General features: G+C 39.2%; 4 protein-coding genes, 2 non-coding genes and 1 pseudogene across 22 annotated transcripts; 3 read left to right on the top strand and 4 right to left on the bottom strand.

Moving 5' to 3' along the window:
• Nucleotides 1-29020: 29020 nt before the first annotated feature.
• On the bottom strand, nt 29021-33762 carry LOC103698006 (3-hydroxy-3-methylglutaryl-coenzyme A reductase-like). The gene is made up of 4 exons (XM_008779957.4): nt 32742-33762; nt 31789-31970; nt 30612-30958; nt 29021-29704 (listed from the first exon to the last, which is right to left on the bottom strand). Exons 1-4 carry the CDS (start codon nt 33668-33670, stop codon nt 29462-29464), a joined length of 1701 nt encoding a protein of 566 aa, XP_008778179.3. The 5' UTR covers nt 33671-33762; the 3' UTR covers nt 29021-29461.
• Nucleotides 33763-50034: 16272 nt separating this feature from the next.
• Nucleotides 50035-50141, bottom strand: LOC120104303. The gene has a single exon (XR_005506757.1). It is a non-coding gene; the product is annotated as a small nucleolar RNA R71 (small nucleolar RNA).
• A 6802-nt stretch (nt 50142-56943) lies between these two features.
• On the bottom strand, nt 56944-57049 carry LOC120104276. The gene has a single exon (XR_005506738.1). It is a non-coding gene; the product is annotated as a small nucleolar RNA R71 (small nucleolar RNA).
• A 14333-nt stretch (nt 57050-71382) lies between these two features.
• On the top strand, nt 71383-72294 carry LOC103695834. Its single transcript, XM_008777259.1, has one exon. It carries the CDS (start codon nt 71383-71385, stop codon nt 72292-72294), a length of 912 nt encoding a protein of 303 aa, XP_008775481.1.
• A 16026-nt stretch (nt 72295-88320) lies between these two features.
• On the top strand, nt 88321-94647 carry LOC103695828 (annotated as a pseudogene).
• Nucleotides 94648-102737: 8090 nt separating this feature from the next.
• LOC103695829 (RNA-binding protein 24-like) lies at nt 102738-119950 on the top strand. Of its 16 annotated transcripts, none has more exons than XR_005512522.1 (9): nt 102738-103337; nt 103513-103636; nt 110985-111114; nt 111754-111806; nt 111954-112191; nt 114155-114279; nt 114363-114455; nt 117998-118103; nt 118240-119950. XR_005512522.1 is itself a non-coding variant. In XM_039128153.1 (8 exons), exons 2-8 carry the CDS (start codon nt 103107-103109, stop codon nt 114383-114385), a joined length of 924 nt encoding a protein of 307 aa, XP_038984081.1. In that variant the 5' UTR covers nt 102738-102914; nt 103086-103106; the 3' UTR covers nt 114386-119941. The 16 variants fall into 16 exon arrangements, 3 of the variants coding, with proteins under 3 accessions (XP_038984081.1, XP_038984102.1, XP_038984094.1); XR_005512518.1 differs by having other exon boundaries at nt 114363-118103; nt 118240-118369; nt 119479-119941; XR_005512523.1 differs by lacking the exon at nt 117998-118103 and having other exon boundaries at nt 118240-118369; nt 119479-119940.
• A 5980-nt stretch (nt 119951-125930) lies between these two features.
• LOC103695831 (brefeldin A-inhibited guanine nucleotide-exchange protein 1) lies at nt 125931-139436 on the bottom strand. 2 transcript variants are annotated; one of them, XM_008777254.4, is made up of 11 exons: nt 138306-139436; nt 134346-134660; nt 133819-134149; nt 133303-133725; nt 132923-133215; nt 132568-132841; nt 131050-131555; nt 130615-130936; nt 130094-130442; nt 129323-129987; nt 125931-126596 (listed from the first exon to the last, which is right to left on the bottom strand). In XM_008777254.4, exons 1-11 carry the CDS (start codon nt 139295-139297, stop codon nt 125985-125987), a joined length of 5082 nt encoding a protein of 1693 aa, XP_008775476.1. In that variant the 5' UTR covers nt 139298-139436; the 3' UTR covers nt 125931-125984. The 2 variants fall into 2 exon arrangements, with proteins under 2 accessions (XP_008775476.1, XP_026656467.1); XM_026800666.2 differs by lacking the exon at nt 138306-139436 and having other exon boundaries at nt 133819-134159.
• Nucleotides 139437-139641: the final 205 nt, after the last annotated feature.

Genomic DNA, 139641 nt, shown 5'->3' with positions numbered 1-139641 from the left:
GTGGATTTGATATTTTTAATTTCGACCACCTGACGCAATACTGCAAAAGGGCCAAAAAAAAAAAAACATATGCGATCGAGCATAAAACTTTTTGTTATTTGTCAAAGTTTTTAAAATGTTTATAACCATTAAAATAATGAATTAAATCCAGTTAATTTCTACACTAGAGTATTTAACAAATGGCCCTTTTGCCATCCATCTGCACATTGTTTGGAGTCGTTTAATTTTTTTAACCATCAAATTCTCTCTCTTTCTCTCTCCTATCTATAAATTCTACACCTGTGTTTATAAATTATTGATCTGATTGATTCAATCTAATTCTTTATAAATATTATATAATAAAAAGGAGTCAATGAGGTGCGTTTAAATTAAAAAAGCAAGGTGGTTGGCATGCAGCTTCAACTAACTCTCACAATACAAATGGCAGGGGGTGATTAGGGTGTCAAAGAATGTGCATAAGAAAAATATAGTTAAGCATTGGATATGTATATTTAGAGATGATGACGAGATCCTTGAAATTTTATAAAATAGTGAAATGTTTGGTTATATTGCGATGGGTACTCTCAATAAATGGTTAAACAACACAAAATAATAAAAACAAATCTGATTTGTTTATTCTATATAATAAGAGAGCTTAGGCAATCCAGTATAGTACATCCTTAATTTGATGAAAAAAAATCCCTTCAGATTCATTCTTAGATAATATTTTAGAGAGATATTGAAGAGAAGCACACCACAGATGAGCTACTATTTGTTTGTTTTTTTGAACAGTTTTCTAATGAATAAAAATCTAAAGTCAATTGTTTCATTGCTTAGTGGGTTCACAACTGCAACTTACTGAGTTTGTGCAATATCTTTATATTATTGTGACATGCCATCTAGAAAGCATTGTTATCAACCAATAAACCGATACCACACTATCCAAACATTCATCCAATTTAAGGCTCATATGTGAAAATTGAGCATGATTATCCATCTTCATAGTTGTTGTTGGCATGAATTTTCATACTTATTAAAATGAATGTTGTGAAAATTGAGTATGATTAGTCATCTTCTTAGTTGTTGTTGGCATGAATTTTTGTACTTGTTAAAATGAATGTTGTGGATTCCCTACTTCTACCTATTCTGAAAACATAATTATTATCATATTTAGCCTTCAAAAACATTGTTGCACATAGATTGTGCTCATTGTTATAACGTGAACTTCACCCCCAATTTGCTCACATCATTAAAATTCCCATTCTAATTGAACACCTGTTCTCCTCTGCTTTAAGTCTTCCACTTCTTCTCTCTCTCTCTTTCTCTCTCTCTCTCTTTTGATTTAATTCTTCCATTCCTTCCCTTTGCTCGATCTTTCTTCCACTGATCCAACAAGAGCATGACTTCTTCCTTGTTTTCAAAATATAAATATACAAATCAATTGTATTTCTTCCTCATGCAATCTACTTGCTAGTAGACTCATATAACATTAAACTTGTTTCTCAAAAGAAAAGAAAGCTTCATCAATTTTAACTTTATAAGAGATTTATTCTTCTTGATATTATAAAATAACAATTTAAAGAACCATCGTCATCATTACTATTACTATTAGTAGTACTACTATTATTATTATCAACAAGATTTGCTTTTTGCACTTGTCAAATCCTAAATCTTGCATACTCCAACAGTAGAAGTCTTTAAAACCAAAACCACACATGACACAAGATATAGCAAAATGGTAATTTTAATAGGATTACTCAATTTTATTTGGTTGGCTCTTTTACTAGGACCTATGCACAATTACATATTCAAAAACTATATATTCTTTAAATTTTATTATGAATTATATATAAAAGTTATGCAGAAACATTAATAAAAGCTACTTAAAGTTTCTAGTAACCCACATTAATCAGTAAGAACCTCGGTATCTATTAAAGGCAACTCTAGTTAGGCTGATAATTAGGAAGGCCATGATGATTTTCCTTTGTATGAGGGGTTGCTTTGTGGTCACTCCCTCTTCTTCGTAATCAAAGATTTTAGATTTAATTCTTGGATGGTGCATATCCTTAACAGAATCTAGATCTAGGAAATAAATACCGGCCGGCGAGTCTCCCTCTCGTTCTCATGCAAAATGAAGCCTCCTCTATGTCAACTGAATTTCATTAATTAGGGCTTATCATGAGTCTTCAGCTGTACTTCCATGAAAGCTTTCAAAGTTTTCCAATATTATATTTGTAATGCTTGTGGACGATTAACGACAACCTGATGTATTAAAAATCCATCCAAAAAGCAATAACAAGCCAAGGCAAGCCTTGGGTTGCTGAGTTTTTGTTTGTTATATGAAAAGAGATTTCAGATTTGGACCAAGATTGACTGCTAATGTTTAGTCTTCAAGTATTTTGTTTAAAATGCGTTTGAAAATGCTAATTATTAAGTTTAGCTGATTCATGACCACGAGTTGAGTTTTAAAGAAGATATGTGCTTGACTAACCCCATTAATGAAGTGGAACCAAGCATTGAGTCCTGACTAAGCTTTTCGTGATTGTGTTAAATTATAGTCCTACTCTTGGATGAATGCTTATTTTTTTTCTTTTCTTTTCTCTTTCTTTTTTTTTGAGTACAATAGCTGCTCATATTGCTCTAATATGAGTATAACCAGTAAAGTCGAAAAAAAGGAGATGGCGTAAAAGAGGGGACGGCTACAAAATATGTCCAAAACATCTCTTCTGAGCGGTGAGCAGCGAAGGAGGCAACTTAGTGTACAGAGCTTGTTTGTCTTTCGATATATATGAGCTGCCTGAAATGAGAATGAATGCTTCTTTGATAGACCAAAATCACATAGAAATGCTACCCATTCCAATTACAATACTGAAAAATAACTCTGTACCTCATAGAACGATAGGATTGGTGTAAATCATTGGATCGACGCAATATATTGTAATTTTCCCCGGTGACAGGTGGCTATCAAGCGTTATCTGCTACTATGCCTCAAATCATTCTCCCCCAAATGAATGGTTTCTGTCACCAACATTGCAGATATTGTTAAAAAAAAAGAAGCAATCAAACGTCCCGACACATGATTCGGAGGGCGGCGCTTATCCTAACCGCCGTTTTGTTTTACTAAATTATCCAGAGCACCGTTGTCTAGATTCGTTCCCGCGGAATTATTGCTATCACTTATACATCAATAATGTTATTACTTTGACTAGGTCCATTTTGAATATATGTTTTTGCATTGTTCATCATTATAATAGAAGCAGTAAAATAGCAACATAACAAATTATAACAAGATTTCAATAACCTAATTTCTATTGCACATTAAACAATTAATTTTATTAATAATGCCAGTATCCATGTAGCAAATTGGATTTGAACCAAAATAGAGCTACTTGCCCTTTAAGAGATCGTGAGCGGATCTACCATCCCTTTTATTATAATCCTCAAAAATTGGAACGGAAAACACTGCATAAACTCCTTTTATTAGTACTAACATTATTAATACCAGCCCCATGCGATACACAAGTTTATTTTCTTTTTTCAACTATTTTTTAAATATAATATGATAATATAACAAAATATAACATACAGAAAACTTCAATTACTACATTTCTTTTGCATATTAAATAATAAACTTTAACAATTATCTCATACTAATATTATTATTATTAATATTTATTGCATATTAAATAATAATTTTTAGTAATAACCAAATCATTAATATCCATGTTATTAATAGCATACATGTACGTATGTACGTATATATTTATACATACATATATGTATGTATGCATGTATGTATGTGTATATATATATATATGTATATAGATATATATGTATCGGTATATGTATATGTATATATATGTATATGTATATGTATATGTATATATGTATATATATATATATGTATATATATATATGTATATGTATATGTATATGTATATATATATATATATATATATATATATATATATATATATATATATATATATATATATATAATCAAATGAAACCCACTGCTTACTCCGCTAATGTTTCCGCCGTTATCTCCCATGTTAGAGATAGGCATCGGGTCGTGCCGGGCCCGGCCCGGCCTAGGCCCATCGAGCTACAGACTAAACGGGCCGTGCCTGGCACGGCCCGCTTAACCTAAAGGCTAAGCCCGGCACGGCCCTAGGCCTGTGAGGTGGTGGGCCATGCCGGGCCCGACAAGGGCCGTGCCTGTCCCAAAAAAAAAAGCCGTTATGGGTGGCTCATAACGGCTATTTTTTGGCCCATAACGGCTATTTGTGGCTTTTTACCCATTTTGCTCCTCCCAACGGCCATAAAACGGCTAATTTGAGGGGTATTTTGGAAAAAAATTGGAGTCCTATAAATACCCCTTTCCTCTCTCATTCTCACTACACCAAACTAACTCTTCTCTCCTTCTCTACTACTATTTCTCTCTTCTAGCAATATTTAGCAAGTGCTCTAGGCTTCTAGCAATTTAATTTTTAGTTTGTATTTAACAAGTGTTCAAGTGCTACACAAGAGGAGGTTCTTGTTGAGAAGTTAGAAGTACAAGAGAAAGAGAAAGTCACTCCTTGTTGAGAGCACAAGAGGAAGCTCACAAATTTCGGCTCTACCTCTGGTCCTCTACTCAATTCCTCATTGTGGTTAGTTTTTATTTTTTGTATTCATCAATTTAGATATGTCATCTTATGATGAAAGTTATTTTGGCATTCCTCCTGTTTCTGAGGGAGAAGAAACTAATCCCCAACCTCATGTTCCTAGTTCCTCTAGAACCAGTGAACCGAGTGAAGATCAAACATCTTCTCGTAAGAGGACTAGTGTTGTATGGAATGAATTTGATAAAATTATGGTTGATGGAGTCTGGAAAGCAAAATGTAAAACATGTGCCAAACTTTACAGTTGTAATAGTAGTGGGGGAACATGCCATTTAAAAAGACATCAAGAGAGTTATAGGGTGCATGATTCTCGTCTTCAAAGTACCCTTAATATACAAGGGGGATCACTTGTAGGTAATTTTGCATATAATCATGAAAATTAAAAAAAATCACTTGTAAAATGGATAGTTAAGGATGAATTACCTTTTAGTTTATGTGAATCTTTTAATTTTGAAAAATATGTTCGATTAAACCTACAGGCTAGCCAGAAGCCTCGTCTCCTTCAACTGATTCAAATGATTCAGTCACTAGGAAAGTAATCTCACTTAAAAAGGGAATATCTATGCTTGAATTTAGCTACTTCCATTAAAAGGAATCTACAACCTGCTTATAAAAGAACTAGCAGGTGTACATTTAGAAGAGTAGCTATAACTAATTTTTTAGCAATGAGACAAAGTTTAATTGAAACACTGTCTACTTTAAATATAAAAGTTTCATTAACTTCTGATATTTGGTTAGCATTTGTAGGTAGTAATTGTTTTATTGCTATTATTGCTCATTATATTGATAATGATTTGCAATTAAATAAACGTATTCTTGCTTTTCGTGCTTTTGATTTTCCACATTCTGGGCAACAAATTTCAAATGTTATTTATTAAATTGCATGTTCATATAATATTAATGATAAAATTATATCTATTACTTTTGATAATGCATCTAATAATAATTCTGCTGTTACATTATTAAAGGACTCATTGCATTCCATGTTAAATGAAAATTTATTGCATATTAGATGTGCATGTCATATCTTAAATCTTTCTGTTCAAGCTGGCATGGGCATGATTCAAAATGTCAATTCACAAATTAGAAATGCAGTTTTTTTTTTCATGCTTCAAGATCAAGACTTCAAAAATTTAAGGAACTATGTATAAATCATGGTAAACATTTTAAAAAATTTAAACTTGATGTAATTACTCGTTGGAACTCAACATATAGCATGATACATGATGCATACCCATATAAAAACTTATTAAGTACATATATTAATGATCGTGGATTAGGCTTTACATTGACTGAAATTGATTGGAATAAAGAAAAAATTTTGAAAGATTTTTTGGTTAGTTTTTATAATGCTACTAATGTTCTTTCTGATATTTATTATCTAACTTCATGTTCATTTTAACAACAAGCATATATGATTAGTCAAAAATTTGCGGAACATAGATATGATGATGTTTTAATGCCTATTATTGAACAAATGGAATCTAAATGGAATGAGTATTGGGATAAGATATGTTCTATGCATAACTTAGCTGCTGTATTTGATCTAAGAGCTAAATTGAATGGCGTACTAATTTTACTTGATGTATATTGTGAAAATATGATTCAAGATCCTGAACCTGCTAAAATTGAGGTAACACAACTTCTTTATAATATTTATGCTATATATGATAAAAAAATTCGTGGATCTAGATTCTCCGTACAAAGCTCTATTTCTACTTCTAGTTCTCGTTCATCATCTATTTTTTCATTTATTGCATAGAGAAAACACACACATGCTTCAAGTTCATCTTCATCTTCTTCATCTTTAAGTAGTGAACTAGAATTTTATTTGCGAAATGATCTTCAGTCTGCATATGATGAAAATCAAATAGAGAGTCTAGATATATTATCTTGGTAGAAGAGTGTTAAAAATCAATATCCTGTTATGTCTGCAATTGCACGCGATATTTTAGCGGTGCCGATGTCCACAGTAGCATCGGAATCCGCTTTTAGTGCAGGTCGACGTGTTCTTGACGAAAAGAGAAGTAGGATGACTGGCGAAACGGTTGAGATGCTTCTCTGCTTCAAAGATTGGTTGGATGCTGAGGCGAGACTTCAAGATAAAGGTGGACATGATACAATATCCTCTGATGATGATGATACAAACACTACTTAATAGTGAATACTGATGATTAGTAAGATTTTGATCATTTATTTTTATTTCTTAATTTTTTATAATTGTACATTTTTATTTTTTTAATTGTTAAAATGAGTCATCTCTATTTTTTCTCCTTTCTTATTGTATTCTGGAGGTCAGACCAAACCTTCCTTCATGTACCATTTTGATTTAAATTAATAAACTGGTAGGGGTTTATGCCAAACCCCCCACCATTAAGGTGGCTTTATATTAATAAATCCTTAGTTCCCAACATTTATTAATTTATTAAAAAAATTATAAATAAAAAATTTTATTCCCATTTATTTTAAGGGGGACGAGCCGTGCCTGGCCCGGCCCAGGCCCTTGTGGGCCGTGCCGGGCCCGATTCAGACCCTTATGGGCTGTTCCGGGCTGGCCCGCAGGCCATGCCGTGCTTAGCTCAGGCCCTTATGGGCCGTGCCGAGCTCAGCCCGCAGGCCAGAAATCCTTAACCCAGCCCGGCCTCCTTTTATGAGCCCTACCTAGCATGGCCCGTTACTGTAGCAAGCGGGCCATGCCTAGCACGGCCCGCTTCGTGCCGGGCCATGAGTGGCCCGACCCAATGCCCGCCTCTATCCCATGTACAGAGTACACAGCAAACACCCCAAAACCGTTACAGCGGCTCCCTTCGCTGATGCAGCTTGAAATCAGACGGCCACACGTAAGTCAACGTTCTGATGAAAGCCGTACATCTGTCAGTTACGTGGAGGATCGTCAAGGGGGGAGTAGTTGGTCAACCATGTCTGGCCCGAATCCCCGCGCGCGGCGCGGGGTTTGCTCCGTGTGCTCAGGGGATGAGGATTTGCTGTGCTAAGAAGAACACAACACACCCGATCAAAAAAAAAGTAGCAAATCACACGTGTCCTTCCATGCCACCTGCCAATCCCACAATCTGCTCCGCGAACGGTGAAGGAATTTTTCAGGATCATGACTTGAGCCGAAGCTACCTCTAATGAGCTAGAGATTATCTGGTCATACTTCAGACCTTTTGCAAATATAAATATTTGAACTTTAGTAATTATAACAAGGGTAAACCTTTCCCTTTTGTCCTTAAAAAATAAAAAATAAGAAAGCTTGAAGATAAGAGCTCAAGTATGCATGCATGTATGTATGTATGTGTGTGTGTATATATATATATATATGTATGTATGTATGTATGTGTATGTATGTATGTGTGTGTGTATATACATATATATATGTATATATATATGTATGTATGTATGTATGTATATACATACATACATACATATATATATATACATATATATATATATATGTAATATTGTGGAGTGATTGAGCATTCCCTAATTAATTTTGATGAGCTCAAAGTATTTGATTATATTGTATGTTATACTAATAAATTCAATCGAGTGTTTCAGGCAAATATATGTGAATTTCTAGTTAGGTGCTTTGAGCTTTGGTTCAAAATAATTTGGATAAGTATTGGACTCAATTTGAACCAAAGTCTGCATCCCGAGTCGACTCCGGAAGATTACGAGTCGACTCCGAGAGGTTTAAAGGTTTTGGCACAAGCTCGAGTCAACTCCGGTACTCTACGAGTCGACTCCGACTGAGAACAGACAGAAAGACAGAAAGAAGAGTTTCAGACCCTGTCAGCGAGTTGACTCCAAAAAGTTTCGAGTCGACTCCAATGCTTGCCGAGTCGACTTCCGAGGGTTCCGAGTAGACTCCAAAGGGTAACAGACAGAAAGACAGAACGATCGATTTTGGATCCTGTTACCGAGTCGACTTCAGAAGGTTACGAGTCGACTCCGACGTTTGGCGAGTCGACTCCTAGTTTTGTCCGAGTCGACTCCCAAAGGAAAGCAGTCAGAAAGGCAGAGAACCAATCTCGGAAACCCTGTGAACGAGTCGACTCCAAGAGTTCCAGAGTCGACCCCCATATTAGCCGAGTCGACTCCAACAAAGCGCAAGTCGACTCTGAGGCAGATCAGCTCAATAGACAGAGAATCGGCTTTTCGGACTCTAAGAACGAGTCATCTCCTAAAGATCTCGAGTTGTCTCTCAAGACAGCCGAGTCGACTCCAAGAAAATCCAAGTCGACTCGAGGAAGAAAAACAAAAAGATAGATTTCTGGAACCCTGAGATGAGCCGACTCCTAAGTGCCCGAGTCATTTTCAGATGTTGGCGAGTCGACTCCAGGACGGGACAAGCATTCTAATTCAAATCCTGAACAGTGGGCGAGTCGTCTCCAGTAAAGCGTGAGTTGACTCCAGCAACAGCCGAGTCGACTCCAGATCGCACGAGTCGACTCCGATCCCAATGGATACATTGTCAGGATGTGCAGACGGGACAGAACGGCTCCAAATCTCTCTCTAACGGCTAGTTTTCGAATTAAACCACTTATGTAGCCAGAGGGAACAGTAGAAGAGAGGAAGTAAGCCATTCAATCTTAGCATTAACGCATTTCAACCAACAAGAGCTTCAAAAGAGTAAATCCAAGAAAAAGAAGGAAGAAGAGAATTCAACTCATTCTGAAAAGCGCTTCCTTTGCATTCAAGGTTCTCCTACTGTCCTTCAACCTTCAGTGCTTTCAAGAGGACACTCAAAAATCGAGAAGCCCCTACTTCCTCATCTAAAATCTGTTTGAGGGCTTCTAACTTTACTTTGTTTATATTGCTCTCACATCTGCTTTTTAGAAGCTTTCTCTGTGAACACTTAAACTTTGTCTTTCTTACTTGATTCAATCAAGGGATTGAATCAAGAGTTGTGAGGTTTGTTGGTGAGCCAAAGATAAAACCAACGGTGTAAGGTTGTGGTTGGTGAGCCCGAAAAAACTAACTGGGTTTGATTGTGAATCCGGAAAAACAATTGGGTGGTTCTAGTCGGTGAGCATATGAAAACCAACCGAGTTCATTGTAAACTCGTGAAAACAACCAGTTGGATTGTGAGCTTGTAAAACAACCGGCTGTAATCTTAGAGATTATAGTAAACTTCCAAGTGCGGCTTGGAGAGTGGACGTAGGAGCAAGAGTTGGCTTCGAACCACTATAAACTTTACTGTGTTTGTATTGGCTGATTGTCTCTTTCTCTCTCTTCACTCACTATATCTAGTAAACTAACTAATTTGCTTGCAATAGTTTTAGTTAATTACTCATTATAGTTTTAATTGGTCAATATTTAATTAAAACACAATTCACCCCCCCTCTTGGGTTGTCTCCTTGGGCAACAAATGGTATCAGAGCAGGTGCTCTCATATCGATTGGTGTTCCAATCCTAAAAGAATAAAAGATTAAGATGATAAGCCCTTTTGGATCTTCCCTTAGTGAGGGGCAATCCACCAATAGGCCTCCATTATTCAATGGAACCAACTATACCTATTGGAAGGCTAGAATGAGCATATTTATCCAAGCCCAAGACTATGATGTTTGGAGCATCATAGTTAATGGACCACATATTTCTTCTATCTATCTTGATAACATTGCTATACCCAAGCTTGAAAAAGATTGGGATAAAAACGATAGAAGGAAGGCACAACTAAATGCCAAAGCAATGAATATTCTTTATTGTGCCTTGGACCCTAATGAATTCAATAGAATCTCTACTTGTAATTCTACAAAAGAGATATGGGATAGACTTGAAGTGACCCATGAGGGGACAAATCAAGTCAAAGAATCTAAAATTAATATGCTAGTTCACAAATATGAACTATTTAAAATGGAGTCTAATGAAACCATCTTTAGCATGTTCACAAGATTTACTGACATTGTCAACGGCTTGAAAAACCTTGGCAAAAGTTGTACTAACAGTAATCTTGTCAGGAAAATTCTTTGCTCCTTACCAAGGTCATGGAAAGCTAAGGTCACGGCAGTCCAAAAAGCAAAAGATTTGAACAAGCTGCCACTCGAGGAGCTTCTTAGATCTCTAATGACGCATGAGCTCACAATGAAACAACACAGCGAGGAAGAATCCTCCCATAAGAAAAAGGTAATTGCCCTCAAATCTACTGCTTCTAACAAAGATCTTTCTTGCGGTAGCAGCAGTGAAGAAGAAGAAAATGATGGAGATGAAGAAGAGGCTCTTCTTGTATGGAAATTCAGAAGATTCATCAATAGAAAGAAGTCCTTCCATAAGAGGAGAGTTTTCTCGAATTCCTTCAGCAAGGATAAAGGTAAGAAAAGAGAAAGTGAGGGAACCGAATGCTATGAATGCAAGAAGCTTGGTCATTTCAGAGCCGACTGCCCCTTGTTGAAGAAGGGCAACAAACATAAGAAGAAGAAAGCTCTTGTCACCACATGGACTGACTCCGATAAGTCATCATCATTATCGGAAGAAGAATAAGAGGAGAATGTTAATTTCTATTTTATGGCAAACGAAAATGAGGTAATATCTGAAACTCATTTAGACTTTACATTTGAAGAATTGTATGATGCTTTTAATGAACTAATGGATGAATATAGAACACTAAACTTTAAAAACAAATAATTAAAGCTAACTAATCAATCTTACATTCATGAAAATGATAAATTGATTAAGGATAAGGATTCTTTAGTCAAAGAAAATTTAGAACTTAAAACAAGGTCCCAATTGCTAACTCAAAAGACTGATGTCTTAATCAAAGATAAAGAAAGACTAACTAAGAAAATTTCAGAATTTAAAAACAGTAATTATACTTTAAAAGATAATTCAATTACTAATGTTAAATCATTGAGTGAAGAAAACTTGAGATTAACCAAAGAACTTGAAAAATATAAACCTATTGTAGAGAAATTTACCTATAGCTCTGAAAAACTAGAAATGATCCTTAATAGTCAAAGAGCTGTGTTTAATAGAGCCGGGTTAGGATATAAGCCTAACAACAAGCAAAAACTACTTAAAAACTTTTTTGTAAAAGCCGGTGAAAGTAAAACTAATAATGTGACCTATTTTTTTTGTGGTAAAGTAGGACATAAAGCTAATATATGTAACCATAGAAAAACAAAAGCTAAAAGAAAGATTAAAAGGATTTGGGTTCCAAAAGGAGCTAACACAACTAACCTTGAAGGACCAAAAGAAACTTGGATACCTAAGATTGTATGATTTCTTTGTGTAGGAGTGTCTTGCAGCAAAGCTCAATAAACACTGTTGGTACTTGGATAGTGGCTGACACATGACGGGTGACAAGGAGCAATTCTTCATCTTAAAGTCTAAGAAAGGAGGCGCGGTGACTTTTGGAGACAATAACCAAGGTCACATCATTGGTATCGGTAAAATACAAATCACGCCTTCAACCTTTGTTGATAATGTTCAGTTTGTAGATGGTCTCAAGCATAACTTACTTAGTGTTAGTCAATTATGCGATAGAGATTTTGATTTTTGTTTAAGCCAACTATGTGCATCATAACCAACTCAATTAACAATAGCTTAGTTTTCAAAGGACTAAGATGTGGCAATATTTATGTAGTAGATCTTAAAGATCTTGCTAAAAACAGCCGCTGCTTAGTAGCTAATGATACTAAGGTCAATGAAGTAAGTTGGTTATGGCACCGTAAGTTAGGTCATGCAAGTATGGATACACTATCTAAACTAATTAAAAGAGATTCTGTGATTGGTTTGCCAAAACTAAAATTTGAGAAAAATAGAATTTGTAAAGCATGTCAATTTGGCAAACAATCTATAAGTTCTTTTAAATCTATAAATTGTGTCTCTACTACTAGACCTCTTGAGCTATTTCATATGGATCTTTTTGGACCAACTAGGACCACAAGCCTTGGTGGAAACAAGTATGGTCTTGTTATAGTAGATGATTTTTCTAGATACACATGGGTAATGTTTTTAGCTCATAAAGTTGAAGCATTTTCAGTATTTAAGAAATTCTATAAGGAAGTAACTAACACAAAAAATACTTTAGTTATAGCTATTAGGAGTGATCATGGAACGGAATTTGAAAATTATCTATTTGAAAAATTTTGTAGTAAAAAGGGGATAACTCATAATTTTTCTGCACCTAGGACTCCACAACAAAATGGAGTAGTGGAAAGAAAGAATAGGATCCTAAAAGAAATGGCTAGGACCATGTTATGTGAAAGTGATCTCCCAAAGTATTTTTTGGGGTAAAGCTATTAACACATCATGTTATATTTTAAATAGAGTTTTATTGAGACCAATTATAAAGAAAACACCTTATGAACTTTGGAGAGATAGAAAGCCCAAAGTAAATTACTTTCATGTTTTTGGTTGTAGGTGTTTTATTCATAATAATGGCAAAGATAATTTAGGAAAATTTGATTCCAAATCTGATGAAGGTATCTTTTTGGGATATTCTACATCAAGTAGGGCATATAGAGTGTTCAACAAAAAAACCCTTGTTATTGAAGAATCTATTCATGTTGTTTTTGATGAGACTAATGATTCTTCCTCTAGCAAGAGAGTAGCTTTTGATGATGATGCAGGAACACTTGAGGAAAAGATGGATCACATGACTCTACAAGAGGATGAACCCAAGCAAGTTGAAGAAACTTCAACAAGCCAAGAGGTAATTGCCGAACATGGGCTTACAAAGGCTTGGAGGTATGCTCACAGTCATCCTAAAGAGTTAATCTTAGATGATCCATCTCAATCTGTTAGAACTAGAGCATCCCTTAGAAATCTAAATAATCATCTTGCATTTGTTTCACACTTAGAACCTAAAAACATTGAAGAAGCTGAAAATGATGTAAATTGGATAAATGCTATGCAAGAGGAACTAAACCAATTTACAAGAAACAAAGTATGGGACTTAGTTGAAAGACCCTCTGAATACTCAATAATTGGAACTAAATGGGTGTATAAAAATAAACTTGATAAAAATGGAGTTGTAGTTAGGAACAAGGCTAGACTAATAACAAAGGGCCATAATCAAGAAGAAGGTATAGATTTTGATGAGACCTTTGCTCCTGTGGCTAGACTCGAGGGAATTAGATTGTTATTAGCATTTGCATGCTTTAAAGATTTCAAATTATTTCAAATGGATGTAAAAAGTGCTTTCTTGAATGGATATATTAATGAGGAGGATTATGTAGAACAACCTCCTGGTTTTGAAAACCATCAATATCCCAACCATATCTACAAATTAAATAAAGTACTTTATGGTCTAAAACAAGCCCCTAGAGCATGGTATGAAAGACTTAGCAAATTTCTATTAGACCATGAATTTTCTAGAGGGAATGTAGACACAACCCTGTTTTTGAAGAAGAAAAATAAAGATATATTAGTAGTGCAGATTTATGTAGATGATATAATTTTCGGTGCCACTAACAATCATCTTTGCGAAGAGTTTGCTGAATTAATGCAGAGTGAATTTGAGATGAGCATGATGGGAGAATTGAACTACTTCCTTGGACTTCAAATCAAACAATCTAAGGAAGGGATCTTCATCAATCAAGCTAAGTATATCAAGAAAATGTTCAAAAAGTTTGATATGGATGGAAACAAGTCAATCAGTACACCCATGAGCTCATCATGCAAACTAGACAAAGATGAATCAGGCAAATCAGTAGATCAAAAGCCGTATAGAGGTATGATCGGATCATTATTATATCTTACAGCAAGTAGACCTAATATCATATTTAGTGTATGCATGTGTGCTAGATATCAATCTAATCCTAAGGAATCACACCTAATTGCAGTTAAAAATTTTTTTAAGTATCTAATAGGAACAAAAAATATAGATTTATGATACTCTAAAGAATCAAGCATAAACTTAGTAGGGTACACTGATTCTGACTTCGCTGATTGTAAACTTGATAGAAAAAGCACCAACGGGATACTTAGGTACATAGTATAGTCCTTTCCAATGCGATAAAATAAGGTGACATAGTGTCTATTTATCTTTGATAAAGGGGTATTTCCATGGGTTTGCCTTGGTATCGTGTTCATACTGTCGTATTGAATGATCCCGGTCGATTGCTTTCGGTCCATATAGTCATGTCAATTCTTAGGAGAAAACTTAATTTCATGGTTTAGTAAAAAACAAAACTCGGTTGCATTATCTACGGCGGAAACCGAATATGTTGCTGCCGGAAGTTGTTGTGCTCATATTTTGTGGATCAAGCAACAACTTGAAGATTATGGCATTCAACAAGATAAAATTTCCATAAATTGTGATAATACAAGTGTCATAAATTTAACTAAAAATTCAATTTAGCACTCAAGAACTAAACATATTGAGATAAGACATCACTTCATAAGAGATCATGTATTAAATGGTGATGTGATGCTTGAATTTGTTTGTACTGATGATCAACTTGCTGATACCTTCACAAAACCATTAAGTGAAGATCAATTTTCTACTCTTAGAAGAGGGTTAGGGGTGATTGACCCATTCATTTGATTATATCACTTCATTCATTTATTTTGATCATTAATTTATAGTTGATATAGCATTCCACGTCTATGATCATCAAATCATTTCTTGAGATTTAAAGATTACCATATCCCTCTTTTGGCACGGTGTTAACTGAGATTTTGGTTGTGCCAGAGTTAGAGTCGACTCGACGAGTCGTCTACGAGTCGACCCTCTTTTGGCACGGTGTTAACTGAGATTTTGGTTGTGCCAGAGTTAGACTCGACTCGACGAGTCGACTCGTAGACGACTCGACTCGACGAGTCGACTCGTAGACGACTCGACTCGACGAGTCGACTCGTAGACGACTCGACTCGACGAGTCGACTTGTGCATATTCAGGAGTCGACTCGAGGTCGAGTCGACTCGTACCTTACTGGAGTCGACTCGAGGTCGGGAATCCGTCTTTTAACCCTAATCGAAATGATTTTTTCCAAACTTTCTTTTCGGCCGCCATTGTTCAAAAACCCTAGAGTCATCTCCTACCTCGTCTCCAAACCCATTCCTCGTCTTTTCCCCCGTGTTTCTTCCCTTTTCCGTCCTTCCATTTGTGTTTAGGTCAAAAATGCCTAGAAAAGCCGTCGTCTCGAGCCGGAAGAGACCTCTCACCACGAGCGGCGCCGAGAGACGTAAGGCACGGAACGAACCCGTGAGGCCCCCACCTTCGGTTCCTTCTCCGCCTAGATCGATACCCTCACGTCCGTGCGCCGGAAGGGTTGTCTCCACCGGGAGGAAGGTCAACTTCGACTTCCTCTCCCGGGAAGGGTTCACCTTAGGGCATCACCTTAGGGCCCAAGGTCTAGATTATTTTTGTTCCCTTGACCTCTCTACTTACCCAGGGTTAGTTAGGAAATTTTATGAGACTGTCACATGGGGTGGCGGTGGTATCCAAGGGACTGTAGCAAATGTCCCTATTTCTGTCTCGAAGGATCTCATTGCTCGAGTCCTCCACCTCTTCCGAGAGGGGATTGCTCCCACACATCCCACTGATAGGACTGAGGCCCTTACGGCCATCCTAGGGAGACCACCTCAATCCCCCATAGAGGAGGTGTTTGCAAATCAGCTTTCAGCTGAAATGCGACTCCTCCTGAGTATCATCTCTAGGACTCTCTTCCCTAAGACTGGTAGGTTCGACTTCATTTCTGAAAAAGATCTAGCCTTGATGTTCTACATTCTACATGACATTCCCATCAACTTTTCCAAACTTATCTACAGCTATATTTGTGAACCCCTAGACAAACCTAGGTTGAGTCTCCCCTATGGCATGCTTTTCACACTCATTTTTAGAGAGTTGGAAGTCCCAATCCCTGAGAGAGAACCCTCTTGCTCACTCAGATATACAGATCATATGGGTGAGGGGACTCTCCACCGGATGGGTTTCCACTAGGTGGAGGGGACTTGGGTTAGGAAGTCATCCACATCCACACCATCTGAGCCCACTACTCATCACTCACCTATCTCTGACCATGATCAGGACCACTTCACAGATCCTTCCACCTTCCTATCCACGGTTGTTCCCTCATTCACTGCCAAGCCCTCGACCTCTGCTGGACCTTCCACAGTGCCACCACCTCAGCAGCCCCTAGAGGTTAGGATTTGTCCTGAGCAGCTCCGAGAGTTGAGGGATGATATAGTGAGGGAACTCAGAGGCACTACTAGTGCACCCTCCACTGACCTGACCCCCTCCACTGTAGCAGTGTCAGTAATGATTGCTGAAGTCAGGGATGAAATGGCAAGTCTGCGAAGTCTAGTTTAGGGTTAGTACATGAGCCTCCTAGCTATTAAGGAAGACACGAGGCAGATGCAAGACTCCACAAGAACTGAGCTGCTAAAGTTAAATACTGGAGCAGAAAGGCTTGCAAATGCAGTGATAGACAAGCTGGATACAATCAATGAGAATGTAACCCAACTGACCCAGACACAAGCTAGGGCGACTTCAGAGATTATTGCACAGCTGGGGAACATCTCTGAAGGAATGAGTTTGATTTTGCGGGCTCTGAGGTAGAATTTGGGTGCATCATCTTCTTCCACTAGACGTCCTCAGATTTGTATTGTTTTGTTATCATTTACAGTCCTTTTGGACTTTCATTCAACGTACTCAAATTTTGTAATCAATGAACTGAAGTCATTTTCTGAAAAATTGAGCATTGTGCCTTTTGTGTTATGAATCTTGTGTTATGAACATTGATTGCATTAACTCTTTGTCACTCCACCTTTTTGCTATGATGACAAAAAGGGGGAGAAAGTATGATACGTGCATGTAAAATGAATCACTAAACAAGAAATTCTTTAAGCCAAATGTGATACATATTTTCCCTTCTATAAAAGAGAATATTAAAAGAAAATTCATAAAACTTGAACAAAGTTCAAACAAAATTGAATGCACATACTGAGGGGGAGAATCTGAAATTAAAAGAAGGCAACTCATTAAAAACATATAAGCCAAACAATTGATTGCATGAGTTGAAAGCTTATATAATTCTAAATGAAAGGGGGAGCTTTAATTTCAGAATTTACTGACTCATACCTTTCAATTTTTGGATACATTAAATGACTAGACATTTGAATTCATTTCAAAACTTTACTATGAATCACTTCTTGTATGAGCAATTCATTTTACAAATACTCAATGTTTTGTCATTATCAAAAAGGGAGAGATTGTGGAGTGATTGAGCATTCCCTAATTGATTTTGATGAGCTCAAAGCATTTGAGTATATTGTATGTTATACTAATGAATTCAATCGAGTATTTCAGGCAAATATGTGTGAATTTCTAATTAGGTGCCTTGAACTTTGGTTCAAAATAATTTGGATAAGTATTGGACTCAATTTGAACCAAAGTCAGCATCCCGAGTCGACTCCGGAAGATTACGAGTCGACTCCAATACTCTACGAGTCGACTCCAACTGAGAACAGACAGAAAGGCGAAGAACCAATCTCGGAAGCTCTGTGAACGAGTCGACTCCAAGAGTTTCAGAGTCGACCCCCATATCAGTCGAGTCGACTCCAACAAAGCGCGAGTCGACTCTGAGGCAGATCAACTCAATAGATAGAGAATCGGCTTTTCGGACTCTGAGAACGAGTTGTCTCCTGAAGACCTCGAGTCGTCTCTCAAGACAGCCAAGTCGACTCCAAGAAAACCCGAGTCGACTCGAGGAAGAAAAATTGAAAGATGGATTTCTAGAACCCTGAGAACAAGCCGACTTCTAAGTGCCCGAGTCATTTCCAGATGTTGGCGAGTCGACTCCAAGTTTGGTCCGAGTCGACTCCAGGACGGGACAAGCACTCTAATTTAAATCCTGAATAGTGGGCGAGTCGTCTCTAGTAAAGCGTGAGTCGACTCCAGCAACAGCCGAGTCAACTCCAGATCATACGAGTCGACTCCGATCCGAACGGATACATTGTCAGGATATGCAGACGGGACAGAACGGCTCGAAATCTTCCTCTAACGGCTAGTTTTCGAATGAAACCACTTAAATAGCCAGAGCGAACAGTAGAAGAGAGGAAGTAAGCCATTCAATCTTAGCATTAACGCATTTCAACCAACAAGAGCTTCAAAAGAGTAAATCCAAGAAAAAGAAGGAAGAAGAGCATTCAACTCATTCTGAAAAGCGCTTCCTTTGCATTCAAGGCTCTCCTACTGTCCTTCAACCTTCAGTGCTTTCAAGAGGACACTCAGAAATCGAGAAGCTCCTACTTCCTCATCTAAAATCTGTTTGAGGATTTCTAACTTTACTTTGTTTATATTGCTCTCACATCTGCTTTTTAGAAGCTTTCTCTGTGAACACTTAAACTTTGTTTTTCTTTTTTGATTCAATCAAGGGATTGAATCAAGGGTTGTAAGGTTTGTTGGTGAGCCAAAGATAAAACCAACGGTGTAAGGTTGCGGTTAGTGAGCCCGAAAAAACCAACTGGGTTTGATTGTGAATCCGAAAAAATAATTGGGTGGTTCTAGTCGGTGAGCCTGTGAAAACCGACCGAGTTCGTTGTAAACTCGTGAAAACAACAAGTTGGGTTGTGAGCTTGTAAAACAACCGGCTATAATCCTAGGGATTATAGTGAACTCCCAAGTGCGGCTTGGAGAGTGGACGTAGGAGAAAGAGTTGGCTCCGAACCACTATAAACTTTACTGTGTTTGTATTGGCTGATTGTCTCTTTCTCTCTCTTCACTCACTGCATCTAGTAAACTAACTAATTTGCTTGCAATAGTTTTAGTTAATTATTCATTATAGTTTTAATTGGTCAATATTTAATTAAAACCCAATTCACCCCTCCTCTTGGGTTGTCTCCTTGGGCAACATATATATATATATATATATATATATATATATATATATATATATATATATATATATATATATATATATATATGCGCATTTGTGCATGAATAAAAAAATATGAGAAAAATCTAGTTATTTTTGATAGAAGCCTTTAGGTAAAATAAGAGTTCGAGAATGAACATAATTGCTTTTGAAAAAACTTAAAAATTACATCGAAGAGATACAAAAGAATATAAATAATGGTGCATACGATGGTTTAATAAAATTGAATGAGCAATAAAGTTTTCCTATAATTTTTTTGGTACATATATATAAAAAAAACTGTCTATCAAGTAAAGAAAAAAAACTGTCTATCAAGTAAAGAAAAAAACTGTCTATCAAAATATTAAATGAATTCACCGATTAAAGAAATTATCAAGTATCAAAACAGATTGCCATGAAATACTTTTGGCAGATATTCAATCTATATAAAACTTATAAATTGTAGCTTAAATATGTGCATCTATTAATGCATAGATTAGAAACACCAATCACTCTAATTATATTTATGGCATGGGAGGTACAGGTCACTTTTGATTCCTAGAACGAAGCGGCAGTTAATAGAAAAGAAATCAAAAATTTATTGGAACCGGATCCAAACAAATTTTAGGTACAATATGAATCCAAAAATATTATTGCAAATATTATAGCACTTGAGCTATAAAATATTTACCATAATTTAATATAGATTTTATTTTTTAAAGATTCAACCTGAGTATTATACTTTTATAGAAGAATAAAAAAAACATCTTTTTCTTCAGGGGGTGAAGACAATCAACACTTCCTATAATTGGTGGTATAAAGTGTATTATAATTGAAGAGCTGCTGTAAAAATTTATGAGAATAGCTTCTGGTATAACTAGTGCGGCAGAAACGATCAACCTCCCATACCATGGTAAAATTATGTTGCTTCTACCTTTTTCCTTTAATTTTTTTTTAAAAAATGCATTTCAGTTCAACATTAAAATAATATTTCTTAATTAACCTCTCTAAAGCTACAAGTTGAATGCAACTATTAAGGATGAAATCAGTATTATGAATTTCATAATATTTAGTAAATTGTCTCAACAATTAATCGACATACCAATGGTTAACCTTTCTACTAACGGAAGATTTGATAGATTCATCCTTCCTTCTATTGTTGAGAAGATGCTCAATCTCACCTGTATTTCAATTTACATTTGGTTTGTAGATTTAAAGTGACAAAAATTTTCTAGAAAGGAAAATTGCAAATGCCTAATCTACGGTAGACTTTCCATGCTAGCCCTTCGTTTTCCTAAGCTCCCGAGAAAGCTATTGTTTCAGCTCTAAAAAAAAGTATTCGTACCAAACTTTTCAAAGATGAAACTCCTGAAAAAAGATGTGTTACCTGCGGATAAGTAATATATCTTTAATACTAAATATCCATTTTCCATTGCAGTAATTGTCATGATTCAGTTTTTTTATAACTTGCTCAACTATCATTTTTTCCTTTTTTTTTAATTGCAGGAATATACCTGAGCTCCCTTCAGAAAAAATAAAAAACGTATGAGGTAACCTAGCATGCATGACTGCTATATCGCAAACATGCCTTTCCCTCGGTTTCTAAATACTTTCTTCTTTTTTCTTTCTTCTTTCCAGCCCAGTCAACAAATCATGGAGAAATGATGAATGATTAATATTGGACAATGTATAATGCTGATACTGGACTCAAGGTCAAGCTGAGACAATCAAAGTGGGATCATGAAGTGTTGCCATCTTTTGATGTTGTTTTTTTCATCTGTGTTACTGTGTATCAGGATATATATATATATATATATATATATATATTCTTTATGTTACCTAGCGGCCGAATGTTTCCCTCTCTATTTCTTAAAATCTATTAAAAAAACTGCAGCATAACGGGGCTTGGCTGCTAGTTTTTCATGACTTGTCAGTCACGTAAACTGATAAAAACTCTAACCCTGCCATATTAAGTTTGAATATCAATTTGTTTATCATTAGCTAAGTGGAGACTCAAGCATATTTTAATAACTCTCTCCATTTGACCGTCGTTGACACGTACTTTTTTGTTCATAAGGTGCCTCTCAAGGTTCCTTGTTCTTGAAAAAGTGCATGCATGGAAGCTTCAGTGAAAGTAATAGTACCTAATCTTTGATCCGAGGCTTAAATCCATTAACATGAAAGTAGTCGACACCGAGCCTTTAATTAGTGGTGCTTGATGATAGCATTGCCCTGTCAAAATCCAGTTATTTATGACATCAAGCAAGATGGGAAGAACCCATTAATTAATAGAAAAGAGCTCCATAACATAACCAAGTCCATGAGTTTGAAAGATCAATGATTGATTCACTCTGATTGTTTATATGGATTAAGACTAGCTACATATATGCACTTTATTTTCATATATTTCAGTTGAAAAGTTCCTAAAAATCAACACTTTTTTAACAGTCATAACCTGATTGAAAATGAGACATCATATTTTGGCTTCACAAGTAATGCTTCCATTTATTGAGCTCTAGCTTTCCAATCAAACTTCACTCCTTTATAAACATCTTTAACCGGCACAAGTCAGCATAACATAGAGTTAAATTTGTCGAGCTCTTTATTTCTTTTGAGAAATAACAATGGGAGGGGAGCACCACCGACTAAAATCAATCCGGTCAAATTAATACTTTAAAAACAACTTTTTTTTTTTTCTTTTGAGAATAACAGTGAGAGCGGAAGCACCACCACCAACTAGAAACATTGAAGTCAAATGCTTTAAAACCACCACTCAAAACTTTGTCCGAAGTGGAGAAAGGTGCATCCACATAGCTGTAGAATAGCTTGCCACTGCATGATAAATGTACATGTAAAGAAAGGCCACTATAAAAGCCAGTCTTCTAAAAATATTTTTCACCCATGTATACTTTACCTTTTTCTTGTTGTACCTCATAATCATAATCTCAAACTAGTAAAGCAAACTCTATTAGATGATAATTTATATTAAAACTATAAATAAAATATTGATTTTCTGAAAATTATAGTATATCCAATATTTGTTCCCTTAAGATACCAAAACTAAATAAGCTTAATAGGGGACCACTCTAAGAAATATAATAATCACCCACTTTAGAATTGACACAACTTGGACATTCTCTTAAGGCCTATTATGACTTAAAGTAAGATCAAGTTGGGATTAGCTTATAATAAATGTAGAGTGCTAGCGGCATTATGTCCCATTCCGAGGGTGAATACCATGTGCTTGCATCAATCCATTCTACTACCACATTAATTGGACAAAATTTCCCCATTTCAAGAACTTTAGCAACCTAATTAACCTTAGCCAAATGCATGATCGATTAAACCATCATTAATAATGAGTTACATAATAAATAATATTTTTAATAATGACCATTCATATTAATATCGACATCACTAATAATGGCATTTATCCGAAAAATGGAGAGGCATGCACAAGCCTTGCCTTCATTTTAGCTATATATAACGCAAACCTTATATGTTGTTACTAGCCAGGAAAAGGCTGATTTGCTTCTATATTCAAAGGTATATGCTTAGGTGATCAGTTTAAGAAACTTAATTTGCGGAATCATGCATTACACCAAGTCTTCCATCCCCTCCATGAGTTTCAGATTTTTTATACATAATCTTTTTTCAGGATTCTGCTGATTTTCCTTCAATGAAATAATAATAATAATAAAGGCTAGGCCACATCAACTGTCACATATTTGAGTCTATTGACTAGTTCTTTTAGCAATGTAAAAATCGAAACGGGATATAGGAGAATATTTTTGGTCATACAGAATTAATTGCACTACGCAATTACCCAATTGCGTTATTCAATCCTGCGTTAGTTTAATGGTGCAAGTGGTTTCACCCTCGCACTGTCGTCACCACAATTGCTTATGCATGGTTGGAATGTTGCTCGATAGAAGGGCATTAAACATATCACTTATTTGTACACATTGTAGCAAATTCAAGCATCGAGTCGCATCGTGATGCAGAACAACTTCAGGGAGAAGAGGGAAGGAGGAGGAAGAAGAGAATAGAAGAAGGAAGAAGAAGAAAGAGAAGCTAATTTTCATTCAATCAATCATCTCCTAATTCATGAGAGGGGTGGCCTTTATATAGGCCTTATATCAAGTCAATCAATTGACTACATGCCAAACTTGGGTTCTTACAAATTGGACCTTACATCACATCAATTAAATACTTACCAACATTGGACCTTTAAGCCAATTGATCACACCCAAAATTGGACCTTTATAATTAGGTCTTACGTTGATCAATTGATCTAATCGCTTGACTCAACAACTAACAAAAACTGACTCAAGCAATAACAAAAACTGACTCAAGCAATAACAAAAGCAACTAATAATGTAACAAAGTAGAAATGACGCAGACTCGAATAGATCCAATCCGGAGTCTAACTCAAACTGGTGGCTCAAGATCATCTCCTAACCATAATGATGTCAATCTCTAGTGGGAACGCAAACGAGTGGCTCTGATGGCTCTATCATCTGAATGAATGGTTTTGATGTTCCCATCACATCGCCTCCATTATTTTCAATTTGAAACCTAAATGTTTCCAAATTAACTAGAAAAAGAAAAAAAGAATGAGAAAAGAAAAGAAAGATGGACATACTAAAGCTCCACAATCCCATGAATTAAGAAAAAAATAGTTATAAATATAGGCGGTGCAAAATTCTCTAAGGAGTGGGTGCTCAAAGTTAAATGTTGGATATGCCACGGGTTTCTGACCCATGCCCTACGCTTACCTGGAATGACCATAGAATACTATAGAAACTGTTGTACTCCAAGGCAACGGTTAGTGGACCAACACCACGCACGCACCAACACGCACGACTCACGGCATGGGCCCATCGTGTCTTCGAATCTAGCCAACTTGTCTCGCAAACTGCACATCTAATGGCTACATGTGATGAGGTTGTTGCATGCACCAAATACCCTTAGCTTTAATTGTAACTTTTTTTTAAAAAAGAAAGGACCCACCCTATATTTTATTAGAATAAAGAAAAATACAAATGTGGAAAGAGTAGAGAGAGAGTGTGTGCGTGAGATCCCAACTTTTCTCTAACATAAGAGATGAAATTCAAAATTGAAATTTTAGAACTCTACATAAGTATTAAACATTATTGGAATTTCATCTGTTGAAAATATATTTTATTTAGAAATTGCTATATCTTTATTTTATAGAAGTATTATAAAGGAATAATCTATTAGAAATAAAATTAGAAGTTTAAAAAGAGCTTGTTTGGATCGAGGCATGTGATATACACTGCTCTAAGAACGTGATTTGTCCCCTACATACAGGTTTAGGGCGGTCTCATCCCCAAGATACAACAACTCGGCTCAGCCCGATCCTCCTCTAACGAGCTAGGGAGACTTGACCCTATTGACTCCTTCAGATGCCAAGAAAAGAAGAAAAGATAGAAAGCAGAAAGTTGAAGAGTGAAAAAACCCTATCTTTAGGAGAAACTCTTGAGATACAAAGTGCCAGTGAGAAAGAGAGAGATTGGATTGGATAAAGATTAATCCTGAAGGAGTCTATTTATAGAGTCTATCCGAACACCGAAGAGACGTGATGATTCCAAAGATATGTAATGTTTCGAAAATACCATATTTTTTCGGAAGCCAACATTTTTTTTCTAAAGAGTCACAACTCTTCTGAAAGAGACATCTCACAAAAGAGTATTTTAAAATATTTAAAACAACTAAAGGTTAGAAGATAAGAAAAATTTATTTTTTTAAATTAAAACTCCAACAATCCCTCACAAAAGATTTAAATTTTTTTGAAAATCATGTAGTACAATATCTGGACAACTTATACTGTGCAATGGGTAAGGTGTCCCAAGAACTTGAATCTCAGTATTGATAGTATCTATTTGAAAGAACCATAGTGGATTAGACCTTGAACTAAATCCTTTGACTCAAACTTCTACTTATCACATACAACAGTACAGATCAATTGGATCTTTATGCGGTCAACGCCATTTAAAAGCCCTGCGCTTAGTACCTTAATTTTTTATGAGTAAGTTTACTAGGGTTAGCTCAAACCTTTAGTCACAGCCTATACGACACTTCTCACGTAGGTAAGTCTTTCAAGGGTATTGGTGACCTAATGCCCTATAAATTTTCTATCTTGGACTTATTAAGAGTATAACTCAACTTTTCCAATATATATTTTTGTCACTGATAAGAGCGCTTATCATAGGGATGAAAGGAGATATACTCTAAAAAATGTGCTTTAACACGATCACTCAATCAGTTTTGTTTCTACCATATTGAAACTCTTTCAGGGGACACCCAATCATAGAGATTGGGTATCCACTGTTGGTGTAAGGATTCGTGCGGGCATATGTTTAGTCCCACATCAGTTATTCGCTGGGCAGATCTTGGGTACTTATACAGGATCAAGAAACCCAAATAATACCTTCCGGCTAACTATTTTGGGTGAGGTCCTGCGTTGTTACAAATGGTATCAGAGCGGACTCGGCCCATAACCTATGTGGACTAGGGGATACTGCAGCACGGATCTATTGGAGCTGACCATAGACCGATCGTGGTGTTTGTGATTAGATTTGAATGGATTTGAACCCTTAGCCTAACGAGGACGTCAGGGCTTGAACGGGGAAGTATGTGAGGACCCGTGCGGGCGTGTGTTTAGTCCTACATCGGTTATTCGCTGGGTAGATCTTGAGTACTTATACAGGATCAAGGAATCCAAATAATAACTTCTGGCTAGCCATTTTGGGTGAGATCCTGGGTTGTTACAAATGGTATCAGAGCGGACCCGGCTCATAACCTATGTAGACTAGGGGACACTACAGCACGGATCTATTGGGGCTGACCATGGACTGATCGTGGTGCTTGTGATTAGATTTGAATGGATTTGAATCCTTAGCCTGACGAGTACGTCAGGGCTTAAACGAGGGGAGTATGTGAGGACCTATGCGAGCGTGTGTTTAGTCTCATATCGGTTATTTACTGGTTAGATCTTGGGTACTTATATAGGATCAAGGAATCCAAATAATACCTTCCGGCTAGCCATTTTGGGCGAGATCCTGAGTCGTTACAGTTGGTGACCAAATAGTGGGCTTAAGCCCCATCCTCTTCAATGATTCTAGGACTCCACTTCTGGACAAACTCTTGGTTAAATGATCTGCCAAATTTTTCTTAAACTTGACATTCTAAGAAAATGACATTACTCTTTTTGAGTTGTCTTACAAATTTATGACAAATTTGGATATGCCGCTTCATCTTTTTGTTAGTACTCTTTTGATTTATCAATTATATTAGGACCTTATTATCACAATAGATTGATATGGTCGGAACTGGCTTAGATACTATAGGTAGCTCTGAGATAAGATTTTTAATCTACTCTGCCTCAGTACATGTGGTATCCTCTATTCGGTGGTTGATTTAAGATCCAGAGAATCAATAATCCAATTTGCATCACTATAACCCTCAACCATCTCAGAATATCTAGTGTAAATAGAGAGAAAGTTCAAGGGTCTCCTTACAATATCAGAATATCCTTTCAATAGCTGACCAATAAGATTGATTTAGATTTTAAGTATGTCTACTTAGTCCCCCAAATCATAGGTTCTCTCCTATATGTGGCAAATAGAATATGATCCGATCTAGGCAAACTCTTTTCAATCTTCTGATTTTATTTCTAATAGATTATATTTTACCTAGATATTGATATATCTTTATTTTATTCTGATTATTGATACTCCTCTAATGAGCACGGTCGTTAGGGAGGTTTGATCCGACTGAATCCTTCAGATGCCTAGAAAATAAGCTAAGATAGAAAACATAAAGTTGAAGAGTGAAAGAACTCCATCTGTGGAAGAAACTCTCAGGAGATAGAGTATCAGTGAGAAAGAGAAAGAAATTGGATTGGATAAGGATTAATTCTAAAGAAGTCTGGCCAAAGAGACACGATGGTTCTCAAGATACGTAATAATTTGGAAACACCGTATCTTTTCGTAAGCCTAACATTTTCTTCTTCTGAAGAGTCACAACTTTCTCAAGAAGGTGTCTCAAAAAAAAAATATTTTAAAATATTTAAAACAAGTAAAGATTAAAAAATAAAAAATAATTTTTTAAAATTAAAACTCTAAAAATTTCATCGTTTTGTTTCACATTTTTCTTCAGAGCTACATAAGGCTACTGAAATGCATCAAAATGTACTACGAGTACCTGCTCTCCGATCTCAATGATGTGGTTCAAAGAACCGAGCAAAATTTGTGGAAAAAAAGAGAGAGAAAAGAAAAAAGAAGGCGGCAGGCCAAGCTACCCGCCTCAATAGAAAGCATTTTCAAAGATTTCGTAAAAGGCTCGTTTGGTTCGCGGAAAGCATTTTCCCTCCTAGGAATATGATTTCTGGGAAGCAAATTTCTGGGAAGATGATGCCTGGAAAAGTATTTTTGGCATGTTTGGTTAATAATAGAAAAGTGACAGATTTGTAAAGTGCTTATGTTTGGTTGACCATCCACTTTTCTGAAAAAAATATTTGTAATTCCTATTATACCTTCAATAAAAATTAGGTCTTTGATACCTTTTTGATGCTAAAGGATTTTTTTGGAAAAAAAAATAAATTGATTTGCGTCTCACGAAAAAGTAACTTTTTCATGTTTTTTATGAAAAAAAATTTTCTATAAAAGATGGAGATCATTTTTACATTAAAAATATAACTTCAATGGGCATCTCATTATTTTTTTATTGGCCATATTTTTCTTTCTTATTTTCCATCGGTGCACGTGGGGGTAAAGCTCTCATCAATCGGGCAGCACATGTGGTGGGCGGAACTATGTTCGAAGCACATGGTTTTCTATATAAAAAGAAGGCACCGGCGCTTTGCAGCACATGGTGAGGACCCACCGCCCGATTCCTTTAGCCTCTGGGCCTAATAATTACAGGGTTGGGTGCATGTCCTTCAAGGCAATTCCTTTAGCGAAGCATAACATCAACCACCTGATGGTACCCGTCCCAATTCAATATAAATACAATCCTGCATCACTCCGGGTCCTCGTGGGAGACGGTCAGCCCCACTAGATCTTTGTGCTAAAAAAAAAAAAAAAAAGGATGATGTCGATGCAAGTGTTACATGTGTGCGACAACATACCGATAGCGGTAAAATGGAATTTAGTGGCAACTCAATGATGAATTATATCCAAAAGAACAGCTGTGGTTACATTTGAACTCTTTTTGTCAAGACTCAAAACAATTAATGAACCTAATAGCATTATTGACTACATTTTGGATGACGATCTTTACTCTTGGTTCACATTGAATACTTTCACTTTCACTCGCTTGGTTGATAGGCCAAAAGCAGCTGCATTTACTAGTAATCATGCAATTCATTATACCACGACCACCACATGTACAAGACATCTGCAACTAATATGTCTGTTCATCACTAGAAATTAAGAACATTGGAAAAAAAAACTCCCAACCAAGTGACAGTTCATAAAGAATGGTGAAATTAGAATATCTACCTACCACATAGTATCATAGCATTCTCTACAAGGTATGAGTTCCAAGAAGTCAAAAGAATGTAACAAATGACATATCAATGATAAAAATATTAATAAATTTTAAACCCAAGAATCAGAAAACACCAGACAACACATGGAACACAACAAATTCCTGTAAGGCTATGCAGAATACAACAGAAAGCAACTTGCCATGGATAACGCCAACAGGACAAGTTAATCAGATGGATACCGAATCCGAATAGCAGAGCGCATCAATATCAGACAAGTCTTCTGGTTTGCAAGGACAATCTCATATGCTGCCAAGAAACTTTGCCTCAAAGTCTTACAGGTTACAAAAGGGTAATATCCACATATAGAGGAGGAAGGAACACTATTACCAAACTGGGTTTTTACTTTCCGACTTGCTGATAGGCTGGCTACTTTGCTTTCCCAATATCCCTCGTTTTGGGAATTTTATTTCTCCTATGATTACCATACACGAGGATTTCCATCAGGAGGCAGAATTGAAGATATCTTTGCTGGATCTGTTATACTTCATGTGGCTCTTCACAAGCTGCCCAGCTGCGAGAGCTGCCATGAGGGAAAGCTCTCCTGCCAGCACCGCACCAGCTACAATGGAGGCAAGAAGCTTAGCATTGGCCCCTGGGGATTCCTTACTTGCACCCTTCACACCAAGCAGGTCCAAACAGGCTGCCTGAGAGGCCAGCTGGGTCCCACCTCCAATTGTGCCCACCTTCATGCAAACAAAATTTATAACATCTTTAAGCATCCATAGGACATGAAGCAGGTTGGAAACATTAACAAAACATCAATTTTATTGGTTTTCTTATGACTCAGGAGGCACTCTTGTCATTTGAAGAACATATCAGAGAAACCATCATAAAAGCACAGGTAGTTCTGGGCACATATAGTGGTCCTTTCATGGTTCAGCTTAATAAATTAATATAGATCTTGTTTAGGTTTATAGGATAACTGTTAGACTCGACGTAGAGAAATCCAAATTTGACACATCTATGTTGCTCTGCATGGCTAAGGGAAGAAGCAGATGGTGCTCTCAGATAATTCAGCCTGACACCTGCTAGCTTTGGAGCACACTAGCTGATATGGGGAAGAGATATAATGAGAAAATAACAACAGCCAAGAGTAAGTTGCAGCAGATACTGCATAGTTTTAGGTTTCATCTATATTGTGCTGCCTCATGACGAACAACTCCATGATCTGCTATACATAAAGCATCAGAAAACTAGTACCATCAGCAACTCATCTAATCTTTTAATTTACCATTTGGGATAACATAAATAAAAAAGCTTCTAGAAACCTAGATACATATACATACATACATAGAGAGAGAGAGAGAGAGAGAGAGAGAGAGAGAGAGAGAGAGAGAGAGAGATCAACAATTAGAGGAAACTAGGCAACATAAGTTAACCGATGAAATAGATGGAATTAAATTCTCCTGCAGAGCGAAATTCAGCTTTTGTGAACACTGAAAAAACAAGAGATCCAAAGAAATCTTGTGAGACCCAAAGGATAACACATTTTATAAGGAAAACATTTCCATGCTAAAATGAGGTAAAATTCATTAGAGTGTCATCTTAAGGATATGAAATGTGTCAATGATTGAAGGAAATCAAAATTACCTCAATGGATGGCATAGTCACGGAGATGTGGAGATCCTTCCCATCGTTCACAGCCTCCATCATGGTGATGCAGTGCGAGCTCTCAACATTCTGTGCTGGATCTTGGCCAGTGGCAATGAAGATGGCAGTCACGATGTTGCTGGCATGAGCATTGAACCCCCCCATGGCCCCAGCCACAGCAGACCCAGCAAGGTTCTTAAGCATGTTGAGCTCCACAAGCGCTGGGACGGTGGTCTTAAGTACCTTCTTCACAACCTCCTCCTTGATGGTTGCCTCACAAACAACTGATTTGCCCCTCCCCTCAATCCAATTCACAGCGGCTGGCTTCTTGTCTGAACAGAAATTGCCTGACCATGGCAAAAAGACAAAGTAAGTTCAGTAAAATGAAGAGACAATATCAGCGATTTCAACAATGACAGGGATGGCTTCTCTACGGCGGTCATAAGAATCTTTTTTTTTTTGGCATTTCATGAAGTAATTCTACTGATTATTATTGGCATAGAAATGATTGGCTAAACTGAAACTTTAATTATTAAACCATGTGGATGACACTGAATTGAGATTTCATGAAATGGATGAAGCTAACACAATCTGCATCATCAATAAATGAAACAACAATTTTGAGATTTACATCTCAATCTGACTGTAGCAAGCCAACCAAACGCCTGTTCCTTAGACGGCAAGATCATATATCCACTTGCCACTGATATAATGCAATAAAACCATTGAAAGGAGATGACAAAAAGTGGGATATGGAAATATGGCATTAACTAGACATTTAACCATACTAATTCACTTTAAGCAATTTAAAAGGAACTCAGTAAAGGTAAATCTTCCTACCATGTGAATATAGGAACTTTCACCAAATGCATAAGGAAATTGGTTACTCAAATAACCAAATTAATCCAATTTCTAAGAACCAAGGCAAATAAAATTCATACATAAACTGTATTCTATGATAGGCAATCCAAAATTTACATTTTTAAAAAAATACGCCGAGACCTCAAGCATCGTAATCAGGAAAACAACAGAACTGTTGATTATGATTTATCCTTGAACTCATGACGTAAGCAGTCTTCTTATCTGATCTCCACTCTAGAAAGAATCAAATTAAAATTGGGCAATAATAGAGTAGGCAGGCAAATTAGTCAAATTTCTGCTGGAGAATGAATCTAACCAGAGATGCTGATCACATCCATGTCTGGGAAATCATTTTGCAGATAGTCCAACACATTTTGCACACCCTTGGAGACCATGTTCATCCCCATCGCATCTCCAGTGCTGCAACTGAATCTCATGTAGAGATTCCTCCCCGCAAGCGAGCATTGGATTCTTTGGAACCTAGCAAATCTGCTGGACCTACAGAACACGAGGGAAGAAAAGGAAATATAAAGGTTAACCTCTGGAATACATTAATGATGAAAGATAAGCAAAAGCATACCAAAAAAAAAAAAAAAACATCTCCTAAAAGAACACTCATCTGTTTCAGATTTTCACATCTGCCATAGAACTGATCTCCACTTAACTATTGAACAGTTAAAAGAATCAACTATTGCACAAATAGGGTGAGATCATCCGCTTCTCAAGACCAGAATGAGAGAAGCAGCGGCGGCTTGGAATATAGCTTTAAACCTTTTTTTTTGGCGATAATATCTTTCAATCCTTAAAAATGAATATTAACATCAGAACCCAACAACCAGAATAATTATACGAATATATAAAAAGAAAGCATTACGAGATTACAACAAAGAAACTTTCTTAAGCAGCCCGTATTATTAGCAATAAGAGATGTCTCTAACGAGCCCATCTGCAAACACATCACAGACAATTTTAAAAACGAGATGAAGGCATTGCTACACTCAGAAGAAAAGACAGGTAATTCCGAAAGCCAACTCCAATAGACCGCCAAGAATTCACAAAAGGTGAAAAAAACAAAGAAGCAAATTCGATTTTTTGCCGTTAAAAAGAAGAAGATTTGGAATTTAACACCAGCAAAGCAACAATTTCAACTAGCACAAAACCCTCGGACAAAAGCAGGAAAAAAAGGTGACGAAGTTCAGATCTTTAGCCCTCCACAAGAAGAGGAAAGAGGAAAAGAAAATAAGGAAAAGAGAGAGGAAACACCAGTACCTATTGAACACGACGGAAAGCGTCTCGAAATTGTTGGGATCCTCCAAGAAGAACTTGAGCTCGGCGGCCCTCTTGGCAGTCGCAAATCTCACCGCCGGCGCCCTCGTCATCGCGTCCTTCAGCACCAAGCTGGACCCTCCTCCGGACTCTGCGATGGCTTTGCATCCCCGGTTGGTGCTCGCCACGAGGCACCCCTCGGTGGTGGCCATGGGCAAGAAGTACTCCCTCCCGTCGAGCAGCAGCGGGCCGGCGACCCCCACCGGCAGCTGAACGTATCCAATCGGCATCTCGCAGCACTGCCCCAGGATCGACGCGTAGTCGAATCCGTCGAGCGGAAGCCCGTCCATGGCCCTCCCAGTGATCCGCCTCAGCGCCTCCCGACGGATCCCGGCGGCCCTCCGACAGTCCCCGAGCTTCGACTCCAGGGAGTAGGACGGCACCTTGCCGGCGACCACGGCGTGGACGAGCTCCTCGTTGTCGTCATCAGAAAGAACCGGCATTTTCTCCGGGGCATCGCCGGCGGAGAGGAGGGAGCAAGGGGCGGCTTCGGGGGCGGCGAGGAGGAAGTCGTCGTCGTCATCATGGGAGGAGATGAAGGACTGGACGTAGGCGATGCCGAAGAAGGAGATAAGGTAGATGAGGGAGGCGGCGAGACCGACGATGGCGGAGAGCTCAGAGAGGGTGAGGACGTGGAGCGCGGTGGAGGAGCGGATCTTCTCGCGCCACTGGGACATGAGGAAGTAGATGGAGACCATGAAGAGGGCGGAGAAGAGCACGTTGGTATAGCGGATGGGGAGGGGGAGTGCGTCGGACGCCTGGACAGAGGCGCCACCAGCAGGGGCAGCGGAGGCCGGGGGAGGGCTGGGGGGCTTCCCCAGCGCCGGCGAGGGGCGAGCGGGCTTCGGAGGAAGTCTCCGGCGTACGTCCATTTTGGGCCCGGGAAGGGTGGATGGGTGGTGGGGAGGGAGGGATGGTGGAGAGAGACCGGAGACTGTTTCCTCCTTCCAAGGCGGAGGACCGGAGCAGGGGAAGCTCTTTTATAGTGGCCGAATTCTGGTTCCTCCGGTTATTTTGCCAGCAAAACTAACAGCATAGCTCCGTTCTTTCCTCTTTTTGGGTTTTGTCTTCCTATTAAAATTTTAGGTTTTGTTTTCATAAATACCAAGATCAAATTTTTCATAAACATCCTTTCAAATTAATATTTACATATATATTCTTATAAAATACTTATTTTTATTATTCTACTATTTTTTATCTTTATTTTTCTTTTTATATATCTACACCTTCTAACATCTTTAAAAAATTAATGGTTTCAAATTAAAATAACTAAAATATTCTTAGTAGATAGATGCATTAAAAAAAATATTTATGAAACGATCATGATAGGAGATAAAAAAATAATTTTAAAATTTTATTTTATTTTTAACTGCACCTAATTACATTCTGAACACGTAAATCGCCCCTTTTAGAGAAAACTTTTTAAAGTTGAAAGTGCGTCTTTGGAAACCATCCAAAGTTGAGAGTGCTTTTAAAAAATCTCCAAAATTAAGAAGGTATCACAATAAATTATTTAAATAATAAATATCATAAATATTCTTTTCTTCTTTAATCCTTACACATTATCTATTAGTGATAAAAATGTAGGTGGAGTTGGATGAGACCTGGTCCATCGAAAACCAATCCAACCTGAATCATTAAGCCAAATCGATCCCTTCATTTTAAAATCAAGGATTCTTGGACAAAAATGATGGATACAGTTAGACTCATAAGTAGAGTTTGTCATTTTGTTTTATGCAATGGCACTTGATTAGGGTAGAAAACGGGGCAGATTATATTCGTTTCCATATCCGATTTGGATTGGATTCGTCAACTGTTTTTTTTATCCAATCGGATCCAGATACGGATCTGAATAGTCAGTTCAAAAATCTTTCGAATACGAGTATGAATGCTGATACACTTGATTTTTTTCTAAATTTAGATCCTAATCCGGATATATCCGTATAACAAAAGTAAGTGAAAAGAAAAGGTCTAAGCTATGTTAAATCAAAGAACCAATTAAGTGATTAACTAAATCTAAACTAAAAGGAACGAGATATCGGATGACCATCACTTAAGATAGTAATCCGAATACAGAAAATCTGATTTGAATAAAATCTTTCGAATTACCCCTCACACTTGAAAGGCTTAAATCTCTCGTTCGTCTGTTTCCTTCTTCTTTCCTCTTCGTTATCTTCAAACAATTAGGGTTTCGAAGGTCCGTTCAGTTTCTAATTTTTACTTGACGATTGCAACCGTCGACAACTGTGAAACACATTAGAAGTGCCATAGATCTCATCTACTTTGGTGATGAGCAACCTTGAGCAATACATCCTTTATAAAAATTGTTAGTTTTTATTATTAATAAATGGTTGTTAAAACTAATTTTTTTTAAATTGAATCTTTATTTTATGATCGTGTCTTTATTGCTAATTTTCATCATTGAATTTTGTTCAAACTTGATTAATATCCAAAAAAGAATCCAATTCATATCCGTATTCAGATAAGAAAATATGGATACGTTTAATATTTGATTCGTATCCATATCCATATCCATTTATAACAAATATGGACATGCTTGATATCTGATTCGTATCTTATCCATTTAAAACAAATATAGATATCGATTTTTGATGTCCGTTTAATATCTGTATCCATTAAAAAGTTTAAATATAAATATAAATATATCAGTATTCAATCTGTGTCCGTTCCATTTTCAGTCCTAAATAGGTTTTGAGGACTCATATACTCGACCCACAGGTTTGGATTCAATGTTTTGGACTTAGAGACAAATTGGTGGGCTACTGGCACTGGATTGAACTTACTAGTATAATTTAAGTTGTTACTGGATTTTGTAGTGTTGGGGCTGCCTCGCTGACATGAAATGGTAAGGTTCGGGAATTTCTCCCACTTCGCTGTATCGGAGGGAGAGGATGGACAGAAAAAGGGTGGTTATTACTTGGTTTAATTGTTTGGCTCCAATGATGGTAAGAGGACGTATTGACTACTTGGTGTAGAGAGAATGAATTGGGTATCGGCGCAGGCGGCCCAATACATTTGGAGGCCTAAGACGGTTCAGTAAATGAGGTTTTTTTTTAATAATAAAAAATTATAATAAGTATAAAATACTTAAAAAATATGAAAATAGATAGCTATCAAGTACATTATTTCAATAAAAATGCATGCAGCAAAGACAGATAAAAAAAAATTTAGTTTAATATAATTTTTGAATGAAAGTATGAAAAAGTAATTATGCTTAAAAAAAGGACCCATAAAATTGATTAAATAATCGAGATAATGCTTCACAGTACTGTTTACCATGTCGAGCAAGAGCAGAGTAGGAAAAGGATATCCCATGGCACTTCATGGTCCAGGTAAAGGAAAGAATTTGGCTAGAAAGAAACCTCCCTATAAGAGAAAGTAGGGACATTATGGGAAATTCACTCTATCTAATTAATAAAAGTCCCATCACACCATCTCCCCTTCAAGTGAGTACCCAAGCAGCCACTGCAACATCACAGCACTGCAGCCATTCAACCCCACTTCCCTCCTTTTCTTTCTCTACCCTCCAAGAAGTCCATCTCCAATCGCCCTATCTTTCTTCCTGATGGCCCAGCTGGATAAGGAGTAATGTGAGGGAAGGAAAACCAAAACCAAAACCAAAAAAGAGAAGGGATGAAAGATAAGAGTGGCTTCAGACATGTATCAAGCCAACCAAATCTCTCTCTCTCTCTCTCTCTCTCTCTCTCTCTCTCTCTCTCTCTCTCTCCATCCATCCATCCAAAACAAAACTACCATCCCCAACTTCCCAAATTGCCCCTCTGCAGGCCAGGAAACTCTCCATCTCCCGTCCATCAGGGGGGAAGACTCGTAGCCAGCTCCTGTCTCCATTTTATATGGGGCCTTTGCTTGCTTTTGGTCAGCCTTCCGGAGGCCTTCCATTGGTTCGAGCGGTCGTCTAGGGCTCGGGCCGGCCCTAGGTATGCCATGGAGAAGAGAAATGCACTTATTTTTGGCCAAAACAAAGAGCCGAGCGGATAAACATGGCTCAATACATTGATTACGTGCTTCTCTTGCAATAAGTGGGGAGGAAGTCTTGAGCTTTTGGACAGTCATTTTCAAGTACGAAAATGAATAAGTTATCTTGTATAAATCTTTTCTCCTTCTGTAACAGCAAAAGTAGATGAAAGAAACTAGAAAAAAGAAATATATGTTCTTGTAAATATCCAAGAGATGGCATGTCACTTCGTGCTTCAAGATATACATAAAGGTTGCATATGTTTTCATGCATGAATCATGATGAGAAGATTTAATTAAAATGCAACGGTATAGATCTCTAGATGCAGAGCTTCTTTTATATAGCTATCCGTTGGATGAGATGTTGATGAGAGGACGTTGGAGAGGTTGCCAATGAAGAGTTATACTTGTCTACGTACATGGACTCAATTTTTGTAATTATTTGTTACATCTTGTAAATGCTGATATGTTAGGCCCTACCTTTAGAAAAAACTAACCAAACTACCAAAAGGAAGTTAGTTTTTTTATTGAATTGGACCATATAAATGATTTCTACGTGCAATACGGGTTTTGGGATATAGAGAAGTATTGAATAAATTGAAAGGCGCCAAAGGTGGAGACAAAGATAAAATGATGAGGACAAGTAAAATACACCAGGTAACAAAAATTCTTTGGAACTCCAACTATGCCTAAATTAAACAGTATTCGATTGGTGAAGTTTCGAGCTATGTTGAGCTCGATGATCATATGAAGACTATCGTTTGGCGGTCACGCTCTTAATCATGTTGATTGATTTAAACATGGATTAGAAAGTGTTGGTTCTTAGACCAATATGTCATTTTCTCGGACATTATATTTGCACTGATTGAGGACAATACCTCACAATTATTCTAAGTTAGGTAGTGTTATGTTGAATTTACGCCACGTCCGCAACCTCAGATCCAAAGGGTTCATAGAAATGCAGTATGACTGATGTGGCTTTCTCTCACTCCGTTACCCTACTCAATATCCTCTTCCTCTCCACCACTCTACCATGAGATGACTCCATCTTCGTCATCCTCTGGCTGATCCAGGAGTCTCAAAGAGCTCATTGAACAGAAGGCAACTTGAGTGGAGCTCTTCCATTCCATTACCCTTGCCGCTGCCCTTTATTCCTCTCCTCCCAATTTTTTTAGCAGAGTTGGTCTGGATGATAGGTTCTAGTTATATAGGAGTGAGTTGTTTCCTCTAACATCTCATATCTTGTACGTGTATGTGTATATATATATACATCGAAAAGGTGATATAGGTTATGGAGCTTTATTTTTTTAAGGTGCAATGTAAGAAGTAAGACACCTCCGTAGATCAAAAGCAAGATAGAGATCACAACAATGATCTTAAGGAAGACCAATCTTTTTCAGAGGTGACAAGGAACTAACTAGTGGCTTGTGGTTGTCTATCATTTTCTGCCTAGAAAGATTGTCTAAAGCTGACATACAAGGGTTGTATCTTTTGCGCAAGAAAGTAGAATTCACTTCTTTCTCATGAATCCATCATTGGATCATGCAACTATCACTTCTGAATTTGTGCAATGGATGCATAAGGAAGTTCGAAGCAATTTGAGTTATGTGCAGGGCGTGATCCAATAGTTGACGCCCTGAAAGATCGAAAATCCATCATTCTTTTGTGTGAAAGATACAACCCAAATCCAAAGCTGATAGGTACGGAGCTAAATTTCGAGAAGAGATAGATCAATCGATAGATAGATAGGTAAATCCGTCGCTTGCCCAAGGGTCCGCGGGGAGTTAGGCTTCTATATATTAAAACACAAATTTACACAAGGAAGAAGCGTGGCCCGGGAACGAAAAAGTGTTTAAATGACAAACCAATGCTCTCTAGTCAAAGCAAGTTAGGCAATTTTGACCTTCGATTATACGTGTCCAAATGAAACCCTTAGCATTATTGGCCAGGAAAATGGTATGTAACATCTATGATGAAAATAACTTTGGCCCGAGGGTGACCACGCTGATGGAGTCGAAGGAGCCGCCGGTGGTTGGAAGGAGAAGACGAGAGCCACCTCCTGTGCGACGGCCGTGGACCTGCACAAAGCCTCACCGGTATTTCCGGTGAGGACCCTCCGACGATCAAGTTAGAGTGGGATAAATTTGGTCCAGCCAAGCATCCCTTAGAAATTACCTGTCCTAGCTATTTATAGCCTTAGGAAGTGGCCCAAGTGGCGGAGGTACTGTCAGCCCTCATCATGAGGGGGCCTGGCTCTGAGCCGGATGGCGTGCAGCTCAGGCTGGCTGATGATGTGTGGTACAGTCCGTTCTTGAGAACGGTAGGATGTTGACAGTCACGGTAGGGTATGGCCAGAGTAGTCAAGGTGTCGTCTAACTGTTGTTGGCCGGTTATGGAGATATGACACGGTAGTGTAGTAAAGTACAGCCACGTAAGTGGGCGTAGGCCCGCACATGGGTGTGGTCGTTGGCGAGGGCGTGCTCGTTAAGTAGTCGCGTCATGCGTTTGACGAGGTCGGCTTGGCAGGTGCTGGGAGTAGTTCGGCTTTCCGAATTCCGAGATGTACTCGGTGGAGCGCCCGGAGCTCGAGGGTCAGAGCGTATCGCTGGTGTAAGGATCCGTGCGGACGTATGTTTAGTCCCACATCGGTTATTCGCTGGGTAGATCTTGGGTACTTATACAGGATCAAGGAACCCAAATAATAACTTCCGGCTAGCCATTTTGGGTGAGGTCCTGGGTTGTTACAAATGGTATCAAAGCAGACTCGGTCTATAACCTATGTGGACTAGGGGACACTATAGCACGGATCCATTGTGGTTGACCATGGGCCAATTGTGGTGTTTGTGAATAGATTTGAATCCTTAGCCTGACGAGGACGTCAGGGCTTGAATGGGAGGAGTATGTGAGGATCCGTGCGGGCATGTGTTTAGTCCCACATCGGTTATTCGCTGGGTAGATCTTGGGTACTTATACAGGATCAAGGAACCCAAATAATAACTTCCGGCTAGCTATTTTGGGTGAGGTCCTAGGTTGTTACAGCTGGGGTTGGCGCCCCAAGCTTGATCAGGACGGGTCGGCGATTGTCTGAAGGTACCCCAAGCTTGGTCGGGGGAGTCGACGAATGTCTGGAGTTAGTGGAGCCCTCAGCGGAGTCCCGAAGACGAGCTGACTTTAGGCCGAAGCAAAGATTTAGCTAATTGTCGTTGGCGTTTACTGGGCCAAAACTGAGTGGCCTTGTGGGTTGGACGATTCATTTTTCCCCCTATCATTTGCCCCCCACTTCCGAGGTCGAGCTGCCTTGCTTCTCGGATGATGGAAGTAGGCAGACTCCTGATCGTCCAATGCTACAATCATATAGGCAGAAAGAGGTGGGTACCAAATTGGATATGCCTCGGCGTACTTCTCAGCCGGGAGCTCGTCGTCTGACATGGGACGTCCGAGCTGCTAGATTTTCGAGAGTAGAATTCACCGTGGAAATTTTTTGGGCTTCACCTGGGCGTTCTTTTCCGGAGAGTTGTTGGACCAGGACGAGGAGGGTTTTGACCATTAATTCTCCATCCCCCGAAGCACTCATTCTGGCGGAATATGAGGAGTCAGCCATTAATGATCCCTTCTTCGAAGCATCTCATCTGGCAGAAGGCAGGAGGTCAATCATCAATATTTCGAGCTCTCGAGCGTCCTCCATAATGATCAGCATTTAGTGAGGCGATTCGGAGAGATTTGTTGAGGTCGTCTTATGGCTCGCAGCGTGGCAAATTTCGGGCCGTATGATCATTAGGTTACCTGATCGGAGCCACTGTAGTGGTCTATATAAGGCCTAAAAAGGGGGGTCCTAGGGTCGTTACTTGACCCTCTCCCTGCTCCTGATCTTCTATCTTCAGCTGCTGTTGTCGGGGAGTTGGAGCTTCCTTCCAGGCGTTCTTAGGGGCTTTCTACTAGCTTTTGTGTCGCCCGCTGATTTCTTCTTCCGGCGGACATTCTTCTTCTCTGCCCGTCCATCTTTTTCCGGCAAGCTTTCGGGTAGACATTTTATCCCTCCTTTTGGTCGCTCGGAGAGTCTTTCGTCTTCCCCTTCCCCTTTTTTCATAATCTTAAGGCCAAGGCAATGGACTCGCCGACGAGGGCGTCGATGTTCGATGTAGGTCTATCACGAGCTCCGGCCTCTTTCGAGGTGGAAGAGGTTGAACTTGAGGTGGGCCCGAGCCCATACAGAACAGGCTCGCTCATGACTGACGAGGATCTGGGCTCGGTTCGAGCCCGATTCTTTATTCCTCCGGAGTTTGTTCTTGAACTCCCGGACCTCGGAGGCCGAGTCACCAACCCACCTATCGGTTGGGTCGGAGTGTACGTAGATACACTTCAAGCAGGGCTGAGGTTTCCTCTGCATGGATTTGTGGGTGAGCTTCTGATGGCGTATGGCCTGGTGCCTGCGTAGCTTGCCCCGAATTCATGGAGGCTGATCATCGGCTTCCTCGCCCTCTGCTTGGCATACAGCTTGCCCCCCTTAGTGAATGTCTTCAAAAGTTGCTTTATATTAAAAGGCAACCCTGTAGATAAGTATTTCTTCCCTCGTGGAGGCCGTAAGGTATTTGGGGGCCTGCCTACTTCCATCCACAGGTGGAAGGATAATTTTTTCTATATCTCCTCCGAGCAATCGTGGGGATTTAATCCGACCTGTAGCTTTCCACTAGCCTCAGTAAACAATAGGCACCCGCAATTGTCGTAGTCCGAGCAGAAGACTTTGGATAGCTTGCTCGGACTGAAAGAAACTCCTCGGCTCCCCGACTTGCTCAGCGAGGAGGCCCTAGTAAATCTTGGCTTGAGCCCGGCTTGTCTTAAGGGTAAGAATAATTTGATTTTTCCTTCTTCCCTTTTATGTCGGGGATACTGATAAGACTTTTTGTCTGCAGATATTGCAGGGATGATCTTCAACACCAAGACGCTGATGGCCATATATAAGAAGAAGAGGGCGCCCCAAAGAGGTCCGTCTTGAAGGGAAGCCAAAGAAAGCGAGAGTCGCCTCTGGCCTCGAGATCGAGCGGGGAGAGCCTAAGGTTGTCGCTCCTGCTCTAGCCGGGGGCCCGCATAAGAGGCCAAGGTGCCCCAGTCGACAACTGGGGGAGATCTCCCTGTTCAAATGGCGGTCACACCTGCTGACCAAGTTCTGGAGGTCGCAGCTATTGCCCATCCATCCGGACCGGATCCCGAGCTGGGGTGTGGGCCCGGGACTTCGGTCCCTCCCACTATTTTATCATGTGCTGAGGTTGCAGCCTTCTCTAAGGTTTTGGCCTTAGCGAGGATCGCGCCAATATTTTTTGAGTTCTGCAGGGAACAACCACGGCGCACACCCAAGGGCAATTCAGCCCTCGGGTCCGAGGAGGTTGCTTACATTAGTCACAGGAGTACCTCGCTGAACCGGCGGAAGGGGCCGCTGCTGCTATGGTCCAAAGTTTCGATAATTGTTGTCTCCAAGTTCAGCAGTTCTGCCTCGGAGTCGACCTCAGCGGCCTTGAACCAGACCTGGATGAAGCTGATGAGACAGGTGAGGGCGCTGTGGACGCCACTGCTGAGGCTAGGCTGGAGACTGCCCCCAAGGCTACCAATGGGGTGGAATCATCAGTCGTTCCTGATGCCGGCGCTGGAGCTGAAGACACTGAAGCAGGCGAGGACGGCGCTCCCGAGGTCGCAACCGAGCTGGAGGCCGTAGCCGACACTAATGTGGAGGTCGTCCACATCGACTAGTTTTCATTTTTATTCTTGTAAGGCTGGTCATTTAGGCACTTTGTAATTCTCCCGATCACGAGATCGGCTATCCTTGTATTCGGCCTTCGGCCTTTTCTACCAATAAAATTTCTTCTCTTTTACTTAGTATTTGAGTTTGTTTTTGCTCCATGTTCGGACATCAAGATCCGAATTCTGGAACCCATATCTGGGCTTATTGCATTTAGTACTTGTAGAAATCTCCGGGTTCGATACTCTTCCAACTAAAAAAAATGTCTTACATAAGGCGAGCTCGTAGCTCTTCATTCAGTAGTGTGGGCTGCTTTAGAGCCTTGCCCAGGAGAGCGAAATCAGAGAAGGAAAACAATTGTAGATTAGCTTAAGGATAGAAGCCCACCGAGGGCTTTCGTTAACTCAGGAGTATAGGTGAGTTCGGGGGTAAGTATTCACCCGAGAGCAGAAATCTGCTCGAGGGCTGAAACCAACTCGAGACTTAAAAATCCACCCGAGGGCCGAAGCCAATTCGGGAATAATAGGTCTGGGGATAAACATCTACCCGAGAGTAGAAATCCACTCAAGGGCCGAAGCCAATTCGAGAATAATAGGTTCGGGGATAAACATCTACCCGAGACTAGAAATTCAATCAAGGGCCGAAGCCAATTCGGAAATAATAAGTTCGGACATAAACATTTACCCAAGAGTAGAAATCCACTCGAGGGCCAAGGCCAACTCGAGATTTAGAAATCTACCTGAGGGGCTGAAGCCACCTTGGAAATAATAAGCTCGGGGCTAAACATCCATCCAAGGGTAGAAATCCACTCGAGAGCCGAGGCCAACTCAAGATTTAGAAATCCACCCGAGGGGCCGAAGCCACCTCGGGAATAATAAGCTCGGGGATAAACATCCACCCGAGGGTAGAAATCCACTTAAGTGCCGAGGCCGATTCGAGCTTTAGAAATCCACCCGAGGGGTCGAAACCACCTCGGAAATAATAACCTCGAGGATAAACATCCATCCGAGGGTAAAAATCTACTCGAGGGCCGAGGCCAACTCGAGATTTAGAAATCCATTCGAGGGCCGAGGCCAACTCGAGATTTAGAAATCCATCCAAGAGGCCGAAGTCATCTCGAAAATAATAAGCTCGAGGGTAAACATCCACCTAAGGTTAGAAATTCACTCGAGGGCCGAGGCCAACTCGAGATTTAGAAATCCACCCGACGGGCCAAAGCCACCTCGAAAATAATAAGCTCGGAGATAAACATCCACCTGAGGGTAGAAATCCACTCGAAGGTCGAGGCCAGCTCGAGATTTAGAAATCCACCCGAGGGGCCGAAGCCACCTCGGGAATAATAAGCTCGAGAATAAACATCCACCCGATAGTAAAAATCCACTCGATGGTCAAGGCCAACTCGAGATTTAGAAATCCATTCGAGGGGCCGAAGACATCTCGAAAATAATAAGCTCGAAAATAAATATCCATCCGAGGGTAGAAATCTACTCGAGGGCCGAGGCCAACTCGAGATTTAGAAATCTGCCCCAGGGGCTGAAGCTACCTCAGGAATAATAAGCTCGGAGATAAACATCCACCCGAGGGTAGAAATCCACTCAAGGGCCAAGACCAACTAGAGATTTAGAAATCCACCTGAGAGGCCAAAGCCACCTCGGAAATAATAAGCTCGGGAATAAACATCCACCGAAGGTAGAAATCCACTCCAGGGCCGAGGTCAACTCGAGATTTAGAAATCCACCCGAGGGGCCGAAGCCACCTCGGGCATAATAAACTCGGGGATAAACATCCACCCGAGGGTGGAAATCCACTCGAGGGTCGAGGCTGACTCGAGATTTAGAAATTCACCCGAGGGGCCGAAGCCACCTCGAAAATAATAAGCTCGGGGATAAACATCCATCCGATTGTAGAAATCTACTCGAGGGCCGAGGCCGACTCGAGATTTAGAAATCCACCCGAAGGGTCGAAGCCACCTCAGGAATAATAAGCTCGGGGATAAACATCCACCCGAGAGTCTTGCAGACAGGGGTGCTCTTCCTCGGCTTCTCGTTGATGCCGCAAGGCATCCCGAGCCGAGCTCAAAGGATGATTTTGTAGATGCCCCCTACTCAGATCAGGGGTCTGCATGTAGATTCCTGCGGAGGGGGGTGCTCTTCCTCGGCTCCCCGTTGATGTCGCAGGGCATCCCGAGTCGAGCTCAAGGGATGACTTTGTAGATGCCCCCCACTCAGATCAGGGGCCCGCTTGTAGGTTCCTGCGGAGGGAGGTGCTCTTCCTTGGCTCCCCGTTGACGCCGCAAGGCATCCCAAGCCGAGCTCAAAGGATAACTTTGTAATTGCCCCCCACTCAGATCAGGGGCCTGCTTGTAGGTTTCTGCGGAGGGGGTGCTCTTCCTCAGCTCTCCGTTGACGCTGTAGCGCATGCGGAGCCGAGGTCAAGGGATGACTTTGTAGATGCCCCCTACTCAGATCCGGAGCCCGCTTGTAGGTTCCTGCAGAGGAGGGGTGTCCTTTCTTGGTTCCCCGTTGACGCCGCAGGGCATCCCAAGCCGAGCTCAAGGTATGACTTTGTAGATGAAACCCGCAGTTGCCAGACCCTTGGGCTCTTGCTAAATCCTGCAGGGCGCCCCGAGTCAAACTCCAGGGGCGACTTTATAAAGTCGTCGGCACATAACTCGAGCCGCCAGGACATCAAATGAGCACCGAGCTTCCTAGGACACTTCATAGACGCCTTGGAAAAATTCCGAAAGATAACTTCATTAGATTACGGTCTAAGGAAGAAAGCCCTGACCTGAAGGAGGCTAAGGTCCTTCCTTGGAGGAGTAATTTACATCTGGGATCACCAACCTCGGGCTGGTGAGCGTGGCCTCTTCTCGGCCCCTTGGGGCCAGGGCGGCATCAACATGAGACTCATAGGCGAGGTATTGATAATGCTCGCACTGCGGCGTCCGTCGTCGGGTCCGTCAGACGGTCCCGAAATCTGCCTATCAAGCTCCACTCTATTGGTTGACCCGCCCATGAACCGGCTCAGATGGCCTTGGCGAACGATTACTTCGATCTTATCATGAAGTTGATAGCAATCCTCTGTGTCGTGGCCGTGATCCTTATGGAAGCGGCAGTACTTGTCTAAACACTTTCGTGACTTGGATGGTCGCATAATCGAGGGAGATTGGAGGTGGCCGGAGCCCTCAATTTCTGTGAGGATTTCGGCCCGGGAAGACATAAGAGGAGTATACTCCTCAAAACTTTGGTGGGAGAGATATCTCCCGGACTTCCGAGGAGACTTGCCCCTCAATCGATGACACTCCTCATGAAGTTCTGCGACCTGATCCCAAAGCATTTGGATATGTTGCCCTATTTCCTCGACCTTCCTGTCAAGTTCAGTAGTTGATGAAACTACGGTAGGATGAAGGGTTTGAATAACCGTGGCCAGGGTTTGGACTTATTGGGCGAGCAGGTAAAACTGCTCTGGCTAGATTTGAGAGGTTTGGTCTGTAGGGGCGTGCGATGTAGGAGGTGGACTTTGAGAGAGCAGTCGGGCGCTGATTCCCAGCTGCTTGACGCGTTTGGGGCCCCTTGGCTCATTATTCTTGTGATCATGACTCAGTCCCTTTCTCTAGCGCCAAAAATGTTGTAGTTCAAATTTGGCCCAAGGGTGACCATGCTAATGGAGTCGAAGGAGCCGTCGGTGGCTGGAAAGAGAAGACAGGAGCTACCTCCTACGCGACAGCCGTGGACCTGCACAAAGCCTCACCGGTGTTTCGTGAGGGCCCTCCGACGATCAAGTTAGAGTGGGATAAATTTGGTCCAGCCAAGCGTCCCTTAAAAATTTTCTGTCCGAGCTATTTATAGTCTCGATGGAGTGGCCCAGGTGGCGGAGGTACTGTCAGCCCTCATCATGAGGGGACGTGGCTCTGAGCCGGATGGCGTGTAGCTCAGGCTAGCTGGTGACGTGCGGTACAGCCCGTTCTTGAGAACGGTAGGGTGTTGACAATCACGGCAGGGTATAGCCGGAGTAGTCAAAGTATCGTCTGACTGTTGTTGGTTGGTTATGGAGACATGACACGGTAGTGTGGTGAAGTACGGCCACGTAGGTGGGCATAGGCCCGCACATGTGTGTGGTCGTTGGTGAGGGCGAACTCGTTAAGTAGTCGCGTCACGTATTTGACGAGGTCATCTTGGCGGGTGCTGGGAGTAGCTTGGCTTTTCAGATTCCTGATGAGAGTACAAAAGTGAAATTTTCATATTATCTTAATTAGTATTATAGCTAATCTTTATTAATAAAATTAATTAATTAATGTTTTATTATTGTTTGAGTGCAAGTAATTCAAGAGATTCAATAATGCTGGATTTCAGCCCAATGCCTGTCAGCCCGAGCTCAACAAATTCTCCAGTGTCCGTGATGAGGCGACTCAACAGTTCCTAACCTAAAATTCCCATGTATCCACGACAACGAGCTGAAGCAAGTGATTTCCCAACATCTTCAAGTGTCCCCGAGCCGTCTCGAGAGTCCCAAAGCAATTCAATTGCTTCTCAAACCAAGTATCCGTTTCCCAGCAACTTCCCAACGTCAAAGTCTTCCAACCATCCGTGGCAACATTCCATCTCCTCTGTTTTGGAACAAACCCAACAGTCATCTTCTTCTCAGCTTCCCAACCGTCGCCACATTCCATCCGTTCGAGCCAGCGGCCGTGAGGAGCTTCCCAACGATCATCCACGTTTCCTTCATCCCATCGTCCTTGGCTTCCAACAAACAGATCTCATCTTCCCAACCGACCATGGATCTTCCAAGCATCGTGGCATATCATCCGCATCCAGCGAGGGAATCCGAAGCCAAACAGTCCGCGTTTCAGCCGCATTCCATTCTCCCCATCAGCCATCTGAGGAGTCTTCTAAATTTTCCAATGGTTTCGTCTATGTTTCAACATCTCAACGGCAGCGAGGGAAATCCAAAGCATCTCATCCGCATTCCGCCTCAGTAGCATTCCAGCTTCTGCGATCTCCCAAAGTTGATTCAACTTCTTTCATCCCGCATCTCAAGCAAACGAGGGAGGCCACGGGTTCTGCATTCAAATCCATGCGTTTCAGCTGCGACCCCGATCCGTATTCCCAGCCACACCTTCAACAAGCTTAAGGTGTCTATAAAAGGGGAGAGAGGACGGAGCAAAGAGGGGGAGGAGGACACGGAGCGAGGGACGGAAGAAGGAAACTATAGGTCTCCTAAACAACCGCAGTCCTTCTTCCGATTTTTTCTCAGCCGAGGGAGAGAGGAGAAGAGGACAGCAGGCCGTGCGACGAAGGAGGAGGAGGCCAAGGGAACCAGCAAGCAAAGCATCTCAACTCCTCTTCCGATCCATCTTCTCAGCCGGGCAAGAGAAGGAGGAGAAGCATCGGGAGGTGACAAGAAAAAAAAAGGAAAGAAAACAGAGCACTCTGTTTTCTTAAGAGGAGAAAAAAAAAGGGATTTATGTTTTATTTATTTATTCTATGTTAATCCCTTTTATAAAATTGCTTGCATCTCATATGGATAGCTAAATCTTTTTAAGCTAAGGCTAGGAAAAAGCCTAGCATTTTCTTCATGTATTTTCTTTAATCATCAATTGGATTTTAATATTTTTGATTTGATTTATGGTACAATAGATTGATAGAAATTATTTCAAACTTATATATTTTCTTTGATTTGTTATTTTTTCCGGGTATAACAGATGCTTAGAAATCCCTGTAGTTTAAAATAGAATTACTGTAATGCTGCCCATAAAATAGAAATCTATTTTATTATGATTAATAGATGATTTTAAGAAAAGCATGATTAAGTGCTAGGCTGAATCCTAATGCCTTAGTTATATTTTTGTCAATTTGAATATTATTTAGCCTTTAGTTTTTGTTCACTATCAAATTTCTGTGGATTCGATCTCGGACTCACCGAGAATATTACTTTGCTACACCCTATACTTGGGGTATTCTACATTTAATTTTTCTTTTTAAAAGAGCAAGATTAAAATCATAGCAAGTTTTTGGCGCCGTTGCCGGGGATTTGCAACGTGCGAACGAGAACAAGGCTGCAAATTTCAATTTTTAATTTCTAGTTCTTCAATTTTTCTTTATTTTTAACACGACTCAAATTTCAAATCTTTACAGATTCAAGGACGACAAAAAGCGGGACCAGTAACGAGGAAGATCACGATCAAATTTTTGGATTTCCGGAGTGAACGAACTCCGGTCGTGAGTATTTAAATTAATTTTCCTGTTTTGTTCATGCTAGTCCTATTTTTCCTAGATTAGAATTTTACTCTTGTTAAAAAAATTAAAAAAAATTATTAATTAAAATAATAAAAAAAATAAATAAATAAATAAATAAAAAGAAAAAAAAATTTAGCTAGTTTGCTTGATCAACTATTCAAATGCAATTTAATGTCATGACATAAAATGTTAAAAATCTTCTTAATTGTTGCATATAGTATAAAGCATTTGCATAAAATAATCTAAGGGCTGAACCCATTAAAAAGATAAGGTCGGGATTTCATCACTCGTCCTTAGCCCAAAAATCATCCAAGTGCATAAATATCCTAAGCCTAATTAAAATCAACTAAACGTTGGCCCCTAAGGATATTCGAGCTCAATAGGACGAAGACCGCTGAAAGTTGCACCAATTTCGCTCTGTGGCCCGGTCGATGTCTAGGCAAGCTTTGTCCCTCTAAGTGATTGAAGGGAGACAGTTTCTGTTCGAGGAAAGTGGATTTTAAGTGGGACCTTTGCTACACGCATCGTGACCCCTCCATTTACCTGGAAGCTTATCTGGTCGACTAAGGTTACTAGACCGGATTGGAGGCTTAGGTGTCCTCTTCAAACCAGTTAGGAGCTGTCTAGAATTTTTAGAAAAACATTAGAAATTATTGGGGGATGTTTAATTTTAATTAAATTTTTGAAGGTGTTTGTTTATATCTCTTTAGGTGGTACTTGTACCAACAACAATATATATATATATATAATAAATAAATAAATAATTCAGTTTATGCTATTGTGGGAGAGAGATAAAACGAATAGATTATTTCGAGTTGAATCAAGAGATAAAAATTTAATTGTTCAAAATTCAAATAATCAAATGGAAGATAATGGTAGTAATCAGGGAGATAATGAATTTCAAGATGACTTACCTATTAGAACGCTTCGTGATTATCTACAACCCACTAGGACCAGTACCCCATCCTGTATGGTTATTCCTACTGCTGCGGGAGCTTTTGACATGAAACCAGGAATAATCCAATTACTCCCAAAGTTTCACGGACTTGATTCTGAAAGTCCCTATTTGCATCTGAAAGAATTTGATGAAGTGTGTTCAACACTTCATTTCAATGATGTCACTGAAGAGGTAGTTAAGCTTAAGTTATTTCCTTTTTCTTTAAAGAAAAAAGCTAAGTCATGGTTACACTCCTTAAGGCCTAGGACCATAGCTACCTAGCAAGAAATGACACGAGAATTTTTAAAGAAATTCTTCCCAACACATAAAACAAACACACTTAGAAGAAATATCATGAACTTCGCACAAAAAGATGGAGAAACATTTTTTCAGTGTTGGAAAAGATTTAAGGACCTTTTGCTTGCTTGCCCACATCATGGATATGAAATTTGGAGGGTCATTAGTTTCTTTTATGATGGTTTGTCCACCAATATGAGACAATTTGTAGAAATGATGTGTAATGGTGAATTCATGAGTAAGGAACCAAATGAAGCCTGGGATTATTTTGATCTTTTAGCAGAAAATGCACAAGCTTGGGATACAACAGATAAAAATGAAAAATCTAAAATAGCACCTAATGCAAAAGGAGGAATATATCTTATTAAAGATGATAATGATGTCAATGTAAAAATTGCTAATCTGACTAGGAAGATTGAAGCCATGGAATTAAGCAAAGCCAATATAGGAAAAGCACAAACTATTGTTGAAAGTATATGTGGAATTTGCGAGAGTAATGCACATGTGACCAAGGATTGTCCTACAATCCCTGCTTTTCAAGAAGTGTTGCATGATCAAGCAAATTTCACCAATACTTATAAAAGACCATTTCCAGAAACATATAATCCTAATTGGCGAAACCATCCTAACTTTAGCTAGAGACATGGACCCATTGCCAATGAATCTCAAGGAAATTCTGTTCCTACTCCTTATGTGCCACCACATAGGAAATCCCTTGAAGATACTTTGCAAACCTTCATGCAAGGGCAGACTCAAATAAATCAGAATACAATGCAATCACTCCAAGAACTTAAAAATTCTGTAGGTAGAATTGAGGCTCAACTCAATGTTAGGGAAAAAGGGACATTTCCAGCCCAACCTCAATCTAACCCAAAGGGTCAACATGAGGTCCATGAAGCAAGTTCATCCCAACCTAAATTTGAGCTAAGTTAAGTCTGTCACAACCCTTCGTAGCAGAAAAATAATTAACAAAAAAATTCCGACAAAAGATGACAAACCTGAAAAATCTATTGAAAAGAAGGATGAAGATGATAATGAACAAGATGATCCAATACTGCATCACAAGATAGTTGCTCCATTTCCTCAGCGCTTGCTTGCAGCTAAAAAGGGAATACCTGACCAAGAAATTCTGGAAATCTTTAAACAAGTAATGATTAATATTCCTTTATTAGATGCCATTAAGCAGATCCCATCTTATGCCAAATTTTTAAAAGATCTTTGTACCATAAAGCGAAAGCTTTACGTACAAAAGAAAGCTTTTCTAACTGAACAGGTGAGTGCTATTCTCAAACACAATACCCCACCTAAGTATAAAGATACTGGTTGTCCTACCATATCTTGCATCATAGGAAACTTCAGGATACAATGAGCCCTTCTTGATTTAGGTGCAAGTGTTAACTTACTGCCCTATTCAGTTTATGAACAGTTAGGACTTGGTGAATTAAAACCCACCAAGGTTACTCTCCAAATTGCCGATCGATCTATAAAGATACCAAGAGGAGTAGTCGAGGATGTACTTGTCCAAATTGATAAATTCTACTTTCCAGTCGACTTCATAGTATTAGATACCCAGCCTGTCATGAACTGTACCACTCCAATACCTGTCATTCTAGGCCGCCCATTTCTAGCTACTTCCAATGCTTTGATCAACTGTCGAAATGGAATAATGAAAATGTCATTCAGAAATATGACTATAGATTTTAATATATTTAACATTTGTAAACAACCCGATAATGACAACGAAAATGATGAAATTCATGGAGTTAATCTGATCGACTCCATTGTAGAAGATGCTCTTGTCCCATCTCTTTCTTCTGATCCTTTAGAAACATGCCTAACTCATTTCGGAAATACAGATATCAACCAAAACTTTAGAGAAATCAGTGCTATATTAGATTCAGCTCCTTTGTTGGATACAGATAGGTGGAAATCTCGTTTTGAAGAATTGCCCACACGCAACAATAGTCCTCTACCATCTAGTGTTCAAGCACCTAAACTTGAGCTAAAGCCTTTGCCATCTGAGCTCAAGTACGCATACCTTGGTCAAGAAGAGACTTTTCCTGTGATCATATCATCCCAAATCGAACATATTCAAGAACTAAAATTATTAGAAATTCTCAAAGAGCATAAGGGAGCAATAGGGTGGACAATTGCTGATATCAAGGGAATTAGTCCCTCAATTTGCACTCATAGAATCCACTTAGAAGCTGATGCCAAACCTTCTTGTCAACCTCAACGTCGATTAAACCCAAACATGAAGGATGTGGTTAGGGCAGAAGTTCTGAAACTTCTGGATGCGGGTATGATTTACCCAATTTCAGATAGTAAATGTGTAAGTCCAACCCAAGTGGTCCCGAAAAAAGCTGGTGTTACTGTAGTCAAAAATGCCAACAATGAATTAGTTCCAACTAGGGTCCCCACTAGTTGGCGTGTATGCATTGACTATAGAAAACTTAATTCTGTCACAAGGAAGGATCACTTTTCTCTACCTTTTATTGATCAAATCTTAGAAAGGTTGGCAGGTCATAAATTTTATTGCTTCCTAGATGGCTATTCAGGTTACAACCAAGTTGCAATTGATCCTGAAGATCAGGAAAAGACCACTTTTACATGTCCTTTTGGCACATTTGCTTACAAGAGAATGCCTTTTGGATTATGTAATGCTCCTGCAACCTTCCAAAGATGCATGCTCAGTATTTTCTCTGACATGGTTGAGCGTTTTTTGGAAGTCTTCATGGATGATTTTTCGGTTTTCGGCTCCTCTTTTGAAAACTGTGTGGACCATTTAAGGCTAGTCTTAATTCGGTGTGAGGAGAAGAATCTAATCTTAAACTGGGAAAAGTGCCATTTCATGGTAACTAGGGGAATTGTTCTCGGGCATGTCATTTCATCTGAAGGAATTGAAGTAGACAAGGCTAAAATTGACTTAATTGCTAATTTACCCAACCTAAAAACTATCAAAGATATACGCTCATTTTTGGGTCATGCAGGATTTTATAGAAGATTCATTAAAGATTTTAGCTCAATATCTAAACCCTTATGTAATCTCCTTCAAAAGGAAACCCAATTTGTGTGGTCTGAAGAATGTCAAAGAGCTTTTGATAAACTTAAAAGCTTGCTGACCTCTGCTCCCATCATGCAACCACCTGACTGGTCGCTTCCTTTTGAAATTATGTGTGATGCTAGTGAATATGCAGTTGGGGTAGTTCTAGGGCAAAGAAAAGAAAGGAAGCCTTATGTTATCTACTATGCAAGTAAGACTTTAAATAGTGCACAAAAGAATTACACTACTACGGAAAAGGAACTACTTGCCATAGTATTTGCACTAGACAAATTTAGGTCTTACTTGATTGGATCCAAAATCATTATCTACACTGACCACGCTGCCCTTAAGTACCTTCTTTCAAAAAATGATGCTAAGGCGCATTTGCTTAGGTGGATCCTTCTACTCCAAGAATTTTTCCTAGAAATAAGAGATAAAAAGGGGGTAGAAAACGTAGTAGCTGATCACTTGTCCCGTCTCACTCTTCCAGATTCCATAGACAATTCACCCATAAGAGACACTTTCCCTGATGAGCAACTCTTTGAGATCACATCGTCACCCTGGTTTGCAGACATTGCAAATTTTCTTGTCACGTGTGAACTCCCGATCCATTGGAATAAACAGGACAAAAGAAAATTTCTGACCGAAATAAAAAATTTCTTCTGGGATGATCCTTATCTTTTCAAATACTGTCCAGACCAAATTATTAGGAGATGTGTACCTAATGACGAATTTATTAGTGTCATTTCTTTTTGTCATTCTGAAGCTTGCGGTGGTCATTTCTCTGCTAAGAAAACGGCTGCAAAAATTTTACAGTGCGGTTTCTATTGGCCCACCTTGTTCAAAGATTTCCATAACTTTTGCAAAGCTTGCGAGCATTGTCAAAAGTAGGTGGGATAACTCGTAGGAATATGATGCCCCTCAACCCAATTTTAATTATCGAAATATTTGACTGTTGGGGAATAGATTTTATGGGTCCATTTCCTCCTTCATTCGGAAATTTGTACATCTTAGTAGCTGTAGATTATGTCTCCAAATGGATTGAGGCAATTCCTTGCAAACATAATGACCACAAAACTGTTTTAAAATTTTTAAAAGAAAACATTCTTTCCAGATTTGGAACGCCTCGAGCCATCATCAGTGATGGGGGTTCACACTTCTGTAATAAGCCTTTTGAGGCTTTAATGTGAAAATATGGGATCATCCATAAAGTCGCCACTCCTTATCATCCACAAACAAGTGGACAAGTTGAAGTATCCAATCGATCAATTAAGAATATTCTGGAAAAAACGGTTAACCCAAATTGCAAAGACTGGTCTTTGCGTTTAACTGATGCACTCTGGGCTTATCGTACTGCTTTTAAATGTGATAAGTGCTGATTAATCTATAATTTAATATTCTTTTTCCAGCACTTATCAATGTTCTTAAACGGATAACTACTTGTTTTACCATGAAATTGAATAAACAATGAAATAAATTTAAATTATGGTAAGAGGTAAATAATACTTTTCTTAAAACAGACTCTGAATTTGTCTCTCTTCTGGTTGAGATCTTTCATAAAAATATATGAGGAGATTGTGTTGACCCGAATTATTAACCTGATGGAGTTGCAATCAAGCTAAGGGTATAATTCAATGGGCTTTGGTCCTGGTTAAATTGAAAGTTATAATTATATGGAAAAATATTTGATTAACCCTTTTATTAAGTCACGGTCTGATCTGGTTGAGTTCAATCTGAAGCGGTATAATAAGAATTAAATGTCATTGGGCTCGGATCGGTTCAAAAGAAAAACAGGGGAGACCCCCTGTTTCAGTGAAAAGAAGAAGAAAGCCGAGAGGGAGATGAAGATGGGAGGACTTCCGGCCACCATGAGCAGCTAAGCCTCGGTTTAGGGGTTTGATGAAGCCATGGATGAGTATTTGTGTTGCATTTCTTTGATTTTTAGCGTTGTAAGACAGTTGCATACTCAATGAAATTATGATCTTAAAATGTCTTGTTTAATTTATGTAAGATGTTTATCTTGTAGAAAGTCTTTGCATGAATTAATCTAGTTTATCGAAATTGAATCCAATACCTGTGGTTTGGAAAAGATTGCTATGCAACTATCGGACTTATCTTTGAAAAATTAATCATCAGATGAATCATGCTAAATAGGACAGACCATGCCTATCCTTAGAAAAGATGGTTTGTGCCAGGCTTAGATGACTCATACTGTGGGTTAGATCTCAGCTTTTTGTATGATTGCCCTAACTTGTAGTTAAGAGCAATCGGATCATACACGCATCTAAGTCATTGAAAGCATCACACTTACGAATCCATCGGTGGATTCTAGCCCTAAACACCTCTCTCCATAGATAATTCATACTACTACACCCATATTAATTCTTATGTTTTTATCATTTACTCTAGCTTATCCCTTTTTGAAGTAATTATTTAATTAGAAAAAATAACTTGTCTCCAATCCCTGTGGACCGACACCCGTAATCACTATCCTACAGGATACGTGCTATTGCGTGGTTTATTTTCAAAATTGAAAGAACCGATCAATTTTTGGCGCTGTTGCCGGGGATTGCTTGCATAGTTATTTTTCCTATCATAAAAAAAAATTAATTAATTAAAAAAAACTTTCAAAAAAAATATATATATATATATATATATAAAATTATTCTCTATTATTGTTACTTTTCTTATCTCCTTTTTCTCTTCTACTAATTTTTTTTTTCTTTTGGTCTTATTTGATCAGAAATCGAAGAGGAGATCTGGGCTATCAGAAAGGAATGCTTTGGAGGTTTGCTAAAAAAAAAATTAAAATTGCTGGGGAAATTTCCTTTGGTAACCTCTAAACCTTTCTTATTTAAATTAATTATTAGCTTGAAATTTTGTGGTGATTGTTTGATTTCAATTTCAGCAAGAGTGTGAATGCATGCTTGATACACATACACAAATCAATTTGCACATAGTAAGGGCAATCACCCCAACAAGATAAGAGCCGGATTTCATCACCGGACTCTTGCCCAACTTAGGTGAACTCAATCTCACATAGTGTCATCTTTAATTAAAATCAATTAGACGTTGGCCCCTAGGGACATTCGAGCTCAATAGGACGAAGATCACCGAAAGTTGCACCAATTTCGCTCTGTGGCTTAGTTGATGTCTAGGCAAGCTTTGTCCCTATAAGGGAGACAGTTCATCTGTTCGAGGCAAGTGGGTTTTAAGTGGGACCTTTGCGAACGCATCGTGACCCCTCCACTTACCTGGGAGCTTACCTGGTCAACTCGGTTCATTAGACCGGATTGGAGGCTTAGGTGCCCTCTTCAAACCAGTTAGGAGCTGTCTAGTGATTTTAGGTCAAAGACTAGGATTGATATGCTTTTCTCTTTTATTGCATGCTTGATTGATCGAGTACTAGTGTATGCACGGTAGTCGTTCTAGAGTACAAAATCTATTACCTTTCGACCCTGAAATAGAACGAACCCTTAGGAACATTCGAGCTAAGATCAAAACATTAGGATCATCCCCACCTCTTAAGATGGCTGAAGAACAACCCAAACTCCTGAGGGAGTACTTTACTCCCACTATTTACACTTCCCCATCTTGCATTCGATTACCTGAAGTAGCAACTGTACAATATGAAATAAAGTCTAGTGTGATCCAAATGCTTCCATCTTTTTATGGGCTCACCAACGAAGATCCATATAAACACCTAGATGAATTCCTTGAAATTTGCACCACTGTCAAGATTCAGAATTTCACTGATGATGCTCTGAAACTTAGATTATTCCCCTTCTCCCTTAAAGATAGAGCCAAACAATGGCTGAATTCTTTAGAAGCTAACTCAATTCGTTCTTGGGATCAAATGCAACAAGAATTCTTTAAAAAATACTTTCCCATAGGAAGAACGAACCAGTTTAGACGTGCCATTACAAGCTTCTCCCAAACTGAGGGAGAAGAATTTCATGAAACTTGGGAGAGATTTAGGGACCTAATCCGTAAATGCCCTCATCATCAAATACCTAAGTGGCAACTAGTGCAATGTTTTTATGACGGATTGACAGAACGAAACCGTCAGATGATTGATGCCGCATGTGGGGGCACATTCATGCTTCAAAATGAGCATGAAGCATGGAAATTATTTGAAAATCTAAATGAAAACTCCCTCCACCATGCTTCATGTTCTCGTCAAGCACCCCCGAGTTCTCAAAGAAAAGGGACCATTTGTGAAATAAGTCATTCTATGGACCTGTCTAGCAAGGTAGATGCATTGTCCCATAAGATTGACCAACTGATGATAGGTGGGCATTACATGAACTCTTCCCAAGCACAAGTGTGTACTATTTGTTCTAGCCCATCCCACCCTATTCATGAGTGCCCTTCAGCGCCCCAATTCCCCGAACTTGTGCAAGAACACATCAATGCTGCTCAAACACTGCCTAGACCGGGTAATGACCCATTTTCCAATACATATAACCCGGGATGGCGAAATCATCCAAACTTTTCTTGGAAGCAGCAAGCTTCGAATACTGCCCAACCTTATTCCCAAAACTTTCCAAACCCTCAGAATTTTCAAACCCCACAAAATATTCATCCCTACCGTCCCTCGACTCAATTTCAACACACTCCTCCTCCACCCCAAAGAAACACAGCCTTTGAGGAGAAAGTGTTGAACGCCCTTCAAGGTTTGGAAACCATTACACAATTAGTGCACTCTCATACGCAATCAATCGCCAAGCTAGAATCCCAAATGGGTCAACTAGCTAATGCACTAAACAAGCGAGAGGAAGGAAAGCTTCCAAGCCAACCACTAAGTAATCCTAGGGGACAATACATGGCTCAAGAAAATCAACTAAATGCAATTCATCATGAACAAGCCAATGCTTTGACTACCCTAAGGAGTGGACGTATAATAGACAATAAGATTGGGGAGGACAACAATAAGGAAGGTGAAGAAGAGGATAGAAATGTGTCAAATGAAAATCTAAAACCTTCTTCTTCTTCTTCGGCTAGTCCATCTTCTGCCAAAACTCACATCCCAAAGGCCCCATTTCCTGAAGCTCTTACTTCACCCTCTCCATTTGGCAAAAAGGGAACTTCATTAGAAGAGATGATGGAGGTCTTCAAACAAGTTAAAATCAACCTCCCACTCCTTGATGCCATCAGACAAGTTCCCTCCTATGCCAAATTTCTCAAAGACCTTTGTACACAAAAGCGAAAATCTAGGACACATGTGCCTAAAAAGGTCTTTCTAACTGAGCAAGTGAGTTCTATTCTCCAACACAACACCCCTCCAAAATTCAAAGATCCTGGTGCTCCCACCATCTCCTGTGTCTTAGGAAATAATTTCATTGATCGAGCACTCTTAGATCTAGGGGCAAGTGTCAACCTTTTACCTTATTCAGTTTATGAGAAACTTGGTTTAGGTGAGTTAAAACCAACCTCGGTATCCCTTCAATTGGCTGATCGATCTGTAAAAACACCACGTGGGATAATTGAAGATGTTCTTGTCAAGGTAGATAAATTCTATTTTCCAGTAGATTTCATTGTCCTTGATATGGAACATGAGCCCAATCCTAATAAACAAATCCCCGTTATCCTTGGGCGGCCCTTTTTAGCAACAGCCAATGCGTGCATCAATTGTAGAACAGGGGTAATGAACATATCATTTAGGAATATGAAGGTAAAATTAAATGTGTTCAATGCGGCCGACCAACCCGCAAGGAAAATTGAGTGTTTTATGATAGACAAAATAGATGACCTCATAGAAGGAGATGCAAAAACTATCTCACTATGTCTGGCTGAAGACAATAAACTTAGCGCTTGTTGGGAGGCAACCCAATTCTCTTAGATTATTTTTTAACATTGAGGACAACGTTAGGTTTAGGTTTGGGGGTATTCATCTTGATTTTCGTCAAAAAAATAAAAAATAAATAAAAAAATAAAAAAATAAAAAAATAAAAAATAAATAAAAAATAAAAAATAAAAAAAATAAAAAATAATAATAATAATAATAAATATCATTTTTTTAAAAAAATAATAAAAAATAAAAATATTTTTTTAAATAAAATGTGTTTATTTTCATTTTTTATAAAATAATAAAAAAAAGTTATTAAAAAAAAAGTTTTTGTTAAAAAAAAAGCCCTAATTTATATACATTTATGCGAGAATGATGAACACACAAGGTATATAAAATCTAAAAAGCCCAATGACTAGTGGGAAGTAATACAAATTTAAGTTCTTTTTATTAAGTCTCTCTTAGGGAGTTGTAAGCTAATTAATACTTTGGAATTTCACTACACACTGGCCGACTCTTCTAAGGTCTAGGCTCGACATTATGTTGAGAGTATGGTAGCAACCTTGGACCCTGATGAATCATACTTATCTAATCTAAAAAAAAAAAAAATATCAATAAAAATGGATTTAGTCAGGAACATCGAAAAGGGCTACCTATTGTCAAAGATCAAGTGGGCTTGTGATGAGGACTCCGAGCATAAGTCCGTAGGGGAGTCTTGATGCCCGACACCTTATGCCAACTGGTGTGAGAGTTGTCGACTGATTGCTCGTTACACGGAGAAATCACCACAAGAGTAAAAGTGCACAATTTATATATCTTTCTTAAAAAAAAAAGAAAAAAAAAAGGAAAAAATGTTGTATTGACCGAAAAGACAATAGTGTGAAAGCCGTCGTTGCAAAAATTCGAGTAAACTGGAATATTACAGATAAAGCCCGTGAGGTACTAAAGTAAACATCCACAACTCTCGAAATCCTGCAGATAAGATGATTTTGAATCAGTGAGTAGGTCTTTTCGACCAATCCTTGGAAACTACTAGTATTAACAATATTTTGGAGATCCGAACCCTTAGCTTGTGTACGGTCCAGATTTCACCGAGCACTCCAGTATAAATAAGTCTTACAACTCCCTAAACGGAAACTTAATGACTTTAACTTAGATTGCATACTAATCTAGAATTTGGGCTGACTTAGTAAATAAAACCGTGTGTGCTTTGAAATTCTTATCATTTATGTATCTTAAATTAGATTTTAATTAAAAAAAAAGTTTTTTTTTTTTTCTAGCTAGTATGCACTTGGAATTTGAAGTTTCATCAATCGAATTAAAAAAAAAATAAATAAAAAAAAAAACAACAACAACAACAACAAATTAATCATAACAATAAATGATATTGAAGTTTGTGGGTATCTTCACTGGAAACCCTCACGAGACTATAACTCGTCCACTAGGGTAACCTAGGGGTTTAAAGCCTTGTTGCATATGGTAAATGCAATCGCAATGCCTGCGAAAGTGAGTTAAAACTTTTCTTTAATTTCATTTTGCTCGAGGACTAGCAAAACATAGGTTTGGGGGTGTGATAAGTGCTGATTAATCTATAATTTAATATTCTTTTTCCAGCACTTATCAATGTTCTTAAACGGATAACTACTTGTTTTACCATGAAATTGAATAAACAATGAAATAAATTTAAATTATGGTAAGAGGTAAATAATACTTTTCTTAAAACAGACTCTGAATTTGTCTCTCTTCTGGTTGAGATCTTTCATAAAAATATATAAGGAGGAGATTGTGTTGACCCGAATTATTAACCTGATGGAGTTGCAATCAAGCTAAGGATATAATTCAATGGGCTTTGGTCCTGGTTAAATTGAAAGTTATAATTATATGGAAAAATATTTGATTAACCCTTTTATTAAGTCACGGTCTGATCTGGTTGAGTTCAATCTGAAGCGGTATAGTAAGAATTAAATGTCATTGGGCTCGGATCGGTTCAAAAGAAAAACAGGGGAGACCCCCTGTTTCAGTGAAAAGAAGAAGAAAGCCGAGAGGGAGATGAAGATGGGAGGACTTCCGGCCACCATGAGCAGCTAAGCCTCGGTTTAGGGGTTTGATGAAGCCATGGATGAGTATTTGTGTTGCATTTCTTTGATTTTTAGCGTTGTAAGACAGTTGCATACTCAATGAAATTATGATCTTAAAATGTCTTGTTTAATTTATGTAAGATGTTTATCTTGTAGAAAGTCTTTGCATGAATTAATCTAGTTTATCGAAATTGAATCCAATACCTGTGGTTTGGAAAAGATTGCTATGCAACTATCGGACTTATCTTTGAAAAATTAATCATCAGATGAATCATGCTAAATAGGACAGACCATGCCTATCCTTAGAAAAGATGGTTTGTGCCAGGCTTAGATGACTCATACTGTGGGTTAGATTTCAGCTTTTTGTATGATTGCCCTAACTTGTAGTTAAGAGCAATCGGATCATACACGCATCTAAGTCATTGAAAGCATCACACTTACGAATCCATCGGTGGATTCTAGCCCTAAACACCTCTCTCCATAGATAATTCATACTACTACACCCATATTAATTCTTATGTTTTTATCATTTACTCTAGCTTATCCCTTTTTGAAGTAATTATTTAATTAGAAAAAATAACTTGTCTCCAATCCCTGTGGACCGACACCCGTAATCACTATCCTACAGGATACGTGCTATTGCGTGGTTTATTTTCAAAATTGAAAGAACCGATCAAAAAGCCCGATTGGTATGTCTCCGTACCGTCTTATTTTTGGCAAACCGTGTCACTTGCCTGTGGAATTGGAGCATAGGGCCTACTGGGCTATTAAAAGATTTAATTTTGATATGGATAAGGCTAGTTCACTACGCAAACTTCAACTTAATGAACTAGAAGAAATCAGGAATGAAGCATATGAAAATGCTTGAATTTATAAGAACAAAATGAAAGTCTTTCATGATAGAAATATTATAAGAAAAACATTTGAGCCTTTCCAGAAAGTTCTATTGTATAATTCAAGACTTCATTTATTTCCAGTAAAATTGAGATCTAAATGGACCGGCCCATTTATAGTTAAAACTGTTTATCCGTATGGAACTGTTGAGATAGAGAATCCAAACACCGGTAATATTTTTAAAGTAAATGGCCAACGTTTGAAGTTATTTTTAGACAACTTTACCCCAGAGGTTGAATCGACCAATCTGGGAGATCCTGTTTATCAGGATTGATCTCTATATCTGCTAGAGATCCTCTGTTTGTATCATAATTTGTCTTTCTTTCATTTTCTGTTATAATGACAATTGGAGAGCAACAACAGTACGCAATCATTCTATCAGGTAAATTCTCACCTTCAGCCTTATTATCCTTCATACAATCATTAATGCCATATTTTATGCATTCATGTTGCAACATTAGGGACAATGTTGAAATTAAGTTGGGGGGAGAGATTACTGTATTTTTCTATATATCATATCAATTGTCATATCTTTCAAAAAAATAATAATAATAATAATAAAATAAAAAAAATAAAAAAATAAAAAAATAAAATATATATATATATAATAATAGTAATAGTAGTAATAATAACAAACATATATTTTGTTGCATTTAATTACCACTTTAATTTTTTTTTTCAAAGAATTAAACATGTGTAGCTATTAAGGCAAGGAGCACATTATGACTTATTAGAGACCTATTATTAGATCCCCACACAAGTATTCAATGACAATAGGAAGGCCTCAGGAGTTCACTTGTGTTACCTATTTGTTTGTTGACCTTATTTGCAAGAGAAGTACGAGTGTCCTTGTCCTAAAGTTTATTTTGGTTCTCACATAAAGATAGAGTTTGAAATTTCCGGCTAGATCACCTGGGTGCCTTATATTCTGACCTTGATTGACCTATAGTCACAATACAGTCACGTTACATATGTATATAAAAAAAAAAGAGAGAGAAATAATACAGTTTGTCTTCACTGAGTAACCGGGCCTCTTACCTACAAAGCAGCGAGTGTTCGCGTAAAAAGGTGAAAATGACTAAAATAAGTGACTAGTCTGGCCTCGTGGTGTAGTCTGGTTCGAGTAATTAAGTCCGAGGGGTGTTTCACCTAATGCCTTGAGCCAACTGGATCAAGAGTCATTGACCCAAAGCTCATTACATGGACCTTACTAGAGCCTAATGGAGTTGGACTGTTGTAATCACTGTGTGAAAAAAAAATAAAAAAAAAAATAAACATGAGTGAGTTAGTTAAACTTAAACCAAGTGACATGTGGATGACTGGTTTGACTCCATTATTTTAGAACTCTGTGTACCTGGGATGTCTAGTTGGGATTGATAGCTTTATTTTTATATGCGAACCATTCTGGATAAATAACATGTGATATTCGGAAAATTTAGTGAGTCGGGAGCTAACAAATGATAGTTAACACTTGTGAATTTGAGTAGTGCACCTAGAACTCAAGGGGTACCCAATTGTGGTAGAGGTATAGATATTCTGAGACGTCACATTTACATTTGCCTTAAGAGTTGCTATGTTTTAAAGTATCTTCTAACTTAAAAACAATGTTTGTGGGTAACATCACTGCAAATCCTCACGAGACAACACTCGTCCACTAGGATAACCTAGGGATTTAACAGCTTGTTGCACATGCGAAGTGCAATCGTAATGCTCTACAAAAGTGAGTATTTATTTTAATTCATGCATATTGATATATATTAATAAACAATACTTTTGCACCCTCATTTTATCATTTTCACACTAAATTGCTAGAGACTAGCAATAAGCTAGTTGGGGGGTGTGATGAGAGTACAAAAGTAAAATTTTCATATTATCTTTATTAGTATTATAGCTAATCTTTATTAATAAAATTAATTAATTAATGTTTTATTATTGTCTGAGTGCAAGTAATTCAAGAGATTCAATAACGCTGGGTTTCAGCCCAATGCCTGTCAGCCCGAGCTCAACAAATTCTCCAGTGTCCGTGATGAGGCGAATCAACAGTTCCTAACCTAAAATTCCCATGTATCCACGACAACGGGCTGAAGCAAGTGATTTTCCAACATCTTCAAGTGTCCCCGAGCCGTCTCGAGAGTCCCAAAGCAATTCAATTGCTTCTCAAACCAAGTATCCGTTTCCCAGCAACTTCCCAACGTCAAAGTCTTCCAACCATCCGTGGCAACATTCCATCTCCTCTGTTTTGGAACAAACCCAACAGTCATCTTCTTCTCAGCTTCCCAACCGTCGCCACATTCCATCCGTTCGAGCCAGCGGCCGTGAGGAGCTTCCCAACGATCATCCACGTTTCCTTCATCCGTCGTCCGTGGCTTCCAACGAACAGATCTCATCTTCCCAACCGATCGTGGATCTTCCAAGCATCGTGGCATATCATCCGCATCCAGCGAGGGAATCCGAAGCCAAACAGTCCGCGTTTCAGCCGCATTCCATTCTCCCCATCAGCCATCTGAGGAGTCTTCTAAATTTCACAACGGTTTCGTCTATGTTTCAACATCTCAACGGCAGCGAGGGAAATCCATAGCATCTCATCCGCATTCCGCCTCAGCAGCGTTCCAGCTTCTGCGATCTCCCAAAGTCGATTCAACTTCTTTCATCCCGCATCTCAAGCAAACGAGGGAGGCCACAGGTTCTGCATTCAAATCCATGCGTTTTAGCTGCGACCCCGATCCGTATTCCCAGCCACACCTTCAACAAGCTTAAGGTGTCTATAAAAGGGGAGGGAGGACGGAGCAAAGAGGGGGAGGAGGACACGGAGCGAGGGACGGAAGAAGGAAACCAGAGGTCTCCCAAACAACCGCAGTCCTTCTTCCGATTTTTTCTCAGCCGAGGGAGAGAGGAGAAGAGGACAGCAGGCCGTGCGACGAAGGAGGAGGAGGCCAAGGGAACCAGCAAGCAAAGCATCTCAACTCCTCTTCCGATCCATCTTCTCAGCCGGGCAAGAGGAGGAGAAGCATCGGGAGGAGAAAAGAAAAAGAATGAAAGAAAACAGAGCACTCTGTTTTCTTAAGAGGAGAAAGAAAAAGAAAAAAAGGGGATTTATGTTTTATTTATTTATTCTATGCTAATCCCTTTTATACAATTGCTTGCATCTCATATGGATAGCTAAATCTTTTTAAGCTAAGGCTAGGGAAAAGCCTAGCATTTTCTTCATGTATTTTCTTTAATCATCAATTGGATTTTAATGTTTTTGATTTGAATTATGGTGCAATAGATTGATAGAAATTATTTCAAACTTATATATTTTCTTTGATTTGTTATTTTTCCCGGGTATAATAGATGCTTAGATTTAAAATAGAATTACTGTAATGCTGCCCATAAAATAGAAATCTATTTTATTATGATTAATAGATGATTTTAAGAAAAGCATGATTAAGTGCTAGGCTGAATCCTAATGCCTTAGTTATATTTTTGTCAATCTGAATATTATTTAGCCTTTAGTTTTTGTTCACTATCAAATCCCTGTGGATTCGATCTCGGACTCACCGAGAATATTACTTTGCTACACCCTATACTTGGGGTATTCTACATTTAATTTCCCTTTTTAAAAGAGCAAGATTAAAATCATAGCAATTCCGAGATGTGCTCGGTGGAGCGCCCCGATCTCGAGGGTCGGAGCGTATCGCTGAGGTTGGCACCCCGAGCTTGATTAGGACGAGTCGGCAATTATCTGGAGGTGCCTCGAGCTTAGTCGGGGGAGTCGGCGAATGTCTGAAGTTAGTGGAGCCTTCAGTGGAGTCCCGAAGACGAGCTGACTTTAGGCCGAAGCAAAGATTCAGCTAATTGCCGTTAGCGTTTACTGGGCCGAAACTGGGCGGCCTTTTAGTTGTGGGCTGGACGATCCATTTTTCCTCCTATAATAAATATATATATATATATATATATATATATATATATATATATATATATATATATATATATATATATATATATATATATACATCGAAAAGGTGATATAGGTCATGGAGCTCTATTTTTTTAAGGTGTAATGTAAGAAGTAAGAGACCTCCGTAGATCAAAAGCAAGATAGAGTTCACAACAATGATCTCAAGGAAGACCAATCTGCATCAGAGGTGACAAGGAACTAACTAGTGGCTTGTGGTTATCGATCATTTTCTGCCTACAAAGATTGTCTAAAGCTGACAGACAAGGATTGTATCTTTTGCGCAAGGAAGTAGAATTCACTTCTTTCCCGTGAATCCATCATTGGATCATGCAACTATCACTTCAGAATTTGTGCAATGGATGTATAAGAAAGTTCGAAGCAATTTGAGTTATGTGCAGGGCGTGATCCAATAGTTGACACCCCGAAAGATCGAAAATCAATCATTCTTTTGTGTGAAAGACACAACTCGAATCCAAAGCTGATAGGTATGGAGCTAAAGCTGATAGGTAAATCCGTCGCATGCATGAAGGTCCGCGGGGAGTTAGGCTTCCATATATTAAAATACATATTTGCACAAGGAAGAAGCGTGGTCTGGGAAAGAAAAAGTGTTTAAATGACAAACCATTGCTCTCTAGTCAAAGCAAGTTAGGTAATTTTGAACTTTGATTATACGTGTCAAAATGAAACCCTCAGCATTATTGGCCAGGAAAATGGAACGTAATATCTCTGATGAAGATAACCCAACAAGTAGTTCGTGTTGTTGTCGGACGAAAAAGTGAACAATTCTTCATTTTGGACCTTTGGCCATGATAAATCACGTTTGAACAAAATTCTCAAGACTTACTAGCCATGAACACATGGGCCATTTGTAAGGACATCGAATGTCATTTCAATGAGTTTCTTAGCCTTCTACAAGCCCGCTTCATTTCCACAAATTATATGGCATCCGGATAGCATGCAATTATATTTCAGCACCACAAATTAGACGAATTGCTTTGAGAACTAGAGCAAACTTATTGATGAGCTTTTCTCTTCCAGGACGCATGGTGAATGGGTTGGGTTACATGCATATTGTATCTGCATCCGAATTTGGATTTAGATTTGAATCCATCAAAATGAGTAAGCTTCGAACTCGCATCCAAACTTGATTAATAATCAGAGTTGAGTTTGGGTTCAAGTTTTGTTTTTAGGTTTGATTTAGCATATAAAATTTCAATGGCTAACTAGTCAGGGGTTCACAGCTTCCACAACTAAAGAGACTCTTATCACAAAAATTTATGGTAGATTGTAATATAAAAGGAGTATAATATGGAAAGGAATGCTTGGTTTTGAAAAAATAATATCACTTTTAAAACAAATTTAGTTTCTTGTTTATGTTTAGTTTCATTGAAACATAATCAAAATCTAAATATTGGTTGGCGTTTTGAAACTAAAATAGCAACGGGCAACACGCGCGTAAGAAGAGCATGTATGAGAAAAAGTGTAAATCCAAAAATGAAGAATATGAATTAGCAAAAATCATCTTGTCAACTTTCTTCGTGATCCTATATTTAGATATACCAGATGTATATATTTTTCTTTCAATATTCAAGTTATTAGGCTTTCAGATTTAAACATATATAAATTCGAGTTCAATCTGAGGAGAAATCAATTCTATATACAGAATCCGAATTTGATCTGATAACATTATAGAAAATAACTAATTGATTCCATACCCGATTATTATGAATAGGATCATGTTATCGAGTTTTCGATATCATTTACATTCTCTTTCTTTCCTCTTAGATCATATAATATAGTAGCACTATTGCCGTGCCTGAATTGAAAAGGAGTATATGATATCTTATATAAGTAAATCTTTGGATGCGATGAAAGATGTCACTAGGTAGGCTGGAATGAGGAAAAGAGATGGGTAATGATCAAAACCCACTCATATACTTGGATGCAATCGATGAATATTTTTCAGATCAGGTGCATGGAACCAAATCCAACTAGACTCAGGATGCAACCGACTAGTGGGATTCTTGTTTGCTGAAAACTATAATGCTCGGCGATTGCTAAAAGAATTCTACTGAAATGATATTGATCAACCATGTTCATCAAAAATAAAACAATTAGACATGAAAAACAAAAGGCTATTGGCACAAGTTCACCATGAAGCATTCCAGGGCTATAAAATTTATGTTGCGAGAATACCCGTGGAAGCATGATACCAGTTAACCAAACCTTAACTGCTCTGCTAATGATGGCATGACAGGAAACATTGCATCCTTGGCCGACTAGTCTATTAATTAGATACATTCATAGAACATAATTAGGTGGAATAGTTGATGATGATTCGTATGATAACCACCACCACCACCCGACCTTGCCAATAATCTTCTAAAGTTCTTTTCTACATCAATATATGTCAGCCAATGCTTATTGGGTGAAGACGACAGCAGCCTATGTTATCAAAATCCTTGTCTTTCATCTCGAGGAGAAAAAAAGATGGTAGGGCTCGTAAAGTAGTAATGGATCACGTCTAGGGAAAATATCATTAATTATTTTATTATTTTGAAAAATTAGGTCTAACTTTGATGGTAGTATTTTTGAAGATGGAGGCAAAGGAGAAGTGGGCTTTGTGATTAGAGATCATAACTCTAAACTCGTTACAGTCTGTTATCGAAGTAGAGCTGAAAGCTGCATTGGAGGGTATCACCCATGCGAGGTTAGTTCTGAGTACGGATAGTATCTACCTTAAAGATGACTCAGCTATGGTGATCGACTGGATTTAGGACCAGTACAGCAAAGACGACCGGCACCTGCTGCTTCAAGACATCTGCAGGCTCTCGAGAGGGTTCAGCTTTTTTCGGACCACTCATATTTATCAGAAGACAAATAGTGCTGCTGATTGGGTTGTCTCCTATGCTGCGCATCATTCAGGAGAGATTTTTTAGGAGAGTCATGAGTCTGTTCCTTCCTCTCTTCGTCAACTTCTTTTTTCTGATCTTTCTGGCTGTACTCATGCTCACCTAATATGAGTTGTCGTTGTATCAAACAAAAAAACAAAAACAAAAAGTGGGTCTAACTTGAGAACCTTTTGAAGAAACGTAAAGAGGAAAGATGGAATGTAAAGTTGATTTCTGATATTGTGCCTTTAACATCCCACAGATGAAGATAGTTTAGCTCAGGCCTACTTAAATCTAGTGTAAAGTGACCAAAGTTAACAGATATAACCAATCATCCATGCATACCCCCCTCCTTCCTCCTCTCGCGCACATAAACACGCAATTGAATAGATCCACAAAAATGAAATATCCAAATGGATTAGGTTGGGCTAATTAAGCGTAATTAAGGGGCTCGAAAGAAAATTTAGCTCAATAATGTGCTTGAGTTTACCTAGGGGAAGACAAATGATCGAAGCTCATTCTCATGCATCTGGTTGGTAGGTTGGGTTGGCCAAATTATACTCTTAGGATGAAGCCAAATGACTCATTATCACCATCATAACACAACTTTTTGACAGGTCACTTGCAATGTCAAATTTTCAAGATGCTTTATTCTGTACATATGATTCCATATATCAAAACATTTTTTAAAAAAAGTGAGCTTTAAAAGAATAAAATTTACAATAAAAAGAAATTCATGAATGAAATAACTCATAGTTAATAAATTTCTGTGCCATCATCATTGAAAATTCAAAAGGGGAGTCCTCTAGTTGATCGAGTAAATTACCAAATCTACCTTGGAATTTACTATTTGAATATCCATTTAGAACCTAACAAAATTTATTATTCCTATCAAGATCCGACTAATTAAGTCACGGCTCATGATTGAATATGGATCATTAAATATTTATTAGAAGTTTTTACATGAAACGATATGATCATATCTAGCTTATAAGACTTGATATCACATATCCTTGTCTTTAAACTAGTACATTACATGTAGAAGAACCTGAGCATTTCCAACAGAGGTAAGAAAGGTGGATCCATCTAATGGACTACAGTCTCAAAGTTGAACTACTGATTTTGATTTTCCACTTCCTTCACTTGGAGTAACATTAGGACTCTAATAAATGCATGAGAGAGAGAGAGAGAAGGGAGGGCGGTTGGAGGTTGGAGGAGTTCAGCTGCAAAGGGCTTTCCTCATTTTAAAGTTGGATGGAACACTAAAGTTTTAGGACTTCACATGTATTGAAATGATCGAATTTTTAGCTTCTTTGGGCCCGTCATATGATGAAAAATGAATTTCAATTTCCTATAAGAAGGCAAAATGATAAAAAAAATGTTGAAGCCCTCATTCATGTTTAGCTAGAGAAGCTATGGATTATAGCCTCAAAATTTGAACAACTAATTATTGACTTCCATTTCCTTCTCTCATTATGACCCTATAGTTCTCAAACAAATGACCATTTGGGGGGAAGGTGTGCAAGGGGAGGAAAAAGGATCGCTCAAGTTTTGTAGATTTTTTATAAAAAAACATAAATGATCTTCATCTAGCATATTTGCACCCAGCAATATTCAAGTAGCTGGGTATATAGCCACAATAACCTTGATAAATCTAGAACTAGATAGAGCAAAACCAAACACCATCCAAGCTCAGAATTGTCTTGTGCTTTCTCTCTATCTAGTTGAATTTTTTACATAAATACTTTTTTAAATATTAAAGTTTGCATCAATACCCTTCCAAAATTAATATTTACATATATATATCCTCGTAAAATACTTATTTTGTTATTCTACCTTTTTTTATTCTTGTTTTTGCATATATATATATATATATATATATATATATATATATATATATATATATATATATATATATATATATATATCCACGCCATCTAACACTGTTGAAAAATTAATGGTTTCAAATTAAAATGACTTTAATATCTTTAAGGGATAGATGTGTAAAAAAAATTTATGAGACAATTGCAATGGATGACAAAAAAGTAATTTCAAAATTTTATTTTATTTTTAATTAAAATAAATATGGCTTTTATTAATGGTGTTAGAAGAACCGTTATATTAGGTATTTGTGCAAAAACAGTATTTTATGAGGGTACAGAAATTAATGTAAATTTTAAGAGGATATTTACGCAAATTTAAATTTTTAGAAAAATATTTATGCAAAGAATCCTATCTAGTCTTATCGGTTATTAAAACTTTTTGATTGTCACTGCAAACCCATGACAAAGTTAATATAATGATATAAACATCAGCATATGACATTGCTTGAGGACGTCTTAGAAATAAGAGGCTCCCAAATGTCATTCTAAATAGATATGTGTTTATACATATAATTAAACAAAGTTAACAGATAGGAACCATTCTAAAAGGCTAAAAGCAAGCTAACACACAAGATTAGGAAGCCCCCACAGCCATCCTTGCACCGGATTTCCCGGACCCCATTCCTTCACCCAATTCCTGACCCCAAACCAATACCTTTCTAGTGCAACGAAGCGGGGGGCCAAAACCAGGACGGCCCCCATTCCCCAACCACACGAAAAACAGGAGCAATTAAAAGCAAAGAAAAAGAAAAAAAAAATAGAGAGAGAAAACTCATCGGCAGATGAAACAGAGGAAGGAAAGGAGGTGACGAGATTCGTCGTCGTCGTCGGAGGTTACCGTCCGTCCGGGCGGGAGGGAGATGAGATGAGATGAGTACAATCGAAACCCTCGACGAGACCGTCGCCGCCCTGGCCACCGCCGTCCTCCTCCTCTCCGCTGCCTCCGCCGCCGCCGTCCTCCACCTCCGCTTCCGCTCCTTCCGCTCCCGCCGGCGCAACCGCCTCCTGGGCCTCAACTCTCTCTGGCCCGTCCGCCTCCTCCTCGTCCTCTTCGCCTCCCTCTGGGCTCTCGCCGAGCTATTCCGCCTCCCCCTCCTCCGCCACCTCCTCCGCCTCCCCCTACCCCTCCGCCACGATCCCACCCCGCTCTGCGTCGCCCACGTCTTCGCCGCCCACGCCCTCGCCGAGCCCTGCTTCTTCGCCACCGTCCTCTTCCTCCTCCGCGCCTCCAACCAGGCGAAGTCCTCCACCCCCGCTGCCTTCGCTGCCGCCCTTGCCACCGCCATTCCTTTCCTCACTCTCCACGCCCTCTTCCTCTACCTCCCCGTCGACCTCCTCGGCCCGCCCAGCTTCGCCTACCGCGTCCGCCCTTCCGCCGAGCCCCGCTGCACCTACCCGCTCTTCGGGGCCGTCCTCCTCGCAGCCCTCGGCGCCGTCTACGTGCCCCTCTTCGTGTCCGCCTGCTGGGGGGCCGTCTCGGTGGTGATCAACAAGCGCCTTCGCGTCCGGCTCTACGCGCTCGCCGCCGCCGTGGTGGCGGCGCTCTGCGTGCAGGTGGCGACGTTGGCGCTCTCGGCGCTCTGGGACCCGGGGAAGGTGACCTCCGAGGGGCTGAAGCTGGCGGCCTTCGTGGCCGTGAGCTGCTGCGCCGCGGCCGGGGAGGTGATCCTCGTCATCCAGCCCGTCCTGGAGGCGCTCGCCATCGTCGACCCGGACCCGGCTGGGACGGAGGGCGAAGATGACGTGACGGGCATCGATGCCGCTGGTTTCGGGGAAGGATGAGGAAGCGGCTGGTCGGACCTGGCTCGCTTGTTCTTGGGACTAAGGCTGGAGCTGCTGCTTGTGATTTTCTATTCTATTCTTTCTAATTTTCAAACTACCGGGACTGAGGCTGAAGCTGGAGGAGAACGAAATGTGGCATCCAGTTTGCCACCAAGATTTGGATGAAGGCCGATCTGTTTACGAATGTTATGGACTTACGAGTTTTGAGTTGTTTCTTTTCCTTCTTTTTTTTCCTGTGTAAAGGACACCATTAATCCATTATAATGATCGACGGAGCAGAGCAACTAAGTCAGAATTATGATGCTTGCAATTCCTAAACTTAATTATTTTTTTAGTTATATGTTTTGGATTGCTATAATGTGTATATACATATGTGTGTAATTATTTTCAATTATGTATGGTAACAATGCCAACCTTCTTTTGTTTGCTTTGCATTGCAGATACAATTTTACTGAACTAATTAAATAATTTATATTTCATTCTTAATACTTTTCGTTCATTGTTATTTTGCCCCGTAAACATATTGGAATGCATGTAATTTAAAAGCATAGATTAGTATGACCAAAAATGAAGCTTGACCATTTTGCCGTCATTTTTTTTTTTCGGATCTTACTTGTTTTTTTTTTTGGCTAAAACGAACATTTCATATATTTTGAGTAGGGATATACCTAATAAAATCAGAAAATAAGTAGTCTCGGAGTGCTCTAGGCAACTCCGCCTCCCTAGCCCATAGAGTATCTCCGGTGTGGCAGGCCACATAAGAAGCCATCTAGTCTGTGACTCCGTTGGCCTCTCTGAATACATGCTTAGCCTAAAAAGCCACCCCATCACTCACCATCGTCCAAATATCTCAAAGTAGGGGTGCCCCCTCCACCACCACTTGGGCCATCTTGGATCTAGTTGATCATGGTAGTTGAGTTGCCCTCCAATATAATCAAGCTAGCCTGTAGCACCTGTCGCGCATGGCTTAGGCCGGCCCAAGCCGCCCACAGCTCTGCTCCAGGAACGGATGTATCGAAGATCTAACAACCATCACCGGCCACTACCCTAGAGTTCGGGCCCCTAATGACAAACCCAACACCTCTTCTCCTGCCACCATCCAGCACAGAGCTATCAAAGTTGACCGTAAGAAAGCTCGGGAGTGGGAGCTCCTAGGTGAAAAACACTATACAAGGCGCTGCCTGAGTAGAGTGGGGACCCTAGGTGTCCCGAGCCATCAAAGGTTCATGTGCTAAGCCTCCATGAATGATCTCTGCTATCTGTACTCGGGCGCTCTCTACGACGAACCTTAGGGATGGACTGCTCTCGCCAAAAGTCCGAGCATTCCTCGCCAACCATATTTGGCAAGCTGTGCAGGTCGCTTTAATGGCCACCCGGTGCATCTGGGGGGTGTTGGACTACTGACGGATTGCCTGTAGAAAAAGGCCCCATCCGGCTCTAGAGATCCTATGTGACCTCGGCAAGCTTCCAAACCCCTCTAGCCCATGCACACTGGGACATGATCCACCATCTCGTCCACTCGGCAATTCAGACATTGGGGTTGAATGCTCAGTCCTCTTCTACTTAGCACCTATCTTTTTAGCAAGCGCTCTCAGACCAACTTCCACAGAAATAAGGGTAGAGTCCGAAGCTCTAGATCTAAGCACAATCCATCTCCGACCTGTGCTCCCAATGGAAGGCATGGAAGACATCTCCCACCCTGACACTAGCTTTGCATGACGTGCTCCAAACCCTCACATTTGGGCCAATACACCTGAAAGCCAGGAGCGATCAAATACACTCAACAAGGTACTCTCCAAATAGTTACCCAATCCTGCCGACGTCCCACTCCTTTCCCTCTGGGCTAAGAAGATCGCAGACCCAAAGTCCATCCACTGCCTCGATGCTAACCATAGTTGGCCAGAGTCTTAAAGGAAAAGAGTCCACCCACGAGTCCTTGACCACATCCATGCTTTGTCGTCTCCGATCATACATCTGGTGTTTGCCAAGGCAGTAAGCATATACCTGTAAATCTTCCACCACATGTAGGAGCATCTCCGTCTACTCAGGACCACCCCATCAGTCCTCACTCGGTCGTATCCAGTCGCCTTGACCTAACTCTAGAAGCTTTGCAGTTCAAGGATAAACCTCACCGCACAAAAAAAAACGAGCAATGAGTGCCTCTTGTCTCTTCAGAAGAGATTACACCCCCAATCCTCCCTTGTGGATCGGCGTGGAAACTCTCTCCCAGGCCAACAAGTTCATCCCATGGCCACCTCCGTGCAAACCCCACAAGAAGTTCCGAAGAAGCTGCTTGACCTCCATCAACACTGCCTTAGGGACAATAGTATTGAACATGAGGTAGACTGGCATGGAGCATAATACCAACCTAACTAGTGTCAATCTGCCCATCATAGAAAGAAATGACGCCCTCCAACCTATCCTAGACTCGCTGCACCAGCCCTAAGCATTCCGACACTGGCAGCCTCCTTCCTATGATAGGCACCCCTAGGTAGCTCCATGACCCCTTCTGCTCTCGCATCTCTAGGATCCCTCCTGATCTCCCACCTCACTCTCAACTCCGTACTTGGGCTAAAGGAGATGGTCAATTTCTGAAGGTTCACTTTTTGCCCTGAAGCCTCGCAATAATCTCCCAGCACACCCTTGAGGGCCCGTGCATCCCTCGCCCTGGACAGAAATCATTTGCAAACAAGAGGTGAGAGATTGGTCGAGCATCGGGAGCTGGAAGCCTCTCGATTTCGACAGGCTGCCCACAAGGCACAAGAGAGCACATCAAAGCAAATAATAAATAAGTGGGGGGACAAGGGACAATCCTATTGAAGCCCCATGGTAGACCAAAAGAATGGTGGTGGTAAACCGTTGATCGGGATGGAGAAGCCCAACCCCTGTACACAACCTAGAACCCAGTCTATCTAGATCTTATGAAAACCAAAGCTCTCCGCCAGTCCTTACTTGACTTTTTCCACACTAGATGGACGGTGGATGAGGAGGCCAGTGATGGGGACCGCCCGCTGAGGGTGGATGTGGGCATTCGTGATGTCGAGAGTGTAGCCTTGATCAGGCCGGTGTCGACGTTGGAGGTACAGGAGGCAGTCTGGGCTTTGACTCCAGACAAGGCCCCGGGACCTGATGGGTTCCCCCCTTTCTTCTTTCGGCAGTACTGGAGTATTATCCGGCTTGCGATGGTGGAGGCCATTCAGTGCTTCTTTACCCAGGCAGCCATGCCTGTGGACTGGAAGGCCACCTTTATTACGCTTATTCCTAAGCGTCAGAATGCGACTGAGCCTTGCCACTTTCGTCCCATTAGCTTGTGCACAACCTTATACAAGGTTGTGGCAAGAATCATGGTGGGTAGAATGAAGCCCCTCTTACCGGGCATCATTAGCCAGGAGCAGGGGGCCTTTGTGGTCGGCAGAAATATTTCTCACAATGTTATGTTGGCTCAGGAAATATTTTGGGATCTTCGGCGAGCTTCGAAGCGGCACAGCTTAATGGCAGTCAAGCTGGATATGGAGCGGGCTTATGACAGGATCAGGTGGAGTTTTCTTCAGCGAGCTTTTGAGGCTTATGGTTTCCCGAGGCAGTGGATTGATTGGGTGATGGGGTGTGTCCGTGGGCCAAAATTTTCTATCTTGGTCAACGGCACTCTGTCATCCTTCTTTGAGTCTACCTTAGGATTACGACAGGGATGTCCCTTATCCCCTTATCTGTTTATTATCTGTGCTGATATCTTGTCTCGATCCTTGGAGAGGGTGTGCGCTAGTCGGGAGCTGGAGGCTTATACCCCAGCCCCGGGGGCTCGACCTATCTCCCACTTACTTTTTGCTGATGATTGTCTTTTTTTGACCAGGGCACGGACTTCGGACGCTCGGGTTCTCCGCAGGGTGGTGGCAGACTACTGCGTGGCGTCCGGCCAGAGAGTGAACTTGCTGAAGTCCACCATCTCCTTCAGCCCCAGCACGGAGAGCAGAGTCAGACAGGAGATTAGAGGGATTCTGCAGATACCAGAGCAGGAGGGGGCACTCACCTATCTAGGTGTTCCCATTACTGGCCGGAGGCTACGGGTGGCGGAGTGCTCCGGCTTGATGCAGCGAGTCCAGAGTAGGTTGGAGGGATGGAGGGCGTCCTCCTTATCTATGATGGGGAGAGTGACATTGGTTAGAGCGGTGCTGGGATCTATACCGGTGTATCTTATGGCCAACACAGTGGTTCCGAAAACGATTCTGTTGAGGATCGAGCGACTTCTTCGGAGTTTCTTGTGGGGGTCATACGGTGGCGGTCACGGAGTGCACCTGGTGGCATGGGAGCAGGTGTGCCTTCCTATCGGCGAGGGCGGTTTGGGGGTGCAGTCCCTCATAGCGAGACGCGAGGCGCTCCTTGCTCGGCACGCGGCTCGATTCTTGCTTGAGCCTCATGGCCTCTGGAGCCAGGTGATGGCAGCCAGATATGGTCGGGGGGTTTCAGTGGCAGCGGGGGGAGGGGGGCGACGAGTCTCCTTCATGTGGCGCGAGATCAGGAGTTACATGCCATCTATTTTGGCGCATACCAGATGTTTGATTGGAGATGGCCGGAGTATCGATGTGACTGGTGACTCATGGGTGGACTCCCTTCCCCTGAGTTGCTGGCCGACTATGGTTCACACTGAGGCTGTGGAGGGGCTACGTGTGTGTGACCTACTAGTCCCTGGAGGGGCAGAGTGGGATGAGGCCAGACTCAGGTTGTTGTTTGGGGCTCACCTAGCTGCGAGGATTCGGTCCCTCCCGCTACCAGGATGTAGGGGGCCGGACATCAGGGTCTGGGGCACCTCGAGCCGGGCCAGTGTCAGATTAGGTGATCTTTCCCGCATCCTCTCGGCGGGGCACGAGCCGGGGTCGGACTGCACCTGGACTTGGAGGTCGGGTCTTCACCCGAGGGTAGCCCTCTTCCTATGGAAGATATGTTGGGACCGCCTCCCGACGAGAGCCGAGTTGAGCAGGCGTGGCGGGGGGGTCTCGGCAGAGTGTGCGACGTGTGGAGCTGAGGAGTCAGTGGACCATGTGCTATTCCAGTGTACATGGGCGAGGGCGACATGGCAGTGGACTGGGTTCCAGCAGGGGGCGCGGAGTGCGCGATTACAGTTTCTCGGAGTGGTGCGACAGTGGTTAGCCAGTTCTCAAACTCGCGATGAGGGTATCAGAGCGAGTTGTACAGCATACCAGATTTGGTTGGCTAGGAACGCTCGCATTTTTGGCGAGCGTAGGTTGTCACCGAGGTTTGTTGCAGAGCTTGCTCGGGCACAGGCCACAGAGATCAGAGCCACCCCACCTACGGATAGACTTTTGACAGCTTGGGACATCTGGGGCTCCTCCTTTGCCTCGGCAGCTCCTCGGATGGTGTTTGTCACCTGGGAGCCCCCACCCCCGAGCTTTCTCAAGGTCAACTTCGATGGGTCGGTTTTGGATGGCGGCACTCGTGGCGGTGCAGGCTTTGTCATACGGGACCCGGACGCTAGGGCAGTAGCTGCTGGTGGCTGCCACTTGTATGATACATCGGTCCCCGGAGCAGAGCTGCGTGCAGCCTGGGCAGGCCTTCGTCATGCGCGGGTTGTTCTGCGGGCTAGCTCGATCATCCTAGAGGGTGACTCGGCTACTGTCATCCAGTGGATTCAGAGGGGGTTGAGGGGCGGGGACACAGACCACCCCTTGATCCGTGATATTGTGGCGATGATGAGAGATGGGATGGCCATCCAGACCGAGCATGTATTTAGGGAGGCCAACGGGGCAGCCGACTGGGTAGCTGCCTACGTGGCCCACCATTCTGGTTATGCTCTTTGGTCAGGGGAGGGGGAGTTGCCATTGGCACTCCGTGAGTTACTGTATTTTGATCTTATTGGGTGTATTCACACACGCACTGTATGAAGCACCCGTTTTAAGCAAAAAAAAAAAAAAAAAAAAAAAAAAAACCAAAGCTCTCCATTGATTGCATGAGGAAGCTCCATCAAATCCTATCATAAACCCTTTCCATGTCTAGCTTGACTGCCATCAGACTCTGTCTTTTCAAAGCCCGTTGTAGGTTTCACATCATCTTTTAAGCCAGCATAACACTATCAGAAATGTGCCTGCCCCCCACGAATGCTCTTGCTCTTCGCAGATAATACCTGGCAACAAAGGCTTCATCCTGCCTATCATAATCTTCGCCACGATCTTGTACAGTATGATACACAGGCTGATAGGCCCCAAATGGCTAGGCTCTACCGCATCCTAATACTTCATTGTCAGGGTGATATACGTAGCCATTTCGGACCTTACTTTTACAAAGAGCTGATAGAGTGCAATAAGCCCGTAAAGTGTTTCTCCAATGAGGTGCTCAATTTAAGATCCAATTGTTATTACATGACAATCTATAGAAACATTTAAGAGGGCAGGACATATCTTGTAACTTTAATCAACATGAAAAGATATAATATTAGAACAAAAATTTTGTGTTGCACACACTAGATGAGATTCTATAGAGCAGTCTTAATTTTGTGCTGCATATCTGTCACGACCCCCGCCCCCGTTCCCGGCGGGCCGCCGCGACGGTCCTAGGGTGCGGGTAGGCATAAGGCCACCAGCCACCACGTAGAACCCTACTACCTATCAATCATCCATAAATTCTGAAAAATTTTGGCATGATGCATGCACAAAATGATCACCTTTCCTATGGTGACCTGTCAGGATTATCTCAATACATATAACACACTACCTGTCAGAGCAGTAATCACATAATCTGTCACATAATAAATCTGGACAATATATAGCAATACATTATCACAGGCACACAACTGATCTGCACACACATATATATATACATGCTTCCCAATCCATCCATGGTCAACCCATATCCACAACAGGATCTATGACTGTAACTATACACTATATACAACAGAAGGTTTATAATACACCAAAAGGGTATAAACCTCTATCTACATTATACTATACTATACTATACTATGGAGCGGCACAGCTAGCAGGCAACCACTAATCCTGCTCCTCTCTATACAATACCTGCCCTGCAATCAAAAATATCAAACTGGGGAGTGAGTATATAAATACTCAGTGAGTGGAGTAGAGAGTACTATGCACATGAGATAAGATATAATCATGGCTCGAGATGAAATCTCAAGATCAATAACAAGATGAACATGATCTCAACATAGAGAATATGGAGTAAATCATCAATATCACCACAATCAATATCAACTCATCTGAAGCATATATGTAATAATCAAGTAAACATATATGCTACTCATGAATATGCTCAACAGATCATAATGCTGGAACATACAAATCAGGTGTCAATATGCTGAAATCATCACTAGACAGCTATCGGGAGGTGGGTTTTACGCTCCAGGCGAACCAGCAACAACTCCCTACTGCCATATGCATATATCGAATATGACACCACACCAATATGTAAATCATCACTAGACAGCTGTCGGGAGGTGGGTTTTACGCCCCAGGCGAACCAGCAACAACTCCCCACTGTCACATGCATATGCAGGATAAGACACCATATCGATAATGTAAATGCTAGACAGCTATCGGGAGGTGGGTTTTACGCCCCAGGCGAACCAGCAACAACTCCCCACTGTCACATGCATATGCAGGATAAGATACCACACTGATCATGTAAATGCTGGCCAGTATCCAGAACAGAAATCCATCTCACATCTACATACTAAACGGCACCTCGCGGGAATTCTACATCCGCGGAAAGCCATACTGCACCTCGCGGGGTCTTACTATGCCCGGCGGCAAGCAGAATATAAGTCGTAGGACCGGCCGATCCTACGCCTAGGGCCGTGTCCCCCCCTAGGAAGGGACTGGGCTCCGCCCACCCAGAAGGCTACTATGTGCACAAAGGCCGATGTTCAACCCCATCGACTATAGGTGTCCTGCAGATACTGCCAAGCCATGCATAAATGCCATAATGCACCCTCCCAATACTCTACTAAAAAGGAGTATAATCAAGATTACCACTCACTCGATCATGACCCAATCATAAACTAACATCAGGGTTAGGAGTGAGGGTCAAGGAAGTGCAATACAACTCAATATACCACTAAAAAGGCTCTACAAATCTTTGAAATGGAGGCAATGAAATCAATTTACAAAAGAAGTTATTTCACAATTTGGAACCAATTTAATTACTCATAAAAGAGTATAATCAAGCTACGACTCACAAGTCTTTAAAATAGAGAAAATGAAATCAATTTACAAAAGAAATCATTTCACAATTCGGAATCAATTTGATTACTCATCAACCCCTCGTAATTCCTCTCAATGTTCCCTCAAATGCATGTACAGAATAATCAAGTATGGAGAATCAAGATTATAGAGGAATCTACTACAATATCAATCAATATGCTCAAGTGGAATCAATTTACACTTGGCGACATTCATAAAAATGAATTAAGGATGCTCATGGTGCAAAGTACATGACTCCCACTCACCTGTCAATCTGGCACAGCCCTGATACGCCTCCAAAAATCTACAGCAGGCAGTGGGGAACTTCTTCCTCTTGTTCCCTAGCTTCTTGCCCAACTGTGACATGCATTTACAATACATTTAGTTTTGTATCAAGGGCTATAATCTACGTGCCAATTATAATATAGGGGACTTTAATTAATTCAACTCCCCCGTTCCCTAAATCTTTTCTTTTCTTTCTCTTTTTCTTTTTCTATTAATTAACTCATCATTTATATGTATTAGGGACTCCCTTGCATGAGTACAAGGTCCCTTTTAGCTTGATCTAGGCTTAATACCCTATTATAGCATGAAATCCCCTATTTTCCACCCGGATGAACAGTAACCCGAACTGACAGTGGGTTACTTCATCCCGATTTTGATCCACTTTCAGGACTCCAAATTTGATGAAATTTTTACCTAACATTCTACACTCATAGAGGATTCCAAAGAGATAACATGCATCATCATCGGAGGCCGTTTGACCCCCTAAATAATTCGCCAAAGTTGGGACTTCGACACAATTTTTCCGTAGTGCCGGAAAAATTTGTCAAAATCCGATTCTTCCTCTTTTAACCACCTCTACAACCCTTATCCGACCCCTCTAGACTATATCCACCCTTTGTATAGCCTAATGTCACCAAAAGACTAGATAGGGACGGATATTTACCTTTTTCTTTTTGGAAATCGAGATCCTTGCATAGAGGGGAAGGAGATCTACGTTTTTCCCTTCAGCTGGAAGTGCAACCGGGATCCCTTTCCTCCTTGAATCCCCTTCCTCTTCTTCTTTCTTCTTCTTCTTCTTCTCTTTTTCTTTCTTTCTTTCCTCTGTTTCACGCCTGAGAACCCCCTCCCTCTTTCTCTCGGTTTCATTCCAAAAGCCAGCTCAAACCCTCCAATTAAATCACATCAAGATACTATTCACCCTTTTTTTAATATTATTAAATTCCCATTTTGCCCCTAACACTTCAACAAATCTACGGTTATGCCATTAACTTTTGATTCCTTCCAATTTTACCCCTTATATCAATTTTAAAGGACTATTCTATCCCTTTTTATATATAAAAAAAAAATTTTGGGGTTATTACATCCTCCCCTCCTTATATAAAATTCGTCCTCGAATTTAAAAGAGTAAATTACCTGTTTACTCAAAGGGGTGAGTGTATTTAGTTTTCATATTCTGCTCGGTGTGGTATTGGAAATCAAATAAATTGGGAGTGTTTTACCTTCTATCTCTACCACATAGGTAGGATACACATACTTCGCTTCTATACTATCCCCTACAAATGTACTAATAGCTAAGGGAATATGCATTAATATCTTATCCTTAGCTAACTTTTTAGCAAAATAAAGGGACACAAATGAATGGGTAGCTCCAGAATTAAATAATACTCTAACTTTAATCTTATCAATGAGGAGCATACCTGTCACAGCTACATTTAATGCCTGTGCCTCTTGTGGATTTACCGTGAACACCCTTCCTTGCCCTCTACCTACTGGAGCTGATGGCTGAGATGGTCCAACACTCTGCTGTGATGCTGGTGTCTGACCTCTGCCTCTGCCTACAGGCCCTCTACTACTAGGCCTGTCCATCTGCACAGAAGGGTAGGATGCCAAAGGCACAAACTGCTGGGTGGCACCCTGCAGGCATTCTCTGGCAAAATGACCCGGCTGTCCACATCTGTAGCACACTCCCTGGCCCATTCTGCATCTGCCAGGGTGCTGCTTCCCACATATGCCACACACTGGCCATGATTGGAACCCAGATTCAGTTCTGGCTATAGTGACTGGAGGACGAGGTACTGATGGTAGAAAAGTTTCTTGTGATTGACCTCTTTCCCTCCATTTCCTCTTACGTGGGGCAGGTGGAGTTGAGCGTACAGACTGCTCCGTCGGGCCCTCCGAGAGATCTACTCCCTCAGATCTACCTCTACTGCTTTGCTCCTTCCCCACACTCATTTTTCTCTGTTCTCTTTCAGCTCTTTCCTCTTTGTTTCTGGTCTCCCACTGTTTTGCTTTATCTATCAGCCTAGACAAGGTGGGAACCTCTACTGCCAGTACTGCATTATAAAGCGGGGAAATCAGACCTCGTCTGAACCTTTCTATCCTGGCAGCTTCAGTGGGGATGATGTAAGGAGCATACTTCCCCAATCTAGTGAACTCACGAGCGTACTCAGATACGCTCATTTCGGGCATCTGCTTCAGCCTCTCAAACTGAAGAGCCCGATTCTGCCTCTCAGCCGGAGACAAGAACTCATCCATCACTGCTTGCCTGAACTCTTCCCAGGTTGGAGGATTCCTACTGTACAATCTGTCCTCCATATGCCTCTGGTACCAGTCCCAGGCATCTTCCTTCATTGTAAGCCCTACAAGTTCTATAGCCTTGCATCAGAACAGGGCAGTCTCCGTATCATCTTTTCAGTCTCCTCCAGAAATCTCTGAGGATCTTCACCTTCTTCCCCCTTAAACTCCGGGGTTCTGAGCCTCAGAAATTCTTGTACAGTAATCCCCTCATCATCTAGAGCTCGCCTGGCCAAACTTCTTGGCACAGGTACAGGAGGTAGGATGGATACTACTGACGGGGCAGGAGGTTTCCCCCGAGCAATCTGCTCCCTCAGAGCCTGATTCTCCGCCAGTAACTGTTCCATCAATGCATCTCTATTTCCTACCTCCCCTTGATCATCAACCCTCCGTCTATCAGCAGGAGGAGATTTTTCTCTTTGGGGCTCGACATGTGCGGAACCCGCATCCAATGCTATATCTGGCTCCATCCTCCTTCCAGGACGAGCAGATCCTCTCCTTGAAGGTTCTCTTTATATGTCTCTAAAAGAGTTAAAAAGAGAGGGCAGTCGTTACACACTGAGTCATGATATATTTTACTCAGTTGTAAACGACTCATAAAATAACATACAGAAAAATCCTATGCTCCATAGTATAATCCTATACTTAATCCTGACTCATCCTATTGCTCTGACAGGACTCTTGTTTAACCTTTGCTCTGATACCAAGCTTTGTCACGACCCCCGCCCCCGTTCCCGGCGGGCCGCCGCGACGGTCCTAGGGTGCGGGTAGGCATAAGGCCACCAGCCACCACGTAGAACCCTACTACCTATCAATCATCCATAAATTCTGAAAAATTTTGGCATGATGCATGCACAAAATGATCACCTTTCCTATGGTGACCTGTCAGGATTATCTCAATACATATAACACACTACCTGTCAGAGCAGTAATCACATAATCTGTCACATAATAAATCTGGACAATATATAGCAATACATTATCACAGGCACACAACTGATCTGCACACACATATATATATACATGCTTCCCAATCCATCCATGGTCAACCCATATCCACAACAGGATCTATGACTGTAACTATACACTATATACAACAGAAGGTTTATAATACACCAAAAGGGTATAAACCTCTATCTACATTATACTATACTATACTGTACTATACTATACTATGGAGCGGCACAGCTAGCAGGCAACCACTAATCCTGCTCCTCTCTATACAATACCTGCCCTGCAATCAAAAATATCAAACTGGGGAGTGAGTATATAAATACTCAGTGAGTGGAGTAGAGAGTACTATGCACATGAGACAAGATATAATCATGGCTCGAGATGAAATCTTAAGATCAATAACAAGATGAACATGATCTCAACATAGAGAATATGGAGTAAATCATCAATATCACCACAATCAATATCAACTCATCTGAAGCATATATGGAATAATCAAGTAAACATATATGCTACTCATGAATATGCTCAACAGATCATAATGCTGGAACATACAAATCAGGTGTCAATATGCTGAAATCATCACTAGACAGCTATCGGGAGGTGGGTTTTACGCTCCAGGCGAACCAGCAACAACTCCCTACTGCCATATGCATATATCGAATATGACACCACACCAATATGTAAATCATCACTAGACAGCTGTCGGAAGGTGGGTTTTTACGCCCCAGGCGAACCAGCAACAACTCCCCACTGTCACATGCATATGCAGGATAAGACACCATATCGATAATGTAAATGCTAGACAGCTATCGGGAGGTGGGTTTTACGCCCCAGGCGAACCAGCAACAACTCCCCACTGTCACATGCATATGCAGGATAAGATACCACACTGATCATGTAAATGCTGGCCAGTATCCAGAACAGAAATCCATCTCACATCTACATACTAAACGGCACCTCGCGGGAATTCTACATCCGCCGGAAAGCCATACTGCACCTCGCGGGGTCTTACTATGCCGGCGGCAAGCAGAATATAAGTCGTAGGACCGGCCGATCCTACGCCTAGGGCCGTGTCCCCCCTAGGAAGGGACTGGGCTCCGCCCACCCAGAAGGCTACTATGTGCACAAAGGCCGATGTTCAACCCCATCGACTATAGGTGTCCTGCAGATACTGCCAAGCCATGCATAATGCCATAATGCACCCTCCCAATACTCTACTAAAAAGGAGTATAATCAAGATTACCACTCACTCGATCATGACCCAATCATAAACTAACATCAGGGTTAGGAGTGAGGGTCAAGGAAGTGCAATACAACTCAATATACCACTAAAAAGGCTCTACAAATCTTTGAAATGGAGGCAATGAAATCAATTTACAAAAGAAGTTATTTCACAATTTGGAACCAATTTAATTACTCATAAAAGAGTATAATCAAGCTACGACTCACAAGTCTTTAAAATAGAGGAAATGAAATCAATTTACAAAAGAAATCATTTCACAATTCGGAATCAATTTGATTACTCATCAACCCCTCGTAATTCCTCTCAATGTTCCCTCAAATGCATGTACAGAATAATCAAGCATGGAGAATCAAGATTATAGAGGAATCTACTACAATATCAATCAATATGCTCAAGTGGAATCAATTTACACTTGGCGACATTCATGAAATGAATTAAGGATGCTCATGGTGCAAAGTACATGACTCCCACTCACCTGTCAATCTGGCACAGGCCCTGATACGCCTCCAAAAATCTAACAGCAGGCAGTGGGGAACTTCTTCCTCTTGTTCCCTAGCTTCTTGCCCAACTGTGACATGCATTTACAATACATTTAGTTTTGTATCAAGGGCTATAATCTACGTGCCAATTATAATATAGGGGACTTTAATTAATTCAACTCCCCCGTTCCCTAAATCTTTTCTTTTCTTTCTCTTTTTCTTTTTCTATTAATTAACTCATCATTTATATGTATTAGGGACTCCCTTGCATGAGTACAAGGTCCCTTTTAGCTTGATCTAGGCTTAATACCCTATTATAGCATGAAATCCCCTATTTTCCACCCGGATGAACAGTAACCCGAACTGACAGTGGGTTACTTCATCCCGGTTTTGATCCACTTTCAGGACTCCAAATTTGATGAAATTTTTACCTAACATTCTACACTCATAGAGGATTCCAAAGAGATAACATGCATCATTATCGGAGGCCGTTTGACCCCCTAAATAATTCGCCAAAGTTGGGACTTCGACACAATTTTTCCGTAGTGCCGGAAAAATTTGTCAAAATCCGATTCTTCCTCTTTTAACCACCTCTACAACCCTTATCCGACCCCTCTAGACTATATCCACCCTTTGTATAGCCTAATGTCACCAAAAGACTAGATAGGGACGGATATTTACCTTTTTCTTTTTGGAAATCGAGATCCTTGCATAGAGGGGAAGGAGATCTACGTTTTTCCCTTCAGCTGGAAGTGCAACCGGGATCCCTTTCCTCCTTGAATCCCCTTCCTCTTCTTCTTTCTTCTTCTTCTTCTTCTCTTTTTTCTTTCTTTCTTTCCTCTGTTTCACGCCTGAGAACCCCCCTCCCTCTTTCTCTCGGTTTCATTCCAAAAGCCAGCTCAAACCCTCCAATTAAATCACATCAAGATACTATTCACCCTTTTTTTAATATTATTAAATTCCCATTTTGCCCCTAACACTTCAACATAATCTACGGTTATGCCATTAACTTTTGATTCCTTCCAATTTTACCCCTTATATCAATTTTAAAGGACTATTCTATCCCTTTTTATATATAAAAAAAAAAATTTTGGGTTATTACAATATCCTATTGATCTATTTTAAAGTGGAAACCAAAGAGTCAAAATGAGACAAAACTTCTATTGATTGGAGTCTGTCCATAATTTTCTCTTAAAAAAAAGTAAATATATGAAGCATTGGCCATAAGGCCATCCATTTTATCCCTCCCTTCTTCTTGATCAAGCCACCCCTCTCTCTCCATCCGTATGTAAGACCTTCTTCCTTGTCCTCAAATTAAGATGCAAGCTTCATGATGGGTTTTGCACAAAATTCTTTCTTATAATTAATTACTATTTTTATCTAACTCTTAAAATCTATTTATAATGTCACGGGACATCTACAATCATATGGCCGACAAAGGATTTCAGATAATTTCGTTAATAGATGTCATATTTTTTAAATTGGGAATATCATGTATTGGATCTATTTCAAAGCTACAGGCTAATTTCATTGTGTGCAAGTTTGAGTTTGTTAGTGATTTTTTTTTTTTAATTCAACTTTGAAAAGTGCATCTCCTGAAATCGATTGTTTTAGCTAACTTATGTCCAATATCAGAAAATTTATAAACCAAAAGGTATAACACAACACAGAAAATGTTTATTCATATACTATGAATTATTAGAATACAAGCTCCGCATATCTAATTTTTTCTTCAATCTCTAACCATTCTCAAAATGCAATATAATAATATAATAAATTATAATAAATAGAAGGAATACATAACTGAATTTCTATTATGTATGAAATAATGAACCTCGATGATAATTGAGTAAAAACTCCCTAAAAATGACAGCTGTTTAAATAAGTATAATACTTATCTAATTCTATCTTCCTTTTATACCATGTATAAGAGGCCAATAACAATCATTATTTGCTACCTAATATATTATTAATTTGGTATCTAAAATTATTGTTGTATTGACTATTATAATAGTAATCGATAAAAAGCAAAAAATAATGATAGTATTTTTTAAAGCCATCTTTCACATGATAAAAAATATTATTTTTTAAATTATATATTTTAAAAAAAATAATGAATTTAAAAAACTTATTTAGTAAAAAAAAATGATGCAGTTGAAAATATTCATGGTTATTGGCATCAAAATCAACTATTAATACTAAAATGATATTTTAAAAGAGATTTATTTATTTAAAAAGAAAAGTATTATTAAAAGGGAAGATGTTAAGATTTTTATAAATATATTAAAGCAAAAGCTTTTCTGTGATGGTAATAGACATTCTAGGTATGTACCATAGATGGACTTAAAATAAAGAATTATATTAAATAAGAATCCCACTTATAATTTAAAATACAAAATCGTATTAACAGTATCATGAATATAATTTAAAACAAAAAATTTTAACTTTATTTATTATTTATTAAAAATATATATATAAATTATTATTAATTATGACTATCCACGTCCCAAATCGGACACCGACGCAAGCTGCCTTTCCATTAATATAAGAAACTTTTAGGGGCATGACGGAAGCCGTGGCGTCAGAGAGTTCTTGAAGCGTCCTCTTAGTTCTCTCAATCCCCCGATGGACGCTTTCCTCGCCGCTAATGATCATCCCAGGGTGAACCGGAGGGGAACGCTGCGTCACTAATTAAAAATTCTTCTCTTGTGAGAGCGAGAGAGGGCGAGAGAGAGGCATGGAGAAGGTTGGAGAGAAGAGGAGGGTATGCGTGACCGGAGCGGGAGGGTTTCATAGGCTCATGGCTGGTGAAGCTACTCCTCAACAAGGGCTTCATGGTCCACGAACCGTTAGAGATCCAAGTACCGTCCCCTTTTCCCTTCTGCTTTCCCCGCTTTCTTCCATCTTTGTAGCCTTTGGTGCTGCTTTTTCTTGGCTCGTCTCATTCTTGTCTGTGGCTTTGTTGGATTTGTTTGGTGGGTTCTTTCTTTTTCCCTAATTGGACCCGCCGTTGGTACTTCCAGTTACCACAGTGCAAAGCCTTTTTCTTGCATTATCCTGTACAAGAGATCGAACTTTGGCGTGTTTTGCACAAAAGTCTTTTATATTTTCTTTGTTACAATAAAGAAAGTTGGATTTTTTTTTTTTTCGTTCGAAATCAAACCAAAAGCCATTATCTTTTTTAACCTAATCAGAACTTTGGGTAAAATTACCAGTACAAGTTATTTTAGGCTTTATTAGTGTACGCGAGGCTGACTGTGGGTCGTGGTGTTTGTGTTTAGATTTGAATGGATTTAGACCCTTAGACGAGGACCATTATTCACAGGGGAGATCTCCTGGTTGTCACTGAGTCTACAAAAATCGAGACCCATTGTTAACAGACATGCGAAATTTCTGAATTGGGCAATATTCGCTGCATCTATTTGGAAGCTAAAGGCCAAATTTAAGCTCTTGGATGCGATTGTGTTAATGCCTGCATGTGAGTTAATTGATGATATTTTGTTTAATTTTAGCTGATTTCTTGACTGTTTTGTTGTTTTCATGAATTAGAACTTAACCTTAGAAAGGTCATCTTATATAAACCATGGCTTTCGGGTCTCAGGGGTCTTACTGCACATTGGAAACTTATCTTTGGTTGGTGTTTTTTCAAGTGGCTGGAAGATTGCATCTTTATTGTTAGCTCTATAAGTTTTGAATGCATGAACAATGTTTGCATCTTATCTCATTTCTAATTCATAACATGTTCTGAACCTGCTAAATTTGGCATCAGGTGATGAAAAGAATGCTCATTTGAAGAAGTTGGAGAACGCCTCTGAAAACCTGCAACTCTTTAAGCAGATTTGCTTGACTACAATGCTGTAGCATCAGCGATTGCTGGATGTGAAGGAGTATTCCACGTTGCTAGTCCTGTTCCTGCAATCAAAGTGCCCAACCCAGAGGCAAGATTCCCAGGCAGCTCTTTACCTTTTAGGATGCTTTGACATATCTCACATACGTCCTTCCAATTAGATACGAAATGCTTGTGAGTATATTGCGAGTAATCTTATATTTATGATGGTCATGGCCAATATAATATCAGTGTTTGATATCATGTACCTGTTTTTTTATTCATGTGACAATAAGACAATGTGGTGCACTTCTATGACTTGCTTGCTCATCAAGGCTTGCGACTAAATGGAAAAGGTTTAAGGGTATAGAACTATTAAATGACAAGGATGACATTTTCTGTAGATTATGATCTCTTCTAATTGGCTGTCTTCCATGATATATAGATGCACTTGTAAGTAGAAGGCCATGATGTTTATATTTAGACCTTTTCATATGTTTGGCTTTCCTATGCCATCAGGAAAGAACTGTGCATTTAGTATGCACTTTTTCCACTTCTTATGCAAAAGTTACTGCTTTACAGGTAGAAGTAATTGCTCCTGCTGTAACAGGCACTCTAAATGTGCTCAAGGCATGTTCTGAGGCAAAAGTTAAACGAGTGGTTGTGGTGTCATCATCTGCTGCTGTTGTTATGACTCCAAATTGGCCTAAGGGCAAAGTGAAGGATGAGAGTTGCTGGTCAGACAAGGAGTACTGCAGGACAACAGAGGTGATTGACATAAAAACATATGTATAATGCTATATCATCAAGATCTTGGAGCCGCATAAACTGAACTTTTTTTGCAAGACAATTTAGTGATTTCAGTAGCTAACTGTTGTATGCTTGAATCACATTGGTTATAATGGGCAGATCTCTTCATTTTTTGGTCAATTTATTGGCTTTCTGGTTATTGTGTATTTCTTTGTTTTATATTTGATTTTGAAGTCCATTTAAATTCTGTTGGCATGGAAGATGATATGGATTCCTACTGACACATAAGATGAAACAGCTAGCTACCTTTCTAGGTTCAAAAGACTACATTAAGTTGCAGTAAGAAGCGTCGAACTGGCTCCTTTTTTCAATGAGGAATAAAGGGAGGGAAAAGACCAAACACAATGCAAATGTCTGGCTAAGTCTACTACAAGACTAATAATTCCTTTCGATTTATCATGGTACACTGTACTATCCCGAATCGAACGGTACGGATGTACCATACCAGTTCGGTACCGGTATCTGGTGGGTGGCGTACTGACACTCGGTACGCCAAAAAAATTTCATACCATACCATACCGATACTATGCTAGTATGACATTGGCATGGGCTTCGGTCCCGAGACGGCGAACCTTGTGTACAGGTATGGACCTCGATATGGAGATCAACCTTAAATGGCAATATTCCTTAAAAATTTGTATATTTCAGGTTATAGTCTGACATGGCTAGAATCTCTAGAGGAAGTTGATTTGATTCTTAGATTGGAATGATTTTAGCAGGAAGTTTCTTATGTTTATTTTCTTATCAGGCCTACTTTGTTTTTATTGCAAGAGGGGAGCTAGTCTTAGTAAATACGTAGTACACTGAGTCCATATGCATAGTTTGGATATGTGAAGTATAAGTTGTCCATCAGGGAAAAGTGGATGGCTTTCTTTATGTATTAACACACAGAATAATATCATTCTCACCAAGGATGATGTATGCATTAGCAAGTATCAGAGCATGTTCGTTATTAACAGCAGAAAAGTGGGTGCTGCAGAAATATAAGCATGCTACTGTTATGTTAGCCAATTGACTAATCATCACTAATTTAAGAAAAAAAATGAGTTGGTTGAGGATCTTTTCCCCCTTCTTTGTTCTTTGCAGTGAAATGTGGATTAAGGATGCTGTCTTTAAACGGTTAAATTTGTAATAGCTTTGAAGAACTCCTGGTTTGAGGTATAGAAAACTTTAGAACCTTAAAAATTCCCTGCAATTCTCACTCACCTCAAAGTCCTAGACTGGCACATAGTATGGAGCATTTAAATATTTTATAAGCTCCATCGCTAAGATGCTATGAGTGAACCTTGAAAATCTTTTCATATGGGTCAATTCAACAAATGCTTATTAACACAAGCACATGTACATACCTATGGACAGTACGTGCTTTGGACACAGGGCACTGAAATGACTAAAACTAGCAAACACCAAAAAAAGGAGGGTTTTTAGGTCATTCAACTTTTACATTATATGTATATAAAAACTAATCATGAGGACTTCAACTGATCTTTAATGCATGTCTAAGCACAAGAGCCATTACAAAGTTTAAAGGCTTCCCTCTTTTAACTTAACTAATTTCTTTGTGCCTAGACTTCAGGATTCTCCATAGTTTCTGACTTTTAACACCTATATAGCTCCAAAGCTCAACTCCTAGACGTGATATGACCCAAGAAGAGCAGCAAAGGAACTCTGAGCTGTATTGACTGCGATGGAATTAACACTGTGACATGTGCTACCATGTGGAGCTTTTGAAGTAGAAGCCTGTTCTATTGTGGAAGTACTTATGGCTCGATAACGCAGACAAGTAGTTTTTTAGAAGCAAGAATGGCATGTGATGGTTAGTTGTTATTTGTACTTGATGGAGCATTGACTGAGCATATCACCGTTACCTTTTTATCCTGCTATGCATAGAATGTTCTCACACACACAGCTGTACAACAACTTTCATGCACATCAGTTCTCTAAGATGATTTCAAAGTATGCTTATGAATTTATGTTTTAGCCATCTAATCTTATGGATCAATGAATTGCAAGATTTATAAGTTGTATACTCAACATGCTACTAGATGGTAGGTCTGCATCGCACGGGAAGGCATGAAGTAAATCTGACCACATATTGTGCTCATATATCGAGTATAGTAGAACTTAATTTCCTTTGAATTGTTTAACTATTTGATATAAATACTTTAGTTGTCTTATAATGTACATCAAAGTATTTTTTCTGTTGGCTCCTAGAACTAAGTATAATCAACATTTCATAATGCTGCCAGAACTGGTATTTCCTTTCAAAGACACTGGCAGAGAGTGAGGCACTGGAATATGCAGAGAAAACATGGACTTGATATTGTAACTGTCTGCCCTGTATGGTTCTTGGACCATTGCTGCAACCCACTGTGAATTCTAGCAGCTTGATGCTTATCAATCTTGTGAAAGGTCTGTTTTTTCATTTCAACCTACTATCTCATTTTGTTGCTTCTATCTGAAAGAATGCAGTGTATTGTTGCCATGATGAACCAAGAACCAGCAAGCCTTATCCATCCTCTGATGTTAATGACTATACAGAGGTAGTGAAGCTTATGTCATCTACTGACATCAACATCATGCATTTGCTTTTTTTTTTTAAGAGGCTTGTCAAAAGACAAATCTTCAACACCCGCCATTTCTTATAGCTTTCATCAAACATCTTCCCATACCGTTCTGCTATGGTCAAACCATCACTTTGTTTTGATTCCATCTGGTGCATGCAATCCAAAAAGTTTGATGCTTACTGGACTCTCCATCTTTTGTACAACTGGAGAACTAGTTTTCATTCCCTTAACCTTGTAGAGTTCTTAAAATATTTTCATTCAATGTGTTCTCTGACAAGGTTCAAAACATGGACCAATAGCCATTTTCTTTTCAATTACATTGATAAAACTATAATGATGCTTGACATAATTAGTTTTTCTCGCCATGCTCTACTTTTCCTACATACCGTTTATGGCTGTTAAATCTCCAGATTGCTATACCATTATGTCATCTGTTTTTCACCAAAATCTCATTTTGGTATATTGATTGACGTGGATCAGAAAAAGAAATTAATTTAAAATTATTATGGTTATTCATAGATAAACTCCCCTGTTCAACTCTTCCTCTTTGTAGGCCCTCTTTTTGGGCATGTTCTAGAAGAATGAAGGAAACGCATCCAGAGAGAGAGAGAGAGAGAGAGAGAGAGAGAGAGAGAAGTTCAGTTAGCTCATGCCAGTCCTCCATTTATTACTATGACAAGCTTCAGTTGGCCAAGTTTGAAAAAAAAAAAAAAGGTATTTTGCTCAAAAAAAGGAGAAAAAAGAAAAGAACTAGGAACGTTGGTCTTTCTCTGTTCCTGCTGGTCCTTCTGTGATCTTGCCACCTGCATTCTAGCTTCCATGACTTCGACATCCAATTTCAAGCTGGATACTATTTGTCTACTCCAGGAATGATGGACAAAGTGCTTAGGCATGCTATTTATTAGATACTTGTTTTGCTGATCACTTTTTTTCTATAATTTTTTTTGCAGGAGTTCGTGAATCTGTGGAGAACAGAGGCTGGCACTTTGTGGATGTCCGAGATGTAGCTGATGCACTGCTTCTGGTATATGAGAAGCCCGAAGCATCTGGACGCTACATTTGTGCATCTCACTTGATTAAAACTTCAAGACCTGGTGGACATGCTTAAGAGCATGTATCCCAAACTATAATTACCCTAAAAGGTAAAGCCTTCATGTACCAACTAATTGCTTTTTTTTTTGTTGAGAAAAAGAGTTGGCAAAGCCCAATGCAAAATGCTTTTAGGAATTACCAACTAGTTATCTGTAGTAAGTTCTTTGATCTTGAATATTTTGATGGCAGTTTTGTTGAGGTAGATGAAGGCAGCCAGCTGAGTTCAGAGAAATTAAAGATGTTGGGATGGAAATGCAGGAGGCTTGAGGAGAGCCTTATCGATAGTGTTGAAAGTTATCGAGATGCTGGTCTCTTGAGCAAAGATTGGAATCACTCTACATCATTAGCTTGGTGATGAGTGAAAAGCTGTTGTGGGGTTCCAGTCTCGCAGGGTCCATTGAAAGCCGTTATCGTAATGTAAACGTTATGAAGAAGCCAATAAGCTGCAAGCTTGTGGTATGTACTAGAAACAATGATGCTTTGTTCTTTTTTTGGGCGCGCGCGCGCTTGTCTTTGTACAATTACTGTGCCAACCAGCCAACAAGTTACAACTATAGTTTACTCGAACCCAGTTATTTGCAAATGTTTTAAAGGTAGGTGAGATTTGGTTGATTCTGTCATTTGTGTACAGTGCGTGGTATGCTGAACTGATCCGTACGGGCCAGTTCAACACGTACCATATCGTTACCGGAGTCAATCGGTACGATTCAACCGTGGAAAACAGTTTTTGGTGCGAAGTGGTATGGTTCGCACCAGTACGCGCAGGGCAATGTGCCTAAAGAAGATGAAAGAAGAGGAAGAAAGAGGAAGGAAGAAGAGAAAGAAAAAGAGAGAGGACAAAAGAAGAAGACTTACCAGTACTAGGCCTCGTTAGGGTGATCCTCGTTGGGGTGCTCACTTTTCTTTGCTTGTGGGAGAAGGGGGGAAAGAGAGGAGAAGAAAGAAGAAGAATCGGGAAGAAAGAAGAAGAGAAAGAAAAGAAAACGACGCGGCCATGCGCGTCCCCGTGCGCGTGGCTTCGCTCGTGGAAATACGGTGAAACGCGTCCTGCGTGCGGGGCAGAGCACTCTCGCCATGGACTAGATCAGTACCGGTTCGGTACAGCTCGAATCAGTGGCGACTCGGTCCGAGTCGCTACTTGTACGCCGATCAGTACTGGTTCGGTGTACCTTGGTACAATGACTGAATTTTTTGTCTCTCTAAAATGCTCATCCAAGCAGGTTGTATATAGAGGACCTTCTAAGGTAGACAAAAGGCTCGTTGGTTCGCGGGAAAGGAGGGAAAGTGTGGTCAACGGGAAAGTAATGAGATATCTCTTATTTGGTTGGAGTTTCAAAAGAGAGAGATGGAAAAGTTGTATTCTCATGAAAATATGATTCCCATATTTTAGAAAAAGTCTTTGCCATGAGAAACATAGAAAAGTTACTTTTCCATGAGCTGGAAACCACTCTATTTTTATTTTTTTTCCAAAAAGATCCTTCAGCATTAAAGAGGCATTAAAGACCTAATTTTATTAAGGATGTAATAGAAATTATACATAACTTTTTTAGGAAAGTGGATGGTCAACTAAACATAAGTACTCTGTAAATTTGTCACTTTTCTATGATCAACCAAACATGCTAAAAGTACTTTTTCAAACATCCTTTTTCTAGATATCTACTTTTTCAGGAATCATATTTGTAGAAAAAAAAAATGCTTTTCGCGGACCAAACGAACCCAATTTTTTTTTTTTTAACAAAAGAAGGTGAATTTCCTTGTGGATTAGTAATTTCCTGTTATCATGGACATGCACTTGCCTTGTTCCTCGTTTATTCTTGGTGAATTTAAGGACATGAAGACCATCGCTGTCAAGGTTTTGAGGAGAAGAACTTTTTGTTCATGGTGGCTGTAGGAGAGGCTGCTTAAGTTGAACCAGAAGGAAAAATGTCCCAAGACAAGTCTAGGTCTTTTGATGGTAAGATTGCAGGTCAACCAAAATTAACATCATGATGATGGAGAAGGGATTTTATCAGGCTCCTGGAAGGAGTGGAATGCAAGGGAGTGATTTGTTTTTTGTTTTTTTTTCTTTTTTTCAGAAAGACATTATCAATTTATCAGGCCAACCATATGGAGAATTTTGAGTATTTTCAGCCTAAATCTTGCTCATTTCCACGATCACAATCAAAATAAAGGTTGCCTGAAATGAAATGTCTGCAGCTCGCACCTGCATGAATCTTGAATTTTGAAGGGTCTGCCATGTTAATTTATATAGCTTGTCTTCCCATGCACTATAATCCTACCAACAAGTTTTTCTCTTTTTTTCTAAAATAGATGATTCATATAATTCTAATACGGATACATCTAGATAAGTCAAAATATAGTATATTTTGGAGTGCACTAGGCAGTTCACTCTTTCTAACCTAAAAAGTGTCTTCGGAGTGATTAACCACGTACGAGGCCATCTAGTCTGCAGCCTCGTTGGCCTCTCTATAGACATGCCTACTAGTAAATTTTTAGAATTTTTTTCACGCTGCTAAATTGGGCAAAGGCCTTTGAGCTCCAGCTCCAATTGATCAGTAAGTGGTGGCCTCCTACTGAACCATGCTTGACATGGTTCGTGGCCTTCTCTGCGTGTTTTAAGTTCAATAATGGAACGAACAAGGCTACAGTGCTCACAGAGGGGTCTTCGATTGTTAATGGGTCGGTTCTTGATTTGATGTGTTGGCAGGATGATTTCTCCCGAGCCTTGAAAGCAACCATCGTCACGGTGATGGCGTGGATTCGACTGGTGGATTTGTCGAAGTTTTGGGATCGAGAGGTGGGTCATCCTGGTGGCTGAGGACGCGGGGCGCCCGTTGACGGTGGATGGAGAAACTGTCCATGGTGCTCCTTCTACCAAGTATAGTGTCTCCTGCCATCCTGATGGTAAGGAAACGATAATTTCGTCCAAGTTGTCCGGATTCGAAACACGCGGACGTCGATTAAATTAGAAAACCTGATGTCCCACGCTCGGATGGCTTGCTGGCGGTTATGCTTTCCTTCCATTTGTACCAAAGTGGCGCTAGAATGACGTACTCACACCTGAGGCAGTGAGCCCACGGGTCGGGGAAGGCACGCGAAAAACTGCGACCTGTATCGAACATTTTCTGATAGAAGGGAGGCTCAGTGGGGGCTGCTACGTTAGGGGGCTGGTCCCTCCCTCTCCCCTCCTATTATTTACCAAAAAAAAAAGGAAAGATTTCCTAGGTCAAATTTGTGCCTGGTAAACATGAGACACTCAAGTGTTTCGATATTCTTGCAGAAATGTAGTGTTTGCTTGCCTGGCTCGTAGTTTTCTGAGAGCCTACTTTTAAGTCCTAACCTAAATTCTAGTCAAACTTGCTGGCCCAGAAGAAAAAATAATTCTATGAAGATCTTTTTTTTCTTTCTTATAGTATTTGAGCGGTAGAGATATTGAGTTGATATAGGCCATATCCAATCCACAAATCTAACAGAAAATCCGGCCTAATTCTACTATATTCTCCAAATATACCCTGAGCAAATATCTTGGGCAAGGGGAACTGCTTGCAATATGTGTAGGTCTATTAGAGAGGGTTTTCAGCCCATCGAGAAGGGTTTTAGCTCATCATTGGTCTACGTCTGTTACTATTGATTCTTGTGTGCTGGATTGTCCTGTTAACCTTAAACCTACCCTTGAGATTACTGTAGATGCTATCAACTCTACTTCTGTTTCTGCTTTTATTCATTATAGTACCTGGAATTTACATCTTGTCCAGCAAGATCATGGCTCTCACTTGGATGATATTACATAGAGGATTCCTTTTTCATATACTTAACAGTCGATGGGTTGTTTATACTTTTTTTATCATTTGATGTTGTTCAAACTCATGGTTAACGTTGACATGGTTGGGCCAGTCTGCCGAAGTTGCTTTCTATGCCTTGGATTAACTTCTTAATGGAAAAAGCTGTGGAATAGATTTCCTACTAATCTTTAACTCCATGCTCTCTATATTTAACCTTTTGTGTGGATTGCAGTCCGAGTCTACTGAGCGTTTGTTTTTCAATGTTGTAGGGCGGCCTTGATTCATATATAACTCCATCCAGGGAATCTCTGAGATGGATGACTGTCAATAGGGAGGATGCTATTCAAGGTGGTTGGCTTTCTTTGGGCAGCTTGTCTAGATCCTTATTAGGGTACGGCTCTTATAGGCAACTTTTTTGTGGGGGAAAGACTTGGAATAGGCTGGCATTTGATGGTCCTATATCTTCTTCCCAAGGCAACTTTTGGCTGGCTTTGGCCATGGCAAAATATTATCATCATCCTCAGCCTTCCAAGCCAGTGGTCGATGAGGGTCTCAAGGACACCTTTCCATGAGATGGTTAAACTTAATTTTGATATGCCTTTTCTTTAAGGGGATGTTTGCTTCCCAACCGGAATCAAAATTGATGTCGGAATTGGAATAGATTCGAATAGAAATCGGAATGACTATATTTCCTAATGTCTTTGGTTTGTGGCTGGAATTAAAATTGAAATCGGAATAGGATTCCAATATTTTGGAAGAGTTGGATTTGGGTTTTTGGGGATTGAGGAATTCCTATTCCTCCTTGGAATCTAAATGACAACAAGACTCTCCCCAACCAAATGGTTGGAATCGGAGACTCATTCTATTTCCATTCCAAAGCCCAACTCGCCCCAACCAAATGCTCTTAATTGATAGGATGACAGGGAATTGAAATTATTGCTCGTGATCTTAATGGATGCCCGTGTTTTGCTCTAGCATGTGAAGCATCAGCTTTAATAACAAAAGCAACCGCGCTAACCCTATGTTTGGTTGGGGTCATAAGAGAAAGGATGGATGAATTTGGAAAGATGGACAACCTTCATTTGTTATTGTTTTTAAAAAAAAATTTTAGGAAGGATAGATGAAAAGAAAAGATTGCCTATCTCTCCCGACACGCTAATTTGCATCCTCCAATTTGGTGGATGCAAGGAAGGATGGATGGAGCATGTTAGGGGTGGATTTCTATATTGACAAAATTATTGCTCATTAATTTTTGACAAAACTCTAACACTTCTTTATTTTTTTATTTATTTTATATATGTGTGTATATATATATATATATTTATTTTACTATACTATTAACCCTATACTATTAAATTTTGTTACTAATTATTTTAATTTTAGTACATATTGTCATAATTATAAGTAAATAATTAGGATTGTCTTTTATTTTTGTATTTATATTCAATATTTTTTAGTTAACTATTTATATAAAATTAAATAACTATTTAAATTAAATTATTAATTAATTAATTAGTTATTTACATCATTAGTATATATAAATAAAATTAATTCATATATAATTAATCTATAAAATTATCTATTTTATCTAATTAAATTAAAATTAGAATATTTATATAATTTTATATAATCATAAATTACAAAGACTACATGTTTATATATTGCCCTACTTTTTTAGTATAAATAAGTATTATACATTGATAATAATAATATTTTTTTTTATCAAAGGATAGTTTAATAAAATTGTCAAATAAATGTCATCCATTTTCTCCTTCGGTTGCAAATGTCCTCCAAAAAAGGTGAGTAATGATATATTTCACACTCTCGTTATTTATTTGGCTATATTTTATTCTATTCATTGCTTATCCTAGAGTAGGCACTGCATCAGTTGGCCTTCTGGACATCTGATAACTTGCCATCCTCCGGACAAATATACGGTCTGATATAGTTTTGAGAAATACAGTCAGGTATTTTACACACAACACACACACACAAGAAAAAAGAAAAAAGATCTGGTGCTTTTCAGAGCCAAATAATGGACCTGGCAATTTCTTTCCCTCTTGTTTTTTCCCTTCATGCATGCTTTCTCTTCTGCAGGTGACTCGAGCTTGTTTTCATACTGCTCTCTACATGGCCTATGCTTCTTACATCGCTTTTTACCTTTGCCGGCTGAAAAACACAAACTCCATTAAGACTTATGTACTTCGCACTACAAATTCAGAAAAGAATGGTATTGAGTACATGGAATAGTCACAGTTGAGCTGGTTTCCCTTGTTTAACAGATTGGTTCAACCTTCACCCAGCATTAATGGCAAGGTGTGACTGGTTTGCCTTACAATGGGGCATAGGTGTTCTGAGCTCTAGTTCAGTTTAAGCGATCAGGTTTGAGGATGATCACTTAATATATATATCTTTTTCCCTAGTATGAGCGATATAACAGCTGTGTAGTTTACCTTTTTAAATGAGAAAAAAAGTCCTTCAGTGAAAAAATTTGGACCACCTGTGGATCTTGGACAGCTTCTGTGAGCTACATATATCTTTTTGCATGAAAAACATTGGAGAAGTCTTCTATTTTCTATATGGTTTTGATGAACACATTGCAGAACTCTTCTACTTTGTGTATGGTCACGCGTAAGCGACCAACGGCATGCGAAGACTTTGTACTTAACGTTCTTTTTCTTAAGGAAAAAAAAAGACTTGTTTTTAATGAAAATGATACTAATTTCAACAATCCTACATGTCAAACCATAACAAGTCAAAGCGAAACCTGCCAACCTTCAAACCAGTTAAATTTTAACAGGTTTTAGGTATGCTGATTGGTCAACCAAAGCTTGGCTTGGGAGAAAATTCTGGAGATTGATTTAATTGACCTTTCAATGATTGACATATGTTAGTATCATGCAGATGCGATGTACATGATATCGAGATTGGATAGAGATCATGTGAGAGAAACAATTGATGAAATGATTCCTCTTTTCCTCCTTTTTAAGCTATTGCACTCCTCTTGTTGTCTTTTAAACGGGAACTGAGTTAATTACGAACACATTGCAAAATCAGATATACATAACCTTACTCCCGTATACAGAGTGGTTGTTTTTATATTTAAAACCTATAACACCTAGATCACCAGGACTCGCCCTCTTAATTTGTTGTAATTTTTTATTCTATTATTGCAATTTTTCCTTTCCACTTTATTTCATCCCCTTCTTCAAACCAGCCAAGGATCGATGCGGTCTGTAGACGGCTTTCCATATTGAAGACTATCTCTTGAACGTTTTTATCTACGCATTTAAGGAGAACATGTCCTCCTTTCTTATGTCCCAAGAAAAGAGATGGAAAGGATTATAAAATCTAAGGACATAGATCTTGTTGGATTACGCAATCCAGGGACTGGTTCATAACAAAAACCAACAATATAGTGCTGTGCAACCAAGGTTTTATAAGACAGAAAATTCCATGTTGTATCACAAAGATTTCAGCTATAAAAGATAGTGGGGATTTTACTATTAGTTATTAATAGAGCGAGAAGGTAGATTGGTAAAAGTTATAAAATCTAAGCGTTTAAAAAATATATTCAGTATATAAATTTTCATTATCAAGTGCCGGGCGCAGCTGCACTTAATTGATTTTAGGAAGGCTACAAAGAAAGTTAGATCAATAAAGTAAAATAATTGCCATAAAAAACTTTCTAGGAGTTTATGAATTGTACAAGAGCTAAGACAGATTTGAACTCCAAGCATGAGGGGATGTAGAATTGATGAGAAATAAGAAAAAAAAGTAAATTATTAGGTTTAAATAACCAAAAGGGCCGATCTATACATTTCAGGACAGATTATATAAAAAATTTATCCAATTATGTAAAAATTAGTTTCTTGGACCAGATTGACATCTATGGGAGTTCCATTAGAGGAAAACAAATTAGACTTTATCCAGTCATGCCTTTTTTTCCCCCTAAACGAAGCTCACAATTATTGCGGAAATGGACTTTAGAATAATAACTATGTTAACTAGATAAATTAAGGCAAGTTCTTTTTGGTTGTAATTAGAGTTTTATGGAGTTAGAACTTAGAACTTAGCTTTACATGCTGTATAGATGCCGCTTTTTGGTTGCTTACGTATTTCAAAGTTGACTTTTCTAAAAGAAATGGAGCTAACCATAGCTAACTTACTATGTTAGACTTTACTAGCCACGGAAAAATTGCGAGCTTTCCTTGAATGTAAATGTTATTCTAAATTTCTAGCTCCATATGAGATGGGAATTGGTCCTCCATTGCAATCTTAGCTGCTGCATTAATAATTCCAACACTAAGTTACAACTACCTCAGATCTTGTGGTCAACCATGCAACAAAATAGCCGACAAAAGTTGGTTACTCGCAATGTAATTTCGTGGCAAGCCTTATCAAGGTTTTCATGATTGAACACTATTAGATGAGCCATGATCATCAATATATTTTAAAAAGAATAAGGTAGGCCCAATTGAGAACATTGAGAAGAGACCTGATAAATAAATTAAGAGCATGTTTGGTTAGAAAAAGATGGGATCAAAAGCAGGAACGTGAATGAATGATTTTCAATTTAGCTATTTGTTGGGAGAAATTTCATTTTCATTTCAAGTTTTGGAGAGAATGGAAATACTTTGATTTTTCGAAATATAATTCTGATTCTCTACTAATATTTAAATTTTAAATTTTAATTTTAATTTTAATTTTAAATTATGGCAGATTTATAAATAAAAATAAAATCAATAGAAGAAAGTAAGAAACCAGAGATGGCAGCCTACAGCTAATAATTAAAGCAAAAAAGGAGGGCCCACTCCCCCCTTGCCCGCCTCTCTAATCCTTCATTAGTTCCCTCCCCTTCGGCCTTCCCTCTATTTTTGCTTCAGTCGTCAGTCGTCACCTCTCTCTCTCTATTTACCAAAAAAAAAAAAAACCTCTCTCTCTCTCTCTCTCTCTCTCTCCCCTGAGGGCTTCTCAACATCTTCCCTTGCATCTTTTGAGAGCTTCTCAATCAATATCAAAACCCTTTCCGCCTTTGACCACACTATCCTTTATCCCTCCTTCCATCTCGATAAAGGTAGGGGTTTTGCTTTTTAAGCCAAAACTCCTTTCTTTTTATAACAAAGAGGTTCGTCCTAGGGTTTAATTGGCTTATCACGACATCGGCTGATTCCGCTCCTTCTTTATTCCCAATCTTTTCGCGATCAATTCTTCTTGCCCAAACGTCCTTCTTGGTTCTTGAATCAAGGTCTTTTCTGGGTTGTGTTCCATGGCCCATCACCCCGGCCCGCCGCTGGGGTCGGGATCGGGCTCCAGCTCCGGGCTCCACTTCTTGAATTCCCCCTTCGGCGACACCACCTTCACCAAGGTCTTCGTCGGGGGCCTGGCGTGGGAGACGCAGAGCGAGACGCTGCGCCGCCACTTCGAGCACTTCGGCGAGATCCTCGAGGCCGTCGTCATCTCCGACAAGAACACGGGGAGGTCGAAGGGCTACGGTTTCGTGAGTTTTTCTTTTCTTGATGTTTTGATGTTTCTCTTCTTTTTTTTTCGTTGCTTGATGCTTTTTCTTAAAAAGTCGACGTCTTGACTTATAAAGTGATAAAAAGATTTGATTTTTATGAGTTTAAGAGATCGCTGAATCTTCCTTGGGGTGATGATTTATGTGGAGGGTTTAGGTGACTTTCCGTGATCCAGAATCTGCAAGAAGGGCGTGTGCGGACCCGAGCCCTGTCATAGATGGGAGACGGGCGAATTGTAATTTGGCTTCGCTAGGGCGACCTCGGCCGGCTCCACCTTATGGTAGGTCTTTCCACATTGTAGTTGGATTTTGGGTGTAATTACTGATATAGCCATATCAAGATGTTTTAATTGCCACCTCTTGTTCATCACGTTCTCTCAACAATGACAAGACATATGATCGCAAAGCTTTCTTCATTCTTTTCTCATTTAATTCTTGGATCTTTGTCGGGATATGGTAATAGTTATGAAGTTTGTGATTTTTTGCCTTTAATGTGATCGGATGTTCAGGTGGGTCATCGATTTAGGGTTAATTTTGTAAGAACCTTTTTTCTTGTGCTGTATACCATGATAGATTCTGCAAATTCAAGCTAACAAACAATAATAAATTTTGGGCTTGTCCGCTACTGGAGCATATTTAAGTGTTGATCTGGATTTCTTTTGAGCTTCATTGTGTTTGCTTCCCTGTAATCAGCAATGTTGCACTTGCATTCTTCTACTTAAGCTAAGTTATATTTTAGTATGAAAACCTTGTATTTTATGCTGAAAAAAATGTGATGAAGTTCCTCTGTTATTTCTCAGTGAGTGTTGTGGTAATGCTCTAATGCCAACACACTGCAGCTTCAGATTTATAGATTTACACGAACCCGATACAGCTGTGTTGGATTGTGTGGTCCCTTCCAGCCTCCGATGCATTCTATCCACAGATGCTGTCGTTGTCTTTTTTGGACCAGAAACATCATAACCCCCTTATGATTCATTGGGCAATGGAAAGTGCCAGAGTCCTGCCTGTAGCAACTAGAGGGGCAGGGCATCATTATGACATTATTATGAACTAGTACATAATTAACTTATTTAAGAGAAATTCTGCTAATTGAATAGAGATTAGTGTATGACCCTCTTACTTAAAGAAAACACATAAGAAGATGGAAGTTAAATGGAAACATGGAAGCCTACTCAAGTGTTAATTATTACTTGAAAATAAAGAATAGTTATGCTTTGTGACATGTAACTATATTAGGAGGCACAGGGTGTTGAAGATGCAGTAAGCATTGAAAATGGAAGATTCCCAATCAATTTGTTTGTTATGTCTATTATGTTATATGACGATTATAAACCATCTATAGTCTATGGGATACAATGTTGAATAGTGAAGACACTTGAACATATTGAGGTTCATACACCGAAGAAAAATAAGAATACACATAAAAGAACATGCAATAAGAGAAGCTTAGGAGTATCATAGATGAAGGATGTACTGTGGACAAACCATTTGAAATCATTGAATTTGTTTGATATTAAAGAATAAATGGTTCCAAATCTTAATAAGGAACATGTCTTATATTTAGATGGAAAACGAGAAAGAGAGGGAGGCGGGTGCAAAACTAAGAAGACTTATAGGCAGATATCGTGAAGTGACATTTTTAAATTTTCCATTTAGATGATGACTTCATTTAGGAACCCAAATGCTGGAGTTGGATCTAGATATCTGAATCCAAGTATACGACATAGGTTGTATTTTATTTTATATATTATTTTTATCTTTTAACAATGATCCTAATATAAACATAAAAGGCATATTTTCATCAAACAAATTTTATTGATGTGCAAAATTTAGTAGATAATATATCTCTTTAAATATTTTGGCATACAAAAAATAGAAACCTAAAGATTTTATCAGAAAATTCTCTCCCTAACTCATTGTTTTTGTTCACCTCCATGCGTATTGTATAAGTAATATGAATGATATCAAGATATTAAAGAGCGAAGGTTATTAGGATATAGGGCATATCAAGTTCTCAAATTGGAATTGATTGTTGTATTTGCGAGCATGGATACACATACATGCTAGTACATGGACATGTATATCCCACTTGGGGCTTAAAGAGTAGAAATTGTTTTGTCTATACATTTTCTACTTGAATACCGGTATTGAAATTTTCATATTAAAATATAATTATATTGTGAACTTATTTTAGAATGGCAATATATTTGAATTTAGTGCTAGCGATCAATTGAATTTTAAGTAGTTGTATAGTCTTAATAATGTATTAGCTGTTCACTTTTAATGGGAGATCCAGATGAATTTGTGTTTCAAAATATAATCTCCAGATATCAATAAAGTCAAGAAATTCTTTATTAGAAAACACAACATTATTAATGTTAAGTCAGCATCCTTTTTTTTTGGGATGCATTGGCCAAGGTAGTATTTACAAGATATTGTATCTTTGAAGCAAAAGGAGATTCTGATTAATCATTTCTGCCTGATGTGGGCTTGATTTGGTTAGTTATTGATGTTATTTCCATTATAGATGGTCTGATGAGATTCATTATAAGGAGGTATCGGCCTCATTGGAACATGAATCTATCTTAGTAGTTATAGAAAGAAACTGTATTCAGATAGGAATTTCACAAGGTACAAAGCTGATGTCAAACTATGATGTTGGCCTCTCTCTCACACACTGGCATGCTCATGGGATTCCCCGAATGGTTCTTTGCAAACTAAGTTAGGTGTGATTTCTTTCTTATAGCTAGTTATATAATGGAAGTCTCACATGGAAAGGTGACAGGTAGATTTCATATTTGAGCAGTAGGAGAGCTACAAATGTGTTACCTTTTCATGTGAGATTTCCATATCAAAGATAGCTCAAGAAAAATAGATGATGAGGCTACCAAGAAATGTCTGGTGGATTCCTAGAGAGAAGTGTCCTGAATAAATTGAAGGTTGAAAATAATTGCACTAGGGAATTTGTGCCATGATGACATTGCAGAGAACTTTATGGGGGGTTATGGATAGGGCTAGAGGTGGGCTTGGGCCTGCTTGAGGCCTGTCAGGCCAGGTCGACATCAAGTCGGGCTTTGGTCCAGTCTAAGAATGTTCAAGTTGAACTTGGTTCTAAAATGAAGGCCCAATTGAATTTTAGGCTGAGTTTAGATCAGTGCTTGGCTTGGCCTGAACCCCAGCCCGATTTTAGGCCCAAATCCCGAGCCCAAAACCCAACTCGAGTCATAGATCCACAAAGAGGGGTTGGGTGCAGGGAATCACCGTGGTTTAAAAGGAAGGAAATAATTACATGTCATTTTGAGTAGGTTTAGTAAGTGGCCATCCTTGTGAGAAAGATTAGGAAAGTGGGAACCCATTGGAGTAATGGCCATGAGTGGAGTCCATAGCATTCTGCGAACAAGAACTGGTAGATGGAATATGTAGAATACTTTTAGGATTCAGAACTATCTCGCTTGAATACATTCACTTACATACATATGTTACATGCATGCGTGCGTGCGTAACTGATTTTTCCTAGAGGAAATATAAATCATAAAGAGAACTACATTGATCAAATTTGCAATCGGTGGTAATATCCTTAAGCTTGTATTCCTAGATCTAAAGCATGAAAAACAAGGAAGGCTTGGAACTTATATTAAACTCCATTTATCATGATTTTTTTAATTTAAATTAATTAAAACATCGAATAAACTCAGCAAGATTCTAAAAAGTACCGATGTTAAGTCCCACTTAAATTTAATCTAAATTCATTCACTTCAGCTGGGCAAATCTTGTCCAGGCATCCCCTTGAACCTAAGTTTTTAGGGCGTTTTATTTCTACCATTTAAAATGTTCTTACAAAAAGAAGAAGCCAAAAGCTAGGTTTTCTAGCTCCTCCTAAAAGCACTTTTTGACTTGTCTTCTCGAAAGCACTTTTCAGATAATTTTATGTAACATTCATTTTTTTTAGGAAGTGTTTTTTTTTCTTTAAAAATTGCAGAGCTCCTTTTTTTAAGCAATGCCAAACACACCCTACGCAATGCTTGCATGTCATCACAATTGTTCTATCCATAGTCGTTAAAACCATTATAATTGGTTAGCCTTGGAAGATTTTTTTATGAATAAAAATAATTGCTGATATAATGGCTAAATTAGACATCAAATGTGAGATAGTGGACAAAAATGTTAAGACAACAAAGATAGTTTGTTATCACTGCTCGCATAATAAAATAAATGAAATACATATTATCAATTGATATGGTTATTTGATTGAAAAAATTATTTTAATCAGACAAACAATGAAATTGTCAAATCATGTCCATGTTCCTATTTTATAATGGTCGTTCTTGCAGGATAATGGCTGTTTTCAAACATCAGTGGTTAAGTGTATAACATAAGATGAGCCTCCTAAGCTATTGTAACGACCATTATTAAAGTTATAGAAACTGCTACTTTAAATCATGCCTTGGACTCTGCTCTCATGCTCCATCATTGGGTTTTTGGTATCTCACAGCAGAGATTAACAATAATGCCTCACATAGTTGTGTATCCACAAAAAACTGGGGTTGGCTTATCAATGATAACCATAACCCAAACCATGCTACCTTGTCCCAAAAAATTGGGGTTGTCTTTATCAATTCTCATTTGCCAAGCATTCCTATTAAGTACACCTTTAAATCCATCTTGTCAAAGATTAATGGATCACTAAACAATTTGTATATGATCTTGTTCACCACCTCTACAAATGTCTTGCAGACACTCCTCGTAAATTATCAACCGTCGGGCTTTTTTGCTAGTTGATTCTTTGACAAGTGGTTGTTCAATAAACAAGTTGTCTACGATGTGACTTTATATTCTTGAATTCTCAGCCTGACGATCTTCTATAATGATACTTTTTCCTTTAAGCTGTAAAGATAGTGCAAGCTAGTTTTAATCTAAACTACAAAAGCTTAATTGATGTTTGACACAAATCTTATTTCAAGAGGGCCAAAAAAACTCATCAACTCGTGGGTATCTCCTTGTTCGTAAGTCTGTGTATCAACATGGTTTGATCTGTTATTTTGTTGGGTCTAATTGCAGCTGACATCTATAATAATGTCGAAGAAAAACCAGAAAAGATGCTTTAATAGATGAATCTTGTTGCTTTGACACCAAAGTTGTGTGAATGGAATCTTCAAAAAATCATCTGCAATATTGTGGATCTGATTTGTATTAAAATTTTAGTGGAAAATGTAGAAAGAAATACAATGTTCGCATCCACGACAAGGGAAAAGCCTGAAGGTCAAGATTCCTTTACCCAAAGCACAGGGTTGTGAAAAGGAAAGCCTGGAGTATTCATCAAATCTTCTCAAACTTCATTATTCCTCCCAAAGATACTAAAATAACAAAAAATAAACATAAATTGTTCTAGGTAATGTATATATACTTGAACTTATTTAATCTTCATTTTGTTAGCTTTAAAAACCATGTCTTTATGTTTTAGTTATGTTTTAATCTTCAAATTTTTTCAGATAAAAATCTTCTAGGTGCTGATATCCATGACCTAGGTTGTATCCTTGAGCTGAGAGTGAGAATATGGAAGAAGGAGAGATGGGAAAGAGACCAGAACCAATAATTCAATTAATTTTGAATGCTTTCTTCGCCGTTGCATTGCTATGATTTAATAGTGGAGACTGATACCATTATTCTACTCTCCGTGATCAATCCATTAAACTGTGGGGCATCTCATTCATCGGTTATAGATATAGTGATTGTCTGTGGTAGAATAGTGGTCCATCAGAACTTCAGAATTATGATCAAAGGTATCAAAGGGTTTATGCTTTCTGACAATCTTTGGCTTTGAATCAATGATGGGACCCATGCTGCTCCACTTGTGGTTGTTCAACTGCTAAATTTTCATCTTCTAGACATCTAGTTTAAACTATAAGGTAGCTTTTGGTTGTAGAATATATTTTGGAAGGGGTACCATTTTTGCTATTGTAGTTATAAACCTATTCTGTGGAATAGGACTCTTTTGGCATTTGGCTGGATGGATAAGTGTAGGGAATAAGGGGCATTTAATGTTAGATTTCATGATTGTTTGAATTTTATCATGAAGACCAAATTACCCTTCCTTTTTTTTTGAGTGTTTAGAGATTGGATAAGGGCAAAAATTAATTAGAAGGTGCAATAAGCTTCCCCTCTTTCACGGTATAAGTCTATTCCATTAAAATGGTGGGATAGAGTTATGACTTGTGAGCTCACTGTAGTCCCACACAGTATAAGGTCCTATTCTCCATCCCATTTGGTAATTGGCAGGATATCCCGCCACTTTTGGGGGGGATATCTCCTCACTTTTCTCCATCCAAACACACTCTAGCAGACATCTAGTTATCCATCTGATCTTTGACCACAAAGATACTGGATGGTTCTCTATCATCTCCAAACAATTTTCACAGAGGACTCTTTACAAAGTGAATGTTCAGATTTTAGTGTATCTATGTATTGTGAAGAATTCTAGATTCTAGAGGAAGTCCACCTGTCCACTGTATCAGTACTATAAATTCCATGATATTGTTGTGCCATCTAATCTAGCTTTTATCTATCTGGTTGCAACAGTCGTTCATGCATTGTCATGACTCATCCTACCCTTGAAGCCTCTCATGTTGTTGCTCTAAAATCATATCAGTGTAGGGATTCTTTTGGGGGTGGTTAAGATTTGAAATTTATCTCATATTTCTAAAAGCTGTAAAAATCTGAAAAATAAATTTATTTTTTGTCAGAAAAATCTATATGAGGAATAGAATCCATGCTTCACAGGGGATTGTGTCCATAACTTGAGGCAAATCCTGAAGCCCAAGAGAGGGAGAAAAGGGACGGAGGACGAAGCAGAAAAGGCACAAAAAGTGATGATTTTGTTATTAAATTAAAATTATTGATTCTCTTCACCTTTGATAACTCTATACATGACAAACAATTCTGAAGATCATACTGATTCGCATCCAAGTGTTTCTTGATAAAATATAACCAATGACTTCATACACCGTAAAATTCAGAGAATCATGAAATCTTTATGCAGAAAGCCAAAAAATTCAAAGGATTAGCCTTGACTAAGTAGCATTTTGACCCTCAACTGGTATATTGATTTCCTAAGACTCAAATTCAGCAAAAAAAGGAGAAGAAAATAAGCATTTTATTTTTTTAAAAAAGAATGTCAAGATTAAACTAAATTTAATCCATAGATGGCATCATTAGCAATTTATTTTTGAATGGCATAGTTAAGATCTGGTGTTCTGTATAGCATTCCAATGCTAAAAAAGGAGGGAAAAAAACTTTTATCTTTCAGTAGTTGGGAAAAAAATTCTAGTTTAAGGAAAAGAAAAATATTATTGCAAGATTTTATTCCTCCAAAACATGGAACAATATCTTATCCATAAAATCTGGCTTAATTAAAAATTTCTTGTAGTTATGGAATATAGTTTTCACCTTTTTAACTTACAAGAACTAAGATTTGTTAGCATCTCATCAGCTTTTGCAGTGACAGCTGAAGGATATATAAAATGATTAGATCAGATTCGTGTTATATATGTCCTTTGCTTTTCATGAGTCTCCTTTTTGTACTCTTGTGATGTGATCATTGTTTCTTCTGCTCTGACTTCTCGTATGTAGCACGCCTAAGGCCATTGGGCCCTTGCTTTGGAGGAGTTCCAGTTCCCCGGGGGGCTTACATAGGAAGTTCCACTTATCACCAAGCATTTCCATACGACTACCAACAAGCTATTTCATATCCACCATATGCGTAAGTTGACCTATGAAATCTTGCTTTGCTACAAGATTATGTTCAAAATATAAATTCTGCTTAGATATTGATATTTGGATTTGAACAGCCAATTCAGCTTATCTTCCTCAAACCTTAGCATGCTATCTCCATAAGCAACACTTTCTGAGGTTTTTGGGGTCAAGGCTTGATGGTATGGTTATTGTAATATCATGCTAAATTTAGAATGTTGTGACCAAAAACTACAAAAGCCAGATAACCGAACAAATGATAGAGTATTATGAACTTAGATCTTAACACATTGGTAGTGAATGAGATTGACATCTGAAATAAGTTTTGAAGCTTGTGTATAGAGTTTGTAAATAATATAGAAAAACAGAAGCAGGAAGTTTGGACTGTTAAATTTTACACAAGTCGGTGACAGGCTGGGTGTCAGGTTTAAGCTTAGATGAAAAATGATGACCACAGACTGAAGCAATTTCTGACAATTAATTTATTAGAGGACAGGTGAAACTTCACTCCTATTCATATAATGAGAATTTAAATAGAAATAGATTAATTAAGTTATTTATTAGTGTCCTTTTCTTTTCAAGAAGTCTATTCTTTAAATATAGTTGGACTGCATACAGATTCTGAAAATTCATGTGTTGACGTCGATAGGAATACCACTGACAAAAAAAATTCTCAAAAGGAATTACTGGTTCCTTATGCAGGTATGCAACATATGCACCTGAGTACATCTATCCACAGGTTGTGAATGCTAATTTCAAGTTTTCCACATTTTTTTCTTCTGGAATATAAAGTTTGGAAGTTGTTCTTCTACTCTGTTTAACTTGATTGCAATCTTATATTGTTTGCAGAATGTTTATACTCCTTACACAGGACACCACTATGTTCAAGTATATGGTGTTCCTGGAGCAGTAAACACAGCAGTTTGCCAATATGGGCAACTTGGCCAGCCACTTTCTGGTGGACATGGTTATACGGCAGTTCAGGGCTACACTGTGCCCAGGCACCATCTATTGCAAATCAGTGGGCCAAATGTCAGTGGAGGAACAACTGCGCCTTTACCTGCAATTCAGTCACCATATCCTGCAGGCAAGCTTTCTGAACAGGAGTTCTATATTTGGTTCACTTTTGCAGCTGCTAATCTATATAACCAATGTTAAGAGTGTAAAGGAGCAAAGTTACCAGCTGTCTTGATAACATGAATGTGTACATTCTTGTATGCACATTTAAAATTTCATCTGCAAGTGTGCAGAAGGGAGGTGGTATGGGTGTAAAAGGAGACATGATGATCATAAAGTAATTACCAGTAGGATTCGGCCTATGATTATGTGACTATCAAAAGCTAAATCCTTGGTTTATGCAGATCAGACTGAATCCTTACTTACCTTCCATTGAGAGAATCTCATCCCCCCCCCCTCTTCCCTCTTTCCTTCCTTCCCTTCCCCCCCTGCTTTTGACAATTTCACCAAGAGCAAGCACTGTAGATTACCATTTGCTTCACCGCTTTTCATCAGATATGTTCATGCTGTCTTTAATCAATTCTCCATTACTTTTAATTGTTTTTAGTGCAATTCCAGATCTACTTTCACAGTCCCTTTCTTTCGAAGTGGCATTGCCAAAAGTCGAATCAAAGGCTTTACAGGGAGGGTTCGGAAAGGATCTGATCATAGATAGAGACTGAAACCAATGTGCAGGGGTAGGATCGGATGCAGCCAAGTGGATCATTTGATTTAGGCAATACCTATGTGATTTTAAGTCCGGTAGCAAAATCTGCTTCTACGCTGTCCTGCGAACTCAAAGGCAATTTGTGCTCAGAAAAAGTCAGCCTGAATCTTAATCTTCGTATTGCCTCTTCTATTGTCTCCTTTTTTCATTTTACTCTGAATCATGGAGACAATGGATGAAATTCAGGCAAGATAGACTCCAAAGATCCGGCCCAGTCTCAAGAGCTCTATCTCCATCAAAAGTCGTACGTGCTATTGTCTTTTTATATTCTGTATGTAAGTCTCATATTGCTTTGACCTTAACATTTTCACCTACCATAGTAAATATTTTAGGTCCATACAGTATTGGTGGCCATACTGTTGTTGCATAAAAATTTCCGTTCAGTCATGCATGATGCATGTATGGATCTCTCCTGGCCAATAAATCGTAAAATTTATAGAGCATATCAGTACTAGAGTGCATAACATTTGTGCACTCAGTTTTAAATGTGTAAACCCTAGATATTAATTTGCTTCTCTAGACTGATGCTTGAATCATGGCATTCAAGTGCCTAATTTTGTTATTCATTGTTCAATCATGTCATCATTTAGTACTTCAATTATTAGCTTGAGTTTCTTTCAGTGATTGGCTATCAACCTAAAGTCAATGTTTTAGGTTATTTTTTCTGCTGTGGGGACCAGTGTTATTGATGTTACTAAGGAGCGAATACGTAATGAGGTGTAGGGGATGAACCAATCAAGAACAAAATAGAGAGCTAATTGTGATGCATATTAGGAACAATAATTTGAGAATAGCAAGCTCTTGGCAAGGAATGCTTCTCGATTCTTATTGAAGAGTCTAAAAAGAGGAAGGGAAAATCTATGCATACATGAATGGAGTTGTGGACAAGGATTACAAAAGCTTGCTATAACACGGAAGGTAACCCTTAACAGGAAAGATTGGTGACTAAGGACTGAAAAAGGTGACCTTAAATGATGTGATCTTGCACTTGTTTTGTAATTTACAGAGCTTTATATTCCTTTATGGTATACAGTGGGTGAACTTGAATTTATCTGGGCTGGTCCTGGTATTTAGTTGTCTTGAGCTGTATATATTTTATGCTTTCTTGTAGTGCTCCTGCATCATATTTGCTTATAATATTAAACCAAAGCTAGCCCACTATTCCATATATTTTGACCATTATTTTTATCTTTGATTAAAAATGACTCAGCACTTTTCATTTTAAACAAGGAAAAGACAAAAAATTTAATAATGATGCATATTGAGCTGGCATTTGGTCATTGCATTTTCTTTTTAAAAACAATTATGATTTAGCTGAACTTTTCAGGAATAGGGGCACCAATTCCAGCTCAACAACAATTCATTGTTCCTACGCATTCACGACAGTTCATGCAGGGCAGTTGTTCAGACCAAACAGCAGGTTAAGGAGTATCTGTATGATGGCATCTCAAGGTATACTTCTCATTTGAACTGTTTAACAATGTTTTCTTGATGTCCTTATGAGCTGATCGTAGATCACTTTCTGTCTCTATCAGATATCCTTAGATTGCAGGACTAAGAACAGCACTACTGCTACTTGAGTGGCATGCTTGTCTTGCCGTGCAAGCTGTCATCTTTGCAGGCTAGAGGTTGGTTTGATTCTTTCATACAATTTGTGCCCGAAGATATAGGTTTATGGTTCATTGTCTTATTGACTTATGAAAATCATATAATGCAAACTATTCTTGTCTCAGAAAATTCCTTTACCATCCTTCTTTTCTTGTAAGACAATAATAAAATGCAAAGTTAGCACTATGATGAAATTTATTTGGCAAGGAATCATTTCCAAACAATAAATAACCTGTACTTCATATGTCTGGGCAATCGTGCAGTTCTACTGCCAATGATCCTTTTAGAAAATGACACCGATGATAGATTCCATAAGAGATGTGCTACCTTTTGGCTGAATTATTTTCTTGATAACCCTACAATCATGAATGAAAAGCCAGTTAGGGGGGGGGGATAATAGAATGAACAGGACAACAGTCAGCAAGTACGACAATCAATAATCACTAGTTTGGCTGAATCAATGGCTGAGAATGGAATTCTAGAGAAAATTTAATCAAGAATATTGATTTGATCATCTAGAAGAGACAGCCTTTCCTGTACCCTTCGCACCTATTTTTTACACCATTTGTTCGTTTTCATTTTTCTGGAGCCAAAAAGCTAGATGTCAGAACTAAAACAATACAAAGTTATATATATTATCCTTTTTGGTTTCAGCCTAAACCAACTGCAAGAGGTCAAAAATAGTTTCATCTGTCCAAAAAAGAGTTGTCAATTGTACCAACCCCATTTTGGTAAGTTTCAAGATTGGGTTTTTGAGAATATAAAGTTGCAATCTCAGCCTAAAACTGGGTCAACAAGCTTACAATATCCTGTGGTAGTTCAGGCTCGCATGGCCAAAGGCTTACCCATTAAGGTATTCGATCAAACATTTAGCATATAATTTCCAGTCAGATCCTCTTTCTAATGCATGGCTTGACAAAGTGCTCCTTGGTAACAACTAATTAGGTGAACCTGGATTCTATATTTGCAATCCAATCAGCTATTCTCAGCTATGACTTCCACTCTCATCTTGCAAGACAGTTTCATATCAAAACCCTTAACCTTAATCTTGTTTTGCTCTCTTAGTTACCCTTTTCAGCTACAAAACCAGCAGCTTAATTGATTGCTTCCAAAACTTGGCATGACTACGCCATAAACAGATTTCAATTTAAGTGGAATTCCTATACAGATTCTTATGAATGACAATAATAAAAAATGACTGAAAAGTATAAGTTAGAAGAAGTTTTGCTTGAGTTGGCGACTTACGCTCTAGTCACACCGGTAATCAGCGAGCTCAAAAAAGTTAAATGGGACCTTACTGAGAGTAAGGAAAAAAACTGATTAAGACAACATCAGGACCTAGGATGTTATCATACTATATATGGTATAATAACATAATATGTGGTACTATAACCAGCACAACGACACTACTATGATGAAATATAATACGATCAATATATGTTTTGCTGTATATAATATAAAAGGAATTGAGATTTTATTTATTATGGAATATGATATTTCAGTGTTAAAGGAACTGAGATTTTATTTATTATCGTGGTTCTTTTATTAAGTATATAATAGAGAATCCATTATAATATTTTTCAAAATTTTAATGATTGAAATTTTAGTATTGGCCCCTTCTCCCCCATTGGTCAAAGTTGTCTCTGCCACTGTCTATAAGTTGACTAAATGCAATCATCTAAGCCTTTTTTTTTGCTGAACTGGATGATTCATACAATTCTAGTACGGATACATCCAAAAAGGTCAAAATACAGCATATTCCGGAGCGCACTACATAGCTCACTCCAACCCAAAGGGTAGCTCCGGAGTGGTTGGCCACGTATGAGGCCACCCAGTCTGCAGCCTCGTTGGCCTCTCTATAGACGTGCTTAGCCGGAAAGCCCATCCCACCACCAACCATGGCTTGGATGTCTCGAATCAAGGGGTGACACTCGCCCACACCGCCAACGATCCGTTGAACCCATTCAATGATCGTAGCCGAATCCCCCTCAAGCAGTACTACATTAGCCTGCAACACACATCGAGTATAACCTAGACCGGCCCATGTCGCCCTCAGCTCAGCCTCCGGGACTGAGGTGTCAAAGATCTAACAGCCACCAGCCGCAATCATCATGAAATCTGGGCCTCTGATAACAAAGCCAGCATGCCCCCTCCTGCCACCATCCAGCACACTCCCTCCTGCCACCAGCTAGCACACACATCCATTGTAATTAATCTTGAGAAAACTCGGGGGTGAGGGCTACCAGGTGAAGAACACCATCCGAGATGCTACACGAGCAGAAGTAGAGCCCCAGGTGCTCCGAGCTATCAAAGGTTCATCCAACAAATCCGCTTGACTAAGCTCCGCCACCTGACCCCGGGCTTGTTCCACAACAAACCCCAGAGAAGAACAGCTTTCGCCAAAGATCCAGGCCAGATCTAATAAGATCTAGGGCCTTCAATATATTCCTCTTGCATCATGTAATACTCTTTAACACAGGTAAATTGTGTTTTCTATCCGCCTTTTAGAAGTACTTGAATCTATTGTTCATTTAACTATTGTTTTCTTTCTAACACTTATTGTAAACTCTATTCCCTACTGTTGTCTTTAAACACATCTATTACGCGTATCTTGTATGACACTTGTGTATCTAGAACTTATGCACCTACCATCGCATACCCTATAATATAATACATTTTTACTGTTCCATGCAATCTGGACCATTAGATACTGCTTGTACATTAATTATCCTCATCTAAAAGGTTTGCTCGCACTATCATCTTGAAAGCATGATGGCCGGAAGACATCTTAACTTCCATTGAAATGATCAATAATACACCTGGTCTCACCTTAACTTCGATTGAAAGTTTGCTTGCACCGTCATCAGTGGTGTCATCTTGTATTTACATGCTGCTCTCAAATTTTGTTAGATAGATGATTGTGGTTAAATGTTGCAAGTTGTCTGTAGTCATGGTCACCCAGAGATACCACAGTTGCCATTGAATCGCTCCGGTGGATGGAGCCGAAAAGCACAAGAGTTTGAATGCTCTTGCCTTGCTGCTGTCGTGTCTGTAAATCCTTGTGCCCTGCCAGAACTTGTGATGACTGGTGGAGTCTGGGCTGATGGATGCCGGAATTGGGTTCTGGCAACCTATATAGGAACATGCTGTAAGTCAAACCATATATCCAAAAAGATTCTTTTGAGCGCCAGAGCGCTAATCTGGTTATATAGTCTTTCTTTGTGGTTCCTGCGATTAATCAGTCAGATTGCATAATTGTTGTCATGTGGACAAAGATTAATGATGTCAGTGGGGTTGGTCATTGTGTAGCTAGCCTTACTAAACTGATGCAGCGTTCATTTGGTTTCCAAATAAGCAGCTTCTGGGCAACCATAAGGTACTGGTTGCTTATTTTTTTTCTCACATCTTTAAGGATGTCTTACCTCTTGCCATTTGATGAGCGCTGAGGGAATTTTTTGTGGAAACATGTTACCATGGTTGTCATCATATTTTTCGCTCAAGTTGGAAATATTATATAAAAAGCTACTGGAATTGTGTTCTTATGTCAGTCCTTTGCAAGCAGACAGGTTACTCTTTACAGGTGAAGAGCCAAGGATGGTGCCGGTGAACAATTCATCAAATTGAATATATATTCATTCATGCATGCTTTCTGTTGGAAGGTCTAAGATGTGGGTTCTGATTCAAGTCAATGTGGTTCTTTTTCGTTAATTATTATATTATCTTACATGTGTTTTAGAACTGGTTTATCAGTTTTATAAGTTAGCAGAACTAGTTCAGACAATCATTCACTTTTAAGTTATGCAGGTTGGAGAATATATGTGGAACAGAACCAGCCAGACTTGTTCAGATAAATCATTACATTTTCAAGTTATGCAATTTGGAGAGTTGGGCAATGATTCAGAGTAACTCGCCAGGCGAAACAAGGACAAGAAAGGTCTTGCCTAACTTTGGACTGCTGGTTTTGATCTGTTGCTCACTTCTGGGCTGAAGAGACCTGATGAAATATTAGTTGCTTTTGCTGACATGAGAGGTTGAATTATGATAATTGCAGTGTTACGTCCCAAAACCATCACTTGGTTCAGCCATGGGATGTGGCCGCAGAACCCCTATGCAAGATCATAGGGGGTATGCAAGGGCTACATATCTTGGCAGTATTGGAGATCTGGGAGAAAGTGTGGTTGCCCATACAATCTAAAAAAATAAAGGAGAAAATTATATGATACTTCTACAACTTAAGGCCAATCTCAAAGATATCTTCTTGACTTTAAAAAGTTTCAAATGGATCCCTCAAATTTGCAAATTACTCTAAAGTAATTTTGTTGTTCATCTCCATTAGTGGAGCAGCATCATGCCAATTATATCATGATCAAATTGCCCTTTCAATTATAAAAGGATCTTATTGCAAGACTCATCTTTCTTCGTGCAAATCCACTGTCAGATCATCCATCACACAGATCTCAAAGCAATCCAAATTTTTTATTCATTCATCTGCACAGATCTCAAAGCAATCAGTGCATGACTAGTATCATTCATTCATCTACACATATTATAAAACAATTAGTAGATGATTTAGATTATTCATCTGTCTACATAAAATCAAAACAAATGCATAGATTATTTAGATTATTCATCCTTTTGCATATATTTCAAAGCAATAAGTGGATGATCAGAATTATTCATCCACCTATATAGATTAAGGCTGCAAATGAGTTGAGTTAATCTGTGACCCGAGCCACTTAGACCCGACCTGACCCTATTGGAGGATTCGTGGGGCTGGGCCGGGTCCTAAAATTGGACTTGTTCTATTTTTTGTTTGGATTTAGGTTTACTAAATTTAGACCCAATCCGACTCATTTGAAATTTGGATAATTTTAGATTTTCAATCCTATGATTTGTCCCGCCCCGTCCCCTTGCGAGTGGGTGTATGAATGTGTTTAAGCAATTTGCAAGATCTTGTGAAGCATCAACTATGTACAGTGTACTTTCTGAATCAAGTTAATCAATGTACTGGAGATTGAAGTGCATTTGTTCACCCAAATGCAGATGGTTTGGAGGAGTCCTTAGCAATCTGCTGCCTGAATATGCTGTGCATGTTTTATTTGAAGACCTAAACGTACGAATCTGCAGTTGTAATTTCTCTGCAAACCATTCTCCTGGTAAACCTCTGATATTTTGGTGTTGCAGTTGTGGCGGCATTATTGTAGTTATACCTTGGGATGCTGTCCGTCCCTTTTCCCATGTTTCTGTTCCTGTTTTGAAGGAAAGCTTTAGTGTTCTATGATCCAACTAATCATTTGTCTCTGTATTTGGATGTGCTGCCAGAAATGTTTCTTCGCCATCCATCATTTGAGCTTGTGTAACATTGCTATGTAATTACACGTATGTCACGATCTTTACCGTATTTCCCTCTATAATGTGGTTGTACTCTTGTTGCTTGTTTGTGGCACAGAGATGGCACTGTATTGTTTGAAGTTGGAATCAGTTTTATAGTTATGGTAGTTTTGCATATTGTTCTCTACTTATGTCAATATTTTTTACATAGGAGGTGATACAAAATGCTTCTACTCTTACAATTTTCGCTACAGAATTCACATGTTCTGGACTTTATGGTTGCCATTTTAAATTGAACTATATCGTTATTTCTCGAACTAGACCGGACCTAGACCCGAATTTTTTGGGTCGGGTCTAGGTTATACATAGACTTGACCCGATCCGAATGACCCGTTGGGTCAAAAATTGTAGCCAACCCGACCTAATCTTATATTGGGTTGAGTCTGAGTCTAAAATTAAAATTCGAAAAAAAAATTGGTTCGGTTGGGGTTACTCAAGATCCGACCCGATCCGATTCATTTGCATTTCTAATTCAGATATTCATCTGCTTACATAGATTTTAAAGCAAACATATATAATCTAGATATTAATTCATTTGCACAAATCTCAAACCAACTATAGTGATCTAGATATTCATCTATCTGCATAGATCTCAAAGTAACCATAGATCATCTGGATGATCAGATTCTTAAAGAAATCATGGACGATCCAAATATTCATCCATCTACACTTATTTCAAAACAATCACACGGATAATCTAGATATCCATATGTACAGATCTCAAAGCAAATGTAGATGATCTGATATCCGCTTGCGCAGATCTTAAAGCAACCACGAATTATCCAAATATTCATTCACTGCACAGATCTCAAAGCAACTACGAATAGTCCAAATGTCTATCCGTCTGCATAGATCTCAAAGCTATTAATGGATCATCCATGGTTGCTTTGAATCTATACAAGTAGATGAATATCTGGATGATCCATGATTGCTTTGAATTTATGCCAGCGGATGAATAATCCTAGTCATTCGCTGATCACTTTGAGATATGTGCAATAGATGAATATTTCGATCATCTATGGTGGTTTTGAGATTTGTATAGGTGGATGAAAATTTGGATCATCCGCGATGGCTTTGACATCTGTGCAGGCGGATGAATATTTGGATCATATACAATTGCTTTGAGATCTGTGCATGCAGATGAATATTTGGATCATCCATGATTGCTTTAACATCTATGCAGATGGATGAATAATCCTAATCATCCACTAATCGCTTTGAAATCTCTATAGAAGGATCAATAATCTTGATCATCTATGCATTATTTTGAGACTTGCTGGTGCATTGATAATTTAGATCATTCATTAGTTACTTTGAGATCTATGCAAGTAGATGGATTATCCTAGTCATGTACTGGTCGCTTTGAGATCTATGCAAGTGGATGGATAAAGGAGCTTGGAGCACTTTGAGATCTATGTGATGAATAATCCAAATATTCATCTGCCTACATAGATCTCTAAACAATTAATAGATGATTGGATTATTCATCCATATGCACATATCTTGAACAATTCAATTATTCATCCATTTATATAGATTTCAAATCAACTGCATGAATGATCCGAATATTTATTCGCCTACACAGATCTCAAAGTGACTATGTGGATGATTTGGATTATTCATCCATCTGCACAGATCTTAATGTTGGAATATGCTAAAAGAGAAGAAGGGCATTATCATCAATTGAAATGGCAGACTAATGTCGTCTGATGGTCATGGTCAGAAAGTCAAAGAACCAATTTGGAACGGTTTGCAAACGTGAGAAACCCATTTGAAACTTTTTAGAATCGATGAGATGTCTTTGAGATTGGCCCAAAGTTAAGAGGGTGTCTTTGCAATTTTTCCTAACAAAAAAAAATAAATAAATCAACCATGTAGTTTAATCATTGGGTATTAGAGATGTGCTGGTTACTCTTTTGCTAGACTACAATTCCCAAACTATCAAGTACTAAGCCTTCTGCACCTTTGAAAATAAATAACAAAATAGTAAGAGCCAACAGCTTAGAAAGGATGTATTAAAATCAAATACATGTATTTATGATGAAATCACATTCCAACTACCTTATAATTATTGTCTAAACAAACTGATACACATAAATGCATCACATATTATCTACATAGTCATTCTCTTCAAAATGATACATCATATATCATCAATAGTTATTTTATTCCATAGTGATTTCAAATAACTTATTTGTCATTTTCTAATAAACCCAACCCGGATGCGACAACGGATATCTTTTCATCTTTAGGGTAACCCTGATCATGTTTCTTGCCTATGATAGGGTAGCTGACAGCGTTCCATAGCTTAGAGTCTACACTCATCCAAGCAGTTCACTTGCACAAATCAAATATTTTATTTTCAGTTTTTAGACTAACCACAATCATGTTTTCTGTTGTTGATGAGGCAATTGATAATAACATGGTTAGTTCAAAGCACCACACTCAATAATTCAGTTATGCAAGTCTCAATTATGTTAATGTTATACATCTACTAAAAGAATGCAATAATATTATCATTTTCTCTGCACAATTTACCTTCTATAATATGCATACATATATCAAAATACAAATTAATTTAAGGAAGCATGCAAAAAGAATCCTTACAAATTATTTTTCTTAATTGTTAGTATATAATGCATATATCTATAAAATATCTATGATTGTGTAGGTAATTGTGTACAGAAATCTTTATCTCTATCAACGACAAAATTTAGATAACGTGTTTATCAGTTCGAGTGTACGCCTAGTATGTCTAATTAATTTGACATCAATATAGAACCAACTTGTTTTTGATCAACCACCAACAATATTAATTAATTAATTTTTAATTTTCTAATTTTGAAGTCTTAATATCCCAGTTTCCTTTAACCCTAGATTTTCTTATCCTACCCTAATTCAAAATTAAAATAAATAAAGAGATAGGATTTTCCTCGATTTAAAGACTAAAGTGTAAAATCTCTTGCTGCTGGATGTTTGCTTGTCTGGATGATTACACTTCTACAAAGCTGAGACCAATAATCAGAAAAAATTATAGGCTGATTACAATCAATTATAGAAAAATATGAGAGAAAGTGAGATAAGGCCGCCAATGTAACAGTGTCAAGCAGGTAGGTTAGGAGGTTGGGGATGCCTGATGAAGGTTGATATGATAGAAACTCCGCCGGAGTCAACCTGGGGTCCACGGAGAGAGTATGAGGCCGTCCATTGGGGTCTATTGAAACATGTAGGAAGAGAATGTGAGGAGAGTTGAGGGAGAGAAAGAGAGAGCCTGGTACATGGAGAAGGGGAAGGGCCTTCATGGTTCTCTCATAATAGAAAAAGAAGAAGAGGGGAAGGGCGTGACGGTGGTGCGCAGCCGTCGGAGAGCGGTGGTCAATGGTGACAATGGGCGGCAATGAGCAACCGATACTAAAGAATGAGGAAACCACACGTCGGTGATAGGGAATTCAAGAGGCCATGCCAATTCAAGCCTTAACTTGCTTGGCAGTTGCGGCTCCAACCTCGGTCCCGAAGGGTCGTGCTCGGTCAGAGATTCCGCAAAGTCCTCGGCTTTGAAACACGACCAAGATAACCAAAACGGGGGAGAATACAAGAGAACAGGGGAGGTGGGTGTCAGCGAGATCGGACAATCTCCTGAAGAGATTCCGGCCGGCAGCAGTAGTGTGATGAAAGGACAAGTTGAGGAAGCTGGCGATGCCATTATCTGGCTCCGGCTAGACCTCGAGGAGGGTGGCATGGCAAGGAAAATGGTGGCTCAATGAAAGAGAAAAGGGGCAGTGATGGAGTGGTACCTCGAAGGGGGTGGGGGGTTATTCTGCAGGCTTAAGGCTGCATGGGAGGGGCTTACCTATGCAAGATATATTGTGCAAGCTGGCTGTATCATTCTGGAGAGAAACTCAGCCTCGTTGATCGCGCGTCTTTGAGAGAAGATGCGAGAGGAGGTGGAGCACCTACTCCTGGGCAATATGCGACGGATGTTACGAGAGTGCTGGGCTATCCAAGTCAGGCATGTCCTTCGAAAGGCAAACCAAGTTGCTGATTGGATTGCCTTGTTTGCTGCTCACAATTCGGAAGAATTTTTTTGGACTCTGCAGTCTTCATTTTCTTCTGCTTTGTGTAGTCTTTTTGCTTCTGATATAGCTAGTTGTGTTCATGTTAGAGCTGTTTGAGCAGCCGATGCACCAAAACAAAAGGGAGGGGTGGGGGGTCAGGGTGCATTCAAATAAAGATGGAGGCCAAGGTTTTCCGAGGACTTCGCCTTCTACCAGAAGTCATGGAGAGTCCAACTCCCATCAAGAGTCTCTCGTCGTCCAACACGTGCGCCAGCCTACGAACTTGGTTGACATGGGTTTAGGCCAGCCTAGATGAGCCAGGCCTTACATGATTCAGCCAAGTGGCACCCTAATTATCATCCTTTTGAGGATCTGCATGCTGTTATCAGTAGATTTACTTCGAGTAGGCTCAAAGCAAGCATTTGCACATAAAGACAGTGATTTCTCAAAAAAAGAAAAAAGAAAAACGAAAGAAAGGAATAGTGAGTATGTGGATCTGCACAAAAGAGTGCCACGAAGTTTCTGATGACCATGGGCTGTGCAGCTTAGTAAGGGAAAATGCTGGTCATTTTTCTTTACAATAATCATCATGAGGCACCAGGAGGGATCTTATTTTGTGCATCGCTTGAGAAAAGTCAAGCAACCAGCAAAGCTTTAGACTAATAACCAAATTTAGCCGGCGCCTTCAACTTTTCTAGAAACCAAATGTCTGCACACAAATAGAACACGCAACCTTGGCTGCAGGGTTCTCTAGTCGGGTTGTACAAAACATCACTACCCCCTTCCCATTCAGTACCAACTTATCACTCCATTTTACTTTTATTAATGGAAAGTGACTCCACGTACAAACTAGCAAGCACATATTGAATCCATCCGAAAACAAAATTAACGTCTTAGCTTGACCGGGCCGGCAATGTCTTCAAAAAGTGTTACCTTAAAATCGACAGATCCCTGAAAAAAAGCCTGAACTGGGCTAATTTCTTTCAAGAGAACAGGGACTACGTAAATCCCATCGGGAGGCACCCTCGCGTTTCATGTCTACCATTCGATACAAAGTGCTGCACTAAATCCTCTTGTGCTGCTAAATCCTGCATACAATGCATCTTTTCCTTTTATGTCATATAATGGGTCCCCAGGCTTTTCCTGTTATGCTATGATGGATTTGTGGTCTTCGATAGCCTCACATTGAAATTTGCTGCTGTTGAACTCGTCTCTCTTCTGAGCAATTGTCAGCTGGGAAATTGAAATAAACAAGATTTTAGTTACAGAGTGATTCCCCAGTCCTTCGCTTCATGCGTCCACAGCAAGTAACAGTAACTTCCCTCCTTACAGACACCAAACATGAGTCAATCCACCGTTTATCCAATAAAAATGTTCCTAAAAATCTGGAAAAAAAAATGTTGAAGTAACATGGAAATCTCACACATGATTGCCCACTGACCGCCTGTACGTACCTAGAACCATACAACTCACTAGTTAACAGAACAATGAAGAAGCAACACATCGGCCTTCTAACAGTTTGAACGTGGATTCTTGGGTTACTGTAGCACTGCTCGAATCTGGACATGCTGTCACTATCAAGGCTACCTGAAACAGTGGAAAAGGATGACAATCAACCAAGGGCAGTAAGCCTGGAAGGTTATGAAATTGATAACAAGCCCAGGATCAGCTGTTCAACCTATCCGATAGGCTCTGGATGGCAGAAAGAAGCCTTTGTACAAGGAGAAGCATGCAAGGCACAGACTCTTTTACTTCATACACTCGTGAGGAGAATTACTAACACCAAAGTCCAAAATATGGATAAAACTCCCAATTGATCACCAACCAGTTAATTTATGCTCAGGCAGGCCCTGAATGTAAGTTTAGAAACTGCAGCCAATTGAATGATTTAGTTCAATCTCCCAGCAGGATTAGATTTATAAAACAAGAAAGTCAATTCCAACTAGAATCCGAGATGGGCTACTGCCTTACTTTCAGAATATTTACGCTAAACCTCAGCATAATCTACAATAACAAGATCAGATCTTGCATATCTTGACCAGCAGGGTGTCAAAAAACAATACTATAAGGGGGAAAAGAATGAAATATATATTAGCATAAATATCACAAAGTCAATATTAATGGCCCTATTGATGACTGAAATATATCTGATAGCACTTGCTGTACTTCTCCAGAGACATGTTCACAACGAATAAGATTAACTAATAAAGGGAAAAAGCATTGCAAGTTTCTTTTGAATGAATTTCTCTCCAAGCTGCTCAACACCCGCAGAGCCAACACAGCCAAGTTAGTCCTAGCAGCCAATTCCTCTTTCCTGGCTGAACCTAAAGGAAGTATCCAGCGTAAAGATGGACCGTTGCTTGGATTCTGGTGCTTTGGTTGGTATCCAGCACAATTTAAGTATATCTGTAATATTCTCTGACAAACTGCCACTATTTGGGAAACTACGCGCAACTCTTCTGACAGAGATGGCTTATCATTTAGTAGACTTTGCAGGAACTTGAGGTAGTTCTGGTAAGATTCATTCTCAAAGTGAACCACCGGGGGTTCAGAAATCTCCAAGAGGGAACATGCTTTCTGTAATTTCAGCTGTAGGGCAGTTTCTGAATGCACTTCACTTGCATGTGATGAAATTGATGAGAGTATCTCCAAAAGAATATTAATATGGGCTGGTGAAAAGCTTCTATGATGTACCTCATACAACTTCATAACAGCCTGTTAAAACAAGAAAAGAAAAGAACAGAAAAGAAAAGGTAGTTGCAGATCAAAATCTCCAATGAAATAGCTGAAAGTACAAGAAATTGAATATAAAAGCTCAAGAAAAAAGAACGAAATTTGTGCATCATTTATATATAAACAAACTCAGTCAGTTCCATATCATGTATCATATCTAAGACAATTTAAAGTCTGATAGATGTTTCTTCAACCATGCATTGTATCCTTCTGGTTATTGTAATTGGCTTCATGTTGCCTTTTTCTTTTTCAAAAAGTGGTGGAGGTGGAGGATTGTCAAGCGTAGTCTCCTATTTGTTCTAAATGCAGCTTTATTTGGTTGTTTGAGATCCTTCAATCTCAGTAAATTCCAAATATTACATTGATACAAGGGGCTAGGGGCCAAATAAGTAATCCATGGCTCCTTGAACATGTGTGCATCATTTATTAAGGCTATTCACCCCTTTTCTGATTGTTATCCAAATGAAATACCAATTCAGCTTCCTTTTTAGATCCTGCATTACAAAAACACTAGAATGAGTAACAGGTAGGGATGCATGTAGTGTTGGAACCATAGTCATTATGCCCAGATCTGATGGGCCGGTTGGACAGGAAAACTGGCACTCTATCTGGTCCGATTATGCAATCGGACCAGATCTGCATTTAACCCAGTGAAAACTGGATCGAACCTGCCAGACTGCAAAAACTCTGGTGAATTTGGAACCCCAGTTTAAATCACTCTAAAAAATTCTTCCAAAAATACAGTGTAATAGGAGAGCTGAACCCCCATCAATTTAGAGTAACGCTAACATCTCAACCATCGAGGATCATTTTGGTGTTTCTTTAGGATTCATTAAGAAATATAATTAAATGAGTATTTCAAGCAGGTATAATATTTCAACAGTCAATTTCTTTTGTTTTGGTAGAACAATGAAAAGTACATAGTACATACACTTCATTTCAATTTTTTAGGTATTTTTAAAATGTTACTATTTGTTATAATTAAAATATACCAGTTAATTCTACATTATATATAATTATTCTTACAATTCTTAAAAATAGATGATTCGTGACTTTATATTTATGATACAACTGAAGTGTAGTGAAGGATGTTGATCAATGTGATCCAAAGAGCAAAATTCAAATTAAACATATATATCATATATATATACATATATATATATATTCTTACATTATAATAATTTTTATTAATTTTAAAATTTTGGATACACTTTAATGCAAAACCGGTTTGACTGATTAACCCAGTGGTCAAACCAGTGACCAGCGACCCAACCCCTTGACTGGGTCAGTCTCCAGTCCGGTTTTAATAACTATTGTTGGAACAGTCTAATATCTAAGAATTCCATTCTTTGCAGACCCATGAAAGGTGTCATGCCCATGCCCATGTCAAAGTGTCAAGTGCAGGCGTTTTTAAGAGTTCAGGTACCCAGTTTTTGTTCAAACATAGCTCTTTCTTAGTCATCAAAATGCAATTCTCATCAAACTACTTTCACCTTAGCTGGTTATTTATATACCCAATCATCAACTAGTAATATTTATTGTATAAAATATAACAACCATTACTAGGTTACGAATAAAAAATCACAAGCATATAAAAAACACATATATACACCTCTGTTCATAAAATTTCATAAGGACTTATTGAAGGATCATAGGTTAAGTGATTTGACTCATTGCAAGGAATAAGAAGATTGAGCACCTCAATAACAAAGGCCATCCACTTTTAGCTCATTAACATCTTCCAGTGGAGTATAAACTCCTCTTTCAGCCACTAATCTCCTTTGAACACTTCAGCATGGAATTGCTTTAAAAGAACCAATAGAGAACAATATAGTTCCACTAACTTGTAGCTTTAGCAAGATCACTAACTTCTGTTGAATCATTCATATCATCAACAAAGATTTACTTGTTTCTGAAAGCAGAATGTCACTTGAAGCATCTTCAAGTGCTTTTTGCATACATAATATGAAGTTCACTCTCAAAAGAAAGCATGGTCTTGTTAGTGGATTGAATAAGTAACATGGAAAACTAATTCTCTTTATACCACAATCATTTAACATTTGAATAAAGTGGGACCTAATGTTAATCATGTCAACACAAAAAGAAAACAGGGGCAATTAGCAACATTAAAACCAACTACACTGAATTCTACTTCATCAGCATTCCATTGTGTAGCACAAGTGCTAAAGTAACATGCTTTCTCTCAATATATGTAAAGAATATGGCCAAATATTTCTCACATACTTAGCACCTGCACACCATCTGAACTCCCAAAATGGGATTACCTGAACATTCCTTGTAAAATTGTTTCAGCCCAGTATCATTATCATTACAACTTCTTACTTGGATATTAAACTTCAACTGCTATAACTTTTGAGTCCATCAATGACTGATATTGATCTGATCATCAGGTAGCTAATAAATATAAATGATATGTACTTCAAAGGGTCAGAATATTTTAGTTCAACAGTTTCATATGCTGAAATTGAAACTTCTGATATATTGCATGTAAGACCCAACAACTGAAGCAAAAGGATAAAAGATGGGACCAGCTTCAAGCTACAAAATGGAAGTAACTGTACTTGCAAATTTATAGCATTAAAGCATGCATCAAGATATCATGGATCAAATCACAAAGAAATGCTTGTGGCACTGAGGAAAAGCTTCTAGAAATAACTTTGCTGCTAAAAGGAGAATGCTCAAAGTACCTGTACAACCATAAGCTGCACAGCTATGTGACTCTTCAGTCTTACAGCTACATAAGATGCGGTCTCCATATTAGCATCCTCCTCATCGTTAACAAATTCATGATCTGAATACTGTTCAGCATCAGAATAAGCTTGAGTTTTATCTGAAATTTCAATATTTTGCATTATTCTGACAATTCTTGAAAATACAGGCAATAACAGAGTAGCTGCTTCTTTTAAATGCAACAGAATCTCCTTCCATTCTGTGTCTGAGAGTTTGCTTCCAAGGTGTCCTGTCAAATGCAGTAAAGCAGCCGCACCTATGCTGGCTAATTGTGGATAGGAACTTTTCACAAAACTTGTGAGAATAGCTGCAACCATTGCTAGTTGTGAACGCACATCATCAAAAAACTTAACAAATAAGTCCACTAAACACTGTGCTGCCACGGCATCAGTTTCTGGACTCCAGGAATCTTCCTCAAGGATTTCAGAGTTATGCATTGGAGAGACCTGACCATCAAGTATGCTGCGTGCATTGCTAAATATAGGATAAATGACAGATTTGAAGATACTGTTCCAAAAAGTGCACGAGAAGAGGTGCCCATGGTCCTTCAAAATGTCAAAGAGTACTTCTAAAGCACCTTTTCTAATTGTAGGCCTCGGATCAGACGTCAATTTTGATAAACCTGAAATTCATGTGGAGAAAAGTTAACATCATAAATGAAGATATAATTTTAAATTTTAAAAGAGATACAAAGCACAAGAAATTTAAGCCTTGATAAATGACAATACCAGCAAGCAAAGGGACCCAAAAGTAAACATGGTCATCTTTCTCAGAAAAGTTATTTCCATCTGAAGGATTTCTGTTTTCTGGATGGCACTCGGTGTTCTTATCATAGCAGACTAATCCTCCTTCTGCAAGTTTAACAGCACAGAACCGAAGAAATGCAATAGCATTAAGGCTGGCATCGCTATTGAATCTGCTGTGCGTGAATGTGATGAGACACTTAACACAGTCAGTGAATGTTGTGGTCTCTGTCTCAGTTATATAGGGAAAGTAGTCACGAACTATTTTCTCCATCGTCTCAAAAGCTAATAGAACAATATTTTTACGTTCATCGGCAGCAGCAGTGGTAAAAACCTGGAATATGAAGAGCAGCTATAAGTTTCAGGCATACATGAGCAAAATGGACAATGAGAACACAAAGTTCACTGCTGCATGAGCTCTCACTTATGTTCAACATTTGCACAAATAACTCTGAGAAAACAAAAGATGTTAAATTGCCAATATGACAAAGAAGAGCAAAACATACCGTAAAAACACTTTTCCAGCCAGATTTTACATTATTTACGCGACTCAAAACCATCTGGGAAATACATCGAACAATTAGTTCCCTGATTTCTGAAGAACTGCTTTTCTGCATAACCACCACAAAAGGTCTCAAGAATTCATTCTGAAAGTTATAATTTGCCAATTCTTCTCTCTCCAGAAACTTCATAGCCAACTGTCGCAATGAATCCATCACAAATATTGCAACTGAAAGATTTTCAGACAACCCAACTGAGACAAAAAAGTCAGACAAAACACTCCACATGCGAGACCACACCAATCGAATGCGGTTCATATTATAATGCCTGCACATAAAGAACAAAGCATTTAGTAAACTTAATATGTTGCATTATTGTTTTACAAGAAATAGTGAACTCGAAAGATACATTCCCAAGGCAAGTTCAGAAACCAGTCTTACGCAATTTCTACAATTTTTGTAAGGCTGAAAACACGAGGATTTGTAGGAGACTGCAATTCTGCGATAGAAACCTTGCAAAGAGCCTTTACAAAAGCTACTATTGCATCACCATTCAATCTCTGGCTATGAGCAAATATGTGGTTTAGCTCGAAACTTCCAATCTGGTCCAGTAAATTTAAATTTGAAATAAAATTATTAATCTGTTCTTGAGTAACCAATGCTGAAGCATTAACTCCAACTGATGCACTATCATAAGAACCCCCTCGGACAACAGCCATTACAGCTGGATTTTGAAGGGCATTTCCTTTTCTCTTTGAGGGTGGAATGGTAGGAGACTTCTGTGACTTTTCCTCTGACTCCATGAGAGATACTGTAAAGAATGAAGCATCAAGAGGAGCACCCTCTCCCAGCAGGTGTAAATGTTCAAATCGTGAAAGACACATCAATACATGCTCCCATGCTTCTTGTAAATAATTACCATCTTCAATGGCTATCGATATTATAGCCTGTTAACAGACCAAAATGGGTAAGATATACAATTATAGAATCATATTTGCATGAAACATCAGCAAGTTCCACTTGGTTTCAGCATTATGCATGCAGTTCAAAAGTCACAATGGAAGATCCATAATCTCAAACCAGAAAAGAAGAGCTTGAACAACCTCAACATCATAATAAGAAATAATACTGATGCCACATTTAATCCTACCAAATTCAATATAACATCTGCAGCTATGCAGTAAACAAGTGTCAGTAATAGTAAACAAGTCTCGTTACCAAAGCTCACAATTCCATTCCACAGATGGCGAAAATATTGAGGCTAAACAGCCGCAATCAGCCAACAGTATCAAGACAGCAAAACATTTTAGAGTGTCATATCATCAAATACTTTAATGAAAGTAATGAGTTTTTAATATATACACAGTGAGCATAGCATTTACTTCTTGTAATCACATAATGAAATAAGGCAAATTTCTAACAAGGTGCCATTAAATAGTCAAATCAATGTGGCAGTGAATGTATTATAATGTAATTGGATATCTTTCATTTTTACATATTTTCATCTTACATAATTGTAAGCATGCTCAGATTTTGAATACTGAAGAATCAAATGTTACGGAACACCAATACAGTCAGTACCTATTCCTTGTGTAAGTAACATCTAATATTGAGAAAATGATTCATAGTCATTCCTTGTCACTTCATAGTGTTGTAATAGACAAGCTCGTATCAAGTAAATTGATAAGCAAGTAAAGAAAAGGCTCTCGTCACTCCAATAGATAAGGTTCAGAACTCAGAAGTTTTTTATGTTAGGCAACGAGAATAACACAACTAATCAAGAAAAAAGTCTAATGCCTGAGTAACCATAAGGCTCCTATCCTTCAGAAAAGTCAATCTACCGCAGCCTCATTATCATGCTAGAAAATAATGAAGGCGTGCTTTGTGTGCTTCTCCATCAAAGTTGGTTAATTTATAATACTACTTAAAAATAAAAGAAATATCCTTGTGAATGGTCACCTTCACAGCATCAACATTCTTCTGCTTCATGTCAGCAGCAGAGTGAAGGTATGTAAATTTGGCTACAGATGTAACAAAAGCATCTCTCTGCGTTTGCATACACATTACTGAGGTGACATGCACAGCATATCGGAAACCCTGCAAACAATGAGATGTAGCAGCCTTATTGTCACTTTGGTCTAGTGTCACACTGAAAGCAGCCATCATTGGGGCCCAGCAAACCTCCATCATAAATCTCAGAATAGCTGTATCACTGACAGCATAGAACACAGACCTGCATTACCAACAAAAGTGAATTCATAATCAAAGTAGCATTAAATTCATCCTCTTAAGCATTTATCTAAATTAATCTTACTCTGACTTCCCACTCTTTGCTTTAAATTTCTCCTGGATATTCTTAATGAGTAAGTCATTTGCACCTAAAGCCTTTTCTTCTGATTGCTTCCAATTGATTAAGCTGAAAATACTGTCCAAGCCCAAAAGCTTATTGATACTGCTTATCTGCTTGTTCTGTGGAGCTGAGGAATCAGCATTCATTTTTATTTCATGTTTCACTATTTGATCATACAAGGAACCCAAATAATCTTCTGGTAAATCCTTTCCATCATCTATTCCTCGATTATTGCGAATGAAATCAGTTTTAGACATCTGCACCCCCCAAAAAAAAAGAAGAGGATATAACCATTTAGTTTTTACTGTTCTAGAATATAATAAAAATAACATTTTTGAACACACCTTGTCTTTGACCATGTTGTTGTGTGCATCTGTATTTAGCAATATCACAGAATAAGCAAGAACATATGCAGTATCTGCACTGGTAAAAGAACTAGGGTTGCATATGCAGTAGCGTTCTGCGAACTTCTCCATGATGCGATCAATTTTCTGTGCTTCACCAGGCAACCTAAAGCCCCGTAAGAAAAACCTAATGGCTTCACCAAAATCCATACGTTCAAAATCAAATGAATCCACATATGCATGCATAACTTTCAAAGGGAACTCCTCCCTTTCACCCAAATAGTCACCAATAATTGTTTGATTCAACCCAGTGGTGTTTTTCAGGAATGAAACTACATCCTCCGGAGCAGCACCTATCTTCTTGGTGTTAATCAGAAATTCAATACCTTTCGAAGGTTTCCTATTGAATAGCGAGATACCCTTCTGCAATGACCAATGCAGTCATCATCACAATGCCATGGGTTATTGTAAATAATAACATAGAATGTCAAGTGGAATACAAAAAATTACTTTCACCTGAAATTCTATTTTATAAGCCCGTCGTTGCTCCAATGTGGTAGCATCTGATAATTCAGAATTGGTATCAGAATGCAGCTCATAGTCAAATCCATTTCCTTCTTCTCCAGTGAATGAGCTACTATTTTCTATCGAATAATCAGTTTCAGCACTTCTTGGAGAAAAATCTTCAATTCTCAATTGCTGATCCAACCATGCACCCATTGACTTTATGATACCAGCTAGGCACTTGACTGACTCAATGCGAAATGTATTATCCTGTGCTGGGGACAATGTTGTTACAGATCCAGAAGGCACACCTAGAGCAGTCTTCAGAAGACCATTGACAATCCTGCAAAAGTCTGATGGAATTAAAAGTGTTTTAATACATTTTAATAAAAACTGAAGCAAAGATGATGCTCAAAAATGTAAAAACGTTCAGTAAAGAAAATACTCTACTTAATTTGTTCTGCCTAAGGGGCAGCATAGATGTGTTTTTCCATGTAGAAGAAGGTAAAGGGAAACATTAATTGCGAATGAAAGTGTACCTCTCAAAAATGTTTGGTGCATCCACGTCACAGTCATAGTTCACAAAAATATCAATAATCATCTGTGGATCCTGACAGATCTTTTCCAACAGGTTGAGAACTGTCATTTTTTGCAAGAAACTAGGCTGAAGCACATTTTCAAGAATGCGTAGGACAAGCATAGGAAAGAAAATTCCAATTTCCTCTTTCAGCCCAGATCTAAACCTTAACAAGCCCAAGAAAATCGAACATAGAAGCTGAAAGATACTCATCACAGATAAAGCGCTATTCTTCAACAATGATAAGCAGAGGTACTGCTTGATCGTCCCAAGAAACCTGTATAAAGCAAAGATACGTACCAATATCATAATCAAAGTAATAACAATGATAGATAACACTGATAAAGACATGGTAAAAGTTCACAACATGTTTCTGTTACAGACTCTGTTCTCTTCTTCAATATTGTGATAGCAAAAACATTTTCTTTCTTATTGTTAATTTCACCATTCCTTTTTTTCCCTCTAGCAGGTACTGCTTTGCCTGTTTCTGGAAAAAAATGATAATAATAATAAAGAACAGAATTATAGAATTAAAGCATGGCAAACTGTAGCTAATGCAAAATATAAGTGAAAATCTATAGCTGCATAGAAGCATCAGTCCTCAAGTCTCCTTCACATAGGTAGCTGGTTTCCTTCAGGTCTGCGAAGTGCGAACGTTCACTGGATTTGGTTCCATTTTCACTTGGTGTGCTGCTTTGGTCAGCCCTTCAATCTCAGGTTCTTACTGGGGTATCAAATGCATTATTTTTGAAAGAAATTGGTTATGTTTGATCAGTTCAGTCAGTTAGTGGCGCATAGAAATTTTAAGAAGACTTTGGTCTCAGATTCCATTTCTAAGAAAAATTGTAAAGAACACTAAAGATCCATTCCAGATTCAAATAATGAAATCTATAAATTCAACGCTATGCGCTCTGAATTTTAGCTAGCATGTTTTAAAACTTTTCACAATATTCACACTGATTGTTATACAGATGGCTTCTCCATATACTCTTCAACTAAAGTCCAAGGTCCTGTCCTTACTAGCCTCCTACTTCTAAAGCATATGCTGAACCCGTTGGAACCATCTCTGCACTATCTTCCTTGACTCGAGATGTCTGTTTGTCTCTACAGAAATACAAGCATACAACATATATACACATGCATACATACACGTGGATATATGTATGCATATATATCTATACTTTCTTTCATACAAGGATAAATGAAAATATATATACATATATTCCAATATGGTTTCAAGTTGGCTGGTCACAGAGAAAATAAGTCATGTTATAACACAAAATAGAAGAAAAATTGTCGTATTCTGCTTGAAGTGTAAAATCACTTACCTTCAATCTTGTACTAGGCACTACGCAGACACTTAATGGTCAAAGCACCGAAGATGACCGAAAAAAAACAAGAAAAAAATAAAAGTTCGGAGGAAAAACCTATGAATAAGTCCCCTCTACTAATTCCTTTTCATTTTTCAACCCTCTTCTCCTTTAGTTTTTTCCCCTTATCCTTTGTCAGGAACAACAACTACCAGTGGTACCTGCTGCAATAACCATCATTACCGCACTCAATAACACCAAGGATAACCACCACCCATATAGTCATGATAGTGGCAATCATAGATTGTTGTAACAGTATTGGGAACCATACTAGTACCTTATTAATATGGTATGGTACACCTAATACAATCTATTATATTCTGCCTACCAATACAAGATCAGGAGACCCTTTTCTCATGTCTAGCCATGATGTAGCCCAAACCAATGTTATAAAAAATAGCTATCTGTATGCGGGCCATTAAAGGACCTAATGTATATGCAATATGCAGGCTGCATATGCGGGTATATACATGATTATTATTTTAACTATCTAAAAATGAATATAATATATTAAATATAAGAAAAATAATAGTAATGATACTATTTTCATGGATGGATATTTGCAAATATTGATAATAATAACAACTAATAATTAGTATTTATTGCTTACTACCTAATATCTAATAGCAATAATTATAGCATAACCAAAATTTTAGCACTATTATGTCTGTATAAAGTCACCTGAAATTCATATCAAACTTACCCATCAACTTGTAACCGCTTCACTTTCATATACATAAGAGTGGGTTATATATGTAGCTCCAAAATGCTAAGCAGGCTCAGGTATGCATACTAAATTGGCCATATATGCAGCAACGAAATGTTAAGTGGATCACCTTTTTAATCCATATGCAATATGACCACATATAATACTACATATATGCAATGCAAGTAAAGGACCATGTATGCATAAGTTGACACATATGCAGTAGTATGCACCATATTTTAAAATACTAAAGAAATCAAACAGTAAGGGTTGGTACAACACGAAAACAAGTGGAACCAATTGGTCCCACCTAGTATAGGCTGGTTCAACCTCATTGTTATATCAAACCTCAATACTGTAATGGTACCTTGCTAATACAGTGTGACTTGCCTGGTACTAGGTAATAAGGGTGAGTACAATGAATCATCGCTACAACCACTTTGCAAGAGAGAAAGAAGACAAAGAAAAGAGAATGAGGAGAAGGATGGATCAGAAATTACTAAAAGAACAAAAGGAAAACCCCGTCAACTATGTGCACCTCCACTATTATTGTATGTCATCTTCATTATTGTTAGTTGTCATCTCTCTCACCAACTATCACCTAGACTTTGGCATGGGATGCTCGAGCTATTAGACCTGATATGCTCAATCTAGACCGGTTTCACTCAATCTCCCTCTTTGTCCTTCACTACTCACTCATGACCTCTCCTCCACCACAAGGAAGATGGGCGGCCCCCTCCCTCCTACTCCAGTGCCATCCCCATCCAAAGAAACTGGCCTTTGTGCCATATTAGCCTCCACTCAATCAAATTATAATGTTGGAGACTCCAATAGTGATGAATTTGCAATTGAACACCCTACTCTCATAAGACTATCCTCTTCACCATCTCCACATATGTTGTCCTGAACTTTCCCTCATTTAAAACTCTCTTCTTCATCATCTCCACATCTGTTGTCATGGCCCTTGGGGTTGAGGATAACACCTTCACCAATGTGCAACCCTCCCCACCTTACTTCCCTATACTTCCCCTCCTTCCTCCTTGAGCCTCTAGTTGGAACTCTAGCATCCCCATCACCACCTCCAAAAAATAAAGTATTGGTTGCAAGGTTGGCTTTGATCCTTAGAAATTTATATAGGGTGAGAATCAGGTTTCCCATGTTAGGATTAGTGCCACCACTTCCTTCTCCTTTCTCCTTCCTTAACCTTCTCTTCACTCCTTAAACTAGGTGCTATCTCTTCCAGCATTTCTATCATGCTATCTATAAACATCTTGGATGTTAACCTTTCTAAGTAGGCATTAGTTTAACTCTCTTAATGATTTATCTTATGCTTTACTAATGGTCAAATCAAAGAATGACTTGCTTCTCTTTATTTTGCAGTTCCCTTGAAATAATTATTTATGAAATATAGAACCTAAAAAGTTGGCCTTTGTAGAAGAAAGCCATTATGGTTATTCAACAAAAAAAAAAAAAAAAAAACCTTCTTCCTTGTATTAACCATTATTACATCACTTTTCAATGATTTCATTATGTAGCATTTTATTCCACGAATATTGGAAGTACTACTGTGCTACAAAATTTTAGAAAGGTATCCTAATATTTCACATAGCTTTGGTCATAGGCATCACACTACATATCCAGTGTTTTTCCAATTTGTTGAAAGAAGTCATAACATGAATTTCCAAACATCTTGCGCTAAATTTCAAGGAAAAAAAATGAAATGCTCTTGTTGTCTAACATGGATCATTTATCATAAAAGCCAAAAACCAGATTAACATGAAATCACCTATCATTAATTAAGTAAAGTTTGAAGGAAAAACGAAAAGACCAGAAAAAAAAAACTTGCCTCTCGTTTGTTCGCCAAAGTGATCCAGCATTGTCAATTACCATCTTCAGCAGCTCCAAAGACAAAACTTTCCCCCTCAGCAAAAGAGGATCCTCTGGATTCTCCTGTGTCGAGAACTTCATGGAAAGCTTGCACAAGTTCTTGAACAGGAACAGCCCATCCTCCCTAATTTTACTCAATTCACCTGAATCAACTCCCCCATTCACCTCCCTATCCGTTTTCTGTACCTTTAGTGGAAGCGCATCAGATTCGCTTCCTTCCATCGCCTCATTGATGAAATTCTGTGCAGCGTGTACCAGACTCGAATCATTCAAGTTCCTGTCGGAGAGATCCAACATATCAGCGATCGACACCGAGCGAACCCCGACCTCCATCGCATCCACCTCCACCCGGGCGTACATGATGGCCAGGATCTGAGCCAGAACCAGCTTGGCGCACAGCTGATTGGCCCCGCTCTGGCTACCGAGGTACACGTTGTAGCAGCTCTTGACGATCTGGGCCAGGCACTCCCCGCGGATCAGCACGACAGGCGACCGGACAGCAGCGATGAGGACGCGGAGCATGGCGAGCTCGATCGCGTCCTCGCCAAGCCCGCCGCACCCGCAGATGGATCCGACGAGGCGGGACGCGGCGTGGAGGTGGTGGTTGTCGCCCTCGGATCGGTGGTCGATCTCGCCGCGGATGAGGCCGTGGGAGAAGAGCTTCTGGGCGCATTCGAGAGCGGGCTCGGCAACCTTGGCGGAGGCGGCGTCGATGGCGAGGGCGAGGGGGTGGAGGACAGTGTCGGCGTCGGAGGTGGAGAGGCCGAGGAGGGGGGAGGCGAGAGAGTCATCGGAGTCGGTGACGGCATCGAGGCGGTCGAGTGCCGCCTTGCAGGCGGCGACAAGGTTGGAGTGCTTCCTCCAGGCGGCGTTCTTGATGACCTTGTCGAGGCCGGGACCAAGGACGCGGCCGGCGCGAGACGAGCCCCCCAGGGGCTGCGCAGACGCCATGGCGGACGCCAGAAGAGATCAGATCGGATCGGCAATCGTTGGATCCGAATTTTGTTAGGGTTAGGGTTTGAGATCGGAGGGGAAGGAAGCCATGGGAAGTGGAGGGAAGAGAGGGAGGGATTCTCTGATCTCCCTTCTTCCAGATGAAATGGGGATTGGGGAAGCGAGGGGAGCGGAAGGGGCATTTTGGTCATTTGAGGACTAGACGACGGGTAGTTCTATATACACCCCCCCTATTGCTCAGGACACCCCCCAAAAACCAAAAGAAAATACCCAAACTAACCTTTAGTGTAATTACCATATTGCCCTTGAAATTTTCTCATACACCCACCCTCCTCCTCCTC

The sequence above is a fragment of the Phoenix dactylifera genome, chromosome 1 (genome assembly GCF_009389715.1).
Source record: "Phoenix dactylifera cultivar Barhee BC4 chromosome 1, palm_55x_up_171113_PBpolish2nd_filt_p, whole genome shotgun sequence".
Lineage (NCBI taxonomy): Eukaryota > Viridiplantae > Streptophyta > Magnoliopsida > Arecales > Arecaceae > Phoenix > Phoenix dactylifera.
This window is presented reverse-complemented; position numbering and strand designations above follow the sequence as displayed.

Bases quoted from the DNA above. Each gene is read 5' to 3' on its own strand.
- LOC103698006 (XM_008779957.4), bottom strand. From the start codon at position 33,670: ATGGACGTACGCCGGAGACTTCCTCCGAAGCCCGCTCGCCCCTCGCCG. The intron at 31,971-32,741 runs GTACTGGTGTTT...CGTGTTCTGTAG, and splicing joins CTTTCCGTCGTGTTCAATAG to GTCCAGCAGATTTGCTAGGT. The intron at 29,705-30,611 runs GTAATTTTGATT...GTTTGCATGAAG, and splicing joins TGACTATGCCATCCATTGAG to GTGGGCACAATTGGAGGTGG.
- LOC103695834 (XM_008777259.1), top strand. From the start codon at position 71,383: ATGAGTACAATCGAAACCCTCGACGAGACCGTCGCCGCCCTGGCCACC.
- LOC103695829 (XM_039128153.1), top strand. From the start codon at position 103,107: ATGGCCCATCACCCCGGCCCGCCGCTGGGGTCGGGATCGGGCTCCAGC. The intron at 111,115-111,753 runs GTAAGTTGACCT...TGACGTCGATAG, and splicing joins ATTTCATATCCACCATATGC to GAATACCACTGACAAAAAAA. The intron at 114,280-114,362 runs GTATACTTCTCA...TGTCTCTATCAG, and splicing joins CTGTATGATGGCATCTCAAG to ATATCCTTAGATTGCAGGAC.
- LOC103695831 (XM_008777254.4), bottom strand. From the start codon at position 139,297: ATGGCGTCTGCGCAGCCCCTGGGGGGCTCGTCTCGCGCCGGCCGCGTC. The intron at 133,216-133,302 runs GTGTGTTCAAAA...TGGGGGGTGCAG, and splicing joins ACAACATGGTCAAAGACAAG to ATGTCTAAAACTGATTTCAT. The intron at 130,937-131,049 runs GTAAGACTGGTT...CTTTATGTGCAG, and splicing joins ACAAAAATTGTAGAAATTGC to GCATTATAATATGAACCGCA.